The 144179-nt window shown below is 33.2% G+C and overlaps 6 protein-coding genes and 1 long non-coding RNA gene across 11 annotated transcripts; 4 read left to right on the forward strand and 3 right to left on the reverse strand.

The window, feature by feature from the left end:
• Positions 1–20836: 20836 nt before the first annotated feature.
• Positions 20837–23808, reverse strand: LOC146724811 (uncharacterized). Its single transcript, XM_085489314.1, has 5 exons — positions 23721–23808; positions 23140–23423; positions 22908–23034; positions 22556–22798; positions 20837–20952 (listed from the first exon to the last, which is right to left on the reverse strand). The coding sequence occupies exons 1-5, from the start codon at positions 23806–23808 to the stop codon at positions 20837–20839; spliced, it is 858 nt and encodes a 285-aa protein (XP_085345440.1).
• Positions 23809–25043: 1235 nt separating this feature from the next.
• LOC146724812 (uncharacterized) lies at positions 25044–87859 on the forward strand. The gene is made up of 7 exons (XM_085489317.1): positions 25044–25139; positions 25618–25732; positions 33949–34128; positions 81301–81444; positions 81526–81635; positions 86830–87001; positions 87491–87859. Exons 1-4 carry the CDS (start codon positions 25044–25046, stop codon positions 81372–81374), a joined length of 465 nt encoding a protein of 154 aa, XP_085345443.1. The 3' UTR covers positions 81375–81444; positions 81526–81635; positions 86830–87001; positions 87491–87859.
• On the reverse strand, positions 42326–48753 carry LOC114938855 (uncharacterized). The gene is made up of 10 exons (XM_085489239.1): positions 48428–48753; positions 48019–48096; positions 47347–47622; positions 47014–47256; positions 46834–46942; positions 46706–46730; positions 46304–46631; positions 45341–46219; positions 43865–44916; positions 42326–42943 (listed from the first exon to the last, which is right to left on the reverse strand). Exons 1-10 carry the CDS (start codon positions 48510–48512, stop codon positions 42326–42328), a joined length of 3693 nt encoding a protein of 1230 aa, XP_085345365.1. The 5' UTR covers positions 48513–48753.
• A 17852-nt stretch (positions 87860–105711) lies between the features above and the next one.
• On the forward strand, positions 105712–108619 carry LOC114929453 (uncharacterized). 2 transcript variants are annotated; one of them, XR_003819249.2, is made up of 4 exons: positions 105712–106614; positions 106697–106845; positions 106922–107170; positions 107979–108619. It is a non-coding gene; the product is annotated as an uncharacterized LOC114929453 (long non-coding RNA). The 2 variants fall into 2 exon arrangements; XR_003819248.2 differs by having other exon boundaries at positions 105733–106614; positions 106697–106840; positions 107979–108618.
• An 8140-nt stretch (positions 108620–116759) lies between these two features.
• LOC146724813 (uncharacterized) lies at positions 116760–119453 on the forward strand. Its single transcript, XM_085489256.1, has one exon. It carries the CDS (start codon positions 118234–118236, stop codon positions 119269–119271), a length of 1038 nt encoding a protein of 345 aa, XP_085345382.1. The 5' UTR covers positions 116760–118233; the 3' UTR covers positions 119272–119453.
• An 18173-nt stretch (positions 119454–137626) lies between these two features.
• Positions 137627–140726, reverse strand: LOC114941315 (uncharacterized). 4 transcript variants are annotated; one of them, XM_029316251.2, is made up of 6 exons: positions 140397–140726; positions 140030–140323; positions 139727–139948; positions 139411–139618; positions 138200–138410; positions 137627–138088 (listed from the first exon to the last, which is right to left on the reverse strand). In XM_029316251.2, the coding sequence occupies exons 3-5, from the start codon at positions 139853–139855 to the stop codon at positions 138319–138321; spliced, it is 429 nt and encodes a 142-aa protein (XP_029172084.2). In that variant the 5' UTR covers positions 139856–139948; positions 140030–140323; positions 140397–140726; the 3' UTR covers positions 137627–138088; positions 138200–138318. The 4 variants fall into 4 exon arrangements, with proteins under 4 accessions (XP_029172084.2, XP_085345390.1, XP_085345400.1 ...); XM_085489264.1 differs by having other exon boundaries at positions 139727–139951; XM_085489274.1 differs by lacking the exon at positions 137627–138088 and adding an exon at positions 138563–138908 and having other exon boundaries at positions 138347–138410; positions 139727–139951.
• LOC114941242 (uncharacterized) lies at positions 140012–143079 on the forward strand. The gene is made up of 4 exons (XM_085489341.1): positions 140012–140363; positions 140422–140549; positions 140641–141089; positions 141144–143079. The coding sequence occupies exons 1-4, from the start codon at positions 140012–140014 to the stop codon at positions 143077–143079; spliced, it is 2865 nt and encodes a 954-aa protein (XP_085345467.1).
• Positions 143080–144179: the final 1100 nt, after the last annotated feature.

A 144179-nucleotide genomic window follows, 5' to 3' on the forward strand; every position in this document is an offset into this window, starting at 1 on the left:
AAAATTTAAAAAGTTAAAAAAATTTTAAAAAAAAAAAATTAAATTTTTTTTAAAATTTTTTAAAAAAAAAAAACCAAAATTTTTTTTTAAAAACCCTTTGGGGGAAAAAAATTTTTTTTTTTTCCTTTGCTTTCCCTTTAAAAAAAAATTTTTTTTTTCGGGTTTTTTTTTTTTAAAAAAAAAAAAAAAGGGAAAAAAAAAAAAAAAAAAATTTTTAAAAAAAATTTTTAAAAAATAATTTGGTTAAAAAAAAAATTTTAAAAAAAAATTTTTAAAAATTTTTTTTTTAAAAAAAAAAAAAAAAAATTTTTTAAATTTTTAAAAAAAAAAAATATAAAAATAAATTTTAAAAATTTTTAAAAAAAAATTTTTTTTATTTTTGGGGAAAAAAGGCCCAATTTAAAAAAAAAAATTTTGGGAAAAAAAAAAGGTTTGGGAAAAAAATTTTTTTTATTTAAAAAAAATTTTAATTCCCTTTTTTTTAAAAAAAAAAAAAAAAAAAAAAAAATTTTTTTAAAAATTTTTTTAAAAAAAAATTTTAAAAAAAAATTTTAAAAAACCCCCGGGAAATTTTAAAAAAAAAAACATTTTAAAAAAAAGGGGAAAAAGGAAAAAATATTTTAAAATTTTTAAAAACCTTTAAAAAAGGGGGGGTTTTCCCCCCCCAAAAAATTAAAAAAAAAAATTTTTTAAAAATTAAAAAAATTAAAAATTCAAATTTTAAAATTTTAAAAAAAAACAAAAAATTTTTTTTTTTTCCAAAAAAAAAAAAAAATTTAAAAATTTTTTTTTTTTCAAATTTTTTTTAAAAAAAAAAAAAAATTTTTTTAAAAAAAAAAGGGCCCAAAAATTTTTTTAAAAAAAAAAAAAAAAAAAAATTTTTTTTAAAAAAAAAAAAAAAATTTTTTTAAAATTAAAAAAAACCCCTTTTTTTTCAAAAATTTTTTTTTTTTTTTCCCCTTTTTTTTCCCCCTTTTTTAAAATTTTTTTTTAAAAAAAAAAAAAAAATTTAAAAAAAATTTTTTTTTTTTAAAAAAAAAATTTTAAAAAAAATTTTTTAAAAAAGGGTTTTTTTAAAAAAAAATTTCCCCTTAAAACCCAAAAAAAATTAAAAAAAAAAAAATTTTTCCCCAAAAAAATTTTTTTTTAAAAAATTTTTTTTTTGGGGGTTTTTTTAAACCCCCAAAAAAAAAAAAAAAAAATTTTTAAAAAAAAAGGGAAAAAATTTTTAAAAAAAAAAAAAAATTGGAACCCGGGGGGTTTTTCCCCCCCCAAATTTTGGGGTAGGGAAAAATTTTTTTAAACCCCCAAAATTTTTTAAAAAATTTTTTTAAAAAAAAAAAAAAGGGGGGAAAAAAAAATTTTTTTTTTTTGAAATTTTTTAAAATTTTTTAAAAAAAAAAATTTTTTAAAAAAAAGGGGGCCCTTTAAAGGGTTTTTTTTTAAAAAAAAACCCCAAATTTTTTTTTTTTAAAAAAAAAAAATTTTTTTCCCTTTTTTTTTGGGGGTTTTCAAAAAAAAAAAGGTTTTTCCCCCCCTTTTTTTTTTTTAATTTTTTTTAAAAAGGTTTTTTTTTGGGAAAAAAAAAAATTTTAAAAAAAAAAATTTTTAAAAAATTTAAAAAAAAAAAAAAATTTTTTTTTTAAATTTTTTTAAAAAAAAAAATAAAATTTTTTTTTTAAAAAAAAAAAAAAAAATTTTTTTTTAAAAAAATTTGGGTTTTAAAAAAATAAAAAAAAAAAAATTTTTGGGAAAAAAAAATTTTTTTTAAAAAAAAAAAAATTTTTCCAAAAGGGTTTTTTTAAAAAAGGGGGGGAAAAAAAACCCCCAAAAAAAATTTAAATTTTAAAAAAAATTTTTAATTTAAATTTTTTTTTTAAAAAATTAAAAAAAAATAAAATTTTGGGAAAAATTTTTTTAAAAAAAAAAAATTTTTTTAAAAAAAAAAAAAAATTTTTTTTTTTTAAAAAAAAATTTCCTTTTTTAAAACTTTTTTGGGGGGGAATATTTTTTTTTGGGGTTTTTAAAAAAATTTTTTTAAAAAAAATTTAAAAATTTTAAAAAAAAAGGTTAAAAAAAGGGGGGAAAAAAAAAAATTTTAAAAAAAAAAAAAAATTTTAAAAAAACCGGGGTTTTTTTTTTTTTTTAATTTTAAAAAAAAAAAAAAAGGGAAAAAAATTTCTAACAAAACCAAAACCCCAAAAAAAAAAAAACCCAAAAAAAATAAAAAAACCCCTTTTTTTTTTTAAAAAAAATTTTTTAAAAATTTTTAAAAAAAAAAAATTTTTTAAAAAAAAAAAAATTTTCCAAAATTTAAAAAAAAATTTTTTTTTTAAAAAAAAAATTTTTAAAAAAAAATTTTTTAAAAAAAAAAACCCGCCTTTTTAAAAAACCCCCAAAAAAAAAAACCCTTTAAAAATTTTAAAAAAAAAAAATTCCCCCAAAATTTAAGTTATTTTAAATTTTTTAAAAATTTTTTTTTCCCCCCGGGGAAAAACCTTTTAAAAAGGGAAAAAAAATGAAAAATTTTTTTGGGTTTAAAAAAAAAAAAATTTTTTAAAAAAAAATTTAAAAAAAAAATTTTTTTTAAAAAAATTTTAAAAAAAGGATTCCCCTTTTTTTTAAAAAAAAAAAAAGTTTAAAAAAAAAATAAAAAAATTTTTTTTTTTTGGGGTTTTTTTTAAAAAAAAAAAACCAAAATTTTTTAAAAAAAAAGGTTTTTAAAAAAAAAAAAATTTTTTTTAAAAAAAAAAAAATTTTTTAAAAAAAAAAGGGAAAAACCTTTTTAAAAATTTAAATTTTTTTTTTTTTTTTTTAAAAAAAAAAAAAAACCCGGGGAAAAAACCAAATTTTAGCCTTTTTTTTTGGGGGGCCCCCGGGGAAAATTTTTTTTTTTTTTTTTTTTTAATTTTTTTTTTAAAAAAATTTTTTTTCCCCCTTTTTTTAAAATTTTTTTTAAAAAATAAAAAAGGAAAAATTTAAAATTTAAATTAAAATTTTTTAAAAATTTTTTTAAAAAAAAAAATTTTTTTTTTTTTTTCCCAAAATTTTTTTAAAATTTTTTATTTTTTTTAAAAATTTTTTCCCCTTTTTTTTTGGTTTTTTTTAATTTTAAAATTTTTTTTAAAAAAAAAAAAAAATTTAATTTTAAAAGTAAATTTTTTTAAAAAAAAAGGGGGGAAAAAAAAAAATTTTTTTCCAAAATTTTTTTTTTAAAAAAAAATTTTTTTTTTTTCCGGAAAAAACCAAAAAAAAAAAATTTTTGGGGGGGAAAAAACCCCCCGAAATTTGGGGAAAAAAAAATTTTTTTTAAAAAAAATTTTTTTAAAATTTTTTTAAAAAAAAAAATTTTAAAATTTTTTTTTTTTAAAAAAAAATTTTTTAAAAAAAATTTAATTTTTAAAAAAAAATTTAAAAATTTTAAAAATGTTCTGAATAAAAATATGGTTTAAAAAACGTAAATTATTTATTATTGGTATTGTAACTATTACGTACAATAACTTTGCTAGAACCAAGAAAAAGATATATATTATTTAAATTCAGTCATATTAATATCATCTATCAAACATCTTCGATTAAAATTAAAATTTTATTAATTGTTACACATTGTTAATTAATGAAAATAGAGAAATTATATCGATTTTCTTAAGTCAATTATTAATGGAAGAGATTCGCATTAAATTTGCTATATTTAATCGTCAATTATATATTTTTTAATTGTTTCTGCTCAAATCAATTGTCAATTGAATTGTCTTCAATTGAATCTGTTTTTTTCATTCGTCCATTAAAGTAATTCTAATTAAAATTAACTCATTAATCGTTTAATTGAAAAATTTTTAATTAAATTAGCTTGTATTAATCGTTTAATCGATCGCTCTCCGATTAATTTCGTTTATATCAATTGTCAATTAAATAATCTTCAATTGACTTCGATCATATTAATTGTTAATTAAGCGATCTTCGATTAATCTAGCTTATATCAATCGTCATTGTAACGATCTCTAATTAATCTTTCTAAAATTAATCTTCAATTAAAAATATTTTAATTACATTCGATTACATCTGTTTGTAATTAAATGCCATAATTAATTTAAAAAGCAATTAATTAATGACCATCTCTGATTGGAATGCTCATTGCATTATGTAAAGTTGGGTGCGACCAAAAATAGCTAATAAGTATCATCTTGCCTTCTAATTTTGATACGTCATACATATATAATTTAGTAATTTAAGTGGTCTGTTCACTTTTTTTGTATTAATTTTATTATTTTCTCAGTTTTATAGTCTTAAAAAGTATTCGTTTTTCAATAGTGTATTTAAACTTTTGATCAGTAGTGTACAAGTGTTTCCAAATGTTCTAAAACGGCTGAATATCTTCAAAAATATGTATTTTTATGTTCTGAGAAAAATATTTGAAACAAAAGTTGACAGGTTAAGAATTTATTTAGTGATGTTTAGCAGTTTCATTTGGATTGCGTCACAAAAACCAGGTCAAAGTCACATTTTTTAAAATAGTACATTCTTTGTGATTTCAGAATCTCATAGCTATTATCAAGAATTTTTCAAAATACTATAACAAGTTATTTTTCGTTAAGTATTTTCCGATTTACACTTCTTGTATAAATTTGACCCGGTAATTTCCGCATAACACGTCTTAGATAATGCTTGATATTTAACTGTCTCGAAATCTAGGATATCTTGTATCTGTATCATCATTATGTTAATATTAATAAGCTTCAAATATTACAAGATTTTTTAATGTTAAATTAATTTTTATATTCCCGACTTTGACTTACCTCAATTTTTTCTCGCCTATATCTTTAAAGGGGTACTGGGGGGTTTTTTAATTGTCATTCTCAGCAGATAAGTAAATAAAACAAAGAAATCATAGAAAGTTCTAGATTATATAAAGTGATTTAAAAAATTTGAATATTTGTTTATTAGAAATGATTGTTGTAGTAAATGATAAGTTTGTATGTAAAATGCATCTGAAAATCAACATAAATATACATGTATTAGTATAAATGTACACTGGCTGTGTCCCATTTTAAATAGTATATTTATCATATAACTTTGAAAGAAGAGGAACAATGAAAAAATGTTTTCTACAAAATTTGTGTGGCTCAGAGAGGGACATGATATAATGTAAGAAAAGTTTTTGTAGATAAAGGCGTAGAGGAAATATAAAGGTCAATTGTCAGTGTTTTTTTAAATAGAATCACCTAATACATCTATATTAATTATTATTATTAGTAAATTATTATTATTATTATTATTATTATTTATTATTAGTAAAAATGTGAAAAATGAATAACATTGATTGGTGTATATTGCTAAACCTAAAAGTAATAAAACCAATCAGTATGACTTCCTTCACATTTTGAGTCTTTTAGAACTACACAATCAATGCTCCAAATTGAGCTTCGACCAGTAGGTGTTTTGTCCTGTTTCTTATTTCTATTGTTTTGTTGATTTAGATACAGAATATCGTTAATTAATTATAATATACACATTGTAATATACATGTTGTAATATACACATTGTGTTAGTTTAACATGATACAGATTTGTTTTCTTTTTTATTTAAAAAAATTTTTGCATTTTTGTTTAAACCGAGAAATATAAAAGTAGAATTTGCTTTTGCGGTCGAATTTTTTTATCTGTTTAAGAGAGCTTGTATCCCACATCAAATATATAAGTGTTTCTGTGTATATTACAATTAATAAACGTTTATCTATTTTGCGTGAAAAAGCGTGGATATACCGTATGTTTTTTGTAACTCGATCATTTAAAGTAATGAACATTAATTGCTACATTATTTTTTATTTGTCTAGTATAGATTTATTTTCTAAGATATTTTTAATTGCAACTTACGCAAGCAGTACATTTTAATTCCTAAACGTTTTAAAGAGATTTAGGACATATTTTTAAGATATCTAAAAGATATATTTAAGACATCTCAATCATAACGTGAAAATGTCTTAAACGGTATCTGCATAATATCTTTAAAATATCTTGAAGATGTCTTAATATATACTTTCCGGATATCTTAAAGAAGTCTTGTGGACATCTTAAAATGATATATAATATGTCTTTTAGATTTCTACTAGATATCTTTAAGACATCTTTAGATATCTGAAAGATATCTCAAAATGTTGCGTAAGACATCTTTTAGATCCCTAAAAGATTACTTTTCTAGATTTTTGGAAGATGTCGCAAGATATAGCGAGATATCTTTTAGAAATATAAAAGATATCTTTTTGTCTATCTGGGTGGGTATATAATTTTTGTTAGATTAGGTTGTTAGGTTTTGTTAGATTATATTTTGCGGTTTTTTGATATATTAGTCAATTCTTTTCGAGTTTTTATATGGATCAAATAAAGTATTCTTATAAAAGGTAAAATGAACGGCATGTATATTTAATACATTTTATATAATTTTGGATAAATACTTTCGGGTTTAACCTTTAGAGGACGGGCGTATTTTTTTGTAACCTTTGTAATTTGAAGTAAGAATTTTTATATTTTTATTATAGTGTTGTACCATGAAAAATAAGCGACCCTTATAGACCCAAAATATTGGCTTCCCGTCCTCTAAAGATTAATATATACATGAAAAGGTTATTAATTATATCGAACTAGAAAAAAAACATTTTTCCATCCTACGAAATTAATTTTTTAACAAGTATGATATTTAAGGAACAATTATTCTTTCTTTTAACTTATTTTCTATTGTGCAATTTTCACGTTTACACATACAATTAATTGCATAATATATATTACATATATATATATATATATATATATATTAGGGTGGTCGTTAAATTGAACATCATGTTGGATGGTCATAAATCAGCTCCAAATGTAGAAAAAATAATTCTCTAATTTTTTCAGATTTTTATTTTCAGCCTTGAGTCTCCCTGTTTACACGTGTTATGTTATATTCTTATATCAGTTCATTTATTTATTCATTTATATGTTATTTAAATATTATTTATATTATATTTTTTATAATTTGAAAAAATACTTAATTTACTTCAGTTCTAGATGGAGTCAGCTGCAAAAGTATATTATTTAACTATTATTATTATATTATTATATTATTTAACTATTTTATATTATTTTATACTATATTTTCGGTATTTTCAAATAGTTTCAACTTTTTTTCACTAAAATTTCAAACTATTTACAACAAAAATTGATGACAAAAGCAGCTGCAAAACTGTGGTATTAATAAAATTATTAATAAAATTACATGCCAACAGGGAGACTCAGGACTCAAAATAAAAATCTGAAAAAATTAGAGATTTTTTTTTCTACATTTAGAGCTGATCTACGACCATCCAACATTAAAATTCTGAAAAAACCTATATAACGACCACCCTAATATATATATATATATATATATATATATATATATATATGTACCACACATATACAGGATGTTCAAAAAGTATAGAAGCACCTGAATTATTCCAAAAATATGCAAGATAAAAAAATGTTTTAAACAAAAGTTGTTTTAAACAAAAGTTGCAGGACTTCAAATAAAGCATTATGTAACAATATCAGTATGACCTTGAACAGCGTCGTCAAGGTCACGTAAAGATCACTTTAAATTTTTTAATGGAAACCTCCACTTTTTATTACATATTCTTATAGTTCAGCTTTAAAATTTTTCAAAACACAATAATAAAGTATTTTTTTAGTTATTAGATCTGAAGTTTATAGAATTTTAACATAAAATACAAAATATCTGGTAAAACATTCAGTTTTCGGTAATTTTACTTTAATATTTTTATGTACAGAACAATGAGACCAATTAATTGATATAAAAAAACACAGAGTTGATTTTAAAAAAGTAAGTAATTTGCAATATATTTTTTTTTATATGAATGAAAAAATATTTTGTTATAGTGTTTTGAAAAGTTCTTGAGCAAAGCTACAAGAATATGGAAATGCAGAGAAAGTTACATTAAATATACCGGGTTTTTCAGGAAGAATAATTAACATTCTAGAACATAATAAATACAGATTATTTTAGATTTATATAAGCATGTATTTTGTTCTGGACGCGGTTATAAAAATACAACGTGATCAGTTTTAAGAACGAATGAATTTATTTAAAAGTATCAAATTTTATGTTTACAGTTATATTATACATATAAAACAATTAAATTTTATAATTTTGAATAATTAATAGTAACATTTTGAAATTCTTCTTTCTTTATTCTTGTTTGCTTTTTTTCTTGATCTGACACTAAAAGATATTCTAATAAATAAATAAATAAACATATATGCACATATATGCATATATAAAATGTAATTATTGTATAATATATATGCAATTTTATATATAGTATTGTGTATATAGTTATATTATATACAAAGTGTTTTAGGAAGAATGATTAGCATTCTAAAATATAGAAATATGAGATTGTATACCTTATTTTAAGCAATAAAGTTTATATAAACATGTGTTTCATTTGTAAACGTGGTTATAAAACTACAACGTGTTCAGTCTTAAGAACAAATACATTTTTTTAACTTAATAGAAGCAAATTTTATGAAACAATTACATTAAATTTTAGGCTTACAATTTTAAATAATTAATTTAAATTAATATTAATTAGTAAACAATAATTAAAATTAATTAACAATAAATTTGGCATGAGTATAAACATAAAACATTTTAATTACACCAGAAACAAAAAATTTCAAATTAACGCAAAACTTATTAAATGTGACCTAATGTTTACATTTGTATTCGGATAGTAACAGAAAACGACAAAAATTAAATAAAATTAATTAATTAATTAATTAATTAATTATTGTTTCATAGTATTTATTTCTCCTAAATTAATAAATGTGTTTGATCTTTAAAATTGAACACATTTTATCTTTAAAACCGTCCAAAATAAGATGTTTGTATAAATTTTTTTGCTTAAAATAATTCATACAATCATGTTCTAGAATATAATCATAGAATATTGATCATTCCTTGAAACATCTTGTATATGTATATAGGATGTTCCACCAAAAATAGCTATTCTCTTTTATTTTTTAACTAAAAGAGATAGACTATAATATATATATCAAATTAAATGGTCTAATCTGAATTTTATTGTAAGCATACCCAAGTAAGAAACAAATATATAAAAAATGTTTAAAACTCATTTCAAAGATATTTTTAAAATGTTAAAATAATTGAAGTCCCTTTTTATATAAGTCACATTTTAAAAAAACGTTTACCTTAATGTTAATTCAATATAAATATTTATTTAACATTTATTAAATATTTATTTAAGACATTTCTATCAGGCTCTCAATATTAAATATAATACATATGATAGAAAGGCTGTAAGAGCCGAACGCGGATGTTGCTGCGTGTATTTCGACGAAAATTAATTTTTCATCGAAAATAAATAATTATATGCACAAGGCACGAATTTTACTTGGTCACTGCCAAGACTTAAATATATGGAATAATCTCATCTGTGAGATTTAATTCCATTGAACCCTCTCTGACCCCCCTTAAAGAAATAAATGCGAGAAAAATATAGATCCGAAAGTGGCTGAATCGGGAATCGAACCCGAGAACCTTATATTTAAGGGAACCTAAATATTTAATATTTTATTATTAAAATATTAATAAAATAAATGTTTATTTAACGTTTATTACATATTTATTTTATTAATATTTTTAAAAAATATAAAAAATTATTAATATTTTTAAAAAATATAAAAAATTATTAATATTTTTAAAAAATATAAAAATATATAAAATATTTAATAAACGTTAAATTAATATTTATAATAAATTAACATATAAAAGTAAACTTTTTTTAATGAATAAAAAGGGACTTAACCAATTATTTTAACATTTTTTAAATTGCTTTTAAAATGAGTTTTAAACATTTTTTATACATTTATTTGCTACTTTGTAGTGGTTGCTTTTAAAGCTGTTTATGTAAACAAATGGAGAAGTTTGCACTCTCTGTTTCTCTCTACGCAGATATAAGGTAAATCAAAAATATTGTTTTCAAAATTTGTGAGCTTGTTCCTTTTTATGCAAGAATACACAAATTTTTTAAACATACTTTTGACTCACCTTGTACACACACCGATTACACTTATTACTTTTAATGATGACATAATTTTTACCTGTTGTGATGAATTTTCTTTAAATTTCTTTTTCTTTAACGTGCGATTATAACATTTATTATAGTAGTCAAAGACATTCGCTCTTCTAATTTCTTAATGTCTTTTAGACTTTGTACTGAAAAGTACGGTGGATCAACTGTAAATAATTATTACACAGTTATTATATATAAAAATAAAATATATATGTATAATTTCGAAAAAGAATAAAGGTATTAACATATAATCATAAAAAAATTGCTGTGTGTGTATACGAAGGAAAGGGAACAAGGAAATCATTTTAAACAATTACTTAAATATTTAATAATGTTATTGAATTTAAAATTTGTTAATTTAATGTTGTTTGAAAATTTGTAAGTTCAAAAAATAAATGAATTTATCGATAATTCTTTAATTTAGTTGATAATCGAAGATATAATTTTATTGACATTTTTTGATTTACAAAAACATTTTTAAGAAGCCCTTAAATTTATTATTATATTTTTTTGAAACACAATGATTACGAAATCAAAATATCAAAACAGGAAAGTTTAAAATTAATGAAATTGAAATTAATAATAATAATAAATATTTAAACATTTCCTACTTGCATATTGCATCTCGTAAAATTACTTTAATTTTATCTCCTTTCATAAGTTCATAATCGTTTTCTTCAAAATTTGTAATATGTACTTCTAATTTAAAGTACCCATCAGTGATGGATCCACATCCAATTTTCTTATTCAAATTAGTTTTATAAATTGGCCCAAAATTGGACTTTATATAGCCCTCTAATGCTATAAAAGAAAAAATATATAAACATATATAAATATATAAATATATAAATATATAAATATATAAATATATAAACATATAAATATATAAACATATATACAGAGTGAGTCTAATAGAAAATTCATTACGTTCTTCTCAAAAAGAAAAGGTTAAAGATATATATAAAGGAAGATATAAAGAATAATATATATTATCAAAATTATAGGTTTAAAAATATCTATTTACAAATCTTATCATTTTGACCTTAAATGGTGTTGCCAAGGTCAAGACAAAAACTTGAATTTTTTAAATAGAATCACCATACTATTTTATACAAATCGATTTCTATAATATTCTGTATAAAAAGTTATAAAAGTAAAAAGGTCAAAAAGTGAATAGTTTACGAGATATTTCATATTTTAATTTGACATAATCTTACATAAATTATGAAATATCTTGTAAAATATTCATTTTTCAATAATCTTATCCTAATACTTTTATGTACAAAATGGCTTCTAGTTGAAAATTACATATTTTTTCTTAAAAACAATTATGTATTTTCTCTAGACTAATCGATTTTTTTCATTATTTTATTTATAAAAATATTAAGATAAGATTATCAAAAAATGAATATTTTAAGAGAAATTTCACAGTTCATGTAAGATTATGTAAAATTAAAATATAAAATATTTTATAATCTATATATTCACTTTTTAATCATCCTACTCTTTTATAACTTCTTATACAGAATATTACAAGGAATCAATTTATAAAATAATAAAAATATATGATGATCTTATTTAAAAAATTCAAGATGTTTTTACTTTGACCTTGGCAACGTCATCCAAGATCAAAGTGATAAGATTTGTAAATCGATATTTTAAACCCCTAATTTTGAAAATAGATATTTTCTATATCTTCCCCTATCTCTAATCGTTTTTGAAAAAAACGTGGTGGACTTTTTATCAGACTTATCCTGTATATGTATATATTCAGGATGTTCGATTTAATCGGTCTACACCAATATTTCGAAAAATATAGAAAATACGAAAAAAATGTTTTATACAGAAGTTTTATGACTTTGAGGGGGACAGACAAGATATCATTGGTTTGATCTTGCATAATCGTTTGAATCTTACGTGAAGGTCACTTTCAATTTCTTAAATGGAAACCCTTATTTTTTAATGCATATTGTTGTAGTTGCTTATTTCGAGAGCTTTTCAAAACACTATAATAAAATACTTTCCTCTTAAGTACTTTTTGAGATATAAAGCTTAAAGTTTACAATTTTTTAACATAAAACATAAAATATCTTGTAAAATATTCAGTCTTCCGTAATCTTACTTTAATACTTTTATGCACGGAATAATGAGACCAATTAATTGATATAAAGAAAACAAATAAGTATTTAAAAAAAATGTAAGTAATTTGCCACTGCAGCTGCACACTTTTTTTTAATGCAACTATGTATTTTTTTACACTAATTGATTGGTTTCATTATTCTATGCATAAAAGTATTAAAGTAAAATTGCTGAAAACTGAATGTTTTACAAGATATTTTGTATTTTATGAAACTTAAGAAATATTTAAGAGAAAAATATTTTATTATATTGTTTTGGAAAGCTTTCGAGATAAGCTACAAGAATAAGTATTCAAAAATAGGAGCTTCCATTTAAAAAATAGAAGTTGATCTTCATGTGACCTTCAAACAATTATTCAAAATCAAACTAATGATACCATTTTTCGTTTCCCTTGAAGTTATAAAACTTTGGTATAAAACATTTTTTTTTGTATTTTCAATATTTTTCGAAATATTAAATAGTATTATGAGAAATGAATAAAAATAAAAAGAATAATAATAAACAATTCATGAGTATGAGAAGGCATAAGATTGAATTGTAATTTACCGACTTTTGATGATGTATTCATTACATCACAAAACTCCACAAGCTCCGGTTCGATTAAATTGGTTCGTTCCATATTATATTTCCCCAAATTGGAGATTGTTGTATTACTCTGGATCTGTAGCTCGTAGGGCACATTGCCGTTATTATATCGTGAAATTTTAAGAGTACGAGCCTGCACTCCGTCTAAATGAATAATCTATAATATAAATTTTATATTAATTAAAAATATACAAATAATTAACTTATTGAATTAAAATCAAATTTGAAAAATTTCTTAAATAAATAACATACGTATATATATATATATATATATGTGTATGTATTTATTTATTTTTTATGTTCCTTTCGTATGTTTCTTTCGTAAAAAATTCGAAAATTTATATTATTTAAAAAATTCAAAATTTCATAAAAAATGATCATCGATCTTCATTAAATTTAATAGCAACCATTCTTTATTCTTTAATGATACTCTATTCAAGTAAAAGAATTTACCTCGATATGTCAAAATTTATAGAAGTTAGAACAATCACAAACATTTATCGAAAAATTAAAATTGCATTAAAATTTAAAATACTATATAAATTTTTATAAAAATGGTAATAAATAAAAGTATTGTACTATTTTACTTGTATGCCAAAGTGGAGTGCCGTAGCTCAAACAATTCTTGAAACGTTTCAATTTTCGGAAAAGTGAGTCGGCAGACATATATACATTATACATACATACACACACATAGATATTTTTTAATGTGATTTTTTGATGGTTTGGAAAATTCTGAACACATTGATCTGAAAGATTTTTTCACGAAAACTAAGTTTCCTCTACGAGAAAGCAAAAAGAGAAAACAAATACTCACGTGGTTTAATTTTACATGTGGTTCTGCGGGTGTAATATCGTCATTCCACACGACAACTTGTACTTGCCTTCCTTCGCCATTATTAATATAAAATTTAAAAACTTTATATTGTTTCATGTCGCCAACAGAACGTGTGGCTTCAATACCGTCTACAAAGCCTACTACCTCACTACAAAAATAAAGAAATTAAAAAGTATAAAGAAAGTAAAGAGAAATTAAAGTAGTAAAAAATTTTAAAAATTAAAAAATAAAAATAAAAAATTTTACATATTTTATAATATGTAAATAATTATTTAACACTTTTCCAATATTTTTATATATTTTTTAATAGAAAAATATATTAAAAAAATAAATTATATTTATATATTATATATGTATGTAACGTATACTTTTTAGAAAGTATGAAAAATGGAGAATTTCTTCAGATTCAACTAAAAAAAATGCCAAACTGTCTTTTAATAAAACTATAGAAATTATGTTTCAATTAAATTTTAAATTAAATTAAATTATAAAATATTCTTTTAAATTTAATTATTAGAAATTAAACTATTTGATTTTATATATAAACGACCACATCAAAACACATTTTAACTCATGGACAATGAAGGAAGAAAGAATTTCGAATGGAAAAAATACTACATTAGAAATTGAAGAAAAAAGCGACTGAAAAATCAGACACAAGTTAGTGTCGAAACGTCTCGCGTATTTTATTTTATATTTATATTATTCCATCATTGATTTTAATATCTCACATTTATTGTAATTATTGCATATATTATCATGATATAAGAATATTAATTTTTATATATATATTTTATAAATTAAACTTCGGCTCGTATACAATTAAAATATGTGATATAATAAAAGGCCAACTTAACGAGCTTATATGCTAATAATTGAAAAATTTTTATTTATTAATTTACGTCATACTATACAAAAGTTACGATAAACGTTTCGACTGTACGACAGTCTTTCTCAATATCCTAATAATATGTTAAAAAATTAATTTAGTCATTTCGACATCATAAATAAATACAACAATTATAAGATTATATGACGAACGCAGTACAAAATTCATGATTGTTGGCATGAGTTAGAGCGTCAGATGCTGTTATATTATGTAACGACACTGTGAACAAATTAATATATCCGCTCAAATATTACAATACATTTAGATTTTTAATAAATAGTATTAACTTACTTTTTTGTCAACGAACATAACACCTTTTTCGGATCTATATTTTTCTCTTGCATTTACTTATTTCTGTAGGGGGGTGAAAGGGTTATTGAAATTAAATCTCAAATATGAGATTATTTCATATTTTAAATCTTGGCCGTGACCAAGTAAAATATTTGGTGCCTTGTGCACAGACACTTAATCCTAACGAAAAATTTAGTTTCGTTAGGATAACGCACTGTCATCCGCGAGTTGGCTCTTACTGCCTGTCTTATATCTTTAAATTTATATTTATATTACAGAGCCTTGTTAAAACTCTTAATTTAAAAAACTTGACTACGATGTAACTAGCAATTTTATTTGATTATTTCACGACGTTTCGACCATTTGGTTGTGGTCCTTTTCAAGTAAAATTTCTACAACATAATGTTACACAATATTTTTTAACATACGAAAACTCATTTAAGTGTTAAATTAATAAAATAAATAAATTTTATAAACATACCTATCAATTAAACCGAGGTTAACGTAACATCACACTGGTGTTATTTGAAATCGAAAGTTAAACGTTAAAAGAGGAACACGTCCCATCGTTATGATGTTAAAAGTTACAAGTTAAAAGAGGAACACATCTCATCGTTATGATGTTTCGTCAACGACTAAATTTGAAACGCGCCACTAAACAATCTTTATTATTTTGTCGTAAATGTTTGTCAAATTCTCGGTGTCTTTCTGTAGGTTAACTGTATTGTCATGCTTCTTTATGAAGAACATTTCAGCAATCTCTCTCTTTCTTACATGTTTCTCATTATGTAAAATTGTCGGTGATTTCCAATCAAAGTTATGCCCAAAATCACATCTGTGTTTGCTCAAAACCGAATGATTAGACTCATATAATTTAATATTGCTGGCATGTTCCTTCACTCTAGTGCATAAATGTCTTTTTGTTTATCCAATGTATGATGCATTACAATTTTCACAATTAATCTTGTAAACTACATTTGTTTTAATATCATTGGTTATTAAATCTTTACCTCGTTTTATCAGCCTATTCAACTTTTTTGGCAAACTATAAACGACATTTATGTTAGCATTATTAAGTGACCTTTCAATACTGTCGCTAACGTCTTTAACGTATGGGATTGGAATTACATAATTCTTATCTTGAGCCGAATTCACATTAACGTTATTATCTAAATCATTACTCAAACTGTCGTTATTATCCGCATTGTGACCGTTACCATTCTTGTTGTTATTCAGTACATTAATTCTTTTATTTACATACTTATTAATAATATGATCCGGAAAACAATTATTAATTAAAATGTCCTTTACAATCTCAATATTCGTATTATGAAATTGTTCATTAGAAAGTAAAATTGCATGGTCTACTAAATTGTAAATCGTATTAATTTTGTACTTAATAGGATGACTCGAAAGAAAATTGATGTATCTGCCAGAACATGTAGGTTTCCTAAACCAATTAGTTGTTAATTTATTCCCATTGTGGATAACTGTAGAATTTAAAAAATTAATAGAAGAATTGGTCTCTATTTCATGTGTAAATTTTAAACGTTCATGGTAGTTATTAAATGTACTTAAAATTTCATTTATTTTAGAACTAGGTAAAATAACAAAAATGTCGTCCACATATCTATAAAAAGTCTGAACTTTAAAACTTAAAGAATTTAAACAATTTGTTTCCAAGTCATCCATTACTAAGTCAGCTAATATCGGTGATAGAGGGGATCCCATAGGGCTTCCATAGATCTGTTCATAATACTGCTCGTTAAATTGAAAACTAGTTGAAGTAAGTATTACATCAATAGCGTATAGAAACTGTTGCAAATTAAATTTAGTTTTTAGACTTATGTCACTCCAACGACTTTCAACTGCAGAAAAAACTAAATCTTTTGGAATATTTGTAAACAACGAACAAACATCTAAGGAAATCATTACGTCATCGTCATTAACCCTTGTATTTTTAATAGTATTCACAAAAGTCCAAACATCTTTAACATTTGAATCCGGTTTCTTAACAGACTTAACTAATATCTCATGAATGTAGCTGGCAATATTATAAAAGGGACTGCCTAACGATGACACAATGATTCTCAACGGATACCCGCTCTTATGGATCTTTGGGAGCCCATAACACCGTGGTAAATTACCATTTGTGCAATTCAGAAATTTATATGTTTGATCATCAATGATCTCATTATTATGCCATGACTTTACCAACGTATGAAGTTTGTTCGTCAGACGTGTAATCGGATTTTTACTTAATTTTTTGTATGTCATCGAATCACTTAACAATAATTCCATTAGTCACGTAATCATTTCTATTCATAACCACTGTCACTTGTCCTTTGTCAGCTTTGGTAACAATTAAATCCTTATTATTCTGCAAATATTTATTAGAAATATTAAACGCATCCTGAATAAATCTGTCACTATAATTGATATGTTTACTTTTAGATAGAAATTTTTGTAGTGAATTGGCAATGGATATTCTAGTTGTTTCCAAAGCATCCTCAGGAACATAACGACAATTCGATTCAAAATTCTTTATCACTTCAACAGTATAATTTAGTCGATCGTTCTTATTTGAGCAATGAATCGGCAAGGCAAACGTGTCGCCTAAACTTAAGAGTTTAGATACAGTATCAGGTAACACTTTAGAGCTGATATTTATTAACCAGTTGGAATTATCGATGTTTTCCAACGGATTTGACAATATCATATATTTCTGTTTTATCCTATCAAACTTTTTTATCATTCTACTTTTTATTCTATAATTAAAGTTATTTAGTCGTTGTTTACTTAAACAAAAAAACCGATTTACCACGTTATTAGGCAAAGAATCAAACAATTTTTTCACTATATTAGAGATCTTACACCGAATGAAATTTAGGTTTGTGTTCAAATCTTTAATCTCCAAATTCAACAATCTAACTTGATTATTTTTAACTATAGTTTTAAACCTTCGTTTCGCATAGGCACTGTGAAAACTAATTTCAGTCTTTAGGTTCTTGATGTGTGACGGCACAATGTCATATCTTCGACATCGGAGTAAAAATTTTAGTTGATGGTTACAAGCATAAAAATTCTTCTTGCATTTAATCCATGACTTAAACAAATAGGCGGTCTCGTTGTTATATTGTTCAGAGATGTGTTGGAAAAAACAAACCTTCCGTACGTGCTTCATATTTCAGTCCAAGAGCAAAAATACGATCAATTAAAATTAATATTAATCCAAAATTAATATTTGTCGCTAGTGGTGAAAATAAGCTTAAAAAACTTGACTACGACGTAACTAGCAATTTTATTTGATTATTTCACGACGTTTCGACCATTTGGTTGTGGTCCTTTTCAAAATATTGTGTAACATTATGTTGTAGAAATTTCACTTGAAAAGGACCACAACCAAATGGTCGAAACGTCGTGAAATAATCAAATAAAATTGCTAGTTACGTCGTAGTCAAGTTTTTTAAGCTTAAAAAATTTATTTGTATTAAAAAACGTTATATAAAGTATTCAGTGTAACGGTTTTTGAAACATTTTTGAACAATTTAAACAAATTATATTATAAAAATTAATCCATTTTACGTATGCTATGCTTTACACTTTACACATATTGATTCTCTATTAATGCAATAAAATATTTAAAGAGAAGATCATCAGAAAATAAATATTTTATGAGATTTTTTATTGTTTATGTAAGATTATGTGTCATTTTAAAGTATAAAATATTTCGTAAATTATTCACTTTTGGACATTTCTACTCTTATAATTTTTTATACAAAAATTTATGAGGAATTAATTTATATTTAAAAAAAATAGAACAGTTCTATTTAAAAATTCAAGATGTCATTGTTTTTATAAATTCTTTTCAAGTTACTGCTGCGATAGCTAATATAAAACGCATTAATTTTCACTATATAATTTGTTTTAATCATCAGAACGTCTTAAAAATTGTACAAACGTTACGCTGAATATATACCCTGTACATATATGTATATAAAGGATGTGTCAAAAGTCTGGATACGGTTAAATATTTCCTATACAATGCATATTAGAAAAAAATTCTCGGGTTCGATTCCCGATTCAGCGACTTTCGGATCTATATTTTTCTCTTGCATTTATTTATTTCCGTAGGGGGGTTAATGGGATTATTGAAATTAAATCTCAAAAATGAGATTATTTCATATTTAAAATCTTGGCCGTGACCAAGTAAAATTTGGTGCCCTGTGCACAGATATTTAATTCTAACGAAAAAATTTAGTATCGTTAGGATAACGCACTGTCTTCCGCGATTGGCTCTTATTGTCTGTCTTACGTTTTAAATTTATATTTAGAAAAAAATGTTTTAAATAAAAGTTGTATGGCTTAAAAAATATATTAACTGAGATGGTATTCATTTGACCTTGGGATGACCTTGAAAAACAATCCTTGTCAACATAAAAATTTTAAATGGAAATCTCCAATTTTTATTACATATTCTTGTAGCTTAACTCGAGAGCTTTTCAAAACACTGTAATAAAATATTTTTCTCTTACGTACTTTTCTACTTATAAAGGTTTGAAGTTGACAACTTTCTGACATAAAATGTAAAATATCTTGCAAAATATTCAGTTTTCGGTAATCATACCTTACTATTTTTATGCCCCGCATAATGAGACCAATCTATTAATGTAAAGAAAACACATAGTTGCTTTTAAAAAAATATGTTGCAAATTACATATATCTTTTTTAAAGAAACTATGTCTTTTGTTTACACCAATTGATTCGTCTCATTATGCGTGGCATAAAAATATTAAGATATGATTACCGAAAACTGAATATTTTGCAAGATAGTTTACATTTTATGTAAAAAAATTGTCAACTTCAATCCTTTATAAGTCGAAAAGTACATAAGAGAAAAATATTTTATTATAGTGTTTTGGAAAATTCTCGAGTTAAGCTACAAGAATATGTAATAAAAATTGGAGATTTCCATTTAAAATTTTTATGTTGACGAGGATTGTGTTTTACAAGATCATCCCAAGATCAAATGAATACCATCTTAGTTAATACATTTTTTTAAGCTATACAACTTTTATTTAAAACATTTTTTTCTAATATGCATTGTATAGGAAATATTCAACCGTATTCAGACTTTTGGCACACCCTGTATAGAGCATTTTAAAAATCTAGAAACAGTCGCATATATCATATAGATAATACATTTTAGAAAAAAATATTTCAGACAAAAATATTATAGGGTTTAAATATTTATTTACTACTTTGACCTTGGATGGGATTGCCGAATTCAAAGAGAACAAGATTAATTTAAATTTTTTAAATAAAACCTCCATATTTTTTTATATAAATCGATTCTTCGCTATATTTTGTATAAAAAATTATAAGGATAGTACTATGATAAAAAAATGAATAGTTTAGATATTTTATATTTTTATTAGATATATAATCTTACATAAATTATAAAATATATAAATCTCGTAAAATATTCATTTTTGAAATATCTTTTTATAACTTTTTAAACAGAATATAGTAAAGAATCGATTTATATTAAAAAAATATGGTAATTTATTTAAAAAATTCAAGATGCTCTTGATGTTGGCAGTATTATTCAAAGTCAAAATTATAAGATCTGTATAGATATTTTTAAATGCTACAATTTTTATTTAAAATATTTTTTTAAATGCATTGTTTATGAAATATTCAACTATTTTCAGACTTTAAACATTTTACACATACAGAGTGATTTATTTTAATTTTTGCAAGCAAATATCTTTAAAATTAAGCCAAGTACGAAAAAAAATTTAGACAAAAGTTGTAAGATTTTATAGAAAAAATAAATTTTGGCGTTACTAATTTTTTCCTAAACGGCAATTTTCAAAGTTATTTGAAGATCAATTTTTTTTTTAATTCAAGAGAAAGAGAAATGCAAATCACAGATAATCCTTCCGTTCCTTTTCAGATTTTACATGCGGATCATTTTGATCCAATCGTTGAAACACCTCAAAGTTTCAAGCACATATTGCTCATTGTGGATGCATTCACACGTTTTACGTGGCTCTGCATTAAAATCCACCGGATCTAAAGAATCGATTAAACATTTTCAATATTTATTTTATATTTTTGGGGGATATTTTATGTATTTATAGGACACAATTTTACATAAACTATGAAATATTTAATAAAATATTCATTTTTTATCGATTTTACTTTAATATATTTATACACAAAATGAAATAAATCAATTCATGCAAAGAAAATACACATTAGTTGTTTTTAAGATAAAGTATGTAGCTGCTGCTTGAACAGTCCTTTTTTTCTTAAAAAAACTGTTTTCTTTACATCAAGCGATTCTTTTTATTATTTTGTATACATATAAAATATTAAAATAAGATCATCAGAAAATATTTTATGAGATATTCCATAGTTTATGTAAGATTATGTTAAAGTAAAGTATAAAATATTTCGTAAACTACATTATCTCATATACTATTTTGGCCATTTTACCTTTATAACTTTTATTTATAGTGAATATTGCGAGAAATCGAATCATATAAAAAAAATTAATGTAGTTCCATTTAAGAAAACATAAATAATCTTTAAATGACTTTGAAAATCGTTTTTTAAAAAAAGGTCAATACCACCAATTTCTTTCTTTCCTCGAAATTTTATAATATCTATCAAAATCTTCTTTGTATATATACAGGGTGTTAAAAAAACATTCAGAAATTTATATGGTAGATAATACATATAATACTGAGTTGAAAAAAGTAACATTTAATAAAAATAGATTGAAAACCTAATTGTTTCAGAGATAAAATAATTTTATATATTACTATCATGATTAATTATTTTTTACGTGTCGCAAATGAAGGTTTACCTCTGTGTTTACAAACCTATATTTACAGAAGACGTTCTATATGTCCTCCTTTTATTACAATGCACGCTTGATAGTTTCTTCTTACAGAGTTACATATGCTTATCAAATAATTCGACATAGACTTCAAATTTTCGAGAATTCGCAACTTTCTAAAAAGAAGATGCATTGTAATGGATAAAGAATATAGGTATAGAACATCTCTTGTAAACAGTTTTGTCAGATATCACAAAATTGAAAGTAATATATAAAACAGTACTATATATGTATAAGACAGTACTAATAATATCTTATCGTTCATTTATATTATTTACACAATTGCACAATTATCTTTTTTTTTGCATAAGTATTTTAATTATATGATTTTTCTAATTTTTTATTAGTTGTTATGTTCTTAAGATAGAAAATTTTATTTTTAGAATAAATTAAATAAATTATTACTATTATTTTAACATAAATTATTATTAATCAGATTTAAAAAGTAGAAAGTTAAATAAATATTTCCTTATATACATAATTTTTTACGTATCTATTATTATGTTGATTACCAAGGTAAACTTTTAACGCTTGCCAAGAACGAACTCGCGAAAAAGCAACAAAGTTGCCCATGATTAAAAACATCTTTACGAAGATCTAGACTAATTCTATCAAACGTTTGTCCTTGTGATTTGTTAATTGTCATAGCAAAAGCTAATTTTATCGGAAATTGTCTTCTAGAAAAAGTAAAGGGATATACATTTTCACAATATAATGTTATACGATTCAAAAAAACAATATCTCCTGCTTTGTCACCTATTAAAATCTTACACTTTAATAAATGATCTGCAAGCTCTATAATCATTAATCTAGTACCATTACAAAGACCTTCATTGATACTAAGATTTCTAATCAGCATAATGATACAATTTGGCCTTAAACGCAATTCATGAGGAGGAAGAGATGATGGAGATAAACTATTCAAATATTCCGGTAACAAAGCTTCACCAATGTCACCATTGTCATCATTTACAGCACTGTCTATACTTGTATAAATTTGTTCACCAGTTACATCTAATAATTCAACAACTTTTTGATTTATTTCGTCTACATCAACATTTTTTGCAGAAAGTATCGCACATTTAGCTACTTCAACAAACTCTTTTTTTTTTAATTAATTCACCATATATATCTTCCACAATATCAGCATCAATAGGTGCTACACAACATTCAGGAATTTGTATGTTATCATTGAAATCATTTAATACGCCATCTCCCATATTTAATAAAAACTTCAAATTCAATTTCTTCTGGAAGAACTCGCATATTTTGTGTTAAAAAAATTTTACAAAATATCTCCAAGTAGAACTAAATTTAATAGATAGATTCACAATTTCACTTCGAGTAGCATGTACTTTTAGTGGCAAAAGTTGTCTAAAATCACCACCTAATAAAACAATTTTTCCGCCAAAAGGAAAATCATTATTCATAATATCACGCAATGTTCTATCCATAATCTCTAAAGCATATCGTGGTGTCATTGGTGCTTTATCCCAAATATAAATATCAGTTTCTTTCAAATATTGAGCTTCTTTAGTTTGTATTTTAATGGCAGATGATGAATCAGCAAATAATGGCACCGGTAGTTTAAATGTCTTATGAACTGTTTTTCCAGTAGGTAATAATGTCGCTGCAATACCTGTAAAAGCCATTGTGCACACGCGTTTCTTTCTAATTCTAGCTAAATGATAAATAGTTGTGTATATAAATGTTTTACCTGATCCACCCGGACCATCAATATAAAAACAATTATTATGATTATTATTATTATTATCTAATCTATTTAATAAAAGATCAACTATCTCTTTCTGCTTCTCATTTAATTGTTGGTATTGCTTGGTGCCTATTTCTATAGCTTCTTCAAGTGTCATATAATCCTCCTCTGCACTATTTTCTATTAACTGTTTCATTTGTGAGAAATCAGCAAAACTTTTACCTTCAGCACGAAGCATACTATTAATTTGCGCGTAAGCTTTATTTTGTTCTTGTAACATACCAAAATGTCGAACGTAATCCTCAGACATTGCTTCTTTAAAATTTTCCCACAACTCTTTAGGATGTAATGGTTGACAATGTAATAATATGCGTACAAATAATCTACGAAGTTGTCGAGGCATCATCCATCCACCAGCTTCATAGCTCGTTTCCATTCATCATCATCTTTGATTAAACCTAACGTCAAACAAGCCGCTGAAAATGATTGATAAAATTCTCTATTTACAGTTCTCAAATCATTAAAACTTGTAGCACCCTTTACTGTGAGTAATAATAATCGTAAATGATATAATTCTGTTTGTGCTGGACTAACGGAATATATTCGCCCTAAACAATTATAATGACTTTTACGTTTAACCCAATGCGATACATTTCTGCCATTAATTGTTTCTTTTTTAAATGTATAATAGCGTGGAATTTCTATATATAAATACTGTCTTGCTTCTTTATCTCAAAAGTTTAATGAGAAATAATCTATTAACATAGTCAGTTGATTTAAAACAGAAGTCATTATGTCGTCAATGTTTTCATTTTCAATTATAATATTTTGTTCATTAGGAAGATGGACTGGCAAACGCATTATAGAATGACTTTTATCTTGTAATTTCTTACCAAGAATACGCCAACTGGCTTCTACAGGTCCAACATAACGAACTTCAATATAATTATGTATCTCATCATGATCAATAATTACATTTTCTGTTATTGGTTCAATGGTTAGAGCAGCAACATCGTGTCCTTTATAAATATATTTATACAAATATTTAACAAATAATTAAAATAGATTTAATACTTGAAACTACCTCAACGTTAATATGACAATTAAATATAATCGATAAAATAGGGCAATATGGAACAACATAACGATTATTAACTATATATCGGCCAGGGCGTTCAAAATTTCTATTGTTACGTTTTCGTTCGTCCGTTTTTGGGTCAATATATTTAAATACTTTACCCGGGAGTTGGACGGGTTGTGTGTATTTAGTTTTCAGTCCCGAACAGGAATCTTATTGTTAGTTTATAAACTTTATAACGCGGATCAGTTTTGTTAATGCGGCGATAGTCGGGATAGTCAGGCTCGACGTTAATAGGAGTTAGTTGGTAAGGGATAGTAGGAGGTTTGTCAATTTGGGTGTTTGCTTCTAAATGTTGGAGTTTTTGCGAGAGGTGAAAGAAATCTTGTCGCAAATCAATCGCTTGTTTTATCTAGTATCTGAGCCGTTTGAGCTGTACTCGTTTACCTGCCCTTTTCTTCATGAGAATGTTAAAATACGACGGAAGCTCCCAAAATGAACTTAAGGTCGCTACGCAAGGCAGCGACCAGTCCGATTCGCTACGCTCTTCGGCAGCGAAAGGGGTAAGCTCGATTTGAGAGTTATGGTAAATAATTTCATACACCAAGAGCAGTGTTCGTAGGCGCTACACTCTTCGGCAGCGCCGGTTACCAATTCGCTACACTCTTTGTCAGCGAAAAGGCCGTTCCCCGCTCTCGGAGATGTCCTACGTTATATGTAAATTTTACTCGGATCAGATGCCAAATAACTGAGCTTATTGTGGTATTATCAATTACCTTTTATTCTATGAGTGGTTACAAAATTATAAGTCTAAAGTACTGGATTAGTCGTAAGAATAAGGAAACGAAGGATGACAGTCGAAGTTCGCGGAGAACTATAGTTACGACAAAGGTTTCGTTAAGATTTCAACTGCGATGCACAGCGTTTTTCTAGCCCTATTTATACTCGAAATTTTACCACCTCCATCTATGAATTTTGAAGGAGGGAGGCCCCTTATCTCGGTTTGTTTATAAGATTTTGTTTATAAGGTTTGTTTATAAGGTTTATAAACAACTCTGGCGATCCTGCATATCGGATGTTAGTTTAGGATCTGAGAGCGATGAAAATTTGTCAATACGTGACGATAAGCAAATTCTAGCGATCCCGCGTATCGGATGTTAGTTTGAGTTAAGATAAATCTAACCGAGAGCGATGAAAATTTGTCGGTACGTGACACTATCATTATTTCGTCGACGATAATAAGGATAAGCATCTTCATCCATTTTAGTTTCTTCAAGAAAAGATTTCGGATAGTGTTTCGAACAACGTCCATGTACCAAACACCAATCACCACAAGGTCCATGAATCATATGTTTCATGATTATATCATGTAAAATACGATTTTCACATGGATCAGGAATTTCAGCAGAAATGTATTTATCAACAATTTGTGTGTGGAGTTGTTATTTTAAAATTATATTTTAAAGTAATTAACATATGAATATGTGGCAAACCACGTTTTTGAAATTCAATGACATACACAAACGCTGCTACTTCACCAAAAAATTTTTGCTTAACGATTAAATCAATTAAATAATCTTTTTTAATATTAAAAATACGAGCACAAATATCAGGTCTATCAGAAGCTTGTTGACCAGGCAATAGATTTTCCTCAATTTCACGCCATTTTGGATTGCAAGTCATTGTGATAAAAAGATCTGGCTTACCAAATTTACTAACAATTGCCATTGCATCTTGATAATTTTACAACATATTACGCGGCGACCCAATAAATGTGGAAGGAAGTATAACCATTTTTCCAATACGTCCATTTAAGTTATTCGCTGTAGTTTGTAAATAATCTCTTAAACCTTGATATGTTTCGGTACGTAATTCTTTTTGATGATTTTTACAGTAATCAATTTTATCTTTTTCCATTTTTACATAACTATCTACAAGCCATTGCTGAAATAAGCGACGTCCTAATAAAAAACCATTAAATTCATCACGGATAGCCATACGATATTTAATATACTGTCCTCTAGTTATTCGTCTATGACTATTTAATTTTGTTAAATCGCGATGCCATCCTGAAGTACCATATGGATAAAACAATGGATATATCCATGGCTCAACATTTGGATCCATAATACTAACTTTTTGTAAAATTTAAGTACTTCTATTACGTATTGTAACGTATGATTCTGGAATTTCTCTATCAGCAGTTGTGCAAAAAACAGCAGCAACTTCATTAGTTCTTTGAGCATTATATCGACGTCGATCCATACCTGGTTTTAAAGTAAATAATAATTGTAATTCCGGTAATAATTCACCAGATTCCATTTCTAAACATCGTTGATTTTCTAATTCTTCACCCATCATTTGATAAATTCCCGCATTATATGTTCAAGGTTTTGTACAATTTCAAAATCTAAACACGAATTTTGACTAAGACGATGATTAATCGCTTCATTTGAATCCACAATGAAAAGTTGGCCATAAGTGGGACTTTCATTTTGCGCCGCATACAATGCTGTATTAATTTGATAATAAATTTGTCCTTGTATTTTAAAACAATATGGACCAGGACGTCTTCCTTGCAAATTAACCAAATTTGCATTAAACGAAGCAAATGAAAATGAACTATTATAACTACGAATATGTTGAAAAAAACTATTAGATTTTACATGACTTCCGTCAAATAAAGAATGAAGAAATTGAGGAAGTTCTGGCATTGGTTGCAAATACATTGCACCATGATTACAACAATCATAAAATAAATTTCCTCTATTAGATATTTTTTCAGATACAAAATGCTTTGCATTGCAATGAACGCAAAACACATTCATAGAACCAATATAATATTCAACAACATTATTTACTGACATAGTATTATTTAAACAAGGTTGATTTTTTTGTCGTGATCGATAACGAGATTGCCATTCTGCAAAACGTTCCTGGCATACTGATACAGTATTTCCCGAATTTTGTTCTATAACTTTATTATCCAATTCTATTACATGATTATCACGTATTGTACCAGAAGTACAAACAATTTGTTCGTGTAATATTATATTATTTGATGATTGTTTTTCAACATTATCATCTAATTCTATTACACGATTATCACGTATTGTACCAGCAATACAAATAGTATGATTTTTATTATCAACTGATTTTGGTATATTATTTATTACTTTTGCAATCTGACGACGACGATGTTGATTTTCTGCTTTTCTTTCACAACGTCGTCGTTGAAATTCTTCTTCTTCTTCTATAATACGCTGTATTTTACATCTCAGCATTTTTATAAAAGTATTAATAATATATTAATAAATATACTAATTAACACAGATACGCTAATTAAAAAATATGCATACACACGTATTATAATTCCCGTCAAATATATGTATGTATTATACTATTAAAATTCACACAACTAAAATTTAATCTTTTACACTTTACAAATATAAATATATACAAAAAAATATGTAAGTGTAATTCTTTGTTAATTAAAATACATAAATATATATTAACTATTAAACTTTAAACATATAAAAATTTAAATATACAATTCAAAATTTAATTTTTAAAATTTTAAACGACAAAAATAATATTAATATACTACACTAATAAAAACAAAATTACATTAATTATTAAAATTTAAACAAACTACTGAACTACTAAAATTTTTTAGATTTTTAATAAAAATATGTACGAAGGAATAAATAGAAATACTATGTTAAAATGCAATTTATAAAATAAATATTGTCTATTAGAACTTAAACAAATAAATTAAATTATGCAAATTTAAATTATTAAAATTACAAATTAAAATGATTGAAATTGAATTTTTAGAAGTTTAAACGCAAATCTATAAAAAATCATCATCATCATTGTCATTATCATCATCATCATCATCATCATTATCATCATCATCATCATTGTCATCATCATCATTATTGTCATCATCATCATTGTCATCATCATCATCATTTTATTAAAGTATATATTAAATTATTTACAATTTATGTACAAAATCTATATTAATAATTTATACAAATACGGAAAAGTATAACAGGAAAAAATATAAAACAAATACAAGTAATATAAATACAAACATGTAATATTATATATATATATATATATATATATATATATATATATACAATTACAACTATAATACTTAATTTCTTATATAATACTTAATATAATATTATAATTGAATATTATTAGAAATAAGTCCGCGTTTTTACTCCATACCTGAAAATAAAATAATAAATATTAATGTTAAATAAATAATAAACAGTTATATTTTATAAATTTATAAAAAATAATATAATATTTTGTTATACTAATAAAATATTGTACGAAAATTATAAGACTACAATATATAGGATAATTCAAAACGAGTGTAAAAAGCTTTAAGAATATTTGATTTTGCTTTTGCATTCATAATAATCTCTTCCTTTTTAAATGAGAAAATAATATATACCATATATATATATATATATATATATATATACACACACACATATATAGTAGAATGTACTACTTAAGACTCACAAGGGAACGTCTTACATTGTTTAGGCTGAAATAAAAAGCGACTATTACCAATAGGTTAGGCATGTCTAAAGATGAAACTGTGCCAAATATTAATTCCCACTGTGTACCAGGATTCGAGTAATCAAGTTGCAAAAACGGTGCTGTGATGGTACATTTTGGAGTATTGTTGCGCCTACTTTAGTGACAATAAACAATTTATACAATAACTTTATATATATATATATATATATATATATATATATGTATATATATGTATATATACACATACATACGTGACCCACATGATAACAATGTATTGAAATTATACTTTATTGTTTTGTCATATTTTTAGATGACATTAAAGTTAAAATAATTTTGAAAAAGAATTTAATTACATACATACCATACTGGCCATTATTATTTACAACGTGTAGCTATTTAATGGGCAGCTTATCAATTCCAGGCGCAAGATTATTTTTATTTTTTTAATACAAGAATTCTAACACTGCATTATTAACACCATTATTTAAAAAATTTTTCCATTCGAAAAATATTGTAAAGATAAAAACGAGTGTGATAGTCGGATGGCGCACTGTTAAGGTGGTTTAATTTTTTTAAATTCGTAGATCATACAATATCTCAAATGCACTTTGTCGACATGTATGTTTGCACATGAATTTAGCAACATTGCGCCATTCGACTATCACTCGTTTTTATCTTTACAAAATTTTTCAAATAAAAAAAATTTCAAAATAATGTTAAAAATGCAGTGTTAGAATTCTTGTATTAAAAAGATAAAAATTTTTTTGCGTCCGGAATTGATAAGCTGCCCATTAAATGGCTAGATGTTGTAAATAATAATGGCCAGTATGGTATGTATGTAATTAAATACTTTTTCAAAATTATTTTAACTTTAAAATTTTATCCAAAAATACGATAAAGCAATAAGGTATAATTTCAATGCATTGTTATCATATGGGTCATATGTATGTATGTATGTATATGTGTGTATATATATATATATATATATATATATATATATAATGTGTATATAAAGTTACTGTATAAATTGTTTATTAAAAATAAAAACTGTTGATCTCGGCTCGAATTATTGTGTTACAATAAAAATGAAATATCGACGGCAATCGGAGCCTGTACGGATGTCATGCACAAAATTAATAAATTGAAATGAGATCTCAAATAAAGCTCATTTATTAAATTCTAAACGTTTCGACCCACTTCGGGTCTTCTTCAGTAGAATCCGCAAAACAAATTAAATGTTAATCTCCTCCCTAAATTGTCACTAAAGTAGGCGCAACAATATCCCAAAATATACCATCACAACACCGTTTTTAGAACTCGATTACTCGAATCCCGGTACACAGTGGGAATTAATATTTGGCACAATTTCGTCTTTTGACATGCTTAATCTATTGGTAATAGTCGCTTTTTATTTCAGCCTGGACAATGTAAGAGGTTCCCTTATCAACCATAACTTCAGTTTAGAAGATAGGAAGAAACGCTTGATATAAAAAAAATTGTGTAGTATCGAGAGGAATATTTTGTAAAGATGAACATTTTTTCCCAAATAGAATAAATGCTTAGGAGATTTAAAGATCATCCTTATTTTTTTCAATAGAATCATGCAGTTTTAAACACTTACGATTAAATACTTTTTCCAAAACAATTTCAAGATCATCGATGTTCATGAAAAAAGTTAAAAAATAAAAATTTATGAATGTTTTCAAAACAGAATATACGCAATTTTATTAATTGAATCAAACTGAAATGTTATTATTTATGTTTGATATATTGTGATCTGATACTTATTTCATATACTTATTCATTTACAAAAGTTAATCAATAATTTAAACTACAGATGTTCAAAATGATGATCTATTTAAACGAATCTGTGGACTGTTATCATTTTTAACATCTGTAGTTTCAATTATTGACTAACTTTTGCAGCATTACAGATTATTTGAGAAGATTCTGAATCAAAAATATTACATAAACATAGATTCTTTAGTATTTACATAATAACCTTAACAGATAGTGTACAATGTTGAAATAAACACCCGTGAACAATTATATAAAAAAATATTAATGCAACAAATGAAATTTGTATAAATAATATATTGTGTACATGATTCCTTGATTCGTCGATACAATGCAGGTAATTATCAAGACAGGACCTTTATGTTTTTATAACATTTTTTTATGTTTATATAACATTTTAGTCCAAATTATCTCCACAATTTTTAAGAAGTATCCAACAATTAATAACAAAATTTTATAATAAAAATTAATATTTTTCATACAAATTAGCACATACTAAAACTTTAGAAAATATTTTTTTCCATAAAAAAAATCAATATCATCTTAAATTTTTTAAATGGAACAACTCTTTTAATTTTTACATACATTGATTCCTTATTATTAAATATATTCGATATAAAAAGTTATATAGTAGTAGGCTGACTAAAATGTGAATAAATTAACAATAGAGATGTGTGATGAATCGCCAGATAGAATTAAAAATAAACTCTCTTCTCTCGACCATACTGGCAAATTTTATTAATTCACTTCACAACGTTTCGACTATAATTTTAGGTCCTTTTCAAATGATCTATAATCATGTACAGAAAAATTAATCAAAATTATAAAAAAAAATACAAAATCATAAAAGAAAGAAATTAAATAAATACTTACGAAATGTAATTAAAATCTTAAGAAGTAAGCGAGTGAGTACATTGTGTCAAATAGACATCGTGTCAAGTAATCGAACAGAATTCGAGAGACTAAATAAACTTTATTATTTTGTCATAAATGTTATTTAAATTGTCAGTGTCCTTTTGTAAGTTGATCGTGTTTTTATTTTTTTTAATTTATATTTTATTTATATTTTTTTTTTATATTAAATTCATACAATCATAAATTTAAAGATATAAGACAGGCAATAAGAGCCAACTCGCGGATGACAGTGCGTTATCCTAACAAAACTAAATTTTTCGTTAGGATTAAGTATCTGTGCACAAGGCACCAAATTTTACTTGGTCACGGCCAAGATTTAAAATATGAAATAATCTCATATATTTGAGATTTAATTTCAATAACCCTTTCACCCCCCTACGGAAATAAGTAAATGCAAGAGAAAAATATAGATCCGAAAGTCGCTGAATCGGGAAGAATTCCCGAATATTTTGTGTTAAAATTGTTTGTGTTATTTTAATTGATCCTTTGTATATTCTATTTTAAAAATCTAAAAAATTTTGATATTTATCTATTTTTTTAATAAATATTTATTTACCTATTTGTGTGTTATATATAATTACAAATTTATGCAACTTGCTGAATTTTAATCATAATGCTCTTAGAGTTATTATTACATAGTACAAAATCATACACAGTATATATATATATGCATGTATTATAAATAATACACTTTCTCGAAGAGTTTGCGGAATGATTAATAAAATAAAAATCTCAGCGCATTACGTTTACTATTATTTTTAGTTTAATGATACTTTTATTAACTTATTTTTTAGTTGGTCTTTTTGCAAGGCTCGATCACTAGTAGACGATATATGGGATAATCTTGAGACAAAACGTACATTTAATCTACAGACAAAAGATATGTGTACGATATTCATTGATTATCGTATTCTCCAATTACTCCTTCACTTAGAAATGCGCTACAGTGACACGCTCGTGAAGAGATTTGAAAATAGCAGTAAGATTTTGAACATTAATTTTTTTTATGAGTAACAAATCTCTAATTTTTTATAAATTCTGTTATTCTACATACTTATAATTGTCATATCTTTTTATACAAGTTTATATATAAAATCAATCTTATCGAAAATCTTTAAAATAATTTTTTTCAATATTTAAAAGAATAAATTAAAATTTTACCATACATATAATAATTATTTTTTGAAATACTAATTATATAAAAACTTCAAATATTTTTTATTCATATTTTACAAAACAATTGTTATAATCAATAACTTGTTGAGTTAAAATTATTTTTCATTTTAAGATATGTTTATCTTCAGATAAATTTGAAAAATAATCAAAAACTTATTTCGCGAAAATAAAATTCAAAGAGTAGCTTGAAAATAATTAATTTAGAATATTAAATTCAAATTGAATATTTGAATGTTAAATTTTGAATATTAAAAATATTCATTTGAATATTAAAATGGAAAGGGCAACTAATTACATGCAACATAGTTTTTTTGAGTAATTATATAAATGTTGAATTACTTTTTAAATTAAATTCACGAACAATAAAATTGAGATAAAATAAATTATAGTAATAATTAATATTTAATTATGCCATATATATCCAAAAGAGATTTTTTATGATTAGGATACTAACATTTTGAATATACAGAATTTTGAATATACATATATAATATTATCGAAAATTTGCGTAGATAGATAAATAAAAACGCAATGTGTGTATGTGTGTGAAGAATTTATCAACGAAATACAATTTAAATTAATTTTTATTTCTATATGAAATTTTTGCAAAAACGATTTTTCCTCAGCGAAAATGATGAAAAAGATCATCATTTTTTTAATGTTCCCAATTTTTGAAATCATGTATCTATGTAACTAGCCTTAAATCAAAATTCTATTACAGTAAACTTTATCTGAAAATAACTAAAAAATGTAGTTTTGTTAATAATTTATTTTTACAAGGCTTACTTTACAAAAAAGCTTTTATTTTCAATCATTTATAACTCAAAAATTATACTTTATAATTATGCACAGTATGCATTTAATATATTTTTTAGCTTACATTTATGTTGATATTTATTTATATTTTTCTTTTATTAGACACAGCAGATGAGGCTTTTCACGATCCATTGCGGTATCAGAAATTCCCATTGCCTGGTAGAAAGCCTTTGAACATATTCGTCGCGAGCCTGGTAGAACCCGGAAAGAGCGAGCTTTTGGTATCATTCGTGGAGGTGCTAACAGAAGATCTTTCGGAAGAGGTGGTACCAGAGGCAAAAGGTTTGTGTTCATTATAAAATTGATCTACGCACTTTTAAGGCTGCGATATTTGAATAATCAAAATTTTGAGCTAGTCGCATTACGCTGCAATTTAAATCTTTTTGTGTGTGGGTGGGAGGGCTGAGTCGACGTCGGCTCAAAATAAAAATATTAAAACGAGAAATATTAAATCGAGAAATATTAAATCAGTCTTTGTGGCAGAATTAAGAGCTTTTTACGAGCTTCCAAACTGATATAGTTTCGATTTTGAGGCTCAACTCTTTAATTCCCAAACGAGTTTTTAAATGATGAGAGAAATTGTGTTTGCGCAATGATATTTATGACTGGTTTTTGTAGGTTCTAATGAATTTCCCTTATTATAGTAATCTGTTTAATGAACGCAAAATGACTGTTAATATAGATAATTGCAAATTCTTTTAGGCGTTAATACGCATACTTAATAGACTGCACAATTTTTATTCGATTTTCTTATTTCAATATTTAACGTTAATATATTATTTAATTTAGTCGAGATTTTCACAATTTTCTTATACTTATTTTCTATACTTTCCGATCTATGGTTTTTAATATGGTTTTTAATTAAAAAATATCCTAATTATTATTTCTTTCAAGCAAATATTTCTTGTCTTACTTAAATGTAGAGATAATTATCATTAAATCAGCATAGATCTCTCTATGACTGTCTTGGTCACATGCGGACGATTTACCTGATTTTGCTGCTGATTTTGAATATTTTCCTTGTCGGGTTACTCTTAATTTTGTTTCTCGAAGGATTTTATTCAAAACGGTGTACTTATCGTACAATTTCCCCGATGCACATTTTTTCCCTCCTTTTCCTGATGGCACGTAATAGGTATTCTCCTGTTCTCCGGGAAAGGCTTCTACGATAAGTTGAACCAATGTGGTGAATCGTTCACCAGAAATTTGTGTATTGGTGTCAATCCTATATTTATTTTCAATAACCTCATCTACTAAAATTGCTTTATAAATTGCCAAAATTAATTTATATATGTAATATATATATATATATATATATATATATATATATATATCGTAAAAGACTTTATACCTATTAATTTTCTTATTTTTGGGCATAAAATCACTTCCCGAGCGATTAGAACACTTTATAAACTAAATATATATATATATATATATATATATATATATATATATATATATAGTGTTTTTTAACGCATTTCGAGAAAACTTTAGTTCTTACTATAATAATCATAATAAACTTACTGCCATATTTGTCTAATAAATCAATTATACATTAGATAACATCGGTGAAATTTTCTCCTTTATGACACATTTTAATTCTATATTAATAAAATTCGAAAATATAATTTTTTATAGGGTATATTTGTCAAACATTATAGTATGTAATACAATTATAAATGAATTTTTATAATTAACTTGATCAAGTAATTTAGCGTATTTTTATATCATTATACATTATTAGATTAATAATATTACTTTTATTAAATTATTTTTCAGTTCGTTTTCTTGCCAAAGCTCAATCTCTGGTAAGCGATTTATGGTTTTATTTTAGTGATGAATCTGCATTTAGATTCAATACATCAAATATAATGTCTACGATATTTATTGATTATCGTATTTCTCAATTATTACAAAAGTTTAAAGTTATACGCTACAGTGAAGCACTCGTGGAGAGATTTACAAATAGCAGTAAGATTTTTTACAATAATTTCTTTTTTATAAGTGACAAATCTTTGATTTTTTATAAATTCTGTTCCTTTCTTATATTTATAATCTTACAAAATAATATATTTCAGTAATTTGATGAAATAGTTTTTTTAGTGTAAAACATATAATACCATAACGAACACAATAATTATATTTTTGATAGGTTTTTTGATGACAGATTGATCCGATTTATGACGCGGTTGTTTTTCTTTGAAAAACATATAAAAACGATATAACTATTTGTTGTGAATTTCAATATCGATCGATCTAGAATATTCTGGAATATTCTATTCGCGTATAATATTTTATTATGCGTATAATATTCTATTATGCGTTTTAAACATTCTCGCCCGCCTTGTCGCGAAGTGACAACATGTTGGTGAATTTCGGCCGCGGAATCGCAAGTCGATAGCGATCGATGATGGGGTAGACGCGCGCCGGCGCGGCGAGATACACGTGATGATCGCGTGAAACGTGAAACGATCAGCTGAGTCGATGAAAACACGTGGTGATGTGAAATGGCGAGTGTGTAGTGCAGTGCGCGGCGATAATGAGATAATTGTGAGTGCGGTGGTGGATGAGACGAATGAGGTGCGACAAATATTACGGTGGATGATGTGATGATTGTGTAGTGAGTGATCGAGTGCAGTGTTCGGGGTGATCGAGAAATGTTTACGTGCCGGCGGACGGCGTGTCCGCGTTATTTACGCCCGGAATGCGATCCGCGCCCAGAAGCATAACGAGCTTGACGAGCGGGCGCACGAGTTCGGAAGTGGCGGTGCGGATTGAGACCACGCGGACGCTTTCCTTGTCGCAAGTTATTGGATGATGGTTAGGTATATCATATAGGTTTAATTAATTTTCAAAAAATCCTCGCCTTACATAGGCCCCCATTAAAATTTGCTTAGGGCCGCATATTAGGTTAATCCGGCACTGATTGTTATGTACCTTGGGAATAATCTTAAGAATCTATTTACATAAAATTTATGTATTTCATATATCATCCCGCAAATGGCCATAAAGAGTGTCGCTTGTTGACGTCGTCAGTTCTTGTCCGTCTTTTAAAGAGGTAACATCACAACCGATACACTCTCAGCTAAGGTGATTCGGCTCGTGATTCTGCAAACAGATAAAACAATGTAAGTCAAATACAAGAATTTAGATATTTCTATTAAATATAATAATATAAAAATAAGTAAAGATTTCACTCTATCAGAGTTCTCGGTTTCTAAAAGATATTTTATTCAATATTCATAAAAGCATTATGATATATATTTCTCAGATAAATTTTATTTATAAAGTGTTCTAATCGTTCGGGAAGTGATTTTATACTCAAAATAAGAAAAAATTAATATGTGTATGTATATATATGTATATGAAACGGCAGTTTTCAAGACCAGAAACAACCCCTTATTTTTTTTGTATAGATTTTGAGTAAATCTTATGCAGAAACTAGTGCCGTTCGAAAATTTTGAAAATAATAAGTACATTTTTAGATATTAAGAATAATATAACATAGGGCAGCTTCGAAGACCAATATATTTTTTTATAAATACAATAAAATATATTAATTTTAACACTTAATTCTTTTAAATATACATATGTAAGTAATAATACACTATATTTATGTCTTTTTAAGTTAGAATTTCAAAATATTTAATGAATATTTTGCATGTCCTGAAAAATACCTTTTTGTAAAATTATATATTTATAGACAGGTATTTTTTAGATCGTTTATAATTTCATGTTTAAAATATATTATTATATCATATTTTATAATTCTTACGATCTAAATAGAAAAACATAAAATTTAGAATCTAAATTATATTATAAAATGTTAATATTTTAACTAATAACAGAATTATAAATAGAATATTTGCGACCTGAAAACTGCCGTTCAAATAAATATTATATCAACGACTAGGTGGTTTTTAGAACCATTAATTTTTTGTACAGAACGTATAAATTATGATATTTTTTATTTGCTTAAATTTAAATTTAAGAAAATTGATTAATGGTAACGCACGCATATAATTTTATCAATAATCAGGCTTCTTTATTTCAGAAAAAAGAAATCTTTTTTTTTAAAAAGCATGTTATCTATAAAATCTTGTGAGACTATGATTAGAATACAAATTTCTGTTCTTGGGACATATTCCTTAATCATAGAAAACTTTAAATTTGGAAAAAACGTTTCTGTAAAATTATATTTTCATAGAGAGGTATTTTTCAGGTCGTTTATAATTTCATATTTAAAATATATGATTATATCATAGTTTATAGTTTTTCCGATTTAAATAGAAAAACAAAATTTAGAGTCTAAATTATATTATAATATATTAATATTTTAATAACAGAATTATAAATAGAATATCTGCGACTTGAAAACTGCCGTTCAAATAAATATTATATCAACAACTAGATGGTTTTCAGAACCATTTTCTATACAGAACATACAAATATTGATATTTTATGATATTTTTTATTTGCTTAAATTTAAATTTAATAACATAATTAATGGAAACATAAGCATATAATTTTACCAATAATCAGGTTTCTTTATGTCAGAAAAAAGAAATCTTTTTTCAAAAAGCATGTTATCTATAAAATCTTGTGAGACTACGATTAGAATACAAATTTTTGTTCTTGGGACATATTCCTTATTCATAGAAAGCTTCAAATTTGGAAAAAAACGTTTGTGTAAAATTATATATTCATAGAAAGGTATTTTTCAGGTCGTTTATAATTTCATGTTTAAAATACATATGAGTATATCATGTTGAACTATGATATGATTATATCATAGTTCTTCCGATCTAAATAGAAAAACAAAATTTAGAGTCAAATTATATTATAATATATTAATATATAAACTAATAACAGAATTATAAATAAAATATTTGCGACTTGAAAACTGCCGTTCAAATAAATATATCAACAACTAAGTTGTTTTCAGGACCATTAATTTTTTGTACAAAACATATAAACTATGATATTTGTTATTTGCTTAGATTTAAATTTAATAAAATGTGATTAATGGAAACATACACGCATATAATTTTACCAGTAATTAGGTTTCTTTATTTCAGAAAAAGAAATCTTTTCAAAAAGCATATTATCTATAAAATCTTGTGAAACTATGATAATAATACAAATAGGATATATTCCTTATTCATAGAAAACTTTAAATTCTGATATCTTGAAATTGATAATTTTTTAATTTTTTTTAATTGAAAATAATAATAATGCCTTAAACGTAAAATGTGTATAATATATACAGATTGTTCACAAAACAGCAGTCCGTTTACAAAATGATAATTTGTTCATTGGAAACTCAAAGTGCATTTTTAATTTACTTATCAAATCGCGAAAAGTTTTTCAAAAATTATTAACAAATAAATATCATAATTTTATCATTGATTAAATAGCAATAGTGATGAGTTTACAATCCCTTAAATATGCACATGTACTAATAAGTACTATATTTATATTTAATTTGCATTATTTGTATTATTCTAAGCAAATGGAAACATAGAATAATTCTATATAATTTGAAAGAAATTGATAAATCTGAAAACTGCCTATTTATTGATATTATATTTATTTGTAGTTTTTAGATCGCAATATAATATTTTAATGTACAGAGGATATTTCAGGAAGATTGATTAGTATTTTAGGATATAATTGTATATATCATTTTAAACAAAGAGTTTTTATAAATATGTATATTATTTTGAACGGTTATAAAAACAATACAATGTTCAGTTATAAGAAAACGTTTATTGACGCAAATACATTAATTAACGAATACATTTATTACCTTAATAAAATCAAATTTTGAAACAATTACATAAAATAAAATTAATACAAAACACATTACATAAAAGAAATTTTTTTTCTTCTCATTTATTGCACATTTATTTAAAAATAAATTCTGTCGCATGTACTTTATGAAAACTTAAAGAAAAAAGTATTTATTTTTATTTAAAATAATATATCTATTTTTCTCTTTCACTTCTCTTTTTAAGTATTAATTGTATCACAAATCTTTGTACTATAATTTTATAATAGAATGTGAGAGAAACAAAAGATAAGAAAAACAAAATATTTTGCTTTTAGTACTTAACACGAGTCTCAAATGAATATCAAATTTTTAAACAATTACATAAAAAATAAAATTAATATGAAACAATTACACAAAATAAACTTTTTTTTCATTCATTGCACATTTATTTAAAAATAAATTCTATCACATGTACTTCATAAAAAATTAAAAAAAAAGTATTATTTTTTTTTACTTAAAATAATCTATCTTTCTCTCTCATTTTCTCTCTTTATATCTTAAGTATTAATTGTATCACAAATCTTTGTACTATAATTTAATAACAGAATATGAGAGAAACAAAAGATAAGGAAAACAAAATATTTCTCTTATAGTACTTAATATATAAGTCTTAAATAAATATAATTTATGACAACAAACAGCTTAAATGTATGAAAAAATTATGATCATAACAAAAAACTAAGAAATTAATAAATTTTATATAATTATAAAGTTTTATATAGCAAAATTTCATACGTTATATGTTGTAAAATTACTTTAGGCAGTTTGATTTCAGAAAATACATATGTAGAGATGAATATTATTCGCTCTTACTATCAGGATCTGAAACATAGAATAATTATCTTATCTTTAATATTTTCAATAAAAGTATAAGACATGTACACACACATACACCTAATTATATAGGTGTAACTAAACAAACATATATGAAGCACACCGTCAGGTGCAGAACAATAAAGCAGATTGAAAAGTCCTGAGCCATTTATTGATCTGATTGTGAGTTTTCTTTTCGAGGCAGAACCCTCATCCACACTGCTTTTCATTGTAGCCACGCGCTGATTAGCAAACTTTAACACTTTATAGTTATAGCATCGAGAAAAAAGCTCAAATCAAAAAATGACTCAGGATTTTTCGATTTGGTTTGTTTTCCTGTACCTGATGCTATGCTTCGCATATGTTTGTTTAGTCACACTCTGTATATTTAAAATTTATTGACTATTATACATATATAGTATTATTCAATATTATTAATATAATTCAGTTAATATAAAATAAGAAATTAGAATTAAAATCAAAATAAACTTATTTTAAATACATAACAAAAAAAGATGAATGTAACATAAATAGGAAAATTAATGTAAATATAAAAATTTATTTAGGGGTATCAGGGGGATCTGTGAAATTAAAATCTCAAGTATGAGATTATTCCACATACATATAATTCTTGGTAGTAAACGAAGAAAAATACGTGCCTTGTGTACAATTATTTATTTCCAACGAAAAATTAATTTTCGTTGGAATACACGCATTGATATCCGCGTTCGGCTCTTAAAGTCTTTCTCATATGTAGTTATATTTAATAAAAATTTGTAACTAACTGAAAATATAATTCCATATGTATATATATATATATATATATACAGGGTGTCCGATAATAGTCGCATCAACCGTCGTGAGCAGGTAGAGCACGTTAAACTGAATAGAAAAGTCTTATACCATTTTGCTAAATTCGCAATAATTATTAAGTTATTAATTAAAATATCTAAGCAAATGAGCGGTTGGAAAGCGGTAGGCCGGACTCGGTGGGCATGTCAAATGGCTGTCGCTTAGTATCAAAAGTATCATCTTACTTTTCGGCGCCGCTACATTGCTCGCCCCTCGCTGCATGACGCCGCCTCTCGATCAAATAATGCTTTTGTTACCAAGCGACTTAAACAAATAAGTTATTCGACATGCCCACCGAGTCCGGCCTACTGCTTTCCACCCGCTCATTCGCTTAGATATTTTAATTAATAACTCAATAATTATTACGAATTTAGCAAAATGGAATAAGACTTTTCTATTCTGTTTAACGTGCTCTACCTGTCCACAACGGTTGATGCGACTATTACCGGACACCCTGTATATAAAGATAATTACAGTTATATACATATATTTGCGAATAATATTTTTAATTTGCTTTTCAATTATTATTTATGATTTTAAAAAGTTTTGTCACACACATAGATTATTATATATTTTTTAAAAAATTTTAATTGTTATAAAAAAATTACTAGCACTATAGTATTGAAAATATATTAAATATCATTACGCTTTACATAGTAAAAAACTTTTCTTAAAAAATGTAACATTTTTACCATTAACACGTGATTTAGTTTTTCTAGAAATTTGATTGTGGATCCAGCTTCTAATTTGTGGAATGGAACGACGGCTTAAACATTTGTTTTTCATTTTAATTTCTACCATATGTTTTCCTGAAGGCAAACGTCCTTCCGTCATCTCTTGTTTAAATGCTGTAATTATTATATTACTTTCTTCTTGTGTCCATCTTACGCGTTTCGTGGAACCATATGGTGAAGCTGCATAAAATTAAAATGTTACTATTATAAGAAATCTTGCACATACAATAAGAAAATTAGATAATTTTCATATATACTTACTACTACGTTTTTTTCTTTTATTTGTAGTATTACAAATTAAATTTGTATCTGAATCTGAATCACTGTCATTGTCCACTTGAAGTGTTTTATTGACAGTAAAATTATCTTTATCTGTATTAATGTGAAAGTCATTTTGTTGAATATCATCTTCAAAATCATGTTCTTCACCCTGCGCTATTTTAAGTAATCGAGACATTTTAACTATTTCAAGTTGTGGAATGGACTGACGATAATGTTGCATGTGAATACTTTTATCATGGCCTAGATAATCGGCTAATTGTGTTATGTCAGGGTCTGACAAATTCAATGTAATGCATCTAGTTGCAATATGTTTGCGAAGCTTTGTACCTCGTAATCTAAGAGGCATACTTGCTCCACAGTCTAAGGAATATGTGCGTAATAAATCACATGCTCTTATATATTTAAATCGATTTTTATCATAACCTGGTAAAGCAAAGATATATGGATTTTTTTTGGGTATGTTTGCTTCCTTACGATACTGTAAGAGCAAATCTATAGAGCTTTTCATTTCACTATCCAAAAGGACAGGTACAGATCTTCCTAATTTTCCTCTAATGAGAAATCTTACATATTTATTGGCAATCTAAAATAATTATTTATTGTATTACTTACAGAAATATTCAAAAATTAATTATTAGAAATTACTTACAGAAATATTCAAAAATTAATTATTTAATATAATTGCAAATATTGTTAAAATGTTAAATTAATAATCTATTAATAATATTTAAACTCTTTTAGATTCTATTAATTAATAACATTTAAGAGAGCGAGAGAGAGAGAGAGAGAGAGAGAGAGAGAGAGAGAGTATTTACATCTTTCTCTATATATACATTAATTATTTAATAAAAAAATATGTTCTATAATTGCAAGATATAATTGATAAATTATAAATTAAATTATCTTAATATATTTCACAAATATATGAAAAATTCCATTTCTGCTCTCTCTCCCTCTCTCTATTTCTCTCTCTCTCTCTCTCTAATTATTAAAAGAATATGTAAATAGAAATTCAAAACTTTTTCTTTGAAAAGAAATTTTTTCTCTTTTTGTGAACAATCTAAATTTATATTTTATATTTAAAAAATTTTATATTTTATAAATTATATTTTCAAACTTATTAAAAATAATCTGATATGTAAAAATTGGAATATTTCTCTTTATAAATATATGATATATTAAAAATGCTCTATTCTCTATATCAAATTTATTTTAATTTATTATATTTTATAATAAATAAATCTGTTATATTTTGTAAAATTTTATATTTAATATATAATATATATTTTAATATATATTTTATTATAATATATATTTTAATCTGCAGTGTAATATTTGCTATATTATACTGAGTGATGATTATTGAATTGTACATAATTTATTCTGTGCATGTTATTTAATTGATTTATAACATTTAGATTCTAATTTTTTTTATGTAGTATATAATAAAAATATATAATAATAAATAATAATCATATAGAAAATATACAAAAAGTAAACATACCTTTTGAGCTTCAGGCGATAAAGATTCATATAAATCTGGATTCGTTCGCTCATTTATATCTTCCTGATGTTTGTAATCATCAATAGATATACGTTCTATTTCTCCGGCTCTTCGCCTATTGAACACTTGAACGGATATCAAGGTAAATTGTGCTAGCTGTCGCCAATTATTGTATGTAAATGTCTCACTGAGTCGTTGAAATGCCGAGCGTCTATTAGTTTGTAGGAAATTGTGTAATAATTTTATATCTTCTAATGAAGGTAAATCCTGTACTTTATAGCGCTTAGCTTGTAATATGGATTCTTCAACAGTTTTATTAACAGACACACTAAAATCTTCTTGAAGTAACTTTAAAAAGTTTTCTATATCAACTTTGGCTTGCAATTTATTTTTTTTTATACATTCAGCAATACCCATATTTCCTATTTGTTTTATAAGTGTGCCAATTCTTGATGCAACAGAAGGAGCTGCATAAATTTTTGTGCTTGTATTAAAACCTGCTACTTGATTTACAGCTGTAATACAATCATCATATATCGATGGATGATAAATACTGTAAAAATCTGTTACATTCTTATTAATCCTTTTGAGGATTTGTAAAAATCTTCCTAATAATCTTAAACGAGATCTTATCATATCTTGTTGGTGTTGATGCTTGTATTTCAAACATAATTTATTGCCGTAAGTAATTAATAATTCATCATATCTAATTAATCTAGTAATATCATCCTCTCTTAATACTGGAAATACAACATTTCTCAAAATAGAATTTGCACATTCATGAATTCGGCCTTGGACTTTTCTGCCAAGTACTTTGACACATCTGCCAACAGTTTTCTGAGTGCACTCTTTAAAATGATGACGTATATTATTTTTGGTAAAAAAGCCTTTACATCCAGCGCAACATATAAAATCACATGCAGTTTTTTTTCTTGATTCTGCTGGTCTTCTACAAACTATAAGCTCTCCCTTATTATATGCAGGATCTGTGTTGAACAAATAATTTCCTTTTCGTCTGAGAAGTCCAATAATCTTCTGCCTTTCTTTATTACCTAATATAAAATACAATATTTGTATTAAAAAAGAAATAAAAATATAATTAAATTATTAATATAATACAATTATCAAATATTTATATATACAATTAGAAAATACACAAAAGAACGGTATTCTATGATTAGAAAATAGTTTGAGAGCATATGCATTCATTAATACATATAATAATATAAATTTTTCAACTTGTTTAAATATGTTTAATAAATACAATATCAAAAAACTTCTATTGTAAAATAATTTTTAATAAAATAATGCAATAAGTAACAAATAAATTCTATTGTAAAAATAATAATTCAATAAAATAAAATAATTCATTAAATAATGGAAATATCGCTGCTATATAATATATAAATAGAATAACATGAAAAAATAAAAATAAATATCAAAAAAATACATATTTCAACAATATATTTTCTATACCTTTCGGTAATGCAGCAAATTTTTTTACTTCTTCTTCATTTTTATGCACCCGTTCTAGATGCCTACTTATCTTTGATTGCATTTTCTTGCAATAATAACAAAAATTTTGTTTTCCTGTACCTTTAGGATTTGAACATTTAACTTGTAAATTTGTATCATCACAGATTTTTTGTCCAGAAACATTTAATGAAGTTTCTAAACTACTTCCTGTAACGTTATTAGATTCTATTGGACATGATTGTACAGACATATTATTCTCCTCATCAGAATCTTCTAAATCTGAATAGCAATAATCAGGATCTGTATCTATATTATCATTGCTACAGTCACTGCTACTATCAGGAGAATGATTTACATTAGAAGATGCTTTATGAAACAGTTTCAAGTTCTTATTAGTATCTTGCATCAGGTTTGCTTCATATGTACTATTATTATTTACTTCATTTCTATTATTATCCTGAGTTTCCATATTATCACTATTGTTGTAACTGCATGAGTCATCAAGATTATCATTAAGCATATTAATTTCGTCTGTATTCCAATTTACTATTCTATCTAAAGATACGTCTAAATGATTCAGTTCGTCAATTGAAATTATTTGATCAAGACTGTATTCTAATGTAGAATTATTAGTATTCGTTTCAGATGGAATAAGTATATCATTATATAGATTGTATTCTGGCAACGTAACATTAGAAGATTCATCTCGTACTAATTCAGTACTTATTTTTTCATGTAACTTATTTTGATTTTGTTTCGTCAGCTCTTCAGTATTTACAATTTTAGAAAGTGTGTGAAAATTCTTTGTGGTTTTAATGGTACATTTAGATTTATTAGTTTCATCACGAGAAACAGTATCCTTGTCAGCATTATTATTGACTGAAAATAAAGATTCTTCTGTAATTAACTGAATCATTAGTTTTTTTCATTTTTTATAATATAAACAAAAATTACAATTTTTACCATTGTCTTTATGCAATTGCACGACTGGTATTTTCAAACTTAGGTTATCACTTGTATTTGTACATTGTAGATTGTTGTCTAACACAGCATTAAAGATAATTTTATTTTGCAATTCAGCATTTTTATCTGACGTATCAATTTGTTTCATAAAATTATCAGTATGTATAGCTTCTATACTGGTAGGAAGTGTTTGAGAATTATTTGTTGTTTCAATAATAGATTCAGATTTATTATTTAAATTATGAGCCATGCATGGCTCAACATTATCAACGACTATAAAACAATAAATTATGATCATTTGTAAAATATTAAAAAGTTTAATAAAATATTAAAATATTATGTAATTTCTAAAATATTTTATAATATAAGCAAAAATTATGTTTCTTATCTTTATTTAATTGCGTAACTGGTATATCTAGATTGCATTCTGGCAATGTGATATTAGAAGTAAATTTATTTTGTACTAATTTGGTACTTATTTTTTTATCTAACTTATTTTGATTTTGTGTCGTCAGCTCTTCAGTATTTACAACTTTAGAAAGTGTTTGAAAATTCTTTGTGGTTTTAATGATACATTCAGATTCATCAGTTCCATCATGAGAGAAACAGTATTCTTGTACCCTAATAAAACCCAATACCCTAATAAAATTTTAAAATATTATGTAACTTGTAAAATATTTTATAATATAAGCAAAAATTATGTTTCTTACCTTTATTTAATTGCATAATTGGTATATTTGAACTGCATTCTGGCAATATGACATTAGAAGCAGATTTATTTTGTACTAATTCAGTACTTATCTTTTCATTGAACTTATTTTGATTTTGTTTCGTCGACTCTTTAGTATTTATAACTTTAGAAAGTGTTTCAAAATCCTTTGTGGTTTCATTAGTACATTCAGATTTATCAGTACCATTACAAGGAACAGTATCGTTGTCGACATTATTATTGACTGTAAAATGAAGATTCTTCTGTAATTAACTGAAACATATTACAGTTTCTTTTCATTTTTTATAATATAAACAAAAATTATACTTCATACCATTGTCTTTATTCAATTGCACAACTGGTATTTTCAAAGTTAGGTTATCACTTGTATTTGTACATTGTAGATTGTTGTCTAACACAACATTAGAAATCATTTCATTTTGCACTTCAGTATTAGCATTTTTATCTGACGTATTAGTTTGTTTCATAAAATTATCAGTATGTATAGTTTCTATACTGGTAGGAAGTGTTTGAAAATTATTTATTTGGACAACAGATTCAGATTCGTTACTAATATTACGATTGCAAAGTGTATCAATATTATCACCGACTGTAAAAAATGAATTATAACCAATTGTAAAACATTTTGTATCATAATGTATATAAGCAAGAATTAAATTCTTACCTTCACTCAATTGCATATAACTGATACGTATGGATTGCATGATGGCAGTGTAATATTAGAAGTTGATTTATTTCCTAATTCAATATTGATATTTTTATCACACATTATTTTGTTTTGTCAACTCTTCAATATTTATAATTTCAGCAGAAAGTGTTTGAAAATAATTTGTAATAATACAGTCAAATCCATCAATGGAGTTATGGACAACAGTATGTATCAAGGTTAAAAATAAAAAATTATTAACAATTAATTATTTTAACATGCTACAGTCTTTTAATATATATTTTTTATAATATATAATATAAAAATTATAATACTTACCAATGTCTTTGTGCAATTGTAAGACTGGTATTTTTAAATTTAAATTTTCAGCTATTGCTTCAAGCATTTTATGATTATCTATATCAAAACATTTTTATATTTATTAGTACATTATAAATATAATTTGGTTATAACTATCAGAAAAATGCATCTATCAATGTTAATAAAATTGATAAAAATGTAATCTTATGTACAGAATAAATCTATAAAAAAATTATTAAGGTTTCCATAACGAATTTGTTGTAGTGTTTATAAATTAAAAAAATAGAATATAATTACTACATTAAGTTAGAATATAATTACAAATTGAAGAATTTCTTTAAAGCAACATGTTTATCTTTATAATCATAAACATTAAAAAAAATTATAGAATTTAAACAATATTTTATGCTTATAATAAAATACTTACCATTCAAGACTATTAATTGTTTCCTTCTTCGTGTATTACGAATGTAAACAGAATACTTCTTCTGATATTTATGTAGACCATACATTATCACTAAAGCGATATATCATTAGTAGTTTCAAATATAACCTTTATTAATGCAATACACACGATTGCAAAACTATTACGCTATCTGAGATTTGGACACACATTATTAAAATATATATCACGTACTGGCTATGTTTAATAGCATATAAAGCACTTCGTAAACGTTAATAAGATGCAAATTTGTGGAACAAGTCTTTGCGTGCGCGGGAAACGTTTCTTACTTTCCATTAAATACATAGAAATATAAGAATAAAGCGCGTGAGCGAGTTGAAACAGCGAGAAAGAAATAGAGAGAGCGCTGCCATATAGAGTACACTGTCTTTATCAGTCCTTGTTCAGCGGCGCATGCGCCATAGGCCCGTTTCTGCCAACGTCGATTAAATTAAACCTCCGGTTAAATTATATGTTTCTCTCTTTTTAAAAACTTATTTGAAAAGAGACAAAGACATAGTGTAACCGGAGGTTTAATTTAATCGACGTTGGTAGAAACAGGCTATAAAGCTAGAGTATGGCGCATGCGCCGCTGAACAAAAACTGACGGACAGAGTATTCTACATATATGGCAGCGCTCTCTTTTTATTCCTTTCTCGCTGCCTCGTATGCAGGATTCACACTGCATCCGATATCCGACGTACGACGTCTGATAGCCAATAAGAAAATTTGATTTCGCGGAGACTCTAAAAATCAAATTTTCTTATTGGCTATCAGACGTCGTATGTCGGATATCGAACACAGTGTGAATCCTGCATTACGTGCTAGCATATGACTCACGCGCTTTATTCTTACATCTCTATGATTAAATAAGAAGAAATTAAGATGACAAATTCTGTAATAACAAATCCATCCTATACAGTTCAAGCGTAGACTTTACATACCAAGATGTACCTTGTGCGGTCTGAATCGTGTTGTGAAATGACAGACTAAAATCCGATCCATACTCAACCCATGTTTATTTAAAAAAAAAATTATTTATAAAAAAATATATTAAGAAACAATTATGACTCCTGCACACAGAACGCGATAAAGCTTGCCACGCGGAAAGAAGCGACGCGGTAGCCAATAAAAGTTGGATCGAGTTCAACTTTTGGTGCGGCAGAAATTTAATTAGCTGCCGCGTCGCTTCTTGACGCGCGGCAAGCTTTATCGCGTCCTGTGTGCAGGAGCCATAATTATACAAAATTTATTATTAATTAAATATATTATTTTAATTATTAGTAATAAACTTATTTTATTAGTAATAAATTAATATCAATAATAATATATATTAGCTGTAATAAATTATTAATTTATTTAAAATTAATATTATTAATAGTAAATTAATCATAAATATATGCCCACCAATAAATAAATACTTAATTTAAGAGTATACTTAATAAAAGAGTGATAAAATTTAAGAACAATACTTAATAAAAGAGTGATTCAATCGAACATAAGTTAATGAGAAAATGGACTAATCGCTTTCAGAGTGATCAAATCTGCTTCAGCCAAAAACACCGTATATATATATACACGTACGTACATGCATTGTATCACATAAAAATATTTCTTTTTTTCTCTTTTTCTCTTCACATTTATTTCCTCTACTCTGCCTTTTTTCTCTTTATCATCAAATGTCTTGCTAAGAGTAAACACATGGAAAGAGAAAGGGAGAAAAAAGAAAGATAAATATTTTTAATATATACTTTGCATACAGATGCACACATGCACTCGTATGTATACAGGGTGTCCCATAGTATCTTTAACAACATTTTGGAGATAATGGAATGGATCGAAATGATCACAAAAGTCTTATATCATTTTGCTAAATTCGTAATAATTATTCAGTTATTAATTAAAATATCTGAGCGAATGAATAATCGAGTGAAAAACGGTAGGCCGGAATTAGTGGGCATATATGATGACTTATTTGCTTACGTCGCTTAGTAAAAAGTATTATCAGAACGAGAGACGGAGTCATGCAGCGAGTCAACAGCAAGCAATAACACCGCGCCGAAAAGTAAGATACTTTTATTACGAAACGAAATAGACAAATACGCCGTCCTACTTGCCCACTGATTCCGACCTACCGCTTTCCACCCACTCATTCCCTCAGATATTTTCATTGCTAACTCAATAATTATTTAGATATAAGCAAAATGGTATACTACTTTTTTATTCATTTATATTCGTCCTATCACTTCATGAACATTGTTAAGCCATGCAGCGAACAGCGAGAATGACTCTGCCCCTAAAAGTAAAATAATACTTTTGTTACTAAGCGAAATAGACACACACGCCATTCTACATGCACGCTGATTCCGACCTACCGCTTTTTATCATCCGTTCATTCTCTCAGATATTTTAATTACTAACTCAATAATTATTAGGAATTTAGCAAAATGGTATAATACTTTTTTGTTCATTTATATTCATTCCATCACCACACGAACATTGTTAAGGATGCTCTGGGACAACCTGTACATATTTATATGAAACGGCAACTTTCAGTCCACCTTCAATAATAAAATGGCAGTTTCCAGGACTTCTAGCAGTTTTCAGATCAGTCCTGAAAGTTTTGTCTTCTAAACGGCAGTTTTCAAGACGTCCTGAATAATGCCTATCAACCTGTTATATATAAGGCTCTTGATACACAACCATTATGTAGATTAGTTTTATCTAATAATATGTATAAATACTTTCATTTAATAACTAATTTATAGATATGAAAAAGCATGTATATATCTAAATATTTTCTTAATGTATACATGGCATCGCAGAACATTCTTAACAACGTTCCTGAGGTGATAGAATGGATCAAAATGAACACAAAAGTTTTATATCATTTTACTAAATTCGTAATTATTATTCAGTTATTAATTAAAATATCTGAGCGAATGAATGATCGGGTGGAAAATGGCAAGCCGGAATCGGTGGGTATATAAGAAGACTTATTTTGTTTATGCCGCTTAGTAACAAAAGCATTATCAGAATGAGAGACGGAGTTTTGTAGCGAACAGCCAGCAATGACACCGTGCTGAAAAGGAAGATGATAATTTTGTTATTAAGCGAAATAAACAAATACGCCATTATACATGCTCATTGATTCCGACCTATTGCTTTCCATCTACTCATTCCCTCAGATAATTTAATTACTAACTCAATATTAATTTAGCAAAAAATTTAGCAAAATGGTATACTTTTTGTTCATTACTAGCCGTTCCAACATCTCCCGAACATTGTTAAGGATGCTCTGACACACTCTGTATATATTTATATGAAACGGCAATTTTCGGTCCACTTTTAATGATGAAATGGCAGTTTCCAGGACTTTTGGTAGTTTTCAGGTCAGTTTTAATTTAATAATAAATTTATAGATACGAAAAATCATTTATAGATGTCTTTTCTTAATGTATACATAGTGTCCAAAAGAATCTGTAACAACGTTCCTGAGGTAACAGAATGAATAGAAATGAACACAAAAGACTTATATCATTTTGCAAAATTCGTAATAATTATTCAATTATTAATTAAAATATCTGAGCGAATGAATGAGCGGTTGGAAAACAGTAGGCCGGAATCGGGCAAATAAGATGACTTATTTGTTTACATCGCTTAATAACGAAAGCATTATCTGAGCAAGAGACGGAGTCATGCAGCGAGCAGCGAACAATGACGTCGATCTGAAAAGTAAGATGATACTTTTGTTACTAAACGAAATAGACAAATACGCCATTCTACATGCCCACTGATTCCGACCTACCGCTTTCCATCCACTCATTCCCTCAGATATTTTAATTACAAACCCAATAATTATTAGAAATTTAGCAAAATGGTATAATACTTTTTTAATATAAAAAAACTGTTAATCTCGGCTCGAATTATTGTGTTACAATAAAAATAAAATATCGACGGCAATCGGAGCCTATGCGGATGACATGCACAAAATTAATAAATTAAAATGAGATCTCAAATCAAACTCATTTATTCAGTTCTAAACGTTTCGACCCACTTCGGGTCTTCTTCAGTAGCTGCAAAATACAAAAAAACAAAAATAGAAGATAATCGGTACAATCAGAAAATTATAAAACTCGTATACATACAATCCGCAAATAAATTAAATATAATTCTCCTCCCCATTCAAACCGTCCGGCCGTCGGAGTGTCTCCCTAACGGTGACCATCGTCAGGAAGGAAGCAGAGCCGTGACTCCCTTACCAACACTAATCAACATGGTATAAATTAAACGTAGAACAATTCACAAGAATTAAAAATTAAAAACCGGGAAGAACACTCACCCCGACAGTAAAAACAGAGAGAAGACGATGCTACACGTGACACATCACTCTAACGACTGTGCGGTATTCTACCTCGACACAGTCGATACATATATACGCAAAAACAAATATAAAAATAAAATATGAAAATAAAAATAAAAATAAAAACAACTAAACTAATCGGCACTCATGTCAAAAGTCTAACAAAAGAACCCGGCTATGTAAAATCACAAAGCTAGATTTTGGTAAATTTTTCTATTAACAAATCAAGATTCTCATTTAATTTATCAGTGTCGCTATGTAAATTTAAACTATTCTTCTGACGTTTTATGTGGATCATTTCGGATATCAAACGTTTACCTAAAAAAGGCTCCTCGTCTAAGACTTTTACATCCTCCCAATTAAATTCATGGTTCAATAATCTATGTTCCGATATGACTGATAATTGTGACGCGTTTCTTTTTATGTTGTTGCGATGTTCTTTCATCCTAGTTTTTAACAATCTACCTGTCTGCCCTACGTACGACGCATCACAATCCATACAATCAATTTTATAAACTACATTATTATGGAGTTCCCTTGGTAACTTATCCTTGTGTACTTTAATGAATTTACGGAGACTGTTAATTGCTGTATATGATGGAGTGACATCCAAATCACGTGTAATGTCCTCGATTCTCTTCGATACATTATTAATATACGGAATATTAAAGTACGAAACTTTTTTCTGCGTTGGAATCTTGTCATTGCATATATTTGCTCTATTGTTATGCAACTTATTATTATAGCGGAAGAACAACTTTTTTAACCGCGCTTGCAAAGTATGAAATATCAAATTGAGAGGATAATTATTAGACAAAAGAACTCCAATCATAGACTCAAAGTTACCTTTATGGAATTTCGGATGAGATAGCCAAAAAACTCTATCTATGAGGCTGATAATGGTGCCCTTTTTATGACAGAGAGGATGCTGCGATTCAAAATTTAAATATCTACCTGAATACGTCGGCTTATGAAACAAATCGAACTCAATGCTCCCATTATTTATAATAATGGTGACATCTAAAAAATTCAATCGGTTGTCAACCCCCTCCTCCATGGTGAACTGCAATCTAGGATGGAAAGAATTGAAAGTGTTTAAAACTATTTTAAGCATGGAGGGTGGGGCCGCCAACGCGATATCGTCAACATATCTAAAATAAAATGGAAATAACAATGGAATCGCAGCAATCGCTCTACTCTCCAAATCTTGCAACGTGATATCCGCAATGATCGGTGAGAGGGGGGAGCCCATAGGTGTTCCAAAAGTCTGTTGATAACATACATTATTAAACATAAAATAAGTCGAGTTCATAATAAAACGAATTGCCAATAAAAATTCATCTCGTGGAATAATACACTCTTTTTCAATATACCCCCATCTGTTAATTAAACTATCAATAGCCATATCCAATGGTACGTTGGTGAACAATGATGCAACATCTAGTGAAACTAGCTTCACATCACTATCCACACATAAACCATTTAATTTGTTCACTAATTGAAAACTATCAGAAATAGCCGAATCAGGTTTCGGAATTGCCTTGTATATTATCTTATGTAAAAATTTTGCCAAGTAATAAAGAGGTGTATTCCTAGATGACACGATGACACGTAAAGGGCAATTCGGTTTATGCACCTTCGGCAGACCGAAACCTTCGAAACGTTTAGAACTGAATAAATGAGTTTGATTTGAGATCTCATTTTAATTTATTAATTTTGTGCATGTCATCCGCATAGGCTCCGATTGCCGTCGATATTTTATTTTTATTGTAATACTTTTTTGTTCATTACTATCCGTTCCATCACCTCACGAACATTGTTAAGGATGCTCTGAGACACCCTGTATATATTTATATGAAACGGCAGTTTTCAGTCCACTTTCAATGATAAAATGGCAGTTTCCAAGACTTTTTTTTCGGGTCAGTCCTGAAAGTTTTATCCTATCAACCTGTTTTATATATGTAGGAGGTCCTGGATACACAACCATTATGTAGATCAGTTTTATCTAACAATTTGTATAAATACTTTAGTTTAATTATAAATTTATAGATACGAAAAAGCGTGTATAGATATCTTTTGTTAATGTATACATGCGGTGTCCAAAAGCATCCTTAACAAAGTTCCTAATGTGACAGAAAGAATAGAAATGAATACAAAAGACTTATATAATTTTGGTAAATTATTATTAAACTATAATTAGAATTATTATTAATAAATTATTATTAAACTTTTATTAAACTAATAATTATTAAATTATTCAGTTATTAATTAAAATATCAGAGCGAATGAATGATCGTGTGGAAAACTGTAGGCCGGAATCGATGAGCATATATGATGACTTATTTGTTTACGTCGCTTTGTAACAAAAGCATTATCAGAACGAAAAACGGAGTCATGCAGCGAGTCAACAGCAAGCAATAACACCGCGCCGAAAAGTAAGATACTTTTATTACGAAACGAAATAGACAAATACGCCGTCCTACTTGCCCACTGATTCCGACCTACCGCTTTCCACCCACTCATTCCCTCAGATATTTTCATTGCTAACTCAATAATTATTTAGATATAAGCAAAATGGTATACTACTTTTTTGTTCATTTATATTCGTCCTATCACTTCATGAACATTGTTAAGGATGCTCTAAGATCTCCTGCATATATGTATATGAAACGGCAGTTTTCGGTTCACTTTTAATGATGAAATGGCAGTTTCCAGGACTTTTGGTAATTTTCGGGTCAGTCCTGAAAGTTTTGTCCTCAAAAAAATAGTTTTCAAGACGGTCTTGAATAATGCCTATCAACCTGTTTTATAAAGGGTGTCCCAGAGCATTCTTGACAACGTTTTTGTGGTGTTAGAATGAATCGAATTGAACCCAAAAGTCTTACATCATTTTGCTAAATTCGTGATAAATTATTCAATATTAATTAAAATATGTGAGCGAATGAATGAGCGGGTGGAAAACGGTAGGCCGGAATTGGTGGACATATACGATGACTTATTTGTTTATGTTGCTTAGTAATAAAAGCATTATCAGAACGAAAAACGGAGTCATGCAGCGAGCAGCGAGCAATGACACCGTGCTAAAAAGTAAGATAATTGTTTTCGCTCCACTTTCAATGATGAAATGGCAGTTTCCAGGACTTTTGGTAGTTTTCGGATCAGCCCTGAAAATTTTATCCTCTAAACGGTAGTTTTCAAGACGGTCGTGAATAATTCCTATCATCCTGTTTTATATATGTAGAAGATCTTTGATACTAGAGAAACTATCAAAGATTGTTTGATGCGTTAACTATTTCTGATCGGTTCCTGTCCCTTGGGGTATAACCAGAAGTGTAAGAGAGAAAGATATATATAACTGAATTTTTATTTTTACTTATATAAAGTTAAAGTATATGATTGTGTTAACATTTGCATATTTCCAATCTCAAAAATAATTTTTTTTTTTCAAATAAAATAGGTAAATAAATCAGAAATGCTTAATAGTTGCTACGCTGATTATTACATTAATACGAATAAAAAAGGTTCAGCAAATGTGTCGATTTCCAAAAGATTCGGAAAGAAAAATATATGGATCCAGAATATGTATCATATTCTTGCATTTATTTAACAATGAAAATATACCACCATCGAGAACGTCATATCCGATATCTGTTTATACCCCACGACGGTATATCGATCGATCTCTGTTACACTATCTTTACTTAATACAACCTTTATGTTGATTAATTTTATCTAATAATTTGTGAAATACTTTAATTTAATAATAAATTTATTGTTATGAAAAAAATATGTTTAGATATCTTTGGAAATATTTTGTTAATGTATATATGTATATATGACCTTTTTCTTTAAAAACTTTTAAAATTACATATTTAGTTACATATTTAATTACATTTTAAATTACATGTTACATATTTATAATTGTATTTTAATTATACTTTACATTATACTTATGCGTGTTAATAAGATCAGTCATATATTTGTTAGTCATTTATTTTTTGTTTCTCATATAAATATATATGTATAACATTTTTTTTAATTTAAAAAATTTAATACTTTCTTAAAAATATTTAGTAATACAAAATAGTAGAAATACAAAAGAACATATTTAAGGTTTCAAGTTTATGAATATAACATATTTTATAATACTGTATACATAGTAACTACATGTAGGTACATACATTAAGAAAATATTTCCAAAGATATCTATACATGTTTCATTCATATCTCTACATTTATTATTAAATTAAAGTATTTATATAAATTGTAGATAAAACTATTCAACATAAAGGTTGTATCAAGGACCTTCTATATAAAACAGGTTGATAGGCATTATTCAAGACCGTCTTGAAAACTGTCATTACGAGGACAAAACTTTCAGGACTGAACCGAAAACTGCCAAAAGTCTTGGAAACTGCCAATTTATCAGTGAAAGTGGACCGAAAACTGCCGTTTTATATATATATATATATATATATATATATATATATATATGTATATTGATTATATTTCTTCAAAATTTATATATGTAATAGGTATAAAGTCTTTTACGATATATATATATATATATATATATATATGTACCACATATTTATCTAACTTTCTTAATAACAATTTTTTATTAACTGTTTCAAACGCTCTTTCAAAATCTAAAAATACCACTTCTATCATTTCGCTATTATCCATATTTTCTCTCCATTTGATAATTGTGCTTTGTAATGTCGTTTCGCATAAGAATTTTTCCCTAAAGCCTGATTTCTATATTTATTTATATTTTTTGCATTTATATATACATATATATATGTATATTTGAATTATTTTTCTTTTTTTTAAACATTCAATAGTTGATACTAAACCGTACGTGATGAACTGAAGTGCGACGTAAGCGCACAGCTTGCAACGTTGTCAAATATAATTCCTTAAAAGTCGCCATTAAAAACATTTACGTTTCGACCCCAACTTAGATCCTCTTCAGACTTTAACGCAAATATAATGCAACAAAAATATTAATTGTATCGCATTTATAATCCTCTTATTAGTATTTATCCAACTCTTGAGAAAATCCGTGTAGAACGTTCCAAATTGGATAGAAATATTTCGGAAAAAGGAAGTACCCATTGTAATTTGGCACTGCAAGGCAGCAATTCTATCTCAATCAAAAAAGTACTTTCTGAAGATATGAATGTTTTGTGGTGTCGAAGTAACCTCTTTTATTTTCAGTGAGTTTGTTATCGTACTTGCCGTCTTTACCGTATTTAAATCGTCCTCCAATGGCCAGACAATAATTCTGTTGATAAAATAAATTAAATTGGAATCCGTTGGTACTACATTTTTTTCTCATTTTCTGGTTCTGTATACACTACAGTGTATATAAGTCAATCAAATAAATTATATTAACAGCTCTCTTTTACTTGCCATTTTTACAAATTTTACGTATACGTTATTAACATGTATCTTTATCGTCATTTTAAAAAGATTTATTTGGAGCTTCGCTTTTCTTTTGTTCCACTTTACTTTGTTCTTTTTATTCAATTTCTTGGTCGCTTTTAAATATACCGTCCATGGTAAAAGTTTCTGATTTTTGTTATGGCCGCACTTATTTCTTCTTCATCTAATTATGCACATTTTTTTGTGTTCTGTGTTGGAACAAACAAAATATAAATAAAAAGTAAACGAATTTTTCCAAAAAATTCCTTGAACACTCACGTACAACGTCCTATTCGCCAAGATCTCGAAACGAAAAAGAAGAATTATTCGACCACAAGGCACAACGGGATCCTTCGTTTCTTAATTATTAGGTTTATAAATTTATACACGCGGGTTGAATAATGCGTTTCTTCAATTATGTTAACCACTTTCAATTATTCGAACTTAATACTACATATATATGGACACATTTCAGTCCTTATATATAGGGCATCCTAGAGCAATGGATCAATTTAAATTATACTCAGTGTATGATTTTGTAATTGGAAATTTTATTTTATAGAATTGTAATTTGTAACTTTTATACTGTAACAATGAGGTAATAAAGTAATTTTTAAATTATTTACTCGTTGAGGCTTTAAAATAAATAAGGACATTATTAAAATTTGAAGAAAAAAGAGATGTTTCCTAATATTTTTATTAATGTTTTTATCGTTTTACTAATAGTTTTATCGCAATAAATAATAAAATACAATTTGCTTTTCCATTTTCCATATGTGAAAGAAAAAAGAAAGAAAAAGAAGAAAAAAGTATATACTTCTCATTGTTTTCTTATCAGTTGTAGTAACAGGACAAACAAGATGTATTTTCTCTCGTTATTTATAAATGATTCATTTGAGTTATATGTAAATGGTTTATACAAATGCTTTTTGTCAAGTTGTATTAATAGATCGATTGACATCTCGTCATAATTAGATAGATAGATACGTTTGTTGCTGTCCCTTGGGAATTGCAAGGCGCTTTTTCAAAGAGCGAACCTTTTACATAGCTCTAGCTTTTCCTTTGCCCTGGCCATGTGTGATTTTACAATTAACTAACTCTTTACCCCACATCATACAGTTCATTCTCTTCGTCCTCCCTTCCTCTGGACATTCAACTTCATTCTATATATCCTGCCCTCTTCCTCTTCTCAATTGTCTTCCAATGCCTTCTCCTCCTCCTTTCCTTTCCTTTTGTCTCGTCATAATTATTAGATCGAATATTGTCATAATAAAGTTTATAAATTATATAAGTTATATAATTTCTAAATCTTCTCACACAACACTTTTGCCTCCTTTTATACAGCTAAATTTTTTATTCCATTCTTCACTCCATTCTTCACTATAACATATATGTAAAATTTTCTTATTCTGTTCTGTTGAATTTGTTTTATAAATGCAAAAATATAAAAATTAACAGTATATATTACATCCTAATATTTTCTAATTTTAGGAACTTAAAATATAACACTATTATGAGTATTTCTGATGAGTGATTCATCACAATTATATTGACTCATTAGCACACTTTAGAAAATTTTAGTTTACGAATTTTTAGTTCAACACAATTAAATTTTTATATTTAGATTATTTTTATATAACATTATTATACCTTATTATACATATGTATAACAGTTTTTATAAGTTGTTTATTATATAGAAAATATATATTCTGATATTTCTCACTATCTCTCTCTTTAAAAAAAAAAAGATATAAATAATATTATTTTGTGCATTATTAATTTCTATATTATGTATATAATTTATATTTTATAAAAATATTAGTTTCTAAATGTGCTTAAATATTTTGCTTATAATATTGCTTAAGTCTAAAATACAATGTTTATAATATTTTAGCGTATTATTATGTAATTGTGCTGTCTATTTATAAATACATGCCTGCAAGATTTACAAAAAAAGTTGAAAACTTTGTTAGAAGTTGTGTAATATAATATTATTTTCTCTTAAGTATAACGATATGTAAGGATATGCTAATAAGCATATTTGAGAAAAATAAGAAAATACTATATTCAGAGTAATCTTGTAATATATATTTATACACATTTCTTCAGATGATAAAATGAAATATTTGCACTGACAAGTTATGATCTTTAATTTGTTACAAATATATGGCAGTTTCTAAAATATCTTATTCGGTTGTTCTTCTCTGAGCAACCTGAGGTTAGCTTATTACATTTAATTGTTATATTTATTTTATTAATTTGATTAATTTAATTTAATTGAGGAATATTGTTACAAAAAATGTTTCAAGCATATTAGAAAAATTGACATTTACTTATACGATAAAAGCACGGTAATCTGTCTTTAAACACAGTCTGTATCTTTAAATCGATTATGATAAATTCGAATTTCGAGGAAAAAATTGTCAAGCATATTTTTTTCGCACATTTATATCAACGATAGAAATTATATCTGTATATTAATCTATCAAATTGTGAAATCAGTTTCAAATTATTGCCGTAAAATTAATAATATTAATAAATATTGTTAAGTATACTTCATTTTTCTATGCAAGTTTGAAAGTCATGGATTTGACAATGAGTACAGGAGGTACCACGGATTCTAAACAGCAACATCTGCAGAACGATTATAAATTAATTATTTGTCATGCATACGATATAAATATCTCTTTTCGTATACGGTGGTCATATTTTAAAACATGATGATTTAAGATTTTTTATTTATTGAAAAGATACACACATAAAACTGTATCACGTAAAACAGTTCCGGTCGATCTATAAATATTGCTTCAATTGCTACGATAAATATTTCCTCATTCCTATCAATTTACTAATTATATATACTCCGATGAACATTGGGAACAAAGTTTCTAAATCCATTACATTTCATCCTTTTGTGTTTCTATTAATATTGTTTAATTAAAAAAAGAAACGGATATAAATACATATAACACTATATATGTGCATATATATATATATATATATATATATATATATATATAACATCTGAGGAAAGCGTTTAAAAAAAAGCAAGTAATTTTATAATTTTAATTGACACAATGACAATAAGATTAATTAATTGAGAGTAATCGTCATTGATTTCGAAACAGAAATTTCTTCTTTTATTCGCGCGTATCCCTCAGAATACAAGTTAAACTACAAATTGCGATGAGGATTCGTGAAATGGATAATCGAGGACTTATGATTCAACAAATTATTCGCCAAACTGACTTAGCACAAAAAAAGTCAATTGGAATCTCTTCGATTGGAAGTTACTGAAGTCTGTCACATTATTCCAAGATCTATGAAGTCTACATCTGAATTGGATTTTTCCTTTTCCCGAATCTGTTCCTTGTTTAGAGGAAAAGAAGAAGAAAAAGAAGAAGATTAATGATAATCTTCTTATTCGATATACAAGAAGAAGCTTGCAGTTTCTCCTCTAACAGTTTACATCAAGCATTCTTATATCATATCATTTGAAGATACTGTGGGAGTATGATCAGTTCTTAACTATTCATCTGTTCCTTGTCAACAAAAAAAGAAGAAGAAAAATTGATGCTAGAGATCATCTTGCTATCATGATGATGCTTGCTACTTAAATCATACGAGTACAAAATCGCTAGCTCAAGCAACATGGCGACGAAAATAATCAAATAGGACGAATGGCTGAAGATATAAAATCCAAGCGCGATTTCTGCAAAAAAGAAGAAATTACTCGTCAAATGCAATTATTATTATTAAATTGCATAAAAAATTAAAGAATTTAATATATTTTGTCTACATTTACAATTAAGATGAAGCAAAAAAATTTGATAATAAATATACAGCTCATCTTATCTAAATTAAATAACGCAAGAATCCAGAAAATCTTAAAAATTTGCGTTATTCGCAAATTTTTTTGAAGAAAGTGGACATAATCACTTTCTTCGAATGGACAATTTTTTCAAAACCTAATTGTGGATCTCACTCATCGGATGGTTTTGTGCTGAGATAAATGACATTCAGAATCATCATCTTCAGGATTCTATGTTGCACGAAAAATTCGTCCAATGTGTACACGAAGCAAATTTCCAAGCCTCCATCATCCAATTGATCAGGACCATGAAGAAATAGATAAAGTCTATTATGTCGAGGACGAGCATCAATTTACGTCCGCGCCAAGATGATTAAAAAAATAAAACATTACACGTCCAGCAATATCATTCCATCGATGAAAATCCGACTATTATCTGCAAGATATTTTCTTTTAGACCATAATTGAAAAATGACAAACAATCTATTGGCTAATAAAAATTCTATTCTGAGTATGAAAGAATCAATACAATTTTAGTTCGCGACGTGAAAGGAGAAATTTCAAAAAATACGAGTAAAAAAAAATATTGCTTGCTCATTCAGTTCAGTAAGAAGATGTTAATTCGCTTTGTTATGCATTTTTTATGCTTTATTTAATTTATTAATGAATAAGCTTCTAATGAATAAGTTTTGGTGAAGCTATAAAGAATGTAAATGCGAAAGGATGATGTGTGGCGCGAGAGAATATATTAATTTTATTTACTGAAACACGCAAATATTTAACTTGATAATTATCTTGATAACAATTCCTTATCTGCTGCTTATTTTCCATTAATAAGCATTTATTTCTTACATTATAGTTGCACTCCTGCAACTATAATGCTTGATTATATTGTCGCAGATTATATAAGATAATCATATATGTACATACATATGTATACATAAATACTTTTCGTACAAGTTATCAACGTACTTGTCAAATTGAATATTTGTATGCGAAATTTATAATCAAATTCGAATTCGATTTCACGCTGTTATTAAACTATTATTTCGATACTTTAATAACGGCATTTTCTCTCCTTTTTCCGCTTCCTCTCTTTTAAAAAAGTGGATAGTAATTTTTATCTGCACTTTATCATTTTATTATTGTCATCGTGTAACTTGAGGCAGATTTGTCTAAATATTCGTGATCGATCTGATACGTTTTATGCCTAAAAATGTCTTGTTCGACCACCGAATATGAACATCCCTTATGGAAATTTAATACTAGTGAGTTAGTGCTTAATTACTTATTTCGAGTACTTAAATTACTGTACATATATCAATAATTTAATGATCAAAAATTACTGTATATCAGTAATTTTTTGGTCATTTTCTATAAGCAATAAACGCTGTTATCATGTAAAGCCACATTGTCGGCTTTACTGATATGTGGTTTATTAATCTAAAGAATTTTCTACATATTCCGTTGTAAAAAAATTCCACCCATGGTATTGCCTGCAAAACGAATACTAAAATGTAATCGAACGATTAAAAAAAATTGTTTATTTTTTTAACATTAACAGCGAACGTTAAATTATAAAAAGATTTATAGGAAACTTAAATATAATATACAAAATCTGTATTTGCTAAAAAATAAACAGTGATAAAGTAATAAATATATAATTAAAAAGAGAAGAATATGCTTGACGATTTAAAATTTAAGCGATAAAAGTTAATCTACGAAAAACTGAAATCATCTAAATAAATCTTATCATTAATTTCCTCGATAATTATATTTATACCGTTAAATTCTAAATCAGTTAATAATATTTTAATAATTTATTTATGAATATTTATATTTTATTGTTCTACATACATTAACAGTGGAATAATAAATAATTGCAATATTTATGCAATATAATATGCAACATAATATGCAATATAATTGATAATGCAATATAACTCTTACGTAAAAAATATAAATTTAAATGTAAAAGATGTTCTCAAAATTTCAATGAAATTGCCTTAAAATAATTATAAATTTATAAACTTCTTAGAAGACTTGATATATAGTCACGACATATTACGCGCGTTAAATATACATTATGAATCATTACTTGAAACCTGCTTTTTTCATCCGTGATATATCTATCTTTATCTTTTAATTTTAAAATCCTGATTTAATAATTATCTAGCCTTTTCAGGGATCACGTTATCATGTTTTTTTGATACACTATACCCTAGTAGCACAATCGCATTGGGGCAAAATTGGCAAGCAATAAATAATCAATTTTAATTTTATTATTGGGTATAAACTAATTTTCTATATTGGTCTAATATTGTAAGGTGTCCGCTCTTTCTTTTTAGGTAATATTGTATTCTAATATTGGACCAATAAATTATTTTCATTTTTAAACAATATTGACAAATAATAAATATCCAATTTTTAATATTGGATTTGAACTAATTAAATTTCTATATTGGTCCAATATTGTAAAGTGTACGCTCTTTCTTTTTTAGCTAATATTGTATACTAATATTAGATCAATAAATTAATTTTATTTTTAAACGATATTATATAGCAAGCAGTAAATGTGCAATTTTTTTGTTGCCTATATATTAATTTCTTATATTAAAACAATATTGTATTCTAAATTTAGACTAACAAAAAAAGATAACTTAGAACTGGTGTAACCAGTTCAATAACTATAAAGACCGTATTCCAAAATTTACTCCTAAAGAATAGACCACGCAGATTAATGAATAATATAGCCACTTTGGCTAACGCTTTATATAATTCTTATGATTAAACTTGAATACGAAATAGATATCTTGTTACGCGTCACATAGCAGTAAATTAAGAAACTAACGATTACAAATATTGCATTGCAATATTGGCAACATATTTTCATTTAGTTTATTACCAATATTTAAGCCATGGGTAATACATATTATCAATGCATGTACATTTATTTCATTACCAATATTGAAGTCATCATGGACACAGCAATATTGGCAATGCATGTACATTTATTTCATTATCAATGTTGGAGTCATCATGGACACAGCAATATTGGCAATACATGTACATTTATTTCATAACCAATTTTGGAGTCATCATGGGCACAGCAGTATTGGCAGTATATAGCATGTTATTAATATATATATATATATATATATATATATATATATATATATAACCAATATTACCTTTGCATTGGGAAATATTGGACCAAGAAATTCCCAATTTTGCTAATATTTATTTGGTCAATGTATGACTAATGAGTTGTGCTACTAGGGTATATTTAATTAAACTTTCTAACTTAATGCTATTTTAATTGCTTATATCGATTGTATCACATTGAAAGAAAATTATGTTACTGCTATAATTGCACATAATTAAATACTCTAAGATAGGTAAGCAATAATGAAAGTTTCATGCAGAATAAATTTTAATATTTAATTAAATATATAAATATTATTATAAATTATAACACAGCTACATATGTATAATTAATTTTATGTATATTGCTAAAAAGAGATGATAATATAAATATAATTAATTATGAAAGAAAATAGAACAAGAAAGAGTGAGAGAGAGAGGAAGAGGAGATTGATTTGATCTTTATTAGCTTTGCTATTTGTAATACATATATTGTACATACTATAATAAAATAAAATAGTCATTTTCATTTATTATCACCTTATCGCAATATCACTGTATATAGTTTTTCTACAGTCTTTCAACAAAGATATCTCACTATCTAATAGTGTACCTTATGATGAATTCTTTTAATAACCTATTAAATTGTTCAATTCTCTCACATTGTTTTATTTCTTCAAGCAAAATTTGTTATATACATTTATTCCATCGTAGAAGACACTTCTCTGCGCGCTTCTTGTTTTACGAAATTGTATCGCTCTGTTTGCAGCTTGTCTCGTCTGTCTTATATTGTCTTCACCCACTATTGTCAGCCTACTTTGCATCTGATTAGGCATAATATTATTAATAATTTTGAAAATAAATTTACAAAAATTTAAATGAACCCTTTCCTTAATAGACATAAACCTTAGTGCTTGCAGTATATCCTACGGGAGTATTTCTGCTACATTGCAAAATAATTCCCATCGCTCTATTTTGTAGTATTTGTAAGCGTTTCATTTGCGTTGCCCATAGCTATTATTAAAGTTGAACAGTATTCGAATGTGGAGCAATAATTGTCTTATACATCTATATATTGACATCGAGTAATCTATTCTATTTAAAAAACTTACTTTTTTACCTTTCTTTTTAACTAAGAAATCACCATGTTCTTTAAATCCTAATTTATTATCTATTATCTATAATTATTTCTAAATACTTCATTTTTTTTACTTGTTCAATTTTTATTCCATCTATGCATCTCAATTTAATATTTCCCTTTAGTTCTTTTCTTACATTTCTAACTATCATAAATATTGTTTTTTCCGCATTCATTTTTAATTTTTCTTAACATTCATCCATTTTTCGACGATTGCAAACGCTTCATTCAATTTCCTCTCTAATTCTTTGCTGCTTGCTCCATCTACATATATTAAAATGTCGTCCGCATACATTTTAATACTGCATTCATCTCCACCCACATTTACAATATCGTTAATATATATATATATATATATATATTGAATAGCAATGAACCCAGTATTGATCCCTGCGGTATACCATACTCTGTTACGATCATGTCAGACCATTCACCATTGAAACAGACATGTTGCGTTCTATTCTTCAAATATGATTTAAACCATTCTATACTATATTTTTTAGACCATACTGATTCATTTTCTTTAGCAATCTGTCTCTGTCTACGAAGCTCAACAGAACGGGCCTTCTGTGTTTCTTCCCATAGGGTACTATAATCGATGCCAAAAATTTTTGCAACGTTATTTATAGAACCTCTATTTAAGACTTTACTTACTACATCCTCGTAAATTGATCTATTTTTCTTAAACATTTTTATATATTTTATATTCTTTAGTTTCCAATCTAGTTAGCAATCTGTCTCTGTCTATAGTCTCAAACGCTTGTTTGAGATCCACAAATATTACCCCTACAATTCTACCTTCACTAATTAAGATTTTCCATTCATCCATGATGATTTGTATTGCTGCCTCACATGAGTGATGCTTTCTGAATCTTGATTGGTGCTCTGTTATGAAATTATTAGCCTCCACATAAGCTTCAATTTGTTTCTTTACCACTAACTCTAAAACTTTTTCTATTGTTGGCAAAATATTGATTGACCTATATTCACTGCCTTTTTTGGCTTATTCATCTTTGGTATAGGTATAATCATAGATGTTTTTCAGCTATTCAGACAGTATCCTAACTTGAGGTATTTATTTATTACAACTCTAAGCTCTTCTTTTATTACCAGGAATAATATCTTTAGTGTTTTGCTTGTTATCCCTTTTTCTGTACCTTTTCTTTTTGGTAGTCTCGTAACTATTTTTTCCAATTCCTCAATACCAACTTCCTCAAAATTCTTTAGATGTCGCTCATTCTCCTCTATAAGTTCATTTCCCAATCTATCGTCACTATTTTTATCCACCCTTATAGACTTCACAATGTCCTCGATACCTTGCACATAATATATATTAAATTTCTCAGGTAACCTACTTTCTTTTATATCAATTGTTTCAAACTCTATTTTAACTATCTCACTAGGACGCATTAAATTACCTCTAATTATTTCTTTCAATGTTTTCCACATTCTTTCTGTGTCCCGTTTAATACGATCTATCATGCTTTTATAATATTTTTTTTTCTGATTCCTAATTAGTCTGACTACCGAGTTTCTTTCCTACTTATATTGTACCCAACTTATCTCCATATTTTCATATAACGCCCTTCTATATGCGAGTGACATTATATTTAATACAATTATGCAAAAAATTAATTCTTAATTTGTTAATAATTATTATTTTACGAAATTTGATCCAGAGTTTAAGTAATTTAACATTTTCGAAACCAAACCGAGATTTAACAAAATCAAAAAATGAATTAACAAAATATCTTATAAGTTTATAAATATAACAAAAAAATAAAATTGTATTTCTTCTCAACAAAACATTTTTTACTAAATAAACAATAACGAGACTAATAATGATTTAAAATTAATAGTTGTAAAATTTAAAAATAGTAATATATTAATTAGTAGTAGTTAAATTTAAAGTAAGTTTAAAGTTTTGATATTGCATCATAAGTTATTTTTAAGAATTGTTGTATTACTTCAAGTCTTGAAAGTGTTGGTAGTTTTCTTAAATTATGTCCTATTGCTATTAAAAATGAGTCTACATCATCCAATTCTGGAGGAGGAGGCAATGTTAAGGTATTAGGCTGAAAAATGCTTCAGCAATTCTATTAATAGCACTGGTTGTATCGTAACTATTATTTCGTTTTCTTCTTTTTTCTAGAAGAATCTGAAATCATTACATTAATTTTATTCTGTAATTATTATTACACACACACACACATTAGTTCTCTAATAATTTTATTAACAATATCTGTTTGAATAATAGATGAATCATCATTCATATTCATTGAGAAATTAGAAGCGCATGATTCTCTCTCTTTTCCTTCATTTTCTAAGTTTGATACAGTATTATAAATTATATAAACTAATATAATGTACATTTAAAAAATTATTATTATTAATTATTATTATTATCAACAAAATTAAAATAAAATCAGAAAGAAATATTTTTATCGGCTCTCAATATCAAGAATATAAATATGATGTTTTTTAAATCGGTTATTTACTAACATCTACTAAAAGGCAAATGAAAAATATAGGATCGAAAGGGTCTGAATAGCGCGGAAAGTGAAAGACGCGGGTTCGATTCTGGCTTCAGCGACTTTTCGGACTTATATTTTTCGCGCCTATTTCTCCATACGTAAGTTTTGAGATTAATTTATATATGGAACTTAGTGATCTCAAATCAAGAGATACAGTTCCGAATAATTAGATTTTTGTGCTTTGGCTCTGTTGGCCGATTTAAAAAACATCATATTTATATTCTTAAAATAAAAACTTACTTTTTATATAAACAGGAATCACGCAGATATTGCATGGATTCATAACGTTCTGTGTACATTTATAAAACATCTTCTGAGACCATTTTTTCATATTGTCTTTTCGAGCAGATCCACTTGTATGATGTTCAGATTGAATAATTTTTCTAAAAATGTCATGTAGACTTTCAAATTTTGATTTTAATACATCTGCACTAAATTTTCCTATAACAAATTTTTTTTTACCAAAATCATCTTTAATTTGCACTTTTGAAGAACAGTCGCCCAGATAACACAAACACTTTCTATAAACATTCTATAAATATTTGTCGAGAATATTAAAATATTCTTTCAATGTACAAGAATATGTTTTATAAATGTACACAGAACGTTGAAATGAGACCAATTTAAATATTCTAGATAAAGTTAAACAAATATTCTTTATCATATTCAAAGAATATTCAAAGGAAGTATTTAGGACAATCTAAATGAATATTTATGAAATATTTCAGAACTAATATTCTAAATTTTTATGCAAATACATATATATGTTGATAGAAAGGAAATAAAAATGAGAGCAACAGAATAGGTTTGATCATATATAATAAAAATATAATTGTGATATAATTTATATATACAATAAATATATATATTTGAAAGAAAATAATTTATCAAATACATATAAATATATATATGATTATATGTAACTCTCTATTACAATTATATTATTTTTATTATATATAATAAAACATATTTTGTGTTCTCATTTTTATTTCCTTTCTGTCAACATATGTATTTGTATCTAATCTGATTAATCGATGATGTGTAATAATAAAAACTTGTATGCGTAATATAAATTTCAACTTTTCTTTATATCTATATATTAGTATTTATTTCATATACATGTTAGTATTTATTTCATGTATACATACGTGTTAAACATGTTATTAAAAAAAATTCATACAATAAAAAAAATTTGTGCAATAAAAAAAATTGTATAATAAAATACCTATAAGTATTGCACTTAGATAAATGTTTCATAATACTCTATTATAATAATGCTATAATAAATACTAATGTTATAATAATAATTATTATAATAACAGTGTTATAATACTGTTATAAAAAAATTCCACATTGCATTCTTAATATATAGCGCTTATTGTCTTCTTGCCTGTTTAGCATTTCTAAATTTTGCTTTTACAAGCCATGCCTTCATAACTGTTTCAATTTCGTTTAATGTTATTGTATTGTGTGTTTTTTGCACTGCTTCTGTAAAATAAATTTTATGATATAGTTTTACATATATGTATATATGCATGTGTATATTATAATATAATATGTACAAATTAAATTATTACTCACTTATTATAGCAGCAGAAATACGTAGTAAAAAAAATTTATTTTTTCCTTCAAATCCTATCCAACTATATTGTTCTGCCACTTTATGAAATAATTATATCATTATTCTTTTAATAATATGTTTATACGTAGCTCCACCAATTTTTGATAATTCGATCACGTATTAATGTAAAATAATATATTTATAAAAATATTTAGAAAAATTTTATTTTTTTTATATACATTCTATTTACAAGTATATTAGTATTGTTTTCGTCCGTCAAATACTCTTCTATAGCATTTAATTCGCTAATGTTTTTCAGAGAAAAATCAAATTTTTTAAAAATAATATTTTCATCATCATCTCATATTAATATTCTATCCTCTTGTGATCCAATCTTTCTTAAAATTATTTGCATATCTTCACATATTTGCGATTGTTTTAAATCAGAGGTTTCCAAACTTATTTGGTCTATTGCTTGCTTTCAAGAATAAAAATTATTCAGCGCCCCCCTAAAAAATGATAAATTTGTATTTTATATATACTTATATTTCTTATATTGTATATACTTATATTTCTAGCTAAGTTCTACAGCATACAACATAGACACAAAGAGTAAAGATGTTGTGAATAAAACACCTTGGAGCTTGAAATTATGAAATAATTTATTAAAATCAATCATAGTAACATTCGCATTAATAACTTTCTCACGTAACTTATATTATACTAAAAAAATAACTATATAACTGTATGGATTTTATACTTTTATACTTTTATGCTCTCTAACCAAAGCACAGAAAAACAAGAAAAATATTAAAATAAAATTATTAAAATAATGAAGAATATTAAAATAAAAATTTAAATAAATAAAAATAACCTAAAAATAATTTTTACTCTTCTATAGCATTTAATTTGCTAATGTTTTTCAGAGGAAAATCAAATTATTTAAAAATACTATTTTTATCATCATCTTTTATTAATATTCTATCCTCTTGTGATCCAATCTTTCTTAAAATTATTAGCATATCTTCACATATTTGTGATTGTTTTAAATCAGAAGTTTCCAAACTTATTTGGTCTATTGGTCCCTTTCAAGAATAAAAATTATTCAGCGCCCCCCTGAAGAATGATAAATTTGCATTTTTTATATACTTATATTTCTTTTATTGTATATACTTATATTTCTAGCTAAGTTCTACAGCATACAACATATACACACAAAGTAAAGAAAGATGTTGTGAATAAAACACCTTGGAGCTTGAAATTATAAAATAATTTATTAAAATCAATCATAGTAACATTCGCATTAATAACTTTCTCATGTAACTTATATTATATTAAAAAAATAACTATATAACTGTATGGATTTTATACTTTTATACTTTTATGTTCTCTAACCAAAGCACAAAAATAGAAGAAAAATATTATTAAAATAAAATTATTAAAATAATGAAGAATATTAAAATAAAAATTTAAATAAATAAAAATAACCTAAAAATAATTTTCTCTTCTATAGCATTTAATTTACTAATATTTTTCAGAGGAAAATCAAATTTTTTATAAATACTATTTCCATCATCATCTCTTATTAATATTCTATCCTCTTGTGATCCAATCTTTCTTAAAATTATTTGCATATTTTTACATATTTGCGATTGTTTTAAATCAGAGGTTTCCAAACTTAATTGGTCTATTGCCCCTTTCAAGAATGAAAATTATTCAGCGCCCCCATGAAAAATGATATATTTGTATCTTTTATATACTTATATTTCTTATATTGTATATACTTATACTTCTAGCTAAGTTCTACAGCATACAACATAGACACAAAGAGTAAAGATGTTGTGAATAAAACACCTTGGAGCTTGAAATTATGAAATAATTTATTAAAATCAATCATAGTAACATTCGCATTAATAACTTTCTCACGTAACTTATATTATACTAAAAAAATAACTATATAACTGTATGGATTTTATACTTTTATACTTTTATGCTCTCTAACCAAAGCACAGAAAAACAAGAAAAATATTAAAATAAAATTATTAAAATAATGAAGAATATTAAAATAAAAATTTAAATAAATAAAAATAACCTAAAAATAATTTTTACTCTTCTATAGCATTTAATTTGCTAATGTTTTTAAGAGGAAAATCAAATTATTTAAAAATACTATTTTCATCATCATCTTTTATTAATATTCTATCCTCTTGTGATCCAATCTTTCTTAAAATTATTAGCATATCTTCACATATTTGCTGATTGTTTTAAATCAGAAGGTTTCCAAACTTATTGGTCTATTGGTCCCCTTTCAAGAATAAAAATTATTCAGCGCCCCCTATGAAGAATGATAAATTTGCATTTTTTATATACTTATATTTCTTATATTGTATATACTTATATTTCTAGCTAAGTTCTACAGCATACGACATATACACACAGAGTAAAGAAAGATGTTGTGAATAAAACACCTTGGAGCTTGAAATTATAAAATAATTTATTAAAATCAATCATAGTAACATTCGCATTAATAACTTTCTCATGTAACTTATATTATATTAAAAAAATAACTATATAACTGTATGGATTTTATACTTTTATACTTTTATGTTCTCTAACCAAAGCACAAAAATAGAAGAAAAATATTATTAAAATAAAATTATTAAAATAATGAAGAATATTAAAATAAAAATTTAAATAAATAAAAATAACTTAAAAATAAATTTTACTCTTCTATAGCATTTAATTTGTTAATGTTTTTCAGAGGAAAATCAAATTTTGTAAAAATAATATTTTCATCATCATCTCTTATTAATATTCTATTCTCTTGTGATCCAATCTTTCTTAAAATTATTAGCATATCTTCACATATTTGTGATTGTTTTAAATCAGAGGTTTCCAAACTTATTTGGTCTATTGCCCCTTTCAAGAATGAAAATTATTCAGCGCCCCCATGAAAAATGATATATTTGTATCTTTTATATACTTATATTTCTTATATTGTATATACTTATACTTCTAGCTAAGTTCTACAGCATACAACATAGACACAAAGAGTAAAGATGTTGTGAATAAAACACCTTGGAGCATGAAATTATAAAGTAATTTATTAAAATCAATCATAGTAACAATCGCATTAATAACTTTCTCACGTAACTTATATTATATTAAAGAAATAACTATTTAACTGTATGGATTTTATACTTTTATACTTTTATGTTCTTCAACCAAAGCACAGAAAAAGAAGAAAAATATTATTTAAATAAAATTATTAAAATAATGAAGAATATTAAAATAAAAATTTAAATAAATAAAAATAACCTAAAAATAATTTTCTCTTCTATAGCATTTAATTTACTAATATTTTTCAGAGGAAAATCAAATTTTTTATAAATACTATTTCCATCATCATCTCTTATTAATATTCTATCCTCTTGTGATCCAATCTTTCTTAAAATTATTTGCATATTTTTACATATTTGCGATTGTTTTAAATCAGAGGTTTCCAAACTTAATTGGTCTATTGCCCCCTTTCAAGAATAAAAATTATTTAGCGCCCCTATGAAAAATGATATATTTGTATTTTTTATATACTTATATTTCTTATATTGTATATACTTATATTTCTAGCTAAGTTCTACAGCATACGACATAGACACACAGAGTAAAGAAAAATGTTGTGAATAAAACACCTTGGAGCTTGAAATTATAAAATAATTTATTAAAATCAATCATAGTAACATTCGCATTAATAACTTTCTCACGTAACTTATATTATACTAAAAAAATAACTATATAACTGTATGGATTTTATACTTTTATACTTTTATGTTCCTCAACCAAAGCACAGAAAAAGAAGAAAAATATTATTTAAATAAAATTATTAAAATAATGAAGAATATTAAAATAAAAATTTAAATAAATAAAAATAACCTAAAAATAATTTTCTCTTCTATAGCATTTAATTTCCTAATGTTTTTCAGAGGAAAATCAAATTATTTAAAAATACTATTTCCATCATCATCTCTTATTAATATTCTATCCTCTTGTGATCCAATCTTTCTTAAAATTATTTGCATATCTTTACATATTTGCGATTGTTTTAAATCAGAGGTTTCCAAACTTAATTGGTCTATTGCCCCCTTTCAAGAATAAAAATTATTTAGCGCCCCTATGAAAAATGATAAATTTGTATTTTTTATATACTTATATTTCTTATATTGTATATACTTATATTTCTAGCTAAGTTCTACAGCATACGACATAGACACACAGAGTAAAGAAAAATGTTGTGAATAAAACACCTTGGAGCTTGAAATTATAAAATAATTTATTAAAATCAATCATAGTAACATTCGCATTAATAACTTTCTCACGTAACTTATATTATATTAAAGAAATAACTATATAACTGTATGGATTTTATACTTTTATACTTTTATGTTCTTCAACCAAAGCACAGAAAAAGAAGAAAAATATTATTTAAATAAAATTATTAAAATAATGAAGAATATTAAAATAAAAATTTAAATAAATAAAAATAACCTAAAAATAATTTTCTCTTCTATAGCATTTAATTTACTAATATTTTTCAGAGGAAAAATCAAATTTTTTAAAAATACTATTTCCATCATCATCTCTTATTAATATTCTATCCTCTTGTGATCCAATCTTTCTTAAAATTATTTGCATATCTTTACATATTTGCGATTGTTTTAAATCAAATGTCTCCAAACTTATTTGGTCTATTGCCCCCTTTCAAGAATAAAAATTATTCAGCGCCCCCATGAAAAATGATAAATTTCTATTTTTTATATACTTATATTTCTTATATTGTATATACTTATATTTCTAGCTAAGTTTTACAGCATACAACATAAACACACAGAGTAAAGAAAGATGTTGTGAATAAAACACTTTGGAGCTTGAAATTATAAAATAATTTATTAAAATCAATTATAGTAACATTCGCATTAATAACTTTCTCACGTAACTTATATTATACTAAAAAAATAACTATATAAATGTATGGATTTTATACTTTTATACTTTTATGTTCTTCAACCAAAGCACAGAAAAAGAAGAAAAATATTATTTAAATAAAATTATTAAAATAATGAAGAATATTAAAATAAAAATTTAAATAAATAAAAATAACCTAAAAATAATTTTCTCTTCTATAGCATTTAATTTACTAATGTTTTTCAGAGGAAAATCAAATTTTTTAAAAATACTATTTCCATCATCATCTCTTATTAATATTCTATTCTCTTGTGATCCAATCTTTCTTAAAATTATTTGCATATCTTCACATATTTGCGATTGTTTTAAATCAGAGGTTTCCAAACTTATTTGGTCTATTGCCCCCTTTCAAGAATAAAAATTATTCAGCGCTTTCTTGAAAAATGATATATTTGTATTTTATATATACTTATATTTCTTATATTGTATATACTTATATTTCTAGCTAAGTTCTACAGCATACGGCATACAACATAGACACACAGAGTAAAGTAAGATGTTGTGAATATAACACCTTGGAGCTTGAAATTATAAAATAATTTATTAAAATCAATCATAGTAACATTCGCATTAATAACTTTCTCACGTAACTTATATTATATTAAAAAAATAACTATATAACTGTATGGATTTTATACTTTTATACTTTTATGTTCTCTAACCAAAGCACAGAAAAAGAAGAAAAATATTATGAAAATAAAATTATTAAAATATAAAGAATATTTAAATAAAAATTTAAATAAATAAAAATAATTTAAAAATATTTTTTACTCTTCTATAGCATTTAATTTGCTAATGCTTTTCAGAGGAAAATCAAATTTTTAAAAAATACTATTTTCATCATCATCTCTTATTAATATTCCATTCTCTTGTGATCCATTTTTTCTTAAAATTATTTGCATATCTTCACATATTTGCGATTGTTTTAAATTAATAATATTTAATTGACGTAAGACTTGTCGTTTGAATGCAATATCTAAAAGAAATTTATAAAGTACATATTATAGAAAATGTTCAATTAATAATAGCATTTCGGTACTTTGTGTGTGTGTGTGTGTGTATGTGGGGTGTGTGTGCGCGCGCGCGCGCGTGTATGTAAGTACAACAAAAGTTACTACAAATAGAGGTTATAGATTTGATCTGACAACACTGGCTTCAAATTAGAGTTGTTAATATATATTTATTTTGACGTTTTGACCATGCGGGTTGTGATCCTTTTCAAAAATACAATTAAAACTTTTTAAAACATATAAACACAATCAGACACTCTAATTAAAACGAACGGGAACTGTAAATTAGAGACTTAGAACGAGTTACAGCATTTCGTCTTTAAGATGTAAGCGCAAATTATGATTCGGAGAGATTTAACTTATGTCACAATAATAAAATATATATCGAGTTTTGTTTATGTCGTCATACCTTGACAGAACACACTGTACTAAAATTAATAACATCGCCAAGTAAGTATGTCGAAGGTTACATCAATTTCTAAACAAACAATCATACGTAGTGCTAAAACTTTCTGTGTCTCCCCCCCCCCCCCCCGAGCGACTTATCGGGGAGCGAAATGTACTTTACGAATTCCCTGTGCGGCTTCCTGGATTGGTTTGGGAATGGTGTTGGTGCTCGTGGCGGTTATTCTCTCGTACGTCGCTAGTGGAGGTTCGTCCGAAGTTATCTCCAGGAACGCTGGTTTCAGTCAGTCGATGGACACGCAGGACACGTCTGTTGGTTGTCCTCTAATGTCGATCCTAAAAGAAATAGCTAATTCGTTCTATGACAGCGTAAGGGCCCTCGTACGGCTGGTCCAATGGTCCCCGCACGCTGTCTACACGTAAAAAGACATGTGTGCATGTGTGCAGTGTCTTGTGTGTGAATGTTCGTGGTCTGTTGTGGTGTGCTGTTTGTCGTGGTCGTATTTCTCGCATCGTCTGTCGTAATTTTTCCAGGAATGGAAACGGGTCCTGAGATGGCTCCTCCTGGCTGAAATATTCGCCGGGTATCCTCAGTTGCGTCCCGTACACGAGTTCGGCAGCAGATGTACCGATGTCTTCTTTTAATGCGTTCCGCAATCCCAACATCACTACGGGCAGGAACTTTTACCCAGTCGGTCGTCTCGTGACATTTGATTACGGTCTTCAGGGAACGATGCCAGCGTTCGATTGTTCCGTTTGCCTGTGGGTGGTACGCGGTTGTGTGTTGTGTCCTGCAACCAATTAATTTTGTTAACGCCTTAAACAATCGTGCTTCAAACTGTGGTCCTCTGTCGGTTGTGATCAAGGGCGTCCGCAGAATTTTTTTCAAGAGGGGGCAATTTTTCCATCCCAAAGTTTTAAGAATTTTATACATTTCTTTGTTTCTTTAATCATATACACCTTTTCGTTAAGAAGCTTTCTCACCGCGACAAGATAGGTGTATGCAGAGAAAGATTTGTTATCTTTTTTTATTTTTTTTTAATTATATATATTTTTTTTTATTGTTTTTTATTTAATTTTTTAAATTTTATTGAAATTTTTTTTAGTAATTTATACATATTTTATACTTTTTTTTAAATTTTGTTGTTTATTTTTAATTTTAAAAATTAACAAAAATGTATTAATGTTTTTAAATTATTTTTAATAATTTTAATTTTTTTTTATATATTATATATTATACGTTTTGATCTTAAAATTATATTTTAATTTTATGTTACATTTGTGTTAGGAAATGCAAGTGCAATTCTCCTATCATCGAGAGCAAAATCATCTATTATTTTTTTAATAAATTCTTGACCTTCCTTTTTTATTTGTTCTCTGTGTACACTTAGCATGCAAAGACCGCTGATACGATCTTGGCACATGGTTGATCGTAGCCAAGTTTTTACTCGCCGTAACGTACTGAAGGATCGTTCAATGGTGGCTGTAGTTACCGGTAAAGCTAAAGATTTAAGAAGCAAAGTTTGTATCTTAGGTACAAGTTTTGCAGCTTTAATCATATCTTCAGCTGTAGATAAATCAGGGTTTGAATTTACTATTTGATACCAAACACGTTTTTCTTCGTTTAAATTACATTTGTAAGTCTTTTCGATAGATTGAAATATATTGTTACATTGATCGTCATTAACTTTACGTAGTACTTGTGGGTAGATATTAAAAAGCTGAAAAACGGTGATATTTTCTTCTGAAAATCTCGTATTTAATGAAGTTTTAATTGAGTCAATATATGGTAAAAATACTGATAATTTATAATAGGTATGTGGGTCATTTGTATTATAATTTGCTCTTTTCGTTTGGTGAATAGCAGTTCGAGGTATTTTTAATTGAATATCAAGCTCGGTGCACAAATCCTCACATTCTTTGTAAATATGTGTAAAGACATCACTCTGTCGATCGTGGTCTAATATTGTAACCAATTGTTTAATATGATTTTAAGCATCAATTAAATTGATGTCTTTATCTTGCAATTTAAGTGTAATTGATTCCAATAAAGTTGAATATTTAGAAATAATAAATAAACATATCACAAACGATGGCTTTGTGGCAGCACAATAGAGCATATAGGACTTAGTTTTAGCATCGCTTGTACTATTCGAAATTTTATCAAGTTCGTCCAAAATTTTTATAAATCCCTCTTTAAATTTACGAATAGATTTATGTTGTTCACACCATCGTGTTTGACAAAGCATTGGAATTGAAGGAACTAACTGTCTTCGAATGTTACTCTCCCTGAAAAATTTAATTATTTCTTTGATTATTCCAATTGCGTTTCGAATTTCTGGTAGTGCATTCAAGTCATTGATTACTAAATTTAATCTATGTGAGGCACAATGAATAAAATTAATATTTGGGTACTTGCATTGAATAATGGCTTTTACTCCATTTTCTTTTCCTGCCATGGTTGAACACCCATCATAGCCTTGACCCACACATTTTTCCATATTTAAATTTAATTTTTGGCATTTTTCCAAAATCACATTTGCAATGGAATGAGCGTCAAATTTTTTTAATGCAACATATCCCAAAAATTCTTCATGCAAGGACAATTTTTCGTTCTGAAAAAAAGCAAATCTGATTCCAAATGAAAGTTGTTCAACTCCAGCGATATCTGTTGTTTCATCGGCTAAAATCGAGAAGCCTTCGGATGCATTAGCTAATTTCACTATATCTTTAGTAATAACTTTTTCGCAAATGTTGATTAACTCATGCTCAATTCTCACTGAAGTGTATTGAGCATTCTTTGGCCCTTCCAAGTGCTCTTTTAAAATATTATCGCCAGATTCAATTCGAAACTTCAGCAAATCTCTGAAATTTCCTTCATCCGATTTTTTACCGCGCAATGGAAGATCATGTGTACCACAAAAGACAATTATAGATATAATGGGCTCTAGTTTCTTTCGATTTATTTCAATTAATTTAGCTCTGGAATCGGAAATTAGATTAATAATGCATACTTTTTTATTTTGCATAATATGAAGAAAATTCGTACCATCTTCAACGGCACTTATATGCCATTGTGATTTTTCGTGATTATGTGCAGCTTCGTGGAATTTCTTATATTTGTTAAACGCTTTTATAATAAAAGCACCTTGAAAACCTCTATGTACATTTTGTTTAAAAATAACGCAAAATTTGCACAAACCACCTCCAGAAATTTCAGAGTATGCTAACCATGAATATAATTTTAACCAATCGGCACGAAAATTTCGCTGTTGCCCTTCATTTTTAAAATTATATTTTTCCGAAGGAACCCAAATATTAGTCATTACGTCATATTTCTGCTCGTTAGATAATTTTACATTAATATAATGTCCTATGTCGTATTTTTCAAAATTTTGAGAAACGATTATATCGGCAGTAAGAGTATCTCGAACTGATGTGAAAGGATCATTGAAAGAGCAAACACTAACTGATGGCATGGAGGTGGAAGGAAAAGATTCTTCTTGAGAACTATCATTTTCAAGTCTGGGTTTTTTAAAAAATGATCTCTTATATCTTTATTCATTTTCAAGGATTAAACAATTAATCAATGTATAAAATTTTAATATTCGCAAATAGTCGCGGGCCTTAAAAATCAGCGTAAGAGAAAGGAGAGCTACGTAACGTAACTCACACTGCGTAAACGAACAGCTTCTAGAGCTGTCTACTTATAATATTCATGGCTGTACTTTGCATACGAGTAAAGCGCTGTAAGCATGCGACGCCTAGCGACCAGAGTTGCAAGATTCCAACTCGAGAGTCATAGAGTCATAGCGGTGGGGGAGCACGGCACACAGTGAGAAGACGTGTCCGTGAGCGCTCCGGCATCTACGGACATGCCTTCTTCGCTGTGTGCGTGCTCCCCCATCGCCATGACTCTGTGACTCACAGGTTGGAATCTTGCAACTCTGCTAGCGAATAACAAATTAAAGTGCAAATTCACGCAACGAAAAATTCGCTGTATGAAAGGGCAACTTTATCGTTATAACAAATTTTAATAATTTTTCACAAATTAATACATGATTTAATTTGTTAAGCAGAAATTTCAAACAAGCTTCAAAAAACATAAATTTGTGAAAAAATTTGCTTTTCCAGGGGGGGCAAGTGCCCGGTTTGCCCCCCCTGCGGACGCCCTTGGTTGTGATGACTGTTGGTGAACTGAATAGTGCTACCCAGGATCCGAAAAATGCGTCTGCAATGGTGTCCACGGTGATGTCTGAAATCGGAACCGCCTCCGGCCATCTGGTAAACCTGTCGATCATCGTTAGACAGTAACGGTAACCTCGTGATGGTGGTAGTTGTCCTACGATATCCAAGTATATGTGTGCGAATCTCTCTTCTGGTACTTTAATGTGTTCCGGCTTTCTTCTAACATGTCTGCTAATTTTGGCCCTTTGACATTGCAGGCATGTACGAGCCCATTCGCCGATGTCCTTGTTTATGGCCGGCCACACAAATTTGGACGCTATGTTCTTCCTAGTCACCCTGCCGCTGGAGTGAGCTGTATTATGGACGACATCGAAGATCCTCTTTCTTAGGGATTTTGGAATGTAAGGTCTGATGCTGTCCGTTGATACGTCGCAATATACTGTGGTTTCCGTACCCTCTAATCGTAATTGTTTTAATTGCAGTTCACCTGGATTTTTGAGGAGGCTTTTAAGCTCCTCGTCCGTCTGCTGTTCCGCCGCTATGTCCTCTGTCGTGATGATGACAGGCAACGTGATGTCGTTCATCCGTGATAGTGCGTCAGCTACGCTGTTGTCCAGGCCTGAGATGTGTCGTATATCTGTCGTGAACTGGCCTATGAAATCTGTTGTATTTTCTAGTAACAACTCTAGTTCTAGCTTAGGCTTATTCCAATACTTTATTAACGTATATATATTGATACGTACAAATACAAAGGAGAACTACACCCGACGACCGTCGGAGACGAACAAGGGAGAGCGTGAGGATCAGTTCCTTCACGCAGGTCTCCGTCGCTTACCGCCCTCGATATTAGCGCCGCGAGTTAACGGCCTAAATCATTAAAGCCCCGCGAAATTCTAAAGCTGTTCGCGGTCCTAACACCTTTCTTTCTTAAGCGAATTCCTTTCTTTACATGTAACAAAAAAACGTCGCTTTAACATAACATGAATTATTTCTTTGCTTTGACGATTGTGCCTTTAGCCGCAATTCGATCGGATTTTCGTACAATGCTCCCTATAACAGGCTCACGTGGTTTCCGCATAGTTCCTTTTTGGATTACATTCTTTTGCTGCTTAATCAATTCCTGCGGAACGATCTCTATCTGCCGGGGCTGTGAACGATCCGGCGGGTGTTGTTGAATCTCCTGTGAAGATTCTTTCTGTTGCTCTTTATCGGTAGTTTTATTTTCCGATGCGTTCGCTTCTATTCGAACGATCAAATCCTCCACGGGACCGTGATCCCAGTCTGTTTCTTGATTCGGAGTTGCCTGTCCTATTAATCGCATCTGATTAACGTGCCTTCTCCAGGTTCGTCCGTCGTCAAGCGTGATTAAGTAATGCACTATTCCGCAACGCTTTTTAATTCTTCCGAATTTCCATTTATCTTTACCTACATAATTCCTACACGATACTCGCTCATCCAAATTAAAGCTTTTATTAACACATGAATATGAGGAACTCGTCTCCTCTTTCTCAGGTAAAGGAAATAACAAGTCAAGTCTTGTGCGAAGCTTCCTACCTAAAAACAGTTCTGCTGGCGACTTTTTAGTCGTCGCATGCGGCGCTATACGGTACTGTAGTAACATTTTACTAAGATTTTCGCGTACATTAGTCGTGTCCGCCTTCATGCGTCGTAACGCATTTTTTAAGGTCTGTACAAAACGCTCGGCTTGGCCATTTGTGGCTGGGTTATACGGTGCCGTAAATTTAAATTTCACTCCATTCTGTTTTAAAAATGTTTTAAACTCAGTCGATGTGAATGTTCTACCGTTATCGGTTACAAAAATTTGTGGGATGCCGTATTTTGTAAATATATCCCTGCATTCCTCTATAACTGTTTTCGCCATCAGATTTTTTACTATTCTTACTTCGGGCCATTTTGAATATGAGTCAACTACGATGAAAAACCAACGTCCTAAGAAAGGACCTGCAAAGTCCGCATGGACTCGATGCATGGGTGCCGCTGATGGCTCCCAAATGTGTTGTTCCACTTTTTGTGGATTGTTTTTGAACGTATTACAATTTTGGCAATTTTCCACTAGAGCTTTTATATCATTGTCAATTCCTTTCCACCAACAATAACTTCTAGCTATATCTTTCATTTTATTTATTCCAAAATGACCCGTATGTAATTCTTCTAGTATTTTTTTATGCAAAGATTTCGGTATTACGACCCGATGTCCTCGAAAAATTACACCTTCTTGTAATAAGAATTCCGTTTGCTCTAAATTGAATCTGTCAGCGCTATGTGCCAGAGTGCCTGATTGTAACGCTTGTAGGAGTTTTTGTAGCTCCGTATCTTTTCGTGTATGCAACTCGATGCATTTTGCATCCACCGGTAGTGTTTCTAGTGTACTTAATTCGAAAACATCTATTACATCCATATTTTTTGTATATTCTTTTAACGGTAATCTCGAAAGGCAATCGGCATTCGCATGATTTTCCGATTTTCTATACCTGATAGTATAATTGAATCCCTGCAAGAAAATGGCGTAATGCTGCATTCTCATTGCACTATAAACCGGCAAACTTTTATTTGGAGATAAAATGTGTACTAATGGTCTGTGGTCCGTAACTAGAGTAAACTTATTCCCATACAGATATTGATAGAACTTCTTAATACCGAATATTATACTATATGCTTCTTTATCTATCTGTGCGTATCTTTGCTGCGTATCGGATAAAGTTTGTGACGCATATTGTATAACCCTTTCCGACCCATCGGGATATGTATGCGAAAGTACTGCCCCTATTCCGTGGGGACTAGCATCCGTCGCGAGAACCACCGGTAATTTCGGGTCAAAATGTACCAAGACTTGATTGCTCACAAATGCCTCTTTGGCTTTTTTAAAAGCTACTTCTTGTTCTTCTGACCACGAGAAACGAGTATTCTTATGTAATAACTTATTTAACGGTCGTAAGATTGAACTTAGATTTTTAATAAATCTACTATAATAATTAATCATACCGATGAAGGCTCGGACGCCAGAAACATTTTGTGGGCGCGGCATGCTCCTAATTGCTTCCATTTTAGAAGGTTCTTTATGTATCCCGTCCTCTCGTAATACGTAACCGCAGTATTTAACTTCATGTGTAAAAAACTCTGATTTCTCTAAGTTGATTCGCACGTTATGCTTATGCAATCTCTCTAGTACCATATGTAATCTATGTAAGTGATCCTCCTCCGAATGGCCTGTAATTACTATATCATCGAGAAAAATTGCCACTCCAGGAATATCCTGCAATATTTGCTCCAATGTTCTTTGCCAGATTGTCGGAGCTGATGCGACACCGTACATCAGTCTATTAACTAAGTAAAGTCCTCTATGCGTATTTAAAGTAAGTAACTTCCTGTTTTCCGGGTGTATTTCTAACTGTAAATAAGCTTGGCGTAAGTCAATTTTTGAGAATTTAACGCCACCCGCTAACTTAGCAAAAAGTTCGTTTGTAGTTGGTAACGGGTGTTCATCAATTATAAGTTTAGGATTTATTGTGGATTTGTAATCTCCACATATTCTAATAGTGCCATTCGCTTTCAACACCGGAACAATAGGTGTAGCCCATTCCGAGTTTTCCGTCTTTGTAAAAATTCCCGCTTTAACTAATTCATCTAATTCATTATCTATTAAAGGAATTAATTTAAATGGTACTGACCGCGCCTTTAAAAATACCGGAGTTGCATCCGGTTTCATTGTAAGTCTGGCTTGTATGCCCGAAATCTTAGCCAAAGTAGGCTCACGTATTTCCTCAAATTTACGTAAAGTTAATTGTAATCGCTTATGAAAATTCCGCGGCGTAGAATTAATATTTTCTAATAACTTGCACTCGAGGAACTCTGGCACTCCACGCTGACCTTTCAACTGCCTTATCCATTCCCTACCTAATAACGGTTCTTTATCTAATTCAGTTAAGTAAATATTCAATTTCTTTCGTGTCTCATTTCCTTGTACATGCACTGATATATATCCTAAGATTTTAACTATTGTCTTAGAATACGAAATTAAATTAAGATTTGTTCTGAAAATGGTCGAACCCGGAAATAAAGCACGTACCTGCTCGCAATTCATGATCGTGACTGCAGAGCCACTATCCACTTCGAAACGAATGCGCTTGTTATTAACTAAGAGCGTGCAAAAGAATTTATCCCGTTGCTCTGCTTGCTCCAATTGTAATACCTCATCCAAATTATTGGCATACTCCTTCTTTTTGAAACAGACTTTTGCTAAATGTCCGGATCCTCCACAGCCCGAGCAACGTACTTCTCTACTTAACGTGCATTGGGAAGCATAATGCCCTTTTCCGCATCTGAAACACTTAATTAATTTAGTGCTCTCCTTATTCGAGTTAGAACGCGACGCCTTGTTATTATTTTGCTTCGAAAAATTAGTAATCGATAATTTCTTTTTAAAAGAATTATGATTATTATTGTTGTCCTTCAATTTCTTCAATGGCTTCTTCCCCGCCTGTAGATATTCCACACCTGCCGTTGGACTTGTAGCGCCATTTTGTAAAGATGTTGCTCCCTGCTCCGAAAGCTCCATCGTGGTGGCTATCTGTACCGCTTCCTCGTACGTTAACTCCTTCTTCTCAAGAAGTCTCGTTTGAATCTTCTTACTTGAGAGACCAAAAACCAATTGGTTCCTTAGGGCTGTCTTCAAGTAACTCCCAAATTTACAATGTAAACTTAACTTGTGTAGGGCAGCCGCAAATTGTTGTACTTGTTCGCCCTCAATTTGTCGCCGTTGGTGAAATTTAAAATTTTCCGCTATTTCTAACGGAGCCGGATCATAGAATTCTTCCAACTTGGCCGTCAATGATTCGTAATCCTGCGAGAACGGGTCAGCCGGATCTAATCGGTCACACAGTATATCAAATGCGCTAGGTCCCATATAGTGTAGTAAATACGGAACACGCACGTTTCCCGTGATCCGGAAAATCGTAAAGGCTCCTTGTAGCCGTTGTAACCAACGCCGCCACGTTGTCACTTCCGGACTGAAATTTTCTATTGTAAAGGAATTTGGAATAGCGATCTCTTGCGTTCTTGCTAATTCCCGCGAGGAACCCGCGCCAGTATTATTAGTAGTCATCCTATCCAAGAAATTTGCAATATCTCACTGTGTAGATAATCCGTGCACGTGGGCTTATCGTGTAACCTTCCGATACAACCAATAATGAAGAAAGGAAAACAAACAACCCAACGACAAAAAAAAAATAATATATATATATATATATATCCGATCCTCGTCGCCACTGTTGTATTTTCTAGTAACAACTCTAGTTCTAGCTTAGGCTTATTCCAATACTTTATTAACGTATATATATTGATACGTACAAATACAAAGGAGAACTACACCCGACGACCGTCGGAGACGAACAAGGGAGAGCGTGAGGATCAGTTCCTTCACGCAGGTCTCCGTCGCTTACCGCCCTCGATATTAGCGCCGCGAGTTAACGGCCTAAATCATTAAAGCCCCGCGAAATTCTAAAGCTGTTCGCGGTCCTAACAAAATCCAAGTGCTTTTGTTGTCGTGGCGTGGCTTTGGTTGGTCGCTGGTCGAAAGCATACGTCAACGGTTTGTGGTCCGTGAATATTATTGTTTTTCTGCCTTCAATCATGTATTTAAAATAATGTATAGCAGTGTACATAGCCAATAACTCACGATCGTATGTGCTATATCTCGTCTGTGTTTCTATGAGTTTTCTCGAGAAAAATCCAAGTGGCTGACGTTTTCCTTCATTTATTTGTTCTAGAGCTGCTCCCATGGCAAGGTCTGAAGCGTCCGTAACCAAGAAAAGTCGTGCTCCTTCTACTGGGTGAGCCAGCATTGCTGTGTTTACCAGTTGTTCCTTGCAGCTTCTGAATGCCTCTTCTGTGCTGGTGGTCCACTCGATTGGTCTTCTATCCTTCTTCTTCGCTCCTGCGGTGAGTTTGTGTAAAGGCGCCTGTATTTTTGCCGCGTTCGGAATGGAAGGTCTATAATCGGATGATGAAATTTCAAATTCAGCAGATTTTCCTACTCTACCTGATTCTGATAACATAAGTAAGTTTTCAAAATCCATGGAAAAAATATTTTACACACACATCTCATTAGACATCCTGTGTGTATGCAATGTACACACGCATACACACAGAGTGTTCGATAAAGGAATAGCACACTACTCGTGCAGTAAAAAACATGGATTAAATTGACTAGAAAAATATTTTGCAATTTTTGCAATAATTAACAAGAAATTAATTTTAGTAAAGATCTGCGAATAAATGTATACATTTTAATTATTACAAACATTACAAAATGTTACAAAACTTTTTGATTAAATTTAGTCCTTTCTATCCGCTCATGAAAGATGTAATGCGTGTTATGAGACACTCATAAATATTTTTAAAAAATAAAAAAAAATAATTTTGTTTTAGAAAAGGACGTCAATAAACGCATGAATCCAGGACCTTCATGTAAAATAATAAATAAAGTACAAGAAAAGGATTTTGATACTAATCTCGAGGAACAAATAAATAAGACACAAAAAAAATCTCTCATCAGTACAAGTGAAGCGGACTTCCGTTTCCGGTGCAGAATTAGAGTACACGTGGTGTGTGATAGTGAAGAGTTGAGGGCGATTAAAGGGGTTAGAGCACAGAGATAGTGGAGAGGATAGTTTGAAAAGGAAGAGGGAGAAGAGTGAGAGGGTGAGAGAGTAGTGTGAGAGAGGATAGTTAGACAGAGAAAGTAGGAAAGAGAGAAATAGGAGGCTGGTGACAGCTGAGAGTGGGCAGGGAGTATAAGGTATAAAGAAAGAAAGCGGGGTGCAGAAAAATAGAGTAAAGGTGCTAGGGAATAGCTAGGGAATTTAGGAAAGAAGAAGCAAGGATTAGGAAGAACGTAGAGTGGCGAGAAGTAGGCAAAGAGAGGGACAGGGGAAAGGAAGAGTATAGAGAGGAAAGCGGAGAGGATTTGGATTAAAAGGGTCTGAAAGCATGTGGAGTGGGAAGAAAGAGGGAGGCAAGGGAGCGGAGGGAGGAGGAATAATAGGATCGGTAGGTAAAAAGGGAAAAGAAAGAAGTGGAAGTCTAGGGAATATAGAAGATCTAATGAAGAGGAAAAAAAGGGAGTTAGAGGAAAAAACGGGAGAAGGGAGCGGTGAGATCTTTAAGAGAAGCAACAAGACAACGAGATCACCGGAAAAAGGTGGTGAAGAGGATGGAGAGAAGGAAGAGATCAAAAGATTGTTGCAAGATATGTGGCAAGAAATGAGGGAGATCAGGGAGGAAATAAAGGAACAGGGAGAGAGGATAAGAGGAGAGATGGAGGAGATAAGGAGAGATTACAAGATACAGATGGAAAGGTGGAAAAGAGAGAAGAAAGAAATGATAGAGAACATGGAAGGTATAAAGAGGAGGATAGAGGGACTGGAGAGGAAGATGGAGGAAAAGGAGGAGGGAGAAAGAGAAAGAAGAGAGCACACAGGGAATGGTTTACAGAAGAGAGTAGGGGAAATGGAAAGGAAATGGGAGATATTAGAAAAAGAGGAAAAAAGAAAGAATATAGTAATAAAAGGCTTATTAGTCAAAGAGGGGAAAAGAAGAGAGGGAGCCGAAAAATTGTTAGAGGAGATAGAGGCAAGAGCGAGGATAATGAAAATAAGGAAAATAGGGGAGGATAGAGAAATGGGGAGAGAAATGGTGGTGGTGGAATTGGAGAAGGAAGAACAGAAATGGGAAGTGATGGAGAAGAAAAAGAGGCTGAAAGGCAGAAAAGAAAGGATAGACACGGATTTAACATGGAAAGAAAGGGAGATAAGACGAAAGTTGGGAGAGATAGCAAGGAGAGAAGAGAAAAGAGGAGAAAGGACATGGGTAAGTAATGGCAAGTTAAAAATAGGAGAAAAATGGTGGAGATGGGATGAGGAGAAGGAAGTTCTGAGAGATGAGAAGGGAAATGTAAAGAATATGATAATGAGGGAAGAGGAGAGGAGAAAGGAAGATGGGCTAAAGTAGAGATAGAGAGAGAGAGGGAAAAGGAGAAGAGAGGAAAAGGATGGAAGGTAGTTTTCTGGAACGTAGCGGGAGTAGGGAATAAGGACATAGATGTTTGGAAAGGATTAGAGGAATGGGATGTAATAGTGTTATCAGAAACATGGATGGAAGAGGAAGGATGGAAGAAGATGAGAAGGTACCTACCGAAAGGATACGTATGGGGAGTGCAAGGAGCAAGTAGAAAGAAGAAGAGAGGAAGAGCGAAAGGAGGCATGATTATGGGGATAAAAAAGGAGATTGCAGAGAAGGGAGGAATGATGGAGCTGAGTAAGGAGGGCTTTGTGGTAGGAAGAGTAAAGATAGGGAAGGAAAAATGGAGGGTGATAGGAGTATACGTAGGAGAAGGAATAGAGAAGGCGTGCAGGGAGATGGAGAAGTGGACGGAGGAGAAAGAGGAGGAGGTTTACACGATAATTGGAGGAGATTTTAATGCGAGGACAGGACAAGAGGGGGGTAGAATCAGAGATAAGGAGAATGCGGAAGAGGAGAGGAAAGAGGAAAAGAAAAGAAAGTCGAAAGACAAATTAATCAATGCAGAGGGAAGAAAACTACTGGAATTCATGGGAGAAAGAGGTTGGAGCATAATGAACGGTAACACAAAGGGAGACGAGGAGGGAGAATGGACTTTTACAGGAGGAAGAGGGAACACGGTTATAGATTACGTAATTGGAAATGAGGATAGCGGAGAGAAGGTGAGAAGGTTAAGAATAAGAGACAAGGTGGACTCAGATCATCACCCAATAGAAGTGGAGATAGAAGGATGGCAGAGAAGAGAGAGAAGAAAGTCGAGAGGAGGGAGGAGAGGAGTATGGAATGAGGAGGGCCGGAGGATTTTTGAGGGAAAAGTGGGGGAGATAGGAGAAATAGAAGGAGGAGAGGAAGAGATAGATGGAGAATGGGAAAGAATAGAGGAGAGGATGAAGGAAGTATTAAGAGCAACAGAGGAGGACTGGAGGAAAGGGAAGAAGGAGAAAAGAGGATGGTGGGATGGGGAGTGCAGAGAGGAGAAAAGAAAGGTAAGGAGGGAGCTGAGGAGATGGTGGAGGGAAGGAGGTGAGGGGGAGGAATATAGGAAGAGAAGAGGGGATTACAAGAGATTGTGTGAGAGGAAGAAAAAGGAAGAAAACGAGAAATGGGAAAAGAAGGCAGCAGAGGTGAAAAGAGAATCGGAGGTATGGGAGATAATAAACAGAGAGAGAAGAAGATGGAAAGGAATAAACGAAGAAATTGAGATGAGAAAGTGGAGAGAATATTTTATGAAGTTGTTAGGAGGAACAGAGGAGAGAAAGGTAAGAAAGGAAAGAAGAGAGGAGGGGAACAGGACAGAGGAGGAGGAGGAGGAGGAGGAGGAGGAGGAAATAAGTAGAGAGGAAATGAGAGAGGCAATAAAGAAGCTGAAAGCAGGAAAAGCGACAGGGATAGATGAGATTCCGAATGAGGTATGGAAGTATGGAGGAGGGAACGTGGAGGATTGGATGCTGGATTTTTGTAATAGAATATGGAGAGGAGAAGGATGGCCGAAGAGATGGATAGAGGGAGTGATTACACCGATAAGGAAAAAAGGGGATGGAAAGGAGGTGGAAGACTACAGGAGAGTAACCATGATGCCATCAATGTATAAGGTTTACACGATGATACTGACAGAAAGATTGAGGAAGGATGTGGAGGAAAAAGGGATAGTGCCAGAAAATCAGATGGGGTTTAGGAGAGGAATGGGAACAATAGACAACATATACGTGATGAATTATCTAATCAATAGACAACTGGAAAAAAAAGAGGGAAGGCTAACGGCATTATTTATAGATCTGAGAGCAGCATTTGACTCGGTAGACAGGGAGAAATTAATGGAGGCAATGGAGGAGAGAGGAGTAAGGAAAGGACTGAGAAGAAGGGTAGAGATGGTGATGAGAGAGACAACATGCAGGATAAAGATAGGGGAAGAAGTTGGAGAGAGTTTTTGGATTGAGAAAGGAGTAAGACAGGGGTGCCCATTGAGTCCAATACTATTCAACATCCTAATAGCGGACTTAGAGGAAAAAATGGGGAAGGTGAAAAGAGGAGGAGTAAGAATAGGAGAAAAAAGGATTTATACATTGGCATACGCGGATGATATGGTGTTGTTGGTAGAGGAGGAAGAGGAACTGAGAAGTATGGTAGAAAGGTTAGAAGAATATCTAGACAACAAGAGATTGGAGCTGAACGCAAAGAAGACGAAGATAATGAGGTTTAGGAGAAAGGGAGGAAGATGGAAGAAGAGGGAGTGGAGATGGAAAGGAGAGAAAATGGAGGAAGTGAAGGAGTTTACGTATCTGGGATATAGACTACAGAGGAATGGAGGACAAGAAGGACAAGTGAAAGATAGGATGAGGAGAGCGGCGGCTATTATGGGGCAAGTATGGGGAATAGGAAAGAGAAAGTTTGGAAAAGATTGGGGGAGAAGATTATGGCTTTTCGACAAATTGGTGTGGACAGTGATGAGCTACGGGGTGGAAATATGGGGGTGGAAGGAGAGAGAGGGAATGGAAAGGATGGAAGAAAGATACCTGAGATGGATATTAGGAGTAGAGAGGGGTACGCCAGGTTATATGGTGAGGGAGGAACTGAGAAGAGAGAAGCTGAGGATAAGAGCCGGAAAAAGGGCATGGAATTTCGAGAAGAGAATGGAGGAAGGAAGAGGAAGCGAGCTAGCGAGGAAATGCTGGGAGGAAATGAGAGAAAGGGCGAAAATAGGAAGAGTGGGATCGGAGTGGGAAAGGGAAAGGGAAGAATATTTCAGGAAAAGAGGTAGGAGGATAGAGGAGGTGGAGGAGAGAAGAGGTATGGAGGAGGGATGGTTTGGGGAGTTAATAAGGAGGGATCTGGAGGAGCAGAGGAGGGAGAGGGAGGAGAGAATAAAGGGATCGGAATTTAACAGATGGTACAAGGAGGTTAGAGGAGAAGGAGTGCCAGAATACTTAAGAAAGGATTGGGGAGAGAGTAGATGGAGGAGGATAGCAAGATTCGGATTAGGAAGTGAGATTTTAGAAAGCAGGTATTGGGAGGAAGCAGAAAAGAGGAAATGTAGGATATGTGGAGAGGAGGTAGAATCGTGGGAGCATGTATGGGAGAGGTGTGAAGTGAGGGGGGAGAGGAAAGAGAGTTGGCAGGAAGTAGTGAGGGAGATACTAGGAGAAAAGGGAGAAGGGGAAGGATGGATGAGAGAGATAGAGAGAGAAAGGGAGATAAGAAAGGGGAGAGGAGAGAGAAGTGTGGAGAGAGTAGGAGGGAAAGAGGATGATGGAGGAGAGAATGACGTGAGGGGGGCAAAGGGGAAGAATGTTTAAGAAAAGAAAGCAAGAGGAAACGGAAGTCCAAGAAGCGTGTGTGTGTGTACATGGGGTTGGGCAGAAGCCAAGGGGAGATGGCCTGGACAACGGGCGACCCAAAGCGGAAGTCCAACCCCTTAGGACAGATAGGTTAAGTTAGCAATAAGATAGGTTAAGAGGTTAATAGCGAAGAGGTCATGGTAGCGTGCGATTTATATTTTTTGTTTTTTTTTTGTTTTTGTTTGAATTAGTACCTTTGTATATGCGGCTGCTGTATTGTTAAATTGTAAGGGAATTGAAACCCCAAGGGGACCAATAAAATTTACTACTACTACTACTACTACTACTACTACTACAGTACAAGTGAAGCACAAAATGTATCATTTACTGAAATTTCATTGAACAATGAAGATGGATGTTCGATACACTTTCCTGTTATATCTGATCGTACCGGTATACTTTTTCAATTCTGAATAAAAAAAAAACATTTTATAAATAAATAAATTAATATATATATATAATTTTTAAAAATAAGTACATATAATTTAAAAAATAAATATATCTTTAAAAATTTTTAAATATTATTTTAAAAATAGATGCGAATATGTGCATAACTGCGAAACCACTTGGAACAAATGCAAAAAGGATTATTCGCGATAGCAATAAAAAAATGCAGTAAAACCTGTAAACATTACAAGTAATATGCAAAAAAATATAACTCAGTATTCTAAGGATGATACAATTAAGGAAAATATTCGTTATATTGATGAACCTGATAATGGTAAAGTATTTTTAGTAACTTTTGTTGTACTTACATACACACACGCGCGCGCGCGCACACACATACACATACACACACACACAAAGTACCGAAATGCTATTATTAATTGAACATTTTCTATAATATGTACTTTATAAATTTCTTTTAAATATTGCATTCAAACGACAAGTCTTACGTCAATTAAATATTATTAATTTAAAACAATGGTTCCCAAAGTGAGCGATATCGCCCCCTAAGGGGCGATGAAATGATTAGGGGGGCGGTAGTAGTTTCAGATGCAATGGGGGGGGGGGGCGTTAAATAAACATAAGGGGGCAGTGAAAGCATGAACTAAAAAGAGAAAATAAAAAAATTTTTTAAAACCGTTTGTATATATTTTATATGTTCGTGTGTATGTGTATTGTATAACATAAAATTAAAACGTAATTAAAATATCGAATTCTTAAAATTCTACTCTACGAGATCAACGCACCACCAACCGTGATGGCTCGGAATCATCTGTTTTGTTTTTGTATTTATTTGTAAATAATACTGAGCTAATAATTTCATTAAATTTGTATAAAATTAAAAAAATTGTAGTAATTATTTTACAATTTTCCAAATACCTATATATAATATCATATTGCTAACGAAGCTCGAACAGTGAAGAAAATATTGTAATACAGATATACATATATCAAAATATACATATATCTTTTATATATATATATATATATATATATATATATATATATATATATACATATCGGTAAAATCTGTCGACAGGTCTTAACAAGTGACAGGCGAGCGTGTCGCGCATTGTCGAGAAATCCAGCATGGATCGACAGGAATATGAGCGTGTAAAATCTAACTTAGATTGTTTCTGAATTGTGTGACAAGCAGTGCAATAAGTATTAACAGTAGTGCAATTAGTACTTAATTATTTTATTAATTCATATTCGATCAAGTATTCGATTTCTTCGATCTTTACGGATTACAGATCACATACAAAATAAATTGTATTAGTGTTGCTTCAATAAAACAATAATTTACATGTAAGTATTTTTATACACTTTCTTACATATTTGCAATGCTGTACGTTTTCAAGTTTTCTATTGCAAGCTAAGTTCCAATGAGAAAAAGAAATTGCATGTTTCCAATTATATTTTTTTATTTCTTTTACAGATAATATGACTGAACCTAAAAAAAATGTAGACAATATAATATTGAATATTTAAATTATGGCTTTATTCAGTCGCCTACAAATAATACATTACCAATGTGTCTGATTTGCCAAAAAGTTTTATCAAATGAAGCTATGAAGCCTTCAAGACTACAAGAACATTTTCGAAAAGTTTATGCTAATAAAAAAGATATAAATTTATCTTATTTTCAAGCACTTAAAGAGAAATTTTTGAAACAACCGGTATTAACTAATCTCTTTTCAACAACATCACAAAAAGATGACGATGGATTGCGTGCTTCTTATAACATTTCGTTACTGATTGCTAAATCTGGAAAATCACATACAATTGGTGAAGAACTAATTTTACCAGCTATAAGTGAGACAATACGCACTGTATTACACAAACCAGCATCTGATATTATCAAGAAAACTTCTTTGAGCAATAATACAGTGCAAAGAAGAATTGATAAAATGGCTCAAGATGTTGAATACTCATTATGTGAGGATTTAAAAACATCCCAATTCTCTATACAGCTTGACGAGTCAACTTTGCCAGGAAATGAATTGTTACTTTTAGCATACGTGCAATTTATAAAAGAAGATAAAATTTGCCAAGAATTATTATTTGCTAACAATTTACAAACTGATACTAAAGGGAAATCAATATTTCAAGCATTAGAAGAATTTTTTATGGAAAAAGAAATCCCCCTGAGTAATATCTTGTCAGTTGCTACTGATGGTGCTCCAGCAATGATAGGGCGCTACAGAGGCTTTCTTGTATATTTAAAAAAAGTGGTGCCAAATGTATTCGCTGTGCACTGTCATTCATCGTCAACATTTAGTTGCCAAAAATCTGAGTGAGCGCCTACATAAGTCATTACATTATGTCATTAAAGCAATTAACAAAATCAGAAGCAATTCATTGAATGACAGATTGTTTGGACAGCTTTGTATTCAAAACGATGAAGAATTCAATCGCTTACTGCATCATACAGAAGTTCGTTGGCTATTAAAAGGTGCGTGTTTAGGACGGTTTTATAAACTCTATGATTCAGTGTTAGAGTTTTTAGAAAACAGAGATGATGTTTTACGAGCCAACTTGATTGATTCCAAAAATGACATAGCTTATTTAACAGATTTGTTTAACAAATTTAATGAAACAAATCTACAGCTCCAAGGTGATGAGTTGAATTTAATCAAAACAAAAACTGTTATTTCCGCGTTTGTGGCAAAACTTCTTTTGTACAAGCGAAATTTAGGACGAGAGGAATTTATGCAGTTTCCAAATTTATCAACAGTAGAAAAACATGATGAAGACTTGTTTACTTATTGCCAGCACTTGGAAGTAAATTCTTATTTTAATATTCTCCATTCTGACTTCAATCAACGTTTTGAAGATATTTTTAAAATGAACATACCCGATTGGATTTTGGACCCATTTTCAAGTACAAACACAGATGAATCTCCAAAATAACAGGAAGAACTGATAGAAGTAACAACAAATATAGAAATAAAATTTAAATTCAAAGACGGCTACCAACAATTCTGGCTTCAAAAGCAGATACCTACACTTTATGCTGGATTAAAAGCTGTAGTACAAAAGTTTTTAATTGCATTTTCGTCGTCATATTTAATGGAACGTGAATTTAGTGCAGTTACAAATCTGTTAACTAAAAAAAGAAACCGACTGCAAATAGATAATCGCGGCGATTTGCGAATGCGGTTGACAAAAATAGAGCCAAACATTAATAAATTAATAACGACGCACCAGATTCATCTTTCTCATTAAAATTATTTTTAAGTTATTTTTATTTATTTAAATTCTTATTTTAATATTCTTCATTATTTTAATAATTTTATTTTAATAATATTTTTCTTCTTTTTCTGTGCTTTGGTTAGAAAACATAAAAGTATAAATATATAAAATCCATACAGTTATATAGTTATTTTTTTAATATAATATAAGTTACGTGAGAAAGTTATTAATGCGAATGTTACTATGATTGATTTTAATAAATTATTTTATAATTTCAAACTCCAAGGTGTTTTATTCACAACATCTTTCTTTACTCTGTGTGTCTATGTTGTATGCTGTAGAACTTAGCTAGAAATATAAGTATATACAATAAAAGAAATATAAGTATATAAAAAATGCAGATTTATCATTTTTCAAGGGGGCGCTGAATAATTTTTATTCTTGAAAAAAGGCAATAGACCAAATAAGTTTGGAAACCTCTGATTTAAAACAATCGCAAATATGTAAAGATATGAACATAATTTTAAGAAAGATTGAATTACAAGAGGATAAAATATTAATAAGAGATGATAATGAAAATAGTATTTTTAAAAAATTTGATTTTCCTCTGAAAAGCATTAGCAAATTAAATGCTATAGAAGAGTAAAAAATATTTTTAAATTATTTTTATTTATTTAAATTTTTATTTAAATATTCTTTATATTTTAATAATTTTATTTTCATAATATTTTTCTTCTTTTTCTGTGCTTTGGTTAGAGAACATAAAAGTATAAAAGTATAAAATCCATACAGTTATATAGTTATTTTTTTAATATAATATAAGTTACACGAGAAAGATATTAATGCGAATGTTACTATGATTGATTTTAATAAATTATTTTATAATTTCAAGCTCCAAGATGTTTTATTCACAACATCTCTCTTTACTCTGTGTGTATATGTTGTATGCTGTAGAACTTAGCTAGAAATATAAGTATATACAATATAAGAAATATAAGTATATATAAAATACAAATTCATCATTTTTCAGGAGGGCGCTGAATAATTTTTATTCTTGAAAGGGGGCAATAGACCAAATAAGTTTGGAAATCTATGATTTAAAACAATCCCAAATATGTAAAGATACGCAAATAATTTTAAAAAAGATTGAATCACAAGAGGATAAAATATTAATAAAAGATGATGATGAAAATAGTATTTTTAAAAAATTTGATTTTCCTCAAAAAAACATTAGCAAATTATATGCTATAGAAGAGTATAATTTATTTTTAAGTTATTTTTATTTATTTAAATTTTTATTTTAATATTCTTCATTATTTTAATAATTTTATTTTAATAATATTTTTCTTCTATTTCTGTGCTTTGGTTAGAGAACAGAAAAGTATAAAAGTATAAAATCCATACAGTTATATAGTTATTTTTTTAATATAATATAAATTACATGAGAAAGTTATTAATGCGAATGTTACTATGATTGATTTTAATAAATTATTTTATAATTTCAAGCTCCAAGGTGTTTTATTCACAACATCTTTCTTTACTCTGTGTGTATATGTTGTATGCTGTAGAACTTAGCTAGAAATATAAGTATATACAATAAAAGAAATAAAAGTATATAAAAAATGCAAATTTATCATTTTTCAGGGGGGCGCTGAATAATTTTTATTTTTGAAAGCTGGCAATAGACCAAATAAGTTTGGAAACCTCCGATTTAAAACAATCCCAAATATGTGAAAATATGCAAATAATTTTAAGAAAGATTGGATCACAAGAGGATAGAATATTAATAAGAGATGATGATGAAAATAGTATTTAAAAAAAATTTGATTTTCCTTTGAAAAACATTAGCAAATTAAATGCTATAGAAGAGTAAAAATTATTTTTAAGTTATTTTTATTTATTTAAATTTTTATTTTAATATTCTTCATTATTTTAAAATTTTATTTTAATAATATTTTTCTTCTTTTTTTGTGCTTTGGTTAGAGAACATAAAAGTATAAAATCCATACAGTTAAATAGTTATTTCTTTAATATAATATAAGTTACGTGAGAAAGGTATTAATGCGAATGTTACTATGATTGATTTTAATAAATTATTTTTTAATTTCAAGCTCCAAGGTGTTTTATTCACAACATCTTTCTTTACTCTGTGTGTTTATGTTGTATGTTGTAGAACTTAGCTACAAATATAAGTATATACAATATAAGAAATATAAGTATATAAAATATACAAATTTATCATTTTTCATGGGGGCGCTGAATAATTTTTATTCTTGAAAGGGGGCAATAGACCAAATAAGTTTGGAAACCTCTGATTTAAAACAATCGCAAATATGTGAAGATATGCAAATAATTTTAAGAAAGATTGGATCACAAGAGGATAGAATATTAATAAAAGATGATGATAAAAATAGTATTTTTAAATAATTTGATTTTCCTCTGAAAAGCATTAGCAAATTAAATGCTATAGAATAGCAAAAATTATTTTTAAGTTATTTTTATTTATTTAAATTTTTATTTTAATATTCTTCATTATTTTAAAATTTTATTTTAATAATATTTTTCTTCTTTTTTTGTGCTTTGGTTAGAGAACATAAAAGTATAAAAGTATAAAATCCATACAGTTAAATAGTTATTTTTTTAATATAATATAAGTTACGTGAGAAAGTTATTAATGCGATTGTTACTATGATTGATTTTAATAAATTATTTTTTAATTTCAAGCTCCAAGGTGTTTTATTCATAACATCTTTCTTTACTCTGTGTGTTTATGTTGTATGCTGTAGAACTTAGCTACAAATATAAGTATATACAATATAAGAAATATAAGTATATAAAATATACAAATTTATCATTTTTCATGGGGGCGCTGAATAATTTTTATTCTTGAAAGAGGGCAATAGACCAAATAAGTTTGGAAACCTCTAATTTAAAACAATCACAAATATGTGAAGATATGCAAATAATTTTAAGAAAGATTGGATCACAAGAGGATAGAATATTAATAAGAGATGACGATGAAAATATTATTTTTACAAAATTTCCTTTTTCTCTGAAAAACATTAGCAAATTAAATGCTATAGAAGAGTAAAATTTATTTTTAAGTTATTTATATTTATTTAAATTTTTATTTTAATATTCTTCATTATTTTAATAATTTTATTTTAATATGTTTCTTTTTTTTCTGTGCTTTGGTTAGAGAACATAAAAGTATAAAAGTATAAAATCCATACAGTTATATAGTTATTTTTTTATTATAATATAAGTTACGTGAGAAAGTTATTAATGCGATTGTTACTATGATTGATTTTAATAAATTACTTTATAATTTCATGCTCCAAGGTGTTTTATTCACAACATGTTTACTCTGTGTGTCTATGTTGTATGCTGTAGAACTTAGCTAGAAATATAAGTATATACAATATAAGAAATATGAGTATATAAAAAATACAAATTTATCATTTTTCAGGGCGGCGCTGAATAATTTTTATTCTTGAAAGAAGGCAATAGACCAAATAAGTTTGGAAACCTCTGATTTAAAACAATCGCAAATATGTGAAGATATCCATTAGTTTTAAGAAAGATTGGATCACAAGAGGATAGAATATTAATAAGAAATAATGATGAAAATAGTATTTTTTTAAAATTTGATTTTTTTCTGAAAACATTAGCGAATTAAATGCTATAGAAGAGTATTTGACGGACGAAAACAATACTAATATGCTTATTTATCTACTAACACTTAATATAATTGAAATAATAGGAAAACATATACTGTAAGCGGCGCGTAAATAATTACCGCGATACGCAATGTCCGGCGTTAGCGTCGTTTCCGACACCCGTGCGGTGCTGCCGTAGCATATAGGGTGGCCAAAAGATATGCGAGCGCGACCGCGGGCCGTAGGCCGTTAGATTCGAAGTCGAGGAGAACGACTCTCCTTTGAGAAGTGCAAACGAGCAGACGTGTTATTAAATCGTGCGCATGAGAGTACTTTCGACAAGTGTTAAATTGTAGAAGCATTCCGATCTTTATTAAATCTTTATTACTAAAATCAATGTCCGTTGAATTTCACCTAACAACGCTCCAATCCTGGCGAGAACCGTTTGCAGTGCGTACGGGCTCCTGTGGCATCCAATTCGCCTTTAAAAATTCAGTCTTAAACACCGGTTACTTGACATATAGAGAACATTCGAGAAGTTTCCAGACGAAGATCCAAAGGAAAGAGACTAACGCTTAACTCTTGAGTCATTTGAAAATAGCAACAATAGACTTTTACATCTCAGAAGTGGGATTCACCACAGGATTGCTCCGATATGGAAAAGGTGAATTTCGAAATAAATTAAGATACAATAAATCGTGTAAAATACAGTTTATTGGAAACTGGACGATCATTCCGGTACATTCGGGTGTATGGTTCGAACACGAGCGAAGGGCGGGATGGATCGTGCCAGTCTTGAGAAGCTTACTCCGGACGAGTTGAGAGCGGAGGCTGCCAAGTACGGCATATCAGCCAGCGGCAACTGGGCTGCATTAGTGGATTCGATAATGAATCATTTGGAGAAACATGGTCCAGTGGAGGAGATGGTGCAGCTGTCAGCCTCGAGGTCTACGGCGACGGGAGCCGCAGCAAAAACGACGAAGGCGGTCCCACAGCAGGCAGAGGCAGCCGGAGCGATGGAGGTCATGCGGCAGATGCTGCAGTCAATGCAGCAGCAACAGCAGACGCTCATGGTGATGCAGCAACAGCAACAGCAGCTAGGCCAAGTACTGCAGCTCCTGGTGGAGCAGCGAGCGGAGGGTAACAGTCAGGGCCAACCTGGACCGTCGAGGACGTCGTCCAATCAAGCATCGTCGCGCTCAACGCCGACAGATGAAGTAAGCCGACGGTCGCATGAGTCATGGTCGACGGGTCCCGCGGTGCAGGCGCTGGCGCACCAAATCCCTGAGTTTGCCGGCTCAGAGGATGACAATGTTCACGCCTGGATCAGAAGAGTGGACAAGGTGGCACAAGTTCATGGAGCGACGGACGGTGCGACACTGCTTGCAGCATCAAGCAAGCTGGTGAAGTTCGCTCGTCGATGGTTCGATGTCCAGGGAGACGTGGCCGTCGAATCATGGATCGGGCTAAAAACAGAAATAGTTAAGATTTTTGAAAGAAAGATTCCTTTCTACAGAATTATGCAGAAAATAGAGGCGAGGAAATGGTTGCCAGGCAAGGAGACATTCGATGAGTATGCTATAAAGAAGCTGTCTCTAATGCATCGGGTGGAGCTTCCGGGGGCGGACCGAATCCAGCTGTTGGTGAGCGGCATCCAACAAATTTCGTTGAGGGCCACGGCGCTGTCGCTGACTGCCGACACCGTGGACACCTTCTTGGAGAGGATGCGCGTCATCACGCAGGGAACATCGGAGGGCGACCGGAAGTCCACAGCCGCTCAGCACCAGTCATCCAAACCGAAGGATGCCTCCTGCAGGAACTGTGGGAAAAAAGGACATGGTCATCGAGACTGTAAGTCAGAACAAATTTGTTTCTATTGTAAGGAGCGCGGGCACCGGAGGTTCGATTGCCCGGCGCTCAAGAAAAAAGAGAACAGACCGGCGACTAGGACGTTCAATTCCCCGGCAGTAGCAGCGGCGAGCGTAACAGCCGAACCGGCGGAAAGCGGCGAGGTCGCGACGGTGAACGAGTGCTCTCGTCTCGTAGTGGACAACCCTTTTGTCCGAGTTAGACTGGAAAACAGTAAAGAAAATTTATTAGCATTAATAGACACTGGCAGTCCCGTATCATTTATAAAAGCGAGTGTTTACAAAAAACTGATAGATCCGGTTGGAAATAGTTTAAATAAAGTCGAGACAAGCCTAAGAAACTTGTCTAATCAGAAATTAGAAATTTTAGGAATCGTGCCGTTAAAATTAAATATAGAGTTATTGCGCGACAAAAAATTTTGTATAGATTTACATGTTCTCGACAGCGGGTCCTTTCAAGGGGATATTATATTAGGACGCGAATTTTTAAAAACAAATGAACTTACATTGGTATATGACCCAGCGGCCAAAGATGTAGAACAAACAATCAATCTGTTCTCGTTCCTTCCTTTGTGCGTCGATGAAGGAGAAACAGAGCTTAAACAAATATTCGAGGAAAATAAGATAGATTTCGATTTCAAAACAAAGCAGAGGTTACGTGATTTATTACTTAATATACATAATAGAAAAATCGTACCTGTAGACGATAATTATGCTGTACGGGTGAACATGCGCGACACCTCGGTATTTGCGTATGCCCCGAGACGTTTTGCTCTGGAGGAACGGAAACAAATGAGGACGATCACCGACGATCTCCTGAAGCGTGGCATCATACAGACGAGTGCCTCTCCGTATTGCGCCAGGGTAGTGCTGGTCAGAAAGAAAAGCGGTCAGCCAAGGCTCTGCGTCGACTTGCGTCCGTTGAACAGTAGGGTGTTCAAACAGAAATATCCATTCCCGATTATAGAGGAATGCCTATCTAGATTGGGGGGAAAAAAAGTATACACACTGTTAGATCTACGCGACAGTTTTCACCAAATAAAGGTGCATGAGAATTCGATGAAATACTTTTCATTTGCGACCCCGGATGGTCAGTACGAATTTAAGCGTTTACCTTTCGGCTTTAGTGAGTCTCCGGCCGAGTTCCAGAAAAGATTAATCCAGATCTTGAATCCATTAATAAGGCTGGACAAGGTACTCGTGTACATAGACGACGTTCTCATAGCATCTGAAACGATAGAGCAGAATTTGGAAACGATCGAAGAAGTACTAATAATATTAAAAATGTACGGCTTTCAGTTGAATTTAAAAAAGTGTAAATTCTTGCGTAGAGAAATAGAATTTCTGGGGTATATGATATCGGAAGATGGAATCACGATAAGTCCGCGGCATACGGACGCAGTAAAAAATTATAGGCAACCAAGGGATAAATTGCAATTGCAAAGATTCCTCGGTCTCGCAAATTATTTTCGGAAATTTGTGAAAGATTACGCGTTAAAATCTAAACCGTTGCATAATCTACTGAAAAAAGGAGTTAACTTTAATTTTGACAGTCGATGCGTCGAAGCATTCGAAACAATAAAGAGTGAACTCACAGTTTACCCGGTATTAAGGTTGTATGACCCGGCAGCGGAAACTCAATTGCATACGGATGCATGCAGTACGGGAATCGGTGCGGTGCTTCTTCAGAAACAGGGCGACGGAAAGTGGGCCCCGATAGCTTATTTTAGCCAGGCGACAAATTCCGCTGAAACCAGATGCCATAGCTTTGAATTAGAAATGTTGGCTATCATTCGGGCTGTAGAACGGTTTCATTTGTATTTATATGGTATAAAGTTCACCGTAGTATCAGATTGCAACGCGTTAGTACATGCAGTTAAAAAGGCAAACCTGAATCCTAGAATAGCTAGGTGGACTCTAGCGATTCAGAATTACGATTTCGACATCACTCATCGGCCAGGAAATCGTATGGCACATGCTGATGCCTTGAGCCGCAGCGTGGCCATGGTTGATGAGCTTCCTTTAGAACGCCGTCTCGAATTTCTGCAATTGACAGATCCTGCGATACAAAAAATTAGTAAGGAATTAGAGACACGTGATAGCGAAAAGTTCGCGTTAGTGGATGGACTGGTATATAAAAAACTAGACAACGGGTTGAAATTTGTAGTCCCTGAATCAATGATAATAAATATATTGAGGGCACACCACGATGACATGGCACATGTAGGATTTGATAAGACAATTAAAGGCGTCAAATCAAATTATTGGTTTCCACAAATGAGGAAACGAGTCCAACAATATATTGAAAATTGTTTAACTTGCCTCACAGCCAATAGCTCAATGCGCAGTAAAGAAGGGGAGACACATTTATATCCCTTGCCGAAGGCACCTCTCGAGATTCTGCATATTGACCACTTTGGTCCTCTTCAGGAGTCTCCTGAAAATTATCGATATGTTATAATTATAGTAGATGCGTTTACTAGGTTCACATGGTTGTCGCTAAACAGATCGACAGGGGCAAAGGAAGTAATAAAATGTCTGAATACTATTTTTTCGACTTTTGGCAAACCATTAGAATTAGTATCGGACAGGGGGTCTGCCTTCACATACAAAGAAATAGAGAACTTTACGATGAATTTACAGATTAAACATAGGAAGGTAACAGTAGCAGCCCCGTGGGCCAATGGTATGGTTGAGCGAGTCAACAGATTTTTAAGAACTTCCTTAACCAAATTATTAGATAGTCAAGAGGATTGGCAAAAGGAATTAGGCTCGATACAATATGTGATAAATAATACTTATCATTCAAGTACAAAATCCAGTCCGTCTAAGCTTATGTTAGGATATGAACAACGTAATCACGCCGACAGTAAAATATCACAGCTCACGAAGGCCTTAGCTCAGGTAGACTGCGATCTGGAAAAAGAAAGAATTAATAATAGAGATACCGCTTTAGAAGCAACTGAAATAATTAGGGGATACAACAAAATATATAAAGATGTGCATAGCAGGAAGCCATCGCTGTACAAAAAGGGATCATACGTCCTGATTAGAGACGATAGAAGTGTGATAGTGTCAGCTCTAAATTGAAGCCACGATACAAAAGACCTTATCTAATAACAAAAGCACTTGGTAATAACAGATACGTGGTGAAAGACATACCTGGTTTCAATTTAAAGCAGAAGCCGATGGACACTATCCTGTCCTCAGATCGACTGAAGCCATGGATAGTGGCACCTGAGTCAGATACCGAAAATACTGTAAATATTGTAGTATAGTTTAAGTATATATGTTAGTATAGAAATTATAGTTAAATTTATATTCAATTGTTGTTAATATTTAGCGTCGTATTTACTAATAGAGTTACAACTCACTTCGTTTGTAGTATGTATATATAGCTGAAAAATATGTACCTGTTGCGTGCTGGCCTCAGTAGGGTAACACAAATTAGTTTAGAATATGGCTGTAAACATTGTTTAAATAGCAAACAATAAAACTTTGAGTCGAAGTTAATGCAGGCTGGCCGAGCTGTAAGCGGCGCGTAAATAATTACCGCGATACGCAATGTCCGGCGTTAGCGTCGTTTCCGACACCCGTGCGGTGCTGCCACCGTAGCATATAGGGTGGCCAAAGGATATGCGCGCGCATGCGAGCGCGACCGCGGGCCGTAGGGCGTTAGATTCGAAGTCGAGGAGAACGACTCTCCTTTGAGAAGTGCAAACGAGCAGACGTGTTATTAAATCGTGCGCATAAGAGTACTTTCGAGAAGTGTTAAATTGTAGAAGCATTTCGATCTTTATTAAATCTTTATTACTAAAATCAGTGTCCGTTGAATTTCACCTAACAACGCTCCAATCCTGGCGAGAACCGTTTGCAGTGCGTACGGGCTCCTGTGGCATCCAATTCGCCTTTAAAAATTCAGTCTTAAACACCGGTTACTTGACATACAGAGAACATTCGAGAAGTTTCCAGACGAGGATCCAAAAGAAAGAGACTAACGCTTAACTCTTGAGTCATTTGAAAATAGCAACAGCAGACTTTTACAATACATTATTTACAGTTTCTAACAAATTGGAATTTTTGTCTCTATCTTGATAGCTTTAATCAAGTAATTCACGATTGAACGAATTTATACAACGTAATACTCGTTAATGTTCGAAGGAAACTATCGTTATTATATTGTCACTCCGAACGTTCGCAAGAATCCAACTGTTAGATTTCAAAAGTCTAAAAATTCGAGTCATCTTTAAACCCGGAACTTTCCGCTGGCGCCGGATGTTGGTGTCGCTGCGTGGCGCTGTTGTAGCTCGTCCAATGAAGGGATCGCTACAGTACTTGTCTACACGTAAAAAGACACGTGTGCATGTGTGCAGTGTCTTGTGTGTGAATGTTCGTGGTCTGTCGTGGTGTGCTGTTTGTCGTGGTCGTATTTTCCGCATCGCCTGTCGTAATTTTTCCAGGAATGGAAACGGGTCCTGAGATGGCTCCTCCTGGCTGAAATATTCGCCGGGTATCCTCAGTTGCGTCCCGTACACGAGTTCGGCAGCAGATGTACCGATGTCTTCTTTTAATGCGTTCCGCAGTCCCAACATCACTACGGGCAGGACTTTTACCCAGTCGGTCGTCTCGTGACATTTGATTACGGTCTTCAGGGAACGATGCCAGCGTTCGATTGTTCCGTTTGCCTGTGGGTGGTACGCGGTTGTGTGTTGTGTCCTGCAACCAATTAATTTTGTTAACGCCTTAAACAATCGTGCTTCAAACTGTGGTCCTCTGTCAGTTGTGATGACAGTTGGTGAACCGAATCGTGCTACCCAGGATCCGAAAAATGCGTCTGCCATGGTGTCCACGGTGATGTCTGGAATCGGAACCGCCTCCGGGGGGCCGTCTGGTAAACCTGTCGATCATCGTTAGACAGTAACGGTAACCTCGTGATGGTGGTAGTGGTCCTACGATATCCAAGTATATGTGTGCGAATCTCTCTTCTGGTACTTTAATGTGTTCCGGCTTCCTTCTAACATGTCTGCTAATTTTGGCCCTTTGACATTGCAGGCATGTACGAGCCCATTCGCCGATGTCCTTGTTTATGGCCGGCCACACAAATTTGGACGCTATGTTCTTCCTAGTCACCCTGCCGCTGGAGTGAGCTGTATTATGGACGACATCGAAGATCCTCTTTCTTAGGGGTTTTGGAATGTAAGGTCTGATGCTGTCCGTTGATACGTCGCAGTATACTGTGGTTTCCGTACCCTCTAATCGTAATTGTTTTAATTGCAGTTCACCTGGATTTTTGAGGAGGCTTTTAAGCTCCTCGTCCGTCTGCTGTTCCGCCGCTATGTCCTCTGTCGTGATGATGACAGGCAACGTGATGTCGTTCATTCGTGATAGTGCGTCAGCTACGTTGTTGTCCAGGCCTGAGATGTGTCGTATATCCGTCGTGAACTGGCCTATGAAATCCAAGTGCCTTTGTTGTCGTGGCGTGGCTTTGGTTGGTCGCTGGTCGAAAGCATACGTCAACGGCTTGTGGTCCGTGAATATTATTGTTTCTCTGCCTTCAATCATGTATTTAAAATAATGTATAGCAGTGTACATAGCCAATAACTCACGATCGTATGTGCTATATCTCGTCTGTGTTTCTGTGAGTTTTCTCGAGAAAAATCCAAGTGGCTGACGTTTTCCTTCATTTATTTGTTCTAGGGCTCTTAATATATAGCGCTTATTGTTTTTTTGCCTGTTTAGCATTTCTAAATTTTGCTTTTACAAGCCATGCCTTCATAATTGTTTCAATTTTGTTTAATGTTATTGTATTGTGTTTTTTGCACTGCTTCTGTAAAATAAATTTTATGATATAGTTTTACATATATGTATATATGCATGTGTAAATTATCAAATAATATGTACAGATTAAATTAATACTCACTTATTATAGCAGCAGAAATACGTAGTAAGAAAAATTTATTTTTTCCTTTTAATCCTATCCAACTATATTGTTCTGCCACTTTATTAGAAAATAATTGAATCATTTTTTTAATAGTATGTTTATACATAGCTCCACCAATTTTTGATAATTCAATTACCTATTAAAGTAAAATAATATATTTATAATAATATTTATAAAAATTTTATTTTTTTTATATAAATTCTATTTTTACAAGCATATTAGTATTGTTTTCGTCCATCAATTACTCTTCTACTAGCATTTAATTCGCTAATGTTTTTCAGAGGAAAATCAAATTTTTAAAAAATACTATTTTCATCATCATCTCTTATTAATATTCTATCCTTTTGTGATCTAATTTTTCTTAAAATTATACATTTAATTTTTTCTGTGCAGAATTGAAAGGTGAGATCGAAAATCTAGAATTTAATGTCGGGATGTATAGACGTGCAGTCGAAGAATTTACGTCGACGAATGATCGGAGGATGCGGTGGCCCTCGACGGCGGGAGGATAAGGAAAATTAAGGAAATATTGAGGCGGACAAGATTCCAATACGCTCATCTTCTCGATCATTTGCCTCAAGTGAAGGACCAGGAGAAAGAGATCGAGCGGGAGATGTCTTCTCTTTAATCACGCGCGGTCATGTCTTTAAAAAAAAATTATAAGGAAACTATAAAGAAACAATAGAGAAAAATACTGCTGAGAGTAATATATAAAAACTATTTAAACACTACTAAATATATAGATTATCTAAAAATTGTATTCGTATAAAATATACTATAGAGTTTATAAAAAATATTATTAGATTAGATTAGATGTTTATTCCGGACTTCCCTCCTCACTTCATCCATATTACAATATCTTACAAACACTTATACAATCTCTCTTTCTCATCCTTAGCCTGACCTTAAGCGACCTCACAATTCTTTAAAAAATCTTCCTCTGCCTCTCTCCTCCCTCTTTCTTCCTGTGTCTTTATTAGGAATGGGCGATTTTTTCAAAAGTATCGATTTTTTAAATCGATCTAGATCGAAGATTTAAAAATTGATTTGCCAAAAAATCGATTGTCAAAGAATCGATCCATCAAAAATCGATTTTTAAATTTAATTTTAAAGAATATTAAATATTATTCAAAATAATTGCACAATTTTTTATTATAATTTTTTATATCATAATTTATATCTCTATATCTTAATGTGGCTTATTAGAATTGTTTTAAGTAAGTACATTGTTGTCTCTTCTTGCACGAATTGACTTGTATTTAGTTTTAGTTTTGCGTCGCTAACTATTGATTTTTTATAATTTTAGCACTTGAAAAGGACCTAAATTTAAGGTCAAAACGTAGTGTACTTCATATCTAATAAAGACGAATAATATTAATAAGAGCCAGCATGGTCGAAATAATCATTAATTTCCTTATTATAATTTTTGTACATGTTGTACATTTAGTACCACCATGTGAATCTTTTATAAAATATTGCCATACACTACTTCTTTTCACTTTACCCATTTCAAACTTTTCGCTTTCTTTTATAAAATATTGCCATACACTACTTTTTTTCACTTTATCCATTTCAAATTTTTCGCTCGTTCTTTTAATGCCTTTTATAACCTTTCTCAGATAGCTTCAAATAAATAAGAAAGAGATGCCAATAATATCACGTGATTAACATCACTAGCTCTGTGATTGGCTGACAGCTGACACGAGCTGGTCACATGATCCTATTATCTCTCTCTCTTATTCTCGAAGATCTCTGAGCCTTTTTTACAATACGTCGTATGTCGCAGTCGGATGACGAAAGTCAATGATCCAATGAGAACTCGTGTTCCAACATCCGACTGTGACATATGACGTAATGAAAAACGGGCCTAATGCAAAAGGCCTAACCTAACTATAGAATCGATCTCTAGATTCAAGAATCGATTTATTGGATTAATCGAAACTGTACAATCGATCTTAAAAATCGAGATACAAAAGAATCGATTCTTTAAAATATCGATTCAAAATCGCCCATCCCTAGGGTGCGTTCCGTTATGCACTACAAGTACTGACAGTACTACCAATAGCGTTCCGATATAGATAGCAGTGCACTGCGAAAGTACTATCATGAGTATATGACGTCATTAATTTTGACGTTATTTCCTGTTGCGATTACTGCAACCGGCGAGGTAAAGCACTCGCAGTAATCAAGATGGCTACCTCCATGTGTACGATGGAACTAACTTTTAAATTCCATATCTGAATATAATGATACAATATTTTTAACGTAATTTTTACATTTTATTCTAGGTATTTTAATTTGTCGTCTCATTTCATTTATTAATTCCATTTCCAAATCGCTTTCACTTGATGACTCACTCGAATCATATATATTCTCGATTAAATTATATGTAATTAATGCAATAATGGTATTATCCATTTCACCAATTTTTCACTCGATGATTATTAGCGAAAAAGGTTAGTTAAAAGTCTGCTGAAAGCGTACTGTAGTGCGTTCCGTTTTACTATTTTGCAGTAGCTTCAAAGTGCACAAAATTAAAAAGGAACGCTGTCAACAGTACACTTGCATGACGTCATAGTGCCAGTACTTGCAGTGCATAACGGAACGCACCCCTAGTCTTTGGGTGCGTTCCGTTATGCACTGCAAGTACTGGCACTATGACGTCATGCAAGTGTACTGTTGACAGCGTTCCTTTTTAATTTTGTGCACTTTGAAGCTACTGCAAAATAGTAAAACGGAACGCACTACAGTACGCTTTCAGCAGACTTTTAACTAACCTTTTTCGCTAATAATCATCGAGTGAAAAATTGGTGAAATGGATAATACCATTATTGCATTAATTACATATAATTTAATCGAGAATATATATGATTCGAGTGAGTCATCAAGTGAAAGCGATTTGGAAATGGAATTAATAAATGAAATGAGACGACAAATTAAAATACCTAGAATAAAATGTAAAAATTACGTTAAAAATATTGTATCATTATATTCAGATATGGAATTTAAAAGTTAGTTCCATCGTACACATGGAGGTAGCCATCTTAATTACTGCGAGTGCTTTACCTCGCCGGTTGCAGTAATCGCAACAGGAAATAACGTCAAAATTAATGACGTCATATACTCATGATAGTACTTTCGCAGTGCACTGCTATCTATATCGGAACGCTATTGGTAGTACTGTCAGTACTTGCAGTGCATAACGGAACGCACCCTTTATCCATCCATCTTCGATTCTTCCTGTCGATGGCTGCTTAACCAAATATTCTCTTCTTCCCTTCTTCCTCCATCCATTCCTTTCCTCTTTTTCCTCTTGCCTTCATGTTTCTATGTCTCTCTCTGATTCCTTCCTTCTCTCTCCTTTTTCCACCGTCTGACCAATGTCGCAGGTACCTTCTAGCCCTTACCAATGCCATTGACGTCTTGCGCTTGACTGGGACCTCTTCTCCGCACTCCTTCTTCCCCTTTACTTTTAACATAGAAACATACTTCCTACTTTCTTCCTCCTTTCCCCTCCCTCACCTTCGCCCACCTTAACCTACTTCACAATCCTCCTCAACCTCTTTACCTGGCCTTTTGCGACCTTACAATATTTCTAATTTCCCTTCCTCCCCCCTTCCCCTTCTTTCTTCAACAAAACCAGCAACCAACTAACAAATTATCAACAAATTCTCTACTCTCTTTATCTCCCCTTCTTCCTGTTCTTCCCTTCCTATTCTCTTTGCTTTTCCCCCTCCTTCCCTTCCTCCTTCCCTTTTTCCTTTTTATCTCCTCTCAACCTTTCTTCCTCCTCGTCCTTAACTCATTCTACCTCATCTATTCACATCCTCCCATTACTCTCCATTACTATGCTCCCTTCTCCTCTCTCCATCCTCGTTCTTTCTAACATCCTCCTTCTGTTTCCCCTTCCCACGTATCATAATTCTTTCTTATCCTCTTCCCCTTCCCTCTTCATTCTCATAATTATCTTCCCGTCCTCCCCCCTAACTCTACTGCATTTTCTTTAACACACCCACCTTCCTTTCCTTTTCTCTCTTTTCTCCCATTTCTTTCACCGTCCTCTCAATTCTTTTCAGTACCTTGTTGACCTCCTTTACCTCCTCTTTCTACCCATACACTAAACCTTCTTACCGTAATCAGACAATTAGACCATCCTATCCCCCTTCCCCCTATTTTCTTATTTTTACAATAACCCAACCTTATTCTATTTTACAATCATCCTCATCCTCTTCTCCTGGCCTCATGTGACTTCACAATTTTTTCTATGTCCCTTACCTTCCTTCTCCCCGTCCTTTCTCCTCCCTGTTCCCCTTCTTCCTCCTTTCTTTGAATCATCTCTCCTGACAAACAATCCTATCAATATCTCCCCTGGCCCCCTGCAAATATTCTTTTCTCGCCCCTCATTCTCTTCCTTTTCTCCTTCCTATTTCCTCTCTCCTGTCCTCTTCTTCCTTTGTTCTTGTTCTCCTCCTTCCTTTTTCTTTCTCCTTTCGCTGACCTTCCTGTTCCTTCCTCCTTTCTCTTCCTGTTCTCTTCCTCCTTCGTTTCTTGTACTTTTCCTCCACCTACTCTTCGCTTCTCCACGCGTCCTTTTAAAATCTTGATTAGCTAAAAAAAAACTGTCACTCTAGTTGAGTGACATTTGAATCTATGTTTCTCTCATTCGACTTTTACCATCCTTGAGATACCGCTGACAAGCGGTTTAGCATCCAATCATCGATCAAAATCCTCCTTAAAATTGACTGCTGTTGAATCTTCCTCCGTCTCGATAATCCGATCGAAATTAAAAGTAAATTGAAGGGTACCTCGTACACGTGTACGTAATACTTCATCATTGTCATGTGCGCGAAAGCCTCCATTATTAAAACTTTTCTCTCGTTCTCGCACTTTTCGCCATTCTTTGACCATCTTGTATGTGCGCTACTGAGCCTTGTTATATGTATATCTTATCCATGTAACCATAATCGTCGGGATTCGAATTACTCGTGAGTGGTTCGTGGTTCGTCCAAGAATCGGACGTTCTCGTCAGGGCCGTACGAACGGTGCGTTGCACGTAGCCCCGTGGTTTGATCGGCCCCGCGCTAGCTGAATAGTCAAATTCACTATAATGTTTATTAGAACAAACTTGTCGTTTAACGCATGTATTAGATCGGTATTATATTTGTTGTATGACAAATGTAAATTTTGCCCAGCGGGTTGTGTGCAAACAAAAATAAAGTTTTATTACTTATATAACTTAGAACATATCTTAATTTATTGTTTTAGATGAATTTCCAAACAATGTTCTAAATTAGCTTGTACTTTTTTCATAAACTTACAAATGTTGATATCAATGTCTAAATATTTTTGCTACTTTTTGTAAATGATACGCTGTGCTCTGTATTTTAGTCCTCGAAGTGTCGTGGGCGACCAGGTCCTACGAACGATCTGGCTAAGTCGGCTGCCGGCGTACATTCAGCCGCATTTAGTGACGCGAACGGGGGACACGCCAGAACAGTTGGCGGACATCGCGGACGCGATAATCGAGGCGACCCGGGCGCCGGTGTTCCAAGTGGCGGAAGCGACGAGAGCCGTGGCGCCTCAGGGGCAGAGCGCGAGTGATCCCGCGTCTCTGGAGGCAAGATTCGAGGTGCGGCTGGCGCAGATGCGGCTGACGATGCAGCAGGAGATCGCGGAGCAGATGGCGGCAATTCGGAAATCAATTGAGGCGATCGGCAGTGAGCGCTACCGAGGGGGTCGCGATGACGACCGACGTCGTCCGCGTTCGCGTTCGCGTTCGCGCCCGCGCGCGCGATCGGGAGGTCGCGATCCGCCGGCCAGTGGGATGTGCTGGTATCACTTGCCAGTGATTCGGGGCGGACGCCAGACAATGCAGAGCACCCTGCTCGATGCAGCAGGGAAACGCAGGGGCCGGTCGCTAGTGGCGGCGAGCGACTCAGGCCACGGTACGCGACGCCTATTTGTGACCGACGCGACTTCCAAAGTGACCTTTTTAATCGACACGGGTGCGGATTTCTGCGTGTACCCTCGGAAGATGGTTCGAGGACCACGACAGAGATCCACCTACGAACTTTCGGCCGCCAACAGTACACCGATTTTTACGTACGGAACAGAGACTTTACAATTAAATTTCGGATTACGACGGGCATTTTCGTGGCAGTTCGTGGTCGCGGATGTCTCGAGACCGATAATCGGCGCCAATTTTCTCGCGCATTACGGACTGCTGGTGGACTTACGCGGATCGCGGTTGATCGATCAACTGACGAGTCTAACCGCGCGTGGACGTTGCATCCGGTGTGATGCACCCAGCGTAGACAATTACGGAAGAGACTCAGTACCACCGATTGCTGGAGCAGTACGCCGACATCGCGAGGCCGGACGGGCGTCCGAGAGGCGCGATCCATGCCACGCAGCATTATATAGAAACGACACCGGGATCGCCCGTCGCGTGCAGGCCGCGGAGACTCGCTCCGGACCGATTGGCGGCGGCAAAGCGAGAATTTCGGAAAATGGTGGAAGCCGGGGTCGCGCGACCTTCGAATAGTTGCTGGTCGGCTCCCCTGCACATGGTGCCAAAGAAGGGCGAGGAATGGCGGCCCTGCGGAGATTACAGGGCGTTAAACGCGCGAACGATTCCTGATCGCTACCCGGTGCGACACATACAAGATTTCGCGCAGGCTCTCGCCAGAAAGACAGTCTTTACAACGTTGGACTTGGTGCGCGCGTATCATCAGATTCCGGTGGCGGAAAGAGACGTGCCGAAAACGGCGATCACCACGCCGTTCGGCATGTACGAATTTCCGTACATGTCATTCGGATTACGCAACGCGGCGCAGACATTCCAGCGCTTCATAGACAATTTCTGCGCGATTTCGATTTTTGTTACGCGTACATCGATGACATCCTCGTCGCGTCATCATCGGAGGAAGAACATCGCGAACACCTGCGGATGTTGTTCGAGCGCCTTCGAGAATACGAGGTCATCATCAACCCCGCGAAGTGTAAATTCGGCCAGAGTAGCGTGGAATTTCTCGGATACGAGGTTTCCGAAGGAGGAACTTGCCCGCTGCCGGCGCGGGTGGAGGCGATACTGACGATGCAGTCGCCGAGGACGGCGAAGGAGCTTCGGAGATATTTGGGCATGGTAAACTTCTATAGGAGGTTCATGCCCAGGGCCGCCGAGGCATTGACGCCCCTGAACGACCTTCTACAGGGAAATATTAAAGAAAAGGCGACGATATCGTGGACGGCGCGGGCTCAACAGGCATTCGAGGCATCGAAGACAAATCTAGCCCAAGCTGCACTGTTGAGACACCCCAGGGTGAACACGGAGCTCGCTTTGTTTACCGACGCGTCCGAACAAAGCATCGGCGCGTCGTTACAACAACGAGGCAATGACGGCTGGGAACCATTGGCGTTTTTCTCGAAAAGGCTAAGCCCAGCCGAAACGAAATACAGCGCGTTCGACCGAGAGCTGTTGGCAGTTTACCTGGCGGTGAAGAACTTTCGGCACATGGTGGAGGCCCGCACGTTCACGATATACACGGACCACAAACCAATCATCTACGCATTCCGCCAGAAGCCCGAGAAGAGCACGCCGCGACAGTTCCGCTACCTGGACTTCATCGGGCAGTTCACCACCGACATTCGACACGTGGCGGGCGTGGAAAACGTGGCCGACGCGTTGTCGAGGATCGAGGAGCTCAATTCTCCCCTGAATTACGCCGCGTTGGCGGAATCGCAGGAGAAGAACGAGGAGATCGGAGAATACCTACGGCGAGAGTCCGCGCTGAAGCTCGAAAAAGTAGAGATTCCCGGAATCGGGAGAGAAATTTATTGCGACACAGCAACAACAACACCACGACCATTTTTGACAAGGCCTTTTCGCCGGGCCGCATTTGACCTAGTACACAATTTGGCGCATCCAGGGATAAAGGCGACGGGCAAGCTCGTGGCGCAGCGCTACGTTTAGCCGTCTATGAGCGCCGACTGCCGGGTCTGGGCTCGAGCATGTGTGCCTTGCCAACAATCAAAGGTATCATGACACGTGTCGGCGCCGCTCGGAACAATTGCTGCGCCATCCAGCAGGTTCGAGCATATCCACCTGGATATCATCTTGATGCCGGTCTCGGAGGGCAAACGATATTGCCTGACGTGCGTGGACCGTTTCACACGATGGCCTGAGGCGTTCCCGTTACGAGATCAGGAGGCGGAGACGGTCGCGAGGGCCTTCTACGGGGGGTGGATCTGCCGGTTTGGGGCGCCTCTACGGATCACGACGGACCAGGGCCGCCAGTTCGAGTCCCGTCTTTTTCGGCGGCTCAGCGAACTGACAGGAGTGCAGCAACTGAGGACGACGGCGTACCACCCGCAGGCAAACGGAATGGTCGAGCGGTTCCATCGCCAGCTCAAAGCGGCTATCAAATGTCAGCAGGAAGATCGCTGGACAGAGGTACTGCCGACGGTGCTGCTCGGGATCCGAGCAGCGTGGAGAGACGACCTGCAGGCGACCGCAGCGGAGCTGGTGTACGGCCAGACGCTGAGGATCCCCGGGCAGTTCCTGAGCCGACGGCCTGCGGAAAGCGAGGACGGCGCTGCCGACTTCGCAAGGACGCTGTGTGAGCAATTCGAGGAGCTACAACCGGTGGACGGTACCCGACACGGGGAGCAACGGCCGTTCATTTGCAAGGACCTGGCGACGGCCGAACAGGTGTTCGTGCGACGCGAGGGGCCCAAAAAGATGCTGCAGGCGCCGTACGAGGGGCCGTACGCAGTGGTCAGCCGAGGCGACAAAGTCTTTGTCGTGCGTATGCACGGCAAGGAGAAAACTGTCTCAATAGACAGGCTAAAACCCGCTTACATTTTACAGCCCGAAGCAGGAGATAGCAGCTCGGCAGAGTCGGCGACACGGAGCCGAGAGGGGGCGGCCGACGGACGGACGGCGCGAGGCCAGGACACCGAGGTCGAGCAGCGAAGCGCGCGAGAGGACGCGAGACCGCTGCCCCGAGAGAGCGAGAGAACGACGAGAGCGGGAAGAAAGGTCCGATTCTCGAGTCGATTCCAGGCGGGCCTGTGACGACGAGGAGCCAGGATGTGCGTCGGGAGCCGTGAGAAACCGCCGCGAAAAATATAAAAAAAAGGGACTTATATATTTCTCGCGATTTAATTTTCTTTTTGATGTTTGTTCCCGAGAAAAGTTTTTTTGTTTTAGTGTAATCGACACGAGCCGCGGAACGCAAACGAAACATAAACGAATTCGACATATTAGAAATCTGTATATAGATTCTGCGTTTTGTTTTATTCAAGTAGAATTAAATTGACGAGTCTCGGACCGAGAGCGACGTGCGTTAGAATAGCATGTTATGACCATATCATTGTTATTTATTATTATTTATTATTATTTTGTCGTCACATTATATTTATTCTGGTCTTTCGAATTCAGTACAACTGCGAGCAAAATTGTAGGATTCGTCTTGGTCCGCCAGCGAAGAAATTATCGTGGGAACAGCGCATATTCGGGCGATGTCGTGCTATCGGTATAGCACTGGCGGGAGTACTGTGGCGATTACATCGTCACATACTTCCCTGAAATTAACAAGGAAAACACGCATACGAATACGGACACTCACATATACGAAAAGGACAAAGACACAAATAAACATAAATAAAATATAACAGACGAGACGAAAGACGAGTAGCAGAGAAGCAAAGAAGTAAAACAGATAGAAAATTCGCGAAGCCTCTCGAAGCCTATCGAAGGGCGTTTTGAGGCAAGATAGGAAAAACATTTTTGACATGTAGAAGATTCCGTCTTCGACAGTCGCCGCGCACGGACGCACTTTATTTAATCCGAGCGATATACGTATATGTATTAACACTTACAGTTTGCATGGAAGAATATATATTCAGTTAATTATAATCACTGCATCACGTTATTAATTCCCTTATCGTGCCTCCTAAGTCATCGCGACATGCGAAAACGGTTAAAGGATAATCAAAGTCTGAATCAAAACAAAGCTCGATTACAAAGCGTTGTGGCGATTACATCGTCACATACTTCCCTGAGATTAATAAGGAAAACACGCATACGAATACGAACACTGACATATACGAAAAGGACAAAGGCATAAGTAAATATAAATATAATATTACAGACGAGACGAAAGACGAGTAGGACAGAAACAAAGAAGAAAAAAATAGATAGAAAATTCGCGAAGCCTCTCGAAGCCTAGCGAAGGGCGTTTTAGGAGGCAAGGTATAAATAGGAGATTTTTGAGATAACGATATACCGTCTTCGATAGTCGCCGCGCACGGACGCATTACTTTATTAATCCGAGCGAATCAAGTTTATGTATTCACGCGTACCACTTGTCTTGAAGAATATATTCAGTTAAGTACAATCATTGCATAACTTTAATTAATTCCCGCATCGTTCCTCCTAAGCACTCGCGACGCGCGTATATATCCAAAGTGGTGACGTCCCGACGTGATCGCGAGAGAGCGGGAATTCGCGATTCTTTTGTGCTCGCGTGAGAGAGCGGTACATTTTTTACTTTTTATTGTGACGACCGGTGAGACGATCTATTCGATCGGACCCGGGAAAAGTGATAGTGACCAGTTGCGTGTAAAAAAAAGAAAACTATTTGACATGATTGTGACGCGAGACGATGGAGTGATCGGTTCGCGCGTAGAGACGGAGGCGCGAGCGTACGAGCAGCCGCGTGTGCAAGTGCAGCAGGCAGCCCCGATCACGATGCAGGCGGCCTCGAGTGCGATGCAGGCGGCCAGGTTGGAGCAGCCGCCGGGATACTTTTTCACCGCTCCCGAGATAAACCGTGTTGGCATGCGAATGCCAGAGTTTACGCCTTCGGATCCGGAGCTCTGGTTTAATATCGTTGACCGGAGTTTCCAGGCCGCCGGAATCACGGTCGATGCTACAAAATTCGGCTACGCCCTAACATCCATCGGGCCGAATTACACTGCCGAGGTGCGAGATATCATCATGAACCCGCCTGCGGAGCACGCGTACGAAACATTGAAGACGGAGCTGGTCAAGCGTCTGAGCCTGTCACAGGAGCACAAGACCCGGAGGCTCCTGGAACATGAAGAGATTGGAGATCGCAAGCCGTCTCAATTTTTGAGACACCTCCGCGGCCTCGCTGGAAACGTGGTTGGCGACCCCGTTTTGCGGACGATCTGGCTTAGCCGATTGCCGGCTTACATTCAGCCGCATCTGGTGACGCGCACGGCGGACACGATCGAACAGCTGGCCGATATAGCGGATGCGATCGTTGAGGCGACCCGGGCACCGGCGTTTCAAGTGGCCGAGGCGTCAAAATTTGTGCCACCGCAGACGCAAGGCGCGAGCGATCCCGGGGCCTTGGAAGCCAGGATGGAGGTGCGACTGGCGCAAATGCGGCTTGCGATGCAGCAAGAGATGGCAGAACAGCTGACGGCTATACGTAAGTCGATTGAATCCATTGGCGATAACCGATATCGCGACGATGATCGACGTCGTTCGCGACCTCGTTCGCGTTCACGTTCACGCCCGCGAGCGCGATCCAGCAGCCGTGGTCCACCGGCCAGCGGCGTATGCTGGTATCATTGGCAGTTTGGAGCGGAGGCACGGCAGTGCAGACCACCCTGCTCGATGCAGATGCCGGGAAACGCAGGAACGGGACGTTAGAGGCGGCAAGCGACCCGGAACATAGTGCGCGCCGCTTATTCGTGACGGACACAAACACGAAAACGAATTTTTTAGTTGACACGGGCGCGGATCTCTGCGTGTTCCCTCGAAAGATGGTTCGAGGGCCACGACAGAGATCGACCTACGAGTTATCGGCCGCCAACGGCACACCAATATACACATACGGGACGGAAAACATGACTTTGAATCTCGGATTGCGACGGGCTTTTACGTGGCGTTTCGTGATCGCGGACGTGTCGAAACCAATAATCGGTGCCGATTTCCTCGCGCATTATGGCCTCCTCGTGGATCTGCGCAATTCTCGCCTCGTCGATCAGCTGACGAGCTTGACCGCACGCGGGCGTTGTATCCATTGCAACGTACCGCATATTAAAACGATCACAGGGGAGACGCCGTACCATCGGTTGTTGGTGGAATACGCGGACATTACGAGGCCGCGCAGGCAAATACAAGAGACGATCCACGCCACGCGACATTTTATTGAAACGACGCCGGGACCGCCGGTCGTGTGCCGACCACGAAGACTCGCTCCGGATCGACTCGCGGCCGCGAAAAAGGAGTTCCGACGGATGGTTGAGACCGGAATCGCGCGACCTTCGAAGAGCAGTTGGTCGGCGCCCTTACACATGGTGCCGAAAAAGGGCGAAGAATGGCGACCTTGCGGCGATTATAGGGCACTCAACGCGAGGACGATTCCGGACCGGTATCCTGTGCGACATATCCAGGATTTTGCACAGGCCCTCGGAGGAAAAAAACTATTCTCAACGATAGATCTGGTGCGGGCGTACCACCAGATTCCAGTGGCGGAGGAGCATATCCCGAAGACGGCGATCACCTCACCGTTTGGCATGTACGAATTTCCGTACATGTCATTCGGATTGAGAAACGCGGCGCAGACGTTTCAGAGATTCATCGACGAAGTCTTACGCGGATTAGACTTTTGTTACGCGTACGTCGATGACATTCTGGTCGCGTCAACGTCGGAAGAGGAGCATCGAAACCATCTTAGAGCAGTATTCGAACGTCTGCGGGAATACGGGGTGACCATCAACCCCGCGAAGTGCGTATTCGGACAGCAGAAGGTAGAGTTCCTGGGATACGAAGTTTCCGACGGGGGAACACGACCGCTGCCGACACGTGTGGAGGCGATCCTCGCGTGTCGAGAGCCAGGAACGGCGAAGGAGCTGCGACGCTACCTAGGCATGCTCAACTTCTACCGACGATTCCTGCCGAGAGCTGCCGAAATGCTGGCGCCGTTGAACGATCTCCTCCACGGCAACATCAAAGGAAAAGCGGCGATATCGTGGACGCCGCGAGCGCAGGAGGCATTCAAGAATTCGAAAGAGAGCTTGGCACAGGCCGCGCTCTTGCGACACCCCAGGATAGACGCAGAGCTCGCCCTGTTCACTGACGCGTCGGAGCAGAGCATCGGCGCGACTTTGCAACAGCATGGCAGCGACGGATGGGAGCCGTTAGCCTTCTTCTCGAAGAAGCTAAGCCCATCCGAGATGAAGTACAGCGCGTTCGACAGAGAACTGCTGGCAATCTACCTGGGGGTCAAACACTTTCGATACATGCTGGAGGCGCGCGCGTTTGTGATCTACACGGATCACAAACCTTTGATCTACGCTTTTCGTCAACGACCAGAGAAGAGCACGCCGCGGCAGTTCCGCCACTTGGACCTCATCGGGCAGTTCACAACCGACATCCGGCACGTGACAGGCGAGGAGAACGTCGTGGCGGATGCGTTATCACGAGTCGAGGAGCTGAATTCTCCCCTGGACTACGCTGCACTGGCGGAGTCGCAGGGGACTGACAAAGAACTCGACGATTATACAAGGCGAGAGACCGGAATAAAACTTGAGAAAGTGCAGATTCCCGGAACGGGGATACAAGTCTACTGCGATACGACGACATCGACACCGCGACCGTTTTTGACAAGACCCTTTCGGCGGGCCGCATTCAACTTGGTGCACGACCTGGCACACCCAGGAATCAAGGCGACGGGCAGACTCGTGGCGCAGCGCTGCGTCTGGCCGTCGATGAACGCTGACTGCCGCAGCTGGGCGCGTGCATGCGTGCCCTGTCAACGTTCGAAGGTCACTCGACATGTCTCGGCGCCATTAGGAAGATTTGCAGTACCATCGAGCAGATTCGAGCACGTACACCTGGACATTATCGTGATGCCCGTCTCAGAGGGCATGCGATACTGTCTCACGTGCGTGGACCGCTTCACACGGTGGCCGGAGGCGTTCGCACTACGAGACCAGGAGGCGGAGACGGTCGCAAGAGCGTTTTACGAGGGATGGATTTGCAGATTCGGGGCGCCCGTGCGAGTAACAACGGACCAGGGGCGCCAATTCGAGTCCCATCTCTTTCGACGGCTGAGCGAGATGACAGGAGTACGGCACCTGAGGACGACGGCGTACCACCCGCAGGCCAATGGCATGGTCGAGAGGTTGCATCGCCAGCTCAAGGCGGCAATCAAATGCCGGCAGAATGATCGCTGGACGGAGGCGCTGCCGACGGTGCTGCTCGGGATCCGAGCAGCGTGGAGAGACGACCTGCAGGCGACCGCAGCGGAGCTGGTGTACGGCCAGACGCTGAGGATCCCGGGGCAATTCCTGAGTCGACGACCTGTGGACAGCGAGGACGACGCGGCCGACTTCGCAAGGACGCTGAGGGAGCAGTTCGAGGAGCTGCGACCGGTGGACGGCACCCGGCACGGGGAGCGACGGCCGTTCCTTTACAAGGACCTAGCGACGGCCGAACAGGTGTTCGTGCGACACGAAGGACCGAAAAAGATGTTGCAGGCGCCGTACGAGGGGCCGTACGCAGTCATCAGCCGAGGCGACAAAGTCTTTGTCGTGCGTATGCACGGCAAAGAGAAAACGGTCTCAATAGACCGTCTTAAACCGGCTTATATTTTGCAGAGCGAGCCAGAAAACAACAGCCCGGCAGAGTCGACGGCACGAGACCGGGACACCGAGGTCGAGCAGCGAGGCGCGCGAGAGGACGCGAGGCCGCTGCCCCGAGAGAGCCAGAGAACAACGAGAGCGGGAAGAAAGGTCCGATTCCCGAGTCGTTTCCAGGCGGGCCTGTAGCACCAGGGAGCCAGGATGTGCAGCAAACCCGGGAGAAATCACCGCGAAACGGAAATATTAAAAAAAAAAAAAAAAATTTTAAGTATACGGTTCGCGACTCTTTAATTTTTTTTTGACTAGTATTCGCGATTTCAAATTTCTTTGATTTGTGTTATCGGCGAAAATTTATGTATACACGGCAACAGCGACTTAAGCCGCGAAAAGCGAGAAGAAAAATTTGACGCGTATCGAGAGCTTGTATATTCTGCATTTTATATTTATTCTTGTAATTTAAATGGACGAGTCTCAGACCGAGAGCGACGAGCGACAGAATAACGTTAAGTACAGCGAAATTCTTCACGTATAGGTTGTCGGTATTTATTAGCATTTATTTATTACATCATTGTTATTTATTATTATTTATTTATTATTTATTTTTTTGTCACGTCATATTTATTCTCGACTTGGCGCTCGAATTTATAACGGCGAGCAAATGGTAACATTCGTCTCGGTCTGCCATCGAAAAAAAAAAAAAAAAAAAAAAAAAAAAAAAAAAAAAAAAAAAACTTTTGCGAAACAGTGCATCACGCAAACGTATCGTGCTATCGGTATAGCACTGGCGGGGGAGTACTGTGGCGATTACATCGTCACATACTTCCCTGAGATTAATAAGGAAAACACGCATACGAATACGAACACTGACATATACGAAAAGGACAAAGGCACAAGTAAATATAAATATAATATTACAGACGAGACGAAAGACGAGTAGGACAGAAACAAAGAAGAAAAAAATAGATAGAAAATTCGCGAAGCCTCTCGAAGCCTAGCGAAGGGCGTTTTAGGAGGCAAGGTATAAATAGGAGATTTTTGAGATAACGATATACCGTCTTCGATAGTCGCCGCGCACGGACGCATTACTTTATTAATCCGAGCGAATCAAGTTTATGTATTCACGCGTACCACTTGTCTTGAAGAATATATTCAGTTAAGTACAATCATTGCATAACTTTAATTAATTCCCGCATCGTTCCTCCTAAGCACTCGCGACGCGCGTATATATCCAAAGCGTATTATATTGATGCGAACGATGTCGAACGGAGAATAATACCAAGTCCTTTTAATACGAAATAAAAACGTATTACTCTCGCGAACATTCCGCCCGCCTCGTATACCGGGTAAGTAACGAAATGACCATTAATGACGTAGTGTTTGATGTGCAGTTTACAATTTACATCAAAATTATTTATTTGCATTCAAGAAATTTTTTACAATTAACGGTTCAAAGAGATTTATACGTTCGGCACGTTTATAAGCAGATTACATGATAAATTATTCGCATAAGTTGTAATGAGATAAGGTTTTCTTACAATCATTCAGAATGTTAATATAACTAAATAATATAACTAAATAATATAACTAAATAATACAACTAAATATTAATATAACTAAATAAATTTTTTAACAATATGCAATTTCAATTGCGATTAAGAGTCAACTTTTATTGATAATTGACAGACTTGAGTGATTGCTCGTCTAAAAGTCGTTTTAGCAGTACGTAGAGTAACCACGCGAACATGCTTATCTGCTCCTGGATGGACTTCTGTTACTCGCGCGAGGTCCCATTTCGCCGGAGGAAGCAGATTATTTTTTTATTAAAACAAGTTCGGTGACTTTTATTTCTTTTTGTTTGTTTCCTGCCATTTATCTCGTTGCTGTAATGTGTGCAAATAATTAGACGACCAAGCGCGCCATATCTGTTTGAGAAACGATCGCGTTTGTTGCTATCGAGACAACCGATTCATCTCGATATCTAATACTGAATTCTCCGATGCACTTAATAATGGTCGCCCTATTCAAAAGTGACGGGAGTCAAGGCGGAAAAATCGCTCGGATCATCACGTAACGCTGAAATTGGTCGTAAATTTAAGCAGGCTTCTATCTGACACAATAGCGTAGCGAACTCAAGCTGCGATAGAGTGAGTTCTGATTATTCACTTAAAATGATATTTAAATCCTTTTACGTCAGCTTCCCAAAGTCCGCCGAAATGCACCAGGAGGTATAAAATGCCACTTTACTTGATGGTTAGCCATCGTGTTTTGAAAAGAAGTATCGGCCGTGATTTTTCAAAACGTGATCGTTAATTCGCGATCCGCTCCGCGAAAATTAGTACCGTTATCACTGTACATGTCAGACGGAAGACCTCGCCGACTAGTAAAACGCTTAAAGACAGCGAGAATCCCTGAAATGGTGTAATCGTCTACATACTCTATAAATGTATGGCCTTTGTTGCTAAACAAATAAATACGGCAATATAATATTTTCGCGGTCGCTGACCTCTGCCGACGTACGGTATTATATTGATCGGTCCGGCATAATCAACTTCCGTGTATTTGAATGGAGCCGACGGAGTGACGCACGGAGAGGGTAGATTTTCCATGAACTGTTGCGAAGGACGAGTACGTTCGCGAGCACATTAAACGTATTCGCGGATATGTTTTTTAACGCTGGAACGTACTGTAATGATCCAGTAATTTTGTCGTGAAATTCGCAAGGTCAACTACGCGCCGCCGTGTAATACGACCTTGTATGCGTTATTAATCAATATAATTCTGAAATTCGGTGTTTAGGCAATATAATTAGATATCGTTCGGAGAAATTCAATGGAGAATTTTCAATCCGCCCATCAAGGCGAATTAATTTTTCTTCTCCGACAAAAGGATGGAGAGGTCCAATGGGCTAGATTTAGGAAATAAATGATTATGGCGTAACGCTTAAATCGAAAAATGACGTTCTTGTATACCAGAGCCAAAATAAGGAGGCTGTTTTTGCTTTGTCGACGGTTAATGATAATTTTGTTGCTTGTGACCTTGCGGTTGTATTTTTTAAATGATTGATAAAACGCGTGACTCGATTGATAAGCGGTAACTCGAATCAGTTTTTTCCAACTGGAGACTTCATATGGTACTCCCATTCGGTTTTGTTTTGAGCGTGACATACGATTGCCGTTCGTAATTCCGATTCGATAGTATCGCGATTAGCAGCGGACTCGAGGTGTAGTGTATCATGAATCGGCCATTGAGTGGAAGAAGTGTGTAGCCAGGATGGGTCGTGCCACCAAAGTTCAAGGTCGTATAACTGCGTTGGCAATAAATTTCGCGATGCGCAATCTGCGGGATTTTCCTTAGACCGGACATGATTTAACGGAGGGCAGTCGCGTTTGTATTTCCGATACGCGGTTCGCGACGTATTTAGATGGATGTTCGCGTAACCACGCGAGAGCAACGGAGGAATCAGTCCATCCATATAATGGAATGTGCGGCAGATTTAACGATTTTATAACAAATGAAAATAACCGCGTTAATAAGACGATTGCATTTAACTCTAAGCGTGGTATGCTAATTGTTTTAATAGATGCTACCTTTAATTTCGCGGTTAATAATACCACGGAGAATTCGTTGAGCGAATGGAGGAGTCTGAGATAAACGACGACCGCGTACGCATGACTCGAAGCGTCGGCGAAACCGTGCAATTCGACGGCTAAAATTGTTGATTGCATGCCGGTCCATCGTGGAATGCGTATTTCCCTTAACTCGGCGAATTCAGTACAATATTTTTTCCACAGCTCTAGAAGATCGTTAACTATGGGAAAATCGTATTTACCGATCCACAACTCTTGGATCATTAATTTTAAGACGATCGTTACCGGTGTAGCCCATCCCAGCGGATCAAATAATTTGGTTACAAATGGCAGAATCGATTTTGACAGAGTCGAAATGACATTTGGTTTTCATATCGTCTGTAGGCGGCTCGATATGAAAATGAAATGTATCATTTCGCGGAGTCCATGTAAGACCGAGAACCTTGAGATGATTATCGTGACAAATGAGCGTTCCGCGGCTAACTGATGTTTCTCTGGGTATAACGTACCGCTTTCCCGGTACAGCCGGATCGCTAAGTCGGGATCACAGTTCGGGAAAAAGTGATTCAAGAAACGTACGACTCGGTTTAAACAACGAAATTTAAAAAATGTTTATTGTGTGCTATATACAAGTGTACATGTATGTGTGTGTGTGTGTGTGTATGGGCGTGTGCGTAATCGCAAGTATGTATAATATTGATATGCGAGTATGTATGCAAACGCGAGCGTGCTATTACAATTGTACGCGAAGGTATGTGCGCTCGGATGTATGCGTATATAACTGTGTGCGTGTATAAATGCAAGTATAAATGTATGCCGAATGTATGAGAACGAATGTGTACGTATAAATGTGTGCGTGTATGAATGCAAATATATGTAAATGTATGCCGAATATATGAGAACGAATGTATGCGTATAAATGTGTGCGGGTGCGTGTATGAATACAAGTATAAATGTATGCCGAATATATGAGAACGAATGTATGCGTGTAAATGTGTGCGTATATAAATGTATGCGGGTGCGTGTATGAATGTAAGTATAAATGTATGCCGAATATATATGAGAACGAATTTATACGTGTAAGTGTGCGGATGCGTGTATAAATACGAGTATAAATGTACAGTTGAATGCGTGTACGGACGCGTGCTAATGTAAATGTACGCGGAGATATATATCTAGCGGTATATAGATTCGTGTGTTTGTATATGGCGGGGTGCGGGCCGGTGCAGCGGTGTTTCTACAGGTGCGGCGGTTATGTGCTCTGTAAAACAATGCCCCAAGTCGCTTATTAATTGCGCGAGATTTAATCGGTAGCGCGTAACGACGGCTTATCAAAGTGTCTCGGCGATAGGATTTAAAGGGCCGGGCCTTAAGGTCGTGTTTATTTTCGTTTCCCTGGCGCGGCGCGGTACGGGGCGCGGTGCGGTCCGCGTGTTGTTGGTATTGTGTCGCGGTTCTCTCTCTTCCGCGCGCCGAGAGAGAGAGAGAGAGAGAGAGAGAGAGAGAAAGAGAGGTGCGGGATTTTAGTAAGCTGGTCGCGATCTTCCTTTAACAAGGAAGCGTCGTCAGAGCCGAATAAAACATCGTCCATTGATTCTTGAATGATTTTCTTTGCTCGTGGGAAGACGTGTCCTTCGTCGATAGCTATGATTCGAGAACACGCCAGATACAGAGCAGGGGCAGTGCCGTATGTCACTGTTAGTAGCCAATAGAATCGAAAGAGACCGTCGGCCTGAGATCGCCATAAAATTCGCGTAAAGGCGGCGTCATCCGGATGAATTCAAATTTGACGAAACATTTTCTCAATGTCGGCCGTATATACGTATTGAGATTGTTGCCATCGCAATATAATTGAGGATAGATCGCGTTGTAATGTCGGTCCGGTCATTAGGTGGTCATTTAAAGTAGACCCATTACTCGTTCAATACGACGCGTTAAACATTGCGCGGAGTTTAGTCGTACTGCTCGTTTCGCGTAAGACCGGATGATGAGAAATGTATACTGGAAGAAAGGGCGTCGGCCTATTTTCGGAGACTGTCTCCATATGCCCCATTGACTCGTACTCGCCTAAAAAATTATTATATTGTATTTTAAGATCAGGATCCTTTTGAAAGCGTCGCTTTAATTTTGAGTATAAGGTGACCGCACATTTTCGAGACAACCCGATTTCGATCGGAAGACCGAATTTAAATGATAATCGCACTACATATCGGCCGTCGGCGATGCGTTGATGAGAGGATCATCCTCTGATAACGACGGCTCGGAAGAGATCTCTTTAATCTCTCAGAATTTTTGCAGTAGCGTCTCGATCGGAGGGATCGCGACGCAATTCAACGCGCTAACGGACCTAACCTAACGGAATCTGTAATTTTTAATTTTGATTTTCCGTGGGACCGGACAGAATCCAACCGAATACAGTTAATTGAGCGGTTGGAGATCCGATAGAGTCTTGCCTTAAATCTGGCAGTAACAGGGATCCGTATAAATCTGCTCCGATTAATAGGTGAATCGGATGATTACTAAACGGATCCGGATCCGCGAGAGTTAAACTGCGTAAATGTGGCCAGGAGTCCACGAGTTGCATTTGAGAACCGGCTTCTGAGATTTTTTTTGAAATACATATGCGGTTATATTGAAGGAATTGTTTCCGTCGCTCGACTTAACCCCTTAGCAGTGAGGCGAAAATAAGCTTTTCGTGCCATTTTTGTCTTGGAAAAAAATTTTCATTGATTTATCCTATAGTTCTAGTATTATGGTTTTTGAGGTCGCTGAATCCGAATCTGAAATCGGATTTCCAAAATTTGAAATAGCGGATGCAAAGGACCAGGCTCGATTTGGCCGATTTTCGGCCCCCAACCGATTCAATTGATTTTCATTGGAATATCTTCTAGGGTCAGTAAGATATGAGAAAACATGATTTCCGATCGAAAAAATAACGTTACATGGAAGGGAGAGTGTCTAATGTACCAAAATGTTGATATCAATAGTCTATAAAAAATCGTTTGAATCCGGTTAAATCATGCAAAAATCGATGAATTTCGTCATTTAAGTTAATGTTGCACTACTAAGGTACATTCGCGATCACAAACATCTAGAGATACAAATTTTTGTCAAAATCGAACTATTGTTCGCATTTGCGTCCGCCATATTGGATCCGCCATTTTGAATATCCGATTTCAGATTCGGATTCAGCGACCTCAAAAACCATGATTTACCAAATTACAATCGAATCGATGAAGTATAAACATGTTTTTTTTCAAATGCGCACATATGCGTCATGAGACAAAAATGGCACGACTTTTTTCTGCGCATATGTGCGTCACTCACAGTTAAGGGGTTAATAGTGAGGGAAACAATAAACTCTAAGATTCGCTCGTTGTCGCTTCGTACGCATAGTTTGACACAACGTTTCTGATATAAAACTAACGGCAGCGCCCTGGTCTAATAAAGCGCGTACCTTGAATCTACGATTTTCCGGAGTGCACGCAAAGTTACCCATGCATCGCTAACAATACCGGCGACGAGTTTTTAATCGGAGTGTGAATCATTTGAACAGAGACGACTGAATTTTCGTTTTGTATCTCAGATCCGTCCGAGTCGCTCGGTTGAGTAATATTAGACTTATTCTCTGAACGAAGAATTTTATTATTATGAATCAAAATAGTATCTCGATGTAAGAGAGAGTGATGTGCGCGCCGACAGAAATTTCATCTCTTCTTACTCTGCTTCTTACGGGCAATTTGTCAGAAAATGACCAATTTTTAGATAGTTAAAGCAGCATTTATGCAATTTAAGAATCTGGGCTCTCTGTTCAATAGATTTACGCTTGAAGTTTTCGCATTGCATTAATCGGTGATCGCCGGAACAATTCACGCATTTATCGGTGTTTGCATTATTCATGACTGTGCGAGCGTAAGCTTTATTCTAGTGGCTGCTTGTCTCCGGTTTGTTGTTTAATTTGGAATGCTCGGATAGACCGCGGATTCGCATTGTCATGAATTCGCGAATTTCCTTATATGTCGGATAAACAGTCGATTTTCCGCGAACCAGATTCCACTCATTACGAGAGCGTGGGCTAAACTTTTGAGCAATAATATAAACGATCAAATCATCCTATTTATCTTCGGATCTTTAAATTAGTTAAGGCGGCTAATGACGCTGCCACAGTGTCGCGTAAATTTTTTAGCTCAAGTGCTATTTCCACTTTCATTACCGGTAATTCTGCAAACGTGTGAATATGCGCATGTATTATAACGCGCGGATCATTATATTCGTCAAAAAGCAATTGCCACGCATCTTCGTAATTCGTTTCGGTTATTTGAATATGATCTATCAATTTCAGGGAACCAATCCGCTCGCGACAGCGTTTTCTTTAAAATCGACTTATTATATAATAATAAGACTTAAGCGGGGAGCACACACTCTTGCATAAGCGTATAAGCATATGCATAAGAAATTCGATTGGTTGAATTTTTTATGCATACGTTTATAGACCAATCAAGATTCTTATGCTTACGCTTATGCGCCTATGCAAAAGTGTGTGCTCCCCGCTTTATACATACATATAATAATAAGATACGCATATACACAATGGGATAATCGAAGTCTGAATCAAAACAAAGTTCAGGTCGAAAGTCGCGTCCATATTGGACGCAGGGTCAGACACGTATGCGTAGTTACGCATCATATTTTTTTTGGAAAATCATACACTTACATTTACATTGGTACTTTTACACACGCTTACACATACATAGAAGATACTTTTAAATCTGAAGAAGAGTGGAATATCAATTTTGCTGAATATCAATCATATAATCTGTTGATGGCCAAAAGTTGCAACGCAACTTAAGAAAGCGTGAAGAAGAAGAAGTTCGGATCGAATACAAAGCGTATTATATTGATGCGAATAATGTCGAACGAAGAATAATACCGAGTCCTTTCAATATGAAATAACAACGTATTACTCTCGCGAACAACGACGAAAAAAAGTTCTTTGAAATTCAATGAATACGTAGATCAAATAATTAAAATATGCAATGTAATATACGTGCCAGGAAAATTTTTAACATGATTGATATGTATCGAAATGTTGCCTTTTGACACAAAATTAGTTAAAATATCCAAAGTTCAGCGCAAATTTTTTTATATTTCCGTGCATTTATTTTTTATTTGAATTATTTATAATTTTTGCTGCAATTCGCTCTCTCTCGCTCTCTCTCTCTCTTTCTCTCTTTCTCTAAATTGAATGATCAATTCGTCGTTGAATCAACGTCGATTCGATATCATTTCTAGGCTGTAACAAACAGAGATCCTGACCCAGTGTGGCGTGTAAATTATCTGATTTTAATACGGTGGATCGTGATATACCGTGATCGTGAGGTATCTTTTCGTATTGTGATATGCAGATAGGGTTACCATAATAAAATTTTCAGAACTAGAACTTATAGGTTAAAAACCCTGGATATTTCGCTTCCGACCCTGGACATTTCGCTTCCGACCCTGGATGCATACAAAAATGCACACACACACACACACACACACACACACACACACACACACACACACACACACACACACACACACACACACACACAGGTTAAAAAATTAATTATAATGATAAAAAATTATTTTATACATCTCGTTTTTATTGTATATATATATATATATATATATATATATATATACATATATATACATACTTAAGGAAAAATGAAAAAATGAAATCTTTGATCATTTTTTACAGAAACCATAAATATATACATATACAAACATATATTAAATTATAATTTTAAATTGCACATCACACATTGCACACTAATGTTATAATTTATAATTTACAAACTATGTTCACCGTAACATAAGAACATAAAATAACATAGGAACAAAAAATAATATGGAGAAAAACAAAAAATCTTTATAAAGAATTCCCTAAAAACTCTAAACCTCTAAATAATTTGATTTCGATCTCATAACAGTATGTCAATTTTTTTGCATATAGAAACGGATAGACGAATGGACGGACATTGAAACTCATTTTTTTTTGTAGAGACCGTGATACACATTTAAATCCATCGAAATCTTAAAGAATATAAAATGTGATCGACCCGAGGTCGATTAATGACGTTAATTAATCGCAGTTATTTATTCTTCAGAAAAAGGGCTGTGATTGATCAATGACGTCATTAATCAACCTCGGGTCGATCAAATCTGTTTCATTCGAAAACGCTAGTAGTAGACCCAGATAACCAGTGTGAACACAAGTTGCTTTCATGTTGCTAATAAAAGTGTTAGCATCTTGCTACGCATCTACAGTAAAACCTCGTTTATCTGGCCTTCGATCAACCGAGTCTCCGCGTTATCCGAGCCACCGGACTTATCCGAGCACTCCGCGTTAACCGAGCTGTGCGCTCAGATAATACGGAAAAACTCGGATGAAACGGATGACGCTTTGCTGCTATGCGATGCGCGCGAAGTACAACATACATAGTTTGCGATCGCTACTTTTTTGTTTAAACACGCACGAGCTTGTTAGTAGTACACGCTTTGTTCTCCGCGGTTGTGAGGTAGAATTTAATAGTTGGGCTTCAACAGTCAATGAAAAAACATCGTGTACATACAAACATATGTCGCAGAAGCGAAAAAAAGTTTTCGAGTTTTTTTTATTTATTCCGTGTTATCCGAGTTTTCGCTTATCCGAGGTACCTCTTCCCCACATTACCTCGGATAAACGAGGTTTTACTGTATGTCATCCATTGTGCTGTTGTTTGCTAGCATTTGATGTCGTAAATGAAACATTTGCACGTTTTAAACATTATGCTGGCATTAGAATTATATAAATAGATGTTGACAATTAATGCTGATATAATGATAGCAATATATTTATATCTGTTAACAAATTAAAAACATTATATGCTAACTTTTTGTTAACAGTATGCTTATTCAATATGTTCCTTCTTTAGCAGAGCATTTGATTACGACAAAATGTTATGTTAACTATACTTAACCATTCAAACATTTAATTCATATTCTTAGCAAATAACCAACATCAATTGCTAGCATTTTATTTTTATACATTGCTTGAGCAACCTTGGTTATCTGGGGAGCTTTACATTTTTTTAAATTATTCATAATTAACCCCGGCAATCATAATTACCCCGGACATATTTTAAATATCCCCTCGAACGGTATCCGGGGAAAAGAGGACGGTGTCCAGGGAAAAGAGAACGGATGGCAAGCCTATATATAGAAAATGATGGTACGCGGTGCGAAGGAGGGTAGGATCGCGAGAGTGAGGGTGAGCCATGTTGGACGATGCGTGAAGAGGGGCCGCGACGGGATCGCGAAATCAATACCTGACGGTGCGCCCGGCGAAGGGAGATCACGAGAGTGGAGATGGCACGTGGCACGATTGGCGGGAACGCGAGAGCGGTAGGAGCGCACTTCTGTCTCTCTTTCTTATTCATGGGGATTCAAATATTATATTGTCGTTCGCTAGGCAGGACCTATTGGGGTCAGAGAAAGGGAGGGATATTGTTACAAATTTTGTGTAATATAAGGTATAATGCAGTAAACAATACACTAATCAAAATATATATCAGGATACACGTATATACATTAAACCGTGTAGTGGATATAACATCATGAATAAAATCCAGTCTGGAATTTTATCGCAAATTAAGGATTGCACAATTTGATTAAAATATTTTCATTTTTCGACTCACCCTATTGTATATATGTATGTTACGTGTAATATAACTTCTCAACTTGTTTTGCTTGCAATTTTTTATATGCAGTGTGGACTTTATTACGTGGATAGAGAGGATCTAGAATGCCAACGTATAGTAAAGAGAGAGTATGTATATTACGAGATGTATTTATTGCGAAATCTTCTTTTGACGATCTTCGTTCGGTATTCAGAGAGAGAAGGCCTCGTTTCCCCGAAAGTCAGAATTTTTATATGTGAGTTTCTCACATATGCTCTACTCTTAAACAATCCAATTAGAATCGTTTAACAATTCAAAGCAGAGGCGGATGTCTCGTCGTTTCTCCTACGAAAGAGCTATCGATTTTCACAAACTCAAAATAAATAATAACAGAAGTGAAAGATTACACAGATAAGTCGAATAACAGTATTATCGGCTAACGGCTTTCTCTCTGACAAAATATATAAAAATATATCTACAACTCGGCCATTCTGACGTTTGACCGATCCGATCAATCATTTTAACGTTCGTCTAAAATTAAATTAAGCTAAAATTAACGCTCGTCAATATAAAGATAAAAAAATAAAATACAATTTTTGCGAGAATTAAACATATATATATAAGCACGCATTTAGTCCGACGCATGGTCCAAAATTCTCGCTTTTTTTCCTCTTGTTTCCAGTCAATATCTTTCCATTGCGAATACCTATATATATAGTCGCCGACATTATATTTGCGCGCAGCTTTTCGCTTTGAATTACAAATAATACGCGAATCACATTCAATATGGACGTAGGGTCAGACACGTATGCGTAGTTACGCATCATATTTTTTGAAAAATCATACGCATACACTTACATTTACACTGACATTTTTACACACGCTTACACTTACATGGAATTACTTTTAAATCTGAAGAAGAGTGAAATATCAATTCTGTTGAATATCAATTAACCCGTTGATGGCCAAAAGTTGCAACGCAACTTAAGAAAGCGTGAAGAAGAAGAAGTTCGGGTCGAATACAAAGCGTATATACTATTATATTGATGCGAATAATGTCGAACGAAGAATAATACCGAGTCCTTTCCTTATGAAATAAAAACGTATTACTCTCGCGAACAACGACGAAAAATAGTTCTTTGAAATTCAATGAATACGTAGGTCGAATAATTAAAATATGCAATGTAATATACGTGCCAGGGAAAAAGAGTGAAGAAGAAGACAAATAATACGCGTAGCTGACAACATTCTGCGTCTTTACTTCGAACATTATTAATTTTCTCGCATGTTGCCTTTTGAAAGAATTTCACTATATCGGAATCATATTATTCTATTGACTCGCTCGACTTGTCCGCTTGATCTTACATCGCAGTGCAGCTCTGTTTCTGCTTTCGATAAATAAATTGCAGGCACGTGTTTATTAAACAATCGTCGCTTTAGCGTCTCAAATACAGAATCTTCGCCAGATCTGAAGGTCGCGCTTTTCTTTATTATTTCGTACAATGATATTACTAGCACAAAGAAATTCGGAATAAGTTGCCGAAAATAACTCGCAAACCCGACGAATTTTTGCATCACTCTCGCATTTTGCGGTATCGAATATAATCAATGACAGCTTCAATATCTTCGTTTATTGTTTCGGCTGAAAAACCATCGCGTGTCATGATTTTATTTAATTCACTATCATCTACGCATAATTGACAACTACCGGTCTCTTGCCCCGCCAGGACGATCGGATACAATAAGTCATTACTCGGACGAATGATCGCTCCTTCCAGCAGGTCATCTCGGACATCGCGTAAAATTTCTTTGTCCGCAAATAAAAGCCCACGCGGACGCAAACTTGCCGGTTGCTTACAATCGAGCGCGGTAACAATTTCGAAATTGGATGCGGGTTTTGCCTTCTGCAGATAATTCCGAGATACACCTCGCAAACTTGAGCGCAGACACATTCGCACCGACCGCTGTGAATTAATTTTTAACTCGTCACATAAATAAGCCGAATTATCTCTACAATCGATGTGCATCAACGAATTATTTGCGCACGCTTCCTCAACACCGTTATTTCCATCGTTTGCCCGAAAATTACGCATAGCGGCGGAAAACTAAAAAAATATCTTCCTGAAAGAGCGTCAAATGCCATTGTATTGCTCAGAATACCACGTAAAAATTCATTGTGTGTGTGCGTGTGCGTGTGCGTGAGTGTGGGTGTGGGTGTGGATGTAAGAACAAAATTATGAAATTTATTAATAATATATACATATTATCAAGTCTTGTGTTTATTCTCATTAGGTCAAAAAAATTATATTTCTTGCAAGAATTATTATATTTTTAAAAAATTTATTTTATATGTTAGACCTTAAAATTTTATTATTTTGATGTATTCGTTACTTGAGTAACAATGTATCGTAGTCGTCAGTAAGAATTAAATTAAAATTCATTAAATTCATAAAAAAACGATCAATACTAGACTAAAAAATTTTTTTATTTATTTAATTCATGACGTTTCGACCTGTGTTTTAGGTCTTTATCAAATGATTCTGAAATTATAAATACAATAAAAGCAATTACATCAATCATACGAGAACAGTCAAAATAGATAAGCAAAAAAGAAAAAGTAACATTAAAAACTTACAATTTTTAAGATGACAATATAATTAAAGTAGTGTTAATTCCTAAGAACATATCTATCATTATATATTAAAACTTATGTCTCTTAAAACATCTCGTAAGCAATTTGTATGTAAGCAATTCGTCAATACAATATAAATTTTTAAACGATTCTAATGACCTTATCATAAATAATGTTTAGGTTGCCATGTCTATGTTTACTTATAACTAACAATAAGTGATTACTCTCATGTAATTTTATATTATTTTTGTGTTCTTTAATCCGAGTATTTAAATGTTTTTTGTTTGTCCCATATATGAGAAATCACAAAAAACTGAAGTGGTATATCAAATTAAATGTAAATGGAAATAGTATATTAAATAAAATGAAAAAAGCTGAAGTAGTATATCAAATTAAATGTAAAAATTGTGATTTCTCATATATAAAATAAATAAAAAGACATTTAAATACTCGGATTACAGAATATAAAAATAATATAAAATTGCATGAGAGTAATTACTCATTTATAAGTAAACATGAGAGTGGATTTTGAACATGAATTTGACTGAGAAAATTCAAATATTTTACATAACGAGAGACATACAAAAAAGAGAGTTAGCTGAAATGTTATTTATAAAAAAGAATTGTAAGTTTTTAATGTTACTTTTTCTTTTTTGCTTACCTGTTTTTATTGTTCTCGTATTATTGATGTAATTGCTTTTGTTGTATTTATAATTTCAGAATTATTTGATAAAACACAGGTCGAAACGTCATGACTACTCAGTCTCCAATAACTCGTCTAAGAGTCTTGACGTGTTGTCAAACCGACACTATGTTCGTTCTTGACATCTTAAAATTATAATTTTATTTTTATTTTTACAAATTACTTGATAAGGACTCAAAAAAGAGTCGAAACGTTGTGATTGAATAAATAATATTTGCCAGTACGGTCGAGAGAACATTCTTACCTTTTTTATATTTGTTCGAAAATCGAACGTCTAACGCAAAAAAAAAAAAAAAAAAAAAAAAAAACTTAAAACATTATTGCGTTAAAACTCATGCAATCATTTCGTTCACATGCAACATGCCTCATACGTCACCTTATATTAATATTAATTCAAATAGCGCTCGGCCGCACAGGTATACGTATACCCCGCGCCTGCAAAAAGGAAGCGCTTACGTCAAATCACCGATAATGGTAAACACCGCGGTCGCGCTAGAGGAGATACAATTTAGTCCCGATAACAACAAAATATGACTTGCTAAAAGGTAAATAATTATCGCAAACGTACTTTCGCCCTTAACATCTCGATCGAACAAGGGAAAATGTTCGCGAAGGTTCTCGAAATCCGGGCCTATATAAACCTCCTCTCTCGTGACCGCGGGGCTCTTTCCGATTGCTCGTCGCGAATAGAGTGTGCTTTTACTTTCCGAAAAAGATCGCTTGTCTTTTTCGGTTTTCTCGTCTAATTACCGTTGCTTGCGGAACAGTCAGTAATTTATTTTCGACCCGGCTTTTCTCTCGTTTATTGCATTCATTTCTAATACATTCGACTCGGCTATCTTTCGGCAAATTCAGTGCGGAATATTAATTGTAATTTTTGTTAAAAGTTTATATAAATATATTCTTTTTTGTGAACGTTACGCGTGTGTCGAGTGTTGTGTCTATCTCTCAGTCTCGCTTCCGACCACGTCCTATCCATCTTTCCGTCGCGCACATTTTTTGGTCCTTCGAGCCGGATTCCTCAGGAACCTCCCTTGAATCCGGTGCCACGGAAGCGATAGTGAATCAGTGTCGGTGACCGGTGCTCCTAGAAAAGAGAAACAGTTTTAGACATGACAGACACTAAGGCAATCATTGCCACAGCCACAGTGCTATACGGCAAAATCTCGCGCGCGTACGAGAACCTTCGGAAGCTCGGCGAGGCCAATATCACCCTCGGCGCGGTGGAGGCCCGGCTTCAAAACCTCGAGAAGCTGTGGGAGAAATTTGACACAATTAACGACACTTTAGCCGATCGTGTGGACGAAATACGGCATGAGGTGTACGCCAAACAAGATATCCCTTCGTTGGGCGAGGAGGCTTACCTGCAGAACAAGGGCCTCATGCTCGATCTGAAGAGCGCTCTCCAACGACAAGAGCATACATCCAGACCAAGTTCGGCAGCGACACCGGCCGCCGCTCCTCGGACCGCATTGCCTAAGATTCAACCGCCGACCTTCACCGGGAAGTACGAAGACTGGCCTTCGTTCCGAGACCTCTTCCAGTCCATCATTGGCAGGAACCAGGCAGCCAGACCTGTTGAGAAATTACATTATCTCAAACTCTGTGTCAAGGGTGATGCGGAGTTACTGATACGCAACCTGAACACTACGGAGGAAAACTACGAAATCGCTTGGAAGACGCTAAGCGATTTTTACGAGAACGCCAGGCTGTTAACCCGAAACTACCTCAACAACTTCCTGGCGCTTCCTAAGATGAAGAGCGAATCCGCAGTGGAACTGGGGCGACTCTTTCACGGCGTAAAAACCACAGTCAGCTCGCTGAAGAGTATCGATCGTCCCATCGATCGCACGGAGGACCTCTTTGTGCATCTGGTCGTCGAGCTCCTCGACAATCGTTCTCGTCGGGAATGGGAGAGCGTCATCAGTCACACGACCAACCCGCCTACTTACGCCGAGCTGGAAGCCTTCATCGAGCGACGGCTTCATACTTTGGAGGCACTGTTTCCAGCCAAGAACGACAGCCGCAACCTTAGCAGTGCAAAAACAACTCGGAGCCATCACGTGAAGAAAGCTGAAACGAAGGATAGATCCAGAAGTCGGTGCGCCGATTGCCAGGGCGACCACTTCATAATGTTTTGTGGCAAATTCAAGGAGAAGACGGCTACGGCCCGCAGGCAGTTTGTCAACGATCAAAATCTCTGCTCAAACTGCCTGGGTCGACACCAGCTTTCGGAATGCTCATCAAAAAAGACTTGCACGACGTGCGGCAGTCGGCATCACTCCTCGCTGCACGACGCCTTCTGCAACGCCAAGACCGCCACAACGTCACACTTAGCGCAAGGATCTCTTCCGGCCTCTGTCACGGTGTTGCTCGCCACAGCTCGCGTCCGCGTCCTCGATGGCCACGGATCCTGGCATTCCGCCCGAGCGCTGATCGACCAGGGCTCAGAGTCTTCCATCATATCGGAGCGATTGGTTCAGCGACTGCGACTGCCTCGCATGCCCGCCGCCGTCAGCGTTTATGGATTCGGCGAGAAAAAAACGGGAGTTGCAAAGGGTAAGGTTCAGCTTACTTTTAGAGCGCACAACGGCGACCAGTCCAACTCCGTCGCCGCCTTGATCCTGCCGAAGCTCACTCTCTTCGCCGGAGGATGCCGCCGAAGCCTGCAGTCCTGGACCCATCTTAAGGACCTGGAGCTCGCCGATCCAGAATTCCGTTCCGCGGATCCAGTAGATCTTCTGCTGGGCGCCGACGTCTACGGAGTAATCATCCGCGAGGGCCTAAAAAAGGGGAGTCATCAGGAACCAGTGGCACAGCAGACCTCACTAGGATGGATACTCTCAGGCACCATCAATGAGAATGCACGCGGCCATCGTGTTGCAACTCACCATTGCCAAATCGAGGAGGACATCACCTGCTTGGTTCGGCGGTTCTGGGAGCAGGAGGAAGTTCGTAGGCCATCTCCGATCCTCACCAAGGCCGAACTGGAGTGCGAAGAGCACTATCGCCGACATCATACTCGCTCTCCAGACGGCCGGTATATCGTGCGCCTGCCCACTATTGACTCTCTGCCGGACCTCTCAGGAACAATCCGCGCTGCCCGCCGAGCGCTGCTACACACAGAGAAAAAGTTTGAGAGAGACAGCGAATTTCAAGGTATGTACGTGGAATTCATGCGGCAATATTTGAACCTGCGACACATGAGGCCTGCTCCGTCGTCCACTGAATCGCATCCGGGGGCTTGCTACCTGCCTCATCACGGGGTATTGCGTCCGGACAGCTCATCAACCAAACTGAGGGTCGTCTTCAACGGCTCGAGCTCCTTGCCGAACGGAGACTCCCTCAATAGATATTTAGCAACTGGTCCGAATCTACTGCCTTCGCTAGCCGACATCCTGCTGCGCTGGCGACGTCATCGCTACGTCTTCGCGACTGACATCGAAAAGATGTATAGGCAGATACTGGTGCACCCCGACGATCAAAACCTGCAAAGGATATTGTGGAGAGGGAACGCCAAGGACGAAAGTCAAGGAGTACTGGCTAAGTACCGTTACTTACGGTCTATCCTGTGCTCCTTATCTAGCGATCCGCACTTTACGACAACTAGCCGAGGACGAAGGACATCGCTACCCGAAAGGAGCCCTCATCCTGCTGAGCGACGTCTACATGGACGACATCCTGGCCGGTGCGGAGACCATGGAGGAAGCCGAAGTAATGCTGCAACAGCTGACTGAGATCTGCAGGGCGGGCGGCTTCTCACTTAAAAAGTGGTCGGCAAACCACTCGCTCCTGCTGAACGCAGTGGAGCCCGACGACCGTCTTCGACGAGAGGCCAGATGGTGGCTGCCCGGCGAGAGTCACTCCACTCTCGGTTTACGCTGGCAACCACGTGACGATTCGCTTCGCTTTCGCAACCAAACTGACCACGCTGTCGACCTTCACCAAAAGGTCGGTATTATCTTTGACGGCGAAAATGTTCGACCCTCTCGGCTGGCTGGCCCCAACAACGGTATTAGCCAAGATCTTCATCCAGTCCACCTGGTTGCTAGGTCTTGATTGGGACGCTCCGCTACCCAGCGACGACGAGAGAAGATGGCTGCGATTCCAGAACGAGCTGCCTGCTTTGGAAAACGTGCTCGTACCTCGATGGCTGGGAGGTTTGACTGATTCACAGCTGGAAATCCACTGGGTTCGCCGATGCCTCAGAGCGTGCCTACTCAGCGGTGCTATACCTGAGGACAGAAACAAAGGGTCTTATTAAGGTGGCACTCTTAGCTGCAAAAACTAAGGTCGCGCTCCTTGAAGCAAGTATCACTACCTCGGTTGGAGCTGTCGGCCAGCCACTCTTCTGGCTCGTCTAGTCGCCCACACCGTACCGATCATCGGAGCAGCCAAGGCACCTCTTCACATGTGGTCTGATTCCACCGTCACGCTTGGTTGGATCCGTGGGCATCCCTCGATGTGGGCCACCTATGTAGCTAATCGAGTCAGCGAGATCCAGATGCTGATCCCGGACGCCCACTGGCATCACGTACCAGGTCGGGAGAACCCAGCAGACTGTGCTTCCCGGGGACTCTACCCTAGCGAACTGGTTGACCACCCGCTCTGGTGGCAAGGTCCCGCATGGCTGACAGAGGAGAGCGGTACTTGGACGACGAATAGCGAGGCGATGCCAGCGGAGGACCTCCCAGAGAGACGAGTCCGGACCCACATCGCCGCCGTTACCGAGCTGAAGCCCGAATCGGAGTTACTGCTGCGCTACTCCTCGCTGAAGCGACTGCTACGGATCTCGGCTTGGTGCCGCCGCTGGTTGCTGATTCACCGCCAGCACCGCCATGCGCAAGGCCAGCCTAGCGTGATCAGCTCCGACGAACTGACGGAGACCCGCATCTCCTGGGTAAGGTTGATCCAATCTAAAACCTTTACAGAAGACATTAGAAAGCTGCAAAATGGAGCGGCTCTGCCGTCGCGAAGCTCCCTACAGAAACTGAACCCATTCCTGGACAGCGAGGGACTTCTACGAGTCGGCGGGCGCCTCAGACACGCAAACCTACCGTACGACGCAACTCACCCGCCAATACTGCCCAGCGAGTCGGCTTTCACTCTCCTCGTCGTAGATGATCACCACCAGCGAACTTTACACGGCGGTACTCAGATGACCTTGTGCTCCCTGCGCCGGGAGTATTGGGTCCCTCGAGGTCGGTCGTTGGTGAAGAAACACATCAGCCGATGTGTAAGGTGCACAAGATGGCGAGCCGCCATCCCACAGCCTCTCATGGGCGATCTCCCGGGGCCAAGGGTCACACCAAGCAGGCCATTTCTGCACACCGGCGTCGACTACGCCGGTCCGGTTTGGCTGAGGACCTCGAAGGGCCGCGGACACAAAGCTACTAAAGGGTTCATTGTGGTTTTTGTATGTTTAGCCTCCCGAGCCGTTCACCTCGACGTAGCCTCGGACTACTCCGCCGACGCCTTTATCGCAGCCTTGCGCCGGCTCATCTCAAGGCGAGGGGTCTGCATCAGCTTATACAGCGACTGCGGTACCAACTTCGTGGGTGCGGACAGGCAGCTAAACTCTCTCTTCTCCGCCGCCAGTGCCGACGGACGCCGCATCGCCTCATTCGCCGCACAGGAGAAGATCCAGTGGCATTTCAACCCACCGGCGGCACCGAACTTCGGCGGCTTGTGGGAAGCCGCGGTTAAATCGATGAAGCACCATCTGCGACGAGTCATCGGTGATGCGACCCTCACCTACGAGGAGCTGGCTACGCTCCTCTCGCAGATAGAGGCTTGCCTCAATTCACGACCGCTGCAGTCCTTGTCCGATGATCCTGAGGACGTCGCAGCTCTCACACCGGGGCACTTCTTGATCGGTTCCGCTCTCTCCGCAGTACCGGAGCCGTCGCTCGAACGAGAGCCGTCGACCCGACTATCACGCTGGCAGCTCCTGCAACAGATGAGGGACCATTTCTGGTCTCGGTGGTCCAGCGAATACTTACATACGCTGGCCCATCGGCCAAAATGGTCCCAAGTCAACCAGGAGGCTCACGTCGGGCGTCTGTGTCTACTCCGCAGCGAAACCACCCCACCAACGCGGTGGCCGCTCGCGCGCATCACTCGGCTGCATCCCGGATCCGACGGCCACGTGCGCGTCGTCGATATACGTACCGCGAGTACGAGTTTAACGCGCCCCGTCAGTAAACTTGTGTTCCTGGGCGGCGACCACGAAACTTTACGATAATCCGGCGTAAAGCGGCTCATATAATTCTGTTCTTCTTTTCCACAGATCTTCATCGCTCTTCTCTCATCAATTGCACGCCCACTTTCACTTCACCAACATACTATCACATCACTACCTTCTGTTCATTACGACACCATTCTCACCACCAAAATAGTCGCCTCATCCTAAATTACAATAGACTAATTTATCTAAATTGCTCGGTCTTCGCGACACAAGAGCCGACACGCGTCTATACTGCTACGCAAGAAATAAACAGCTGACCGATTCAGCATTCCTTTCGCGACCTAAGCCTGGAGCACGTGAACTCCTCGTGTCCGGAACCCGCGAGCGCGTGAACAAGCGCGCGCCCCCTCTATCGCACTACTCAGTGGATTGCAGGTATACTGCAAGGCGGGCGGAATGTTCGAAAATCGAACGTCTAACGCAAAAAAAAAAAAAAAAAAAAAAACTTAAAACATTATTGCAGTTAAAACTCATGCAATAACTAGCATTACGTATATAAAACCTTAAATTGTAACAGGCAGACTTTAATATTATTTAAATCGCGCTCGGCCGCACAAGTATACATATACCTCGCGCCTGCGAAAAAAGAAGCGCTTGCGTTAACTTTCACTTTAATCGTAAACACCGCGGTCGCGCGAGAGGAGAGAAAATCAAGTGCCAATAACAACAAAATATGACTTGCTAAAAGGTAAATAATTATCGTAAACGTACTTTCGCCCTTAACATCTCGATCGAACAAGGGAAAATGTTCGCAAAGGTTCTCGAAATCCGGGACTATATAAACCTCCTCTCTCGTGACCGCGGCGCTCTTTCCGATTGCTCGTCGCGAATAGAGTGTGCTTTTACTTTCCGAAAAAGATCGCTTGTCTTTTTCGGTTTTCTCTTCTAATTACCGTTGCTTGCGGAACAGTCAGTAATTTATTTTCGACCCGGCTTTTCTCTCGTTTATTGCATTCATTTCTAATACATTCGACTCGGCTATCTTTCGGCAAATTCAGTGCGGAATATTAATTGTAATTTTTGTTAAAAGTTTATATAAATATATTCTTTTTTGTGAACGTTACGCGTGTGTCGAGTGTTGTGTCTATCTCTCAGTC

This window comes from Nylanderia fulva, unplaced genomic scaffold (assembly GCF_048542155.1).
Source record: "Nylanderia fulva isolate GAGA-0341 unplaced genomic scaffold, ASM4854215v1 Scaffold115, whole genome shotgun sequence".
Taxonomy (NCBI): domain Eukaryota; kingdom Metazoa; phylum Arthropoda; class Insecta; order Hymenoptera; family Formicidae; genus Nylanderia; species Nylanderia fulva.

Excerpts from the sequence above, each read along its gene's own strand:
- LOC146724811 (XM_085489314.1), bottom strand. The coding sequence starts at position 23,808 with ATGTCTGAGGATTACGTTCGACATTTTGGTATGTTACAAGAACAAAAT. Across the intron at positions 23,424-23,720 it reads TAGTATGCTTCGTGCTGAAG|GTATTGCAGCGACATTATTA; the intron begins GTAAAAGTTTTG and ends TGGCTTTTACAG. Across the intron at positions 23,035-23,139 it reads GACAACTTTTGCCACTAAAA|AAGAAATTGAATTTGAAGTT; the intron begins GTACATGCTACT and ends GAGTTCTTCCAG.
- LOC146724812 (XM_085489317.1), top strand. The coding sequence starts at position 25,044 with ATGTTAAAATACGACGGAAGCTCCCAAAATGAACTTAAGGTCGCTACG. Across the intron at positions 25,140-25,617 it reads GCTCTTCGGCAGCGAAAGGG|GTTTATAAACAACTCTGGCG; the intron begins GTAAGCTCGATT and ends TTTGTTTATAAG. Across the intron at positions 34,129-81,300 it reads GGTGGTACCAGAGGCAAAAG|GCATGTACGAGCCCATTCGC; the intron begins GTTTGTGTTCAT and ends TTGACATTGCAG.
- LOC114938855 (XM_085489239.1), bottom strand. The coding sequence starts at position 48,512 with ATGTATGGTCTACATAAATATCAGAAGAAGTATTCTGTTTACATTCGT. Across the intron at positions 47,623-48,018 it reads ACAATTGCACAAAGACATTG|TCGGTGATAATATTGATACA; the intron begins GTAAGTATTATA and ends CATTTTTTACAG. Across the intron at positions 46,632-46,705 it reads AATCTAGATATACCAGTTAC|TATTTTATTAAACTTTTTAA; the intron begins GCAATTAAATAA and ends ATAATATTTTAA.
- LOC146724813 (XM_085489256.1), top strand. The coding sequence starts at position 118,234 with ATGATTGTGACGCGAGACGATGGAGTGATCGGTTCGCGCGTAGAGACG.
- LOC114941315 (XM_029316251.2), bottom strand. The coding sequence starts at position 139,855 with ATGATGTCGGCGATAGTGCTCTTCGCACTCCAGTTCGGCCTTGGTGAG. Across the intron at positions 139,619-139,726 it reads TCCTCCTCGATTTGGCAATG|GCCCTCGCGGATGATTACTC; the intron begins GTGAGTTGCAAC and ends CCCCTTTTTTAG. Across the intron at positions 138,411-139,410 it reads CGCCGTTGTGCGCTCTAAAA|GTCTGGCTGCCTGGTTCCTG; the intron begins GTAAGCTGAACC and ends ATTTCTCAACAG.
- LOC114941242 (XM_085489341.1), top strand. The coding sequence starts at position 140,012 with ATGCGGCAATATTTGAACCTGCGACACATGAGGCCTGCTCCGTCGTCC. Across the intron at positions 140,550-140,640 it reads AGACCATGGAGGAAGCCGAA|TGGAGCCCGACGACCGTCTT; the intron begins GTAATGCTGCAA and ends TGCTGAACGCAG. Across the intron at positions 141,090-141,143 it reads CCTGAGGACAGAAACAAAGG|CAAGTATCACTACCTCGGTT; the intron begins GTCTTATTAAGG and ends CGCTCCTTGAAG.